At 39.5% G+C, this 144,179-nt stretch overlaps 3 protein-coding genes across 6 annotated transcripts; 1 reads left to right on the plus strand and 2 right to left on the minus strand.

Annotated features, from left to right (window-relative positions):
- Positions 1–1,826: 1,826 nt before the first annotated feature.
- Positions 1,827–58,189, minus strand: dnah6 (dynein, axonemal, heavy chain 6). The gene is made up of 82 exons (XM_040147215.1): positions 58,155–58,189; positions 57,610–57,765; positions 57,443–57,525; positions 57,089–57,268; positions 56,377–56,727; positions 56,062–56,196; positions 55,840–55,942; positions 55,683–55,749; positions 55,179–55,365; positions 54,939–55,040; positions 54,698–54,805; positions 54,446–54,535; positions 54,229–54,349; positions 53,069–53,220; positions 52,616–52,768; positions 52,147–52,398; positions 51,870–51,998; positions 51,593–51,706; positions 51,317–51,460; positions 50,994–51,149; positions 50,743–50,793; positions 48,480–48,572; positions 48,248–48,367; positions 47,625–47,805; positions 47,380–47,476; positions 46,834–47,062; positions 45,808–45,972; positions 45,308–45,418; positions 45,011–45,136; positions 44,713–44,868; positions 44,274–44,435; positions 43,016–43,153; positions 42,254–42,421; positions 41,878–42,026; positions 40,297–40,404; positions 39,960–40,086; positions 39,049–39,261; positions 38,743–38,964; positions 38,406–38,528; positions 37,075–37,257; positions 36,623–36,766; positions 35,362–35,583; positions 34,520–34,667; positions 33,702–33,859; positions 31,844–31,975; positions 31,410–31,581; positions 30,118–30,264; positions 29,869–29,942; positions 29,593–29,747; positions 28,850–29,081; positions 28,592–28,744; positions 27,421–27,561; positions 26,492–26,734; positions 26,143–26,310; positions 25,754–25,989; positions 24,253–24,397; positions 23,944–24,060; positions 23,468–23,591; positions 22,978–23,174; positions 22,371–22,574; positions 21,641–21,766; positions 21,314–21,478; positions 20,600–20,667; positions 20,189–20,369; positions 19,744–19,923; positions 19,331–19,564; positions 17,077–17,212; positions 16,660–16,832; positions 16,027–16,217; positions 15,700–15,860; positions 13,090–13,178; positions 10,738–10,884; positions 10,459–10,597; positions 6,198–6,317; positions 5,770–5,891; positions 5,220–5,349; positions 4,962–5,089; positions 4,520–4,705; positions 3,776–3,848; positions 3,373–3,524; positions 2,227–2,449; positions 1,827–2,000 (listed from the first exon to the last, which is right to left on the minus strand). The coding sequence occupies exons 2-82, from the start codon at positions 57,677–57,679 to the stop codon at positions 1,897–1,899; spliced, it is 12,159 nt and encodes a 4,052-aa protein (XP_040003149.1). The 5' UTR covers positions 57,680–57,765; positions 58,155–58,189; the 3' UTR covers positions 1,827–1,896.
- A 256-nt stretch (positions 58,190–58,445) lies between these two features.
- Positions 58,446–73,918, minus strand: sclt1 (sodium channel and clathrin linker 1). Of its 2 annotated transcripts, none has more exons than XM_040146416.1 (22): positions 73,883–73,918; positions 73,338–73,385; positions 72,147–72,214; positions 71,789–71,841; positions 71,569–71,641; positions 71,106–71,161; positions 70,653–70,788; positions 69,146–69,268; positions 68,887–68,952; positions 68,115–68,185; positions 67,915–68,005; positions 67,461–67,552; positions 66,924–67,101; positions 66,630–66,728; positions 63,908–63,979; positions 63,687–63,761; positions 63,397–63,539; positions 62,986–63,178; positions 62,125–62,321; positions 61,313–61,391; positions 60,509–60,604; positions 58,446–58,765 (listed from the first exon to the last, which is right to left on the minus strand). In XM_040146416.1, the coding sequence occupies exons 2-22, from the start codon at positions 73,369–73,371 to the stop codon at positions 58,706–58,708; spliced, it is 2,055 nt and encodes a 684-aa protein (XP_040002350.1). In that variant the 5' UTR covers positions 73,372–73,385; positions 73,883–73,918; the 3' UTR covers positions 58,446–58,705. The 2 variants fall into 2 exon arrangements, with proteins under 2 accessions (XP_040002350.1, XP_040002349.1); XM_040146415.1 differs by lacking the exon at positions 73,883–73,918 and adding an exon at positions 73,631–73,876.
- Positions 73,841–81,116, plus strand: c15h4orf33 (chromosome 15 C4orf33 homolog). Of its 3 annotated transcripts, XM_040146418.1 has the most exons (7): positions 73,841–74,546; positions 74,628–74,821; positions 76,183–76,243; positions 76,343–76,394; positions 76,483–76,682; positions 78,110–78,199; positions 79,321–81,116. In XM_040146418.1, the coding sequence occupies exons 1-6, from the start codon at positions 74,482–74,484 to the stop codon at positions 78,153–78,155; spliced, it is 618 nt and encodes a 205-aa protein (XP_040002352.1). In that variant the 5' UTR covers positions 73,841–74,481; the 3' UTR covers positions 78,156–78,199; positions 79,321–81,116. The 3 variants fall into 3 exon arrangements, with proteins under 3 accessions (XP_040002352.1, XP_040002351.1, XP_040002353.1); XM_040146417.1 differs by lacking the exon at positions 78,110–78,199 and having other exon boundaries at positions 79,321–80,335; XM_040146419.1 differs by lacking the exon at positions 78,110–78,199 and having other exon boundaries at positions 73,841–74,275; positions 79,321–80,335.
- Positions 81,117–144,179: the final 63,063 nt, after the last annotated feature.

The raw sequence follows: 144,179 nt of genomic DNA on the forward strand, positions 1-144,179 counted from the left end.
CAGCTTTAGTGTTGTCCCTCACTTGTAAGTCGCTTTGGATATAAGCTTCTGCCAAATGAGGAAATGTAATGTAAATGTTACTAGAGCTGCAGAAAGTCATGCATGGGTGCAGTCATTTGTGCAGTCATTGTGTATGCACTAGTTGGAGCAAATTGCACAAAATTACAAATTGGACTGGATCACTTTGCTTTCCCAATGCAGGAAAAACATTTTAGTGCATAACCTTACCTTCAAGTGCAGCAAGTTAAAACTGAGCTTGTTTTCACTATCCGTGATTAAATCTGTATGAAGGTGAGATTAATACATAGAAAGGTTTCACCTCTGAACTGACATGTTCTGATGAAGTGTATTTGAAAGCCCCCGCAAAGCCAGACAACTCATCACCATTTACAGCTTTAGGGAAGCAGCTGCATGCCATGTACCGCATCTCTCCATGCTAAAGCTCCCAAACCTGCACAGCAATAGACAGAGGCTAAGTTAGTCTAATAAAGTGCATGGCATGTGGGGCAGTGAAGGACAGAGGGACAGATAGCAGGAAGATGGCAGATTTTGGAACAAAAGCAAGAGTGAATGCGAAACAGAAAAAGACGGACTGTAAAAAAGTGACGGGAAATTAGGTAGAACCTCATAAAAAGATGTTCGTTGTTCAATCTTCTCATGACTACTTTTTTTTTCTTTCTAATAAGTGATGCAATGAAAAAACAATTCTTTTGGATCCACATTTAACAATATTATAACACGATTAGCATTTTGCTAAATGTATTTGCCTTCTTATTTTTAGTCGGATGAAAAGATTTAAACCACTCTCATGTCTGTACAGTAAATATGAAACTACCACCTGCAGCTGGTTAGCTTAGCTTAGCATAAAGACTAGAAACGGGGGGAAACAGCTAGCCTGGTTCTGTCCATAGGTTACAAAATCTGCCTACCGGCACTGGCCCGGAAATAGTCTGGCACAGTATTCCCTTAATAGTGTGTCTACATGCTAACAGGTGGTCAGAGATATTCTTGTGAATGTAAAATGTCTTTTATATCAAAGCTTTTCTCAATGAATAAATGATCTCAACAGCATTGTGAGCAACTGCAGTTTTTTTTGGTGCTACTCTTCCCCAGGTTTTTGTTAAATATAATGTTTTTATATGCTCATCCCTGCTTGCCGGTACCCGAGCAATAAGGTGTGGAGGAGGGGGTGAGTGTTACAGAGACAGAGATTGAGTGTGTCTGCACCCTGCCCCACTACTGCAGTGGGTGTATTTAATGTGCTTGAAGAGCCATATTTTATGTGTTTGCACTGCATGACCTAAGTCACACAAATAGGCTGCTGATGTGTGTGGGGGCTGTGGCGGCAACATTTCATCATTTGATGATCATCACTCCTTCTCCTGTCTCAACTCATCCCTCTAAGCTAGCTTATGCTTTTTTTCTTTCTGGACCATCAACATCTATGTGTCTGTCTATCTATCTCCATTCATCCATCTACTGTATCTATTCTGCTGCCCAGCCCTCCGTCCTTTCTCTCCCTAAGGCTACATGTGTACTGTAAATTTCAGTAAGCACATTTATCCAGTGACTTACTCCATAGTGTGAATGGAGCTCCCCGGTATGGGACACCAGTATATGGTGATGTCTCATCTTCAGAGATCTGGATGTACTGTACCGCTCTCATCAAATGTCAGCAGGATTAGACTTTGTTGCTGCAGATAACTGATACATGGGTGTTCGAAGGAAGCAGATAGATCAGTAAAGACTAACTCAAAGATGTTTATTACAATGTATGTGAAGTAAGTACACTTTCAGCATAAATTGTGTCTGTGAAAATCCAGAAAATATACAACATTAATTTAGGGTTGTACATAGAAGTATATGTTTCAGTCAAATCTTAAATTCCTTAAAATCTTAATCATCCAACTGACACAGGAGAGCAGAGGCTTTTGATATCCAATAGTCGCTGGGTTGCTTGGACGGAAGCATTACTGTCACAACAAAGTTAGTTGAGTGACCTGCAGGAAGACAGAAATGAAGGGTAAGGAAAAATCTCAATCAAAATCAAAATCTTTTACATGACTTTGTGTTATACCATATTTACATGCCCCTTAGCCCAAAAATGAGCCCCTGTCTGCTCATTCAGTATAACATGTTTCATCTAAATAGCCTTAAAATGTAAAAATGTCAGGTGTAAATTAAATCACTATGTAATGAGGGTCCCTGTTTGGATCAAGGATGTACCAGTGGTGGAAAGAGTCCCGGCTCTGGCTGAGGTCTTGTACAGAGGTGCGTGGTAGAGGTCAGACTCTGGCATGTAATTCTGCTGTGGCTCAAAATGCACCACTGGCAGCATGGCGTTCATCATTCGAGGTAATGCATCCTCAATCACCATGTTGACATCATCCCAGCGACTGGCATCCATAAACATACCATGCACAAGCACGCCGTCCTCTGGCTCTGGTAACTGTTGTATCCACAAATGAGACGAAGCAGTTGTTAGTCAAAGAAACATACTCACAGTAATTAGTCCTTTTTTTTGAATTCATCATTGTCTCTTGTGTTTTCATGATAAATTATATAGCGGCGGTGTTTAATATTCTTTCACACTCATCACTGTTCTCATCCTGTCATTGCTACTTTTAGAAGCTGGGTTACCAACAAAAACATTACATTTTCTTTGCCTTTGTAGAGTCTTCATACAGCCATTTGACCTAAGCTTTATGGATTTCATTTTCATTAGCAGAGTCACTTATGATATTTTCATTATACTCTCAACAAGAGAGTAAATGAGCATATTTCCCAAAACATCAAACTACTCCGTTAAGAAAAAACTTGTAGTTCTTGAACTCTATTTAAGCTGAGAACACATCTGAAGACTATTTTAAACATTCAGAGAGAAAAAAAACCTACCTGTAGGGACTGACTTCAATCAACATAAACTTAATGACAGTAGACCGTTCTGTTCTGGCACCAGACAATGCATCCAAATTATGCAAATACTTCTGTGTGACTGTACAAAACCTTTGTGGACTACCATCAGTCAACAATTTTCATTTTGCTATCTTTAATGCAGAAAAGGCAAAGAAGCTCAGGGAAACCAAATTTGGGTGAGATATTTGATAGAGGGACATGAACAACAGGAACTGTAAATTGTGCAGTGAGAATTTGAGGTGAGTTAGGAAAACTTCAGCTGAGCTGTCGGTTTGCAAAGAAACCTGGATGGACTTATAAAATACTTCTGGTATAATGTACTATTTTAGTGTTCTCTTCTCCTGCTATTAATATGCTGTGCAATTACTATGCTACAGCGATAACAGTCATGTTTAAATTATTAGTGAACAACTGGCACTGACATCACATTCCAAAACACCCCCTTCTTTCCAGTACCTCATCATCCATGTCCAGTTCAGAATTGCTGGGCAGAGTTTGCAGAGCCTCGCAGACTGCTAGCTGATCCCTGTACACTGGCACCAGATTGAAGCGGAAGTTGAGCTCATCAATGGGCAAATTGTAGTGCCGTGCATGATTCTGCAGCACCCCTACAGGCCAGAATGCCGAAGAGAACAACAAACACACATTTCATCATGTTTTTTTTGCAAGATCTAAAACATTTAAATAGTGGCAACTAAGGATACAGCTGAGCAGTTAAAAGCTAATCCCATTATTATCATGCATACTTGAAAGAATGGTCAAACTGATCACTACAATATATTACAGCAGTTTTAAAATTTGCCTTGCTGCTATGGTTCATTAAAAACATGGAAGATATTTTGGTGGTATATTGTTTTACCAGTAAGAAAGCCTTGAGGGAAGAAGAAGCCTGAGATCCAGAAAGATTTGGGCTGACCACGTGTGATCCAAGTCTAGCAAGAGAGGAGTCGAGAGAGAAAAAGAGAGGGAGAGATGTAAATAAATGTTTCTATCTTTAAATAGCTACAGTTTTTGAATGCGTTGTGTTCAGCGTTAAAGAAGCCACAGTTGATTACAGCCGCCCTGTCACTTATGGGACCTGAAAGTGACTTAGTCACTCGACTTGTACTGACAGAAGGAGATGGATTCTCTCTTCTGAGGTAGTGAACATGTGCAGTCTGACTCGGCGGCTTATGAACTAATGCAACTCTCCAGTTTGTCCCTTTTGTGTGCGTGAGAGTGAATTTGAGTGATTTTGAAACACACATGTTCAAACCAGTCTTACGGAAGAACAGCTTCAGGGGAGGTGAACCAAATGCTGAAAGAGGGCTTATTGGGGAGGGGGTGGGTGGTCTGTGCCTCAGGGAAGAACAGAAAATGTTTATGTGTTATTGCGGTTTTTCAACATGAGGATTTAACACACGCACATAACAAACATAATCAAACACATATATATCATATTTTCTCCCATGTTTTCTCTCATCTCTGATTAATTGTTAGCTTTTCAGCTATCTTTATTCAGGCAAATTATTTCAAACAACCTACTTGTTTGAATCGGTGATCACACAGACCAAACATGCAAATGTGTGTGTCTGTGTGTTAATATCTGCGTTCTCTTTCAAACCTGGATGAAGGAAGTCCTGAGGGCTAGGTCCCTGACCCAGGAAGCCAGGGTTTTGAGAGATGGGTAGGCAGCGTTTGCCCAGTGGGTGGGGACCTGGTTGTTCAGGAAGCTCGTGTAGATACGGTCCATCTCTTCTGACATCACCACCAGACCTGCTATGGCCTTTTGCAGAGTGATAAGAGACATCTGGGTAACACAAACAGAATCACACATTAGAATAAGGTAGTGAAAAGAACAATAACAATCTCTACAATCTATGAAACAAAAATGCTGATTATTTCTGATAGATACAATATAAGTTTTTATGGATCAAAGTTTATTTCTCTAATACCTATTGCTGCCAGGGAATAAAAGCTAAACCAAAAAAGTTTCCTAGCAACAAAGCTACAATGAAATGATCTATACAATTCAAACGTGTGTTCGTGTGTGATATGTGTGTCACCCTGAGCACTCTCAGCAGGTTGTTAAATCGGTCTGCTTCCTGGCCCAGCACAGTCGTGAGGGAATTAAGGCGGCTATTTTCATCTCTTACAAACAGAGTTTCCACTGCTTCATCCATGTCCAGACGCTCTGCACAGGGAGAGAGATAGGGAGACAGGATGGAAAACACAGCCTTAGATATTAAGTTCATAATGATACACATTGTCAACAATGACCAAAAGGTGTGAGGGTGTGTATCTGTGTTTGTGTGTGTTTGTACCAGGTAACTTGGCGAGTATAGATTCAGCCAGATCGCAGACTATCTCATCATTACTTTTAGCTCCTTGTTGGGCTGAAGAGCGAGGATTAACATCCAGTATGGTGTTGATTAGAGTTGTGGTTTCTTGGCGCTGTGGGGGCAAACACACACACACACACACACACACACACACACACACACACACACACACACAGACAAACAAAGAAACAATCTCATACTGTAGAATCCTCGTTTATTTACATTTTACCATTGGACTCTCATGGTCTCGGAATAGAAATGCTTTTATAACAGGCACTAAACTTTATGACTAGATCCAGATTCAATCAGAAACAGGACTATAAATAATGACATTTACTGGATAAAAAGAGATAATCGGCACATTGCTTTTTGCAAAACACACAAACAAACGGTAAACAAGTCAGTTGGTTTACAACATCTGCTCATATGATTCCAGCATGACCAGCAGACCAACAGGGAGAGTTTTAACAGATTTGAATGTTTTTTTTTTTCTGTAAAATACTACTATTATTATTTCAGTATTGTTCCTCACTTGGAAGGCCAGGTTGGCGTTCTCATGCATGCCAAAGATCTCAGGATCATCTATGATTGGAAGACTCTCAATATACTTCTTATATTGCTCCAGTTCATCGGTCTCTGGTGCATGGTAGATACCTTAACACAAAAGAATTAAAAAAAAAAATATACAGCAAGTTAACATGGAGTTTAACAAGTGGACTTTTGCACACACACACACACAAACACACACACACACACACACACACACACACACACACACACACACACACACACACACACACACACACACACACACGCGCACACACACACACACACACGCGCGCGCACACACACGCACACACGCTATATTGAATTCCATTATAATGTGTTATTTTGTCCAGACCCTGTATATACTGTACATCCATAGAGAGAGAATGGGAGAACATGAGATTGAAAAAATACCTGAGGAAGAGTACGTGTAGCCATGTTCTAGAATTTTTGGGGAAAAGAAGCCTTTGAGGACAGTTCTGAGGCAGCGCTGGTCCCAGGCATCCGTCACTCTGCCTCCATAAGTGATCTCACCTGGGGAGACAGACACAAAGACCACATAACGTTATTGATCTGCATCAGCTTTGTTGTGTAACTGTTAGAGGATGCGATTGTTTTAATCACCATCCCTGCTTTTGTCCCAGCTTGAGTTTTAATCTGCAGTGCGTCACTCAGATTATTTAAAATTCCATTCAGAATCAGCATCATAAAAGACTTAGTCTAAAGCAAACATTTTGAATAAGACATTAAATTTTTATGAAATTTGAATATGGGTGAATGACTATCAAGTAAACAATGTAAGGAGAAAGCAAACCTGAAAAATATATTTTAGACTACAGTTTTAACATTTACAGAATTACTGAGAGTGAAGTAATTGATCTGTGACTCTTAAAGATACAGTGTATACAGTAAGATGACCAAGTGTGTTTTATTTGTTTGTCCTGTGCTCCTTCTCTTCTCTTCTTCTCAGCTGGGCAATTTCACATTTTAACTTGTACCTCAGACCCAAGGCCAAGGTTTTATTCTCTCTCTTTTGGGGTGTATCATTAATGTGCATATTTTATGTGTATAAACCAGTGCCTATGCATATAGATGGATGCCTGTATATTAGCTATATGTTGTAAATGTTTTTTTTCACTTAACATTTTATATACTGTATTCTTTCTGTACTGACTTCATTTTTATCTTTATTCATACCCTGGTGTTATTTCCTTTTCAACCTAGAGTATGTTTTTCTATAAAATCCTTGTTACATACAAAACTGTGTGTGATACTTGAGTCAAGGACTGTATCTCTTTTCTCCATAAATGTTATGTTTTTTTTATTTATTTATTTTCTGTAGAGAAATAACCAAGCTTTGGTAAAAAAAGTCCAACTCTGGACAATGGGCAATGCATGTAAATATGGAGTCATGCACTGACAAACACTAGTATTATGCTAGATATTCTATATTCCATTTATTGTTATTAAAATGTTGATAAAAACATTGAAAAAAATTGCATATCGTGGTTTTAATCCTGACCTTAATTTGAAGTTATATGAATGAGCATGTCAACTAGTCAGTGGTTTACCAAGCAGAAAAAGGTATGGACTCATTTATGTAAACAAGACGTAGTGATTAATTTCATCCTATGCTGGGGGACTAAAATTCTCACATAGGGGGAAAAATAGAGAGTAAGGGGAGAGAAAGACAGAGAGCCCTACAGGGGTACTAGACAATCCACATAAGAAATATTAGGCTGACAAAACAGACCACGAGGGCTAAAAGATAGTTTAACCGCATCAGAATAACAGTTTTTTTCCCCTTCACTCACACAGTCATTGAAATAGACACAAATAATAGTGTAAATGTAGTCACACATTTTCATGTTCCTCTCAGCAGACCAAAGGTTTCAAATTTCAGGAGTAGTGTCTCCAGCTCTTTGACACACTCATGCAGACATTCTAATATAAATGTAATTAGTAGGCAATGACATGAAGATAGACAAGAGGAAAGGAATTGAAAAGACAGACATGACTGGAAGGTACAGTACATATTACCAAAGAGTGAAAAGGAAGACAATTTTTAAATTATATTTAACATTTAACAATTCAACACTTAAAAGCCATACTTTCTGTAAAGATCCATACAGTTATGTAAGACAGTAAGGAAGGTAGTGAATAATCAGACGCATCTCTGCTGAAGCTCTTAGTAAGCTGCAGGCGTGGTAAAGCTGGCAGAGCCGTTTTTTTTCGCACCAGAAGAGAGGAACTGCTCCTTCTAAAAGAGGAAAGGCAATATCATGCTTGGTTTGAGCCCAAGTTTTTTCCCTCAAAGAGTGCGTGTAGCTCTGGCTTACAAGGACTGTTAGAAGGATTAAACAAATAACACAGTAGTGTGATAACAATAATGAGAGGCATCAATTAGATGTGTGCTTCACCGAGACTGAATGGAGCACATAATCATTGGAGGTGTAATTGAAAACCAAATTAGGGAAACAAATGAACTTTAGAGATATGATGAGCATTGTTAATGAAAGGGATCCCTCCTCTTCTTCATAATAACTTTGAAGTTGTCCGTTATTGAAGTCCTGGATAAACATTATTAAACTGACATTATTAAATGGGGTGCCCAGGATTTATGACAAACTACTTCCAAAAAAAGTTTTCAGTTTCATGTTTGCAAATGCATTATTACTGTAATTATTGATAGAAGTAAAATAAGAAAAATAAAACTTCATCAACACATAATTTTAAACTCTGAAGCATTAACCCAGTTATGATAATAATGTAAAACTGTGCAGATGTGTTTAAATTTTAAAAGAAAATTAAATGGAAATTTGAATTTTCATTTTAATAATGTCAAGATTTCTGCCAGGTTTATGAAATCTGTCAAAGTCATTCATTCAAATTGGTGGGAAGATATGACAACTTCTTTAATTTAAAGACGTAATTAAAGATATAATGATATAAACTCAGTTGTCAGTTCATTAAATACACCTAGCTAAAACCTATGCAGTTTAATACAAGCCCTGCAATAAATCCTTCATTCATGAAGGTTATAATGTTCAGTTTTTTGTTAAAACTGTTTTCGAGAGGTGTTCATCTAACTATATTGTCACTGACAGGTGTTTTGTTTTGTTTAGTCCACCCTCATTAATGTAAATGGGGCGGAGAGAAGGGAGGTTTGTAACAACTAATTTCCCTGTTGATTACACGGAAATTTAAATTCAAACTAGTGGACTAGTCTAAACTTAAGACAACACTCAGAAAACAATCAAAATTGCTGTGATGAGCTGCTTTACCTTTTCAGACTGAGACAGCTTCTTCGGCTAAACGATATACCTATTGGTATACCAAGTGTGACTAACGTTAGCAGTGCTAGAACCGGCAGCCTTCTTTCCTTGCAGGTTAGCATCCACATGCCCGTTGCTGAATGTGTTTACGCATTGCTTCGGTCGCGCGGTTACATGCCATTTTATTCTGACAGCCCTGGCTAGTAGCAGGCGGCTGCGTAATATCTTAGAAGCAACAGTTAACTGGTGTTGTACATGAATAAAATATCAATAGTTACATTAACCCACTAGTATTTCTACTGCTGACTAGTGATGATAGCAACGTTTAATCGTTTAACCGTTTAGTCGACTAATCGCACACATATCCCTGGTGGATACCTCTATGTACCATGACAAATTCTGTGATTTGTCAAACTTTCATATTACATGACTTCAGTACCAAAATGGTTTCATTTCTTTTTGTGCTGTGTGTTTTGAGACAATCTGTTCTTTTCATTGTATTTCTATAATCACACAGTCAAGAGGAAGAGACCAGCGAAAGTCCATTGTACTTACACAGGATCACAGCTGCAAAGCAGAGTGAAATTGTGTCACAGAGCTATCCTGCTCTGTGAAATCAGCAAGTATTTTGCTTCCTCCATTTCACTTGATGCTGAAAATGTGTGTGTTGTTGACAAAACAAGTGTGCTTTCTTTGCCACACACTGGAAACACTGAAAAAAAATGCTAGTAAAAAGAGAGTATTTCCATTCACATTTCCTGCCTTGTTTAAGCCAGACATGTAATACTTTGGACATCGCACTTTACGATGTTGTGTTTCCAAATCCAAATTAACATGTGTTATATTTAGACCAGAATTACCACCTCGCCGTTGTATACCTCTGCCAACTGGTTAAGTTGCAGGAAATATGGTGATAATCTTCCCTCCTGTTCCTGATTTATGGTGTTGAATAATGGCCAGAAAAGTATTTTTGCAGAACATTATGATGTCACAGCAAAGTCGACCTTTGACCATCACTTTTTCATTTCATCCTATTAGAACTTTGTGTGAAAATTTGTTATGTTGCCATATATCATCAGGTCATCCTTGAGTCCAAGTGAACATTTGTGCCAAGTTTGACGAAATTCCTTTAAGGCGTTCCTGAGATATTGTGTTCACAAGAATGGGAGGGACAGATGGACAACCTGAAAATAGAATGCCTCTGGCCAGGGCTGTCGCTGGCATGGAGGCATAACAATTTGATTGGGCCAGTATATAAAAACGTACCACACACACACACACACACACACACACAAAACCCCAAATGTATCAACTTGTGCTGTACATGTAAGCCTGTATGCATTTAGATACACCTGCCTGCAAATATACACACACTTATCCATTTGTGTATGCTTCCCTACCAGTGATGTAGAGGAGAGCGTCCCAAGGGATGGTGCCCTCTTTGCAGTAGAGGTTGAGGTTGAGCAGAGCACACTCCCTGTCACTGTCGTTAAACTCATAGCGGATGTTCCAGCCCAGAGGGCCAAACTTCTTCCTCTCCTAAGACACATCGGGATGAGACATACGAAGAATGATGAGCAGACACGATGCAAACACACACAACAGGATGCAACAAGAAAGTAAAATATATATAGTAATGATCAAGTATGTGCTAGGTTCTGAGAGAGGGTGAATGTAACCTGGATTATTGCATGGAAAAAGCAGATTCCAAAGATGATCTTCCTCCACTGGCGTCCCAGAACGTGGTCTTCAAAGAAATTGCTGGAGATCTCTGTGAAGGCCCGTCGCATGTTGGCTCGCAGGCCTTTGGGAGGCTCATTGGTAACCTGGACATGACAAAACAGAAACACATAGGGCACACATGTGTGCGATAGTGAGGCCTGCTCAGACTACCAACAATCCTGGGGTCAGGCTATTCCTCCATGTTGTGCAGGCAGTCTGTAGGCCTAGCTTTGATTCCTGTAGTGCTCATGCTGGTCTCCCTCATGGAAACCTGTGTATCATTCCCACTCATCAGATTTGTTTTGTTTCTAACCCTGAAAACTGGATAATCAACAACAGCAGACAAAACCTGATCCCTGTAGGTCTTAAACACAAGTCACATCATACTGTATATCAATTATATTCAATTTATGTGTATTTTATTGCTGTTTTATATATATATATATATATATATATATACACACTTCACTTTTTTCTCATTTGGTTATGTTGCAGCCTTATGCTAAAATCATGTAAATTCATTTTTTCCCCTCATATATCTCCACTCAATACCCCATAATGACAAAGCAAAAACAGAATTTTAGAAACTTTTGCAAATGTATTAAATGGAAAAACTGAAATATCCCATTGACATAAGTATTCAGACCCTTTACTATGACACTTGAAATTAAACTCAGGTACCTCCCATTTCTCTTGTTCATCTTTCAGATTGGAGTCCACCTGTGGTAAATTCAGTTGATTGGACATGATTTAAAAGGGCACACACCTGTCTATATAAGGTCTCACAGCTGAGAATGCATATCAAAGCCATGATGTCCAAGGAACTGCCTGCATCTCAGAGACGGGATTGTGTCGACAAAAAGATCTGGGGAAGGCTACAAAACCTTTTTGCTGCAATGAAGCTTCCCAAGTGTACAGTGGCCTCCATAACTTTTCAATGGAAGCAGTCTGGAACAACCAGGACTCTCCCTAGAGCTGGCCGCCCAGCCAACTGAGCAAACAGGGGAGAAGGGCCTTGGTAAGAGAGATGACCAAGAACCCGATGGTCACGCTGGCTGAGCTCCAGAGATCCTGTGTGGAGACGGATGAAACTTTCCAGAAAGACAACCATCACCGCAGCACTGCACCAGTCTGGGATTTATGGCAGAGTGGCCAGACAGAAGCCTCTCCTCAGTGAAATAGACATGGAAGCCACTTGGAGTTTAAAAAACTGGCATCAAATCTGGAGAAAACCAGGCACTGCTCATCACCTGCCCAATACCATCCAAACGGCGAAGCATGGTGGTGGCAGCAAAATCCAGAGATATCCTTAATGAAAACTTGGTCCGGAGTGCTCAGGGCCTCAGACTGAGCTGATGGTTCACCTTCCAACAGGACAATGATCCTAACCTCAGGCACTAAAATATCACAGAAATTATGTACTAACATTGCATTAAAAGCATGCAATCCTAAAAGAAAAATATAAAAAAATCATTTCTTACTCTTATTTCATTACCACACAGCCTGGCAATGCTGACTGATACAACTGTTTGTACTGATGTTGTGAGCACCAGTTCTGTCTTTTGTTCAGCTAATTCCAAAGCTTACAAAATGGTACCAATGAAAGGAATACTATTTAAACCCATTTTGCCTTTTTCTTTACATTCCAGTATCAGTCTCCCTTATCCAAACATTCACAACTACTATGCCATTATCTGATGCCTCTGAATACTACCATCAGGTTTTTTCAGTAATTAATGAGCTTTCTTTAACCTACTATCTCTAGAATACACAACAGTATAAAAATGAGTATGAGAGTTACACTCATTATGAATATTAGAATGTTTGCTTTCAATGTATGTGTGAATACTCTCCATGAAAAATAATGAGGAAGAGCTGGGTGCAACGGTAGACTGGACTGCTCACTGGAGGGAATGCAGACCTGTTCAAAGATGAACTATTTTACATTAGAGGTGAATGAAAGAAATTTCTTCATACTGGGAACATTAACCCTGCAGACCAATCTTTGACAGACATGCTTCAAATGAAATCAATTGAACTGAAGTGAGATGATAGTAGAGGACAGTGTGTGCATGTGTGTGTGTACTTGTACTTCTATCTTTGTGAGGACCAGTTTGAGTTATATACCTTACAGAGTGAGGACGTATTGGGAAAGTGAGGACATTTTGGCCCTACCTCACAACTTAAGACTTGGTTTTAGGGTTCAGGTTAAAATTAAGTTAGGCTTAGGATAAGGGGTGAGTGTCCTCACAAAGATAGAAGTACAAGTGTGTGTGTGTGTGTGTGTGTCTGTCTGTCTGTGAGATTACCTTGACAGAATTCTGAAGCACTGTAATGGGAAATACTTTCGTAGGCATGGAACTGAGAAACAAACGGAAATTCTCGTGGATTGATGTATCTGCACAGGAACAGAATGGAACCTTATTCAAAGCCATACACAAAGAAAAAAGGAAATAATGGTTGCCTCTCTAAAAACCGCACATTGAAGTATTTTTTCATTGATACTGATGCTGTGAAAAACCATGGAAACAACCACAAAAACACCAATCATTTAGTCATTTCTGCCCCCAGAAGCTCAGTTATGTTGTTATATGTACACTGCACACTGTACACTTTTTAAGTTGCAGTTAGCTGGGCTAAGAGATGTTACACAGAGATGTTACTAGGCCTTGAGACAGCGAATTCCATATTGACTTTTACAAAAAACACAACTCTCCCCACATGCTTCTTTTTTTACACATGCACATTTACACATGCCACACACCAGTCATGTAATAAAGGTGCTGTAGACATTTATTTGTCCCCTTGTTAAGCATGGAACTGAACTGGAGCCCAAGGCTTTTTTTTGTGTAATTACACTCTAAAAGCACTAGAAAGTCTCCCATGCATGCCATGTAGATTTAACTACAATGGCACAATTTGGGAAAATACTTAAGTTAACTTAAGTTAAACATTCATCCCCCTCTTCCCCTGTGGTATCCATTAGAACAGTCAGTTTGCACCTCCTTACCCCCATTATTATTCTTATCTGCCAAAATGCCACCAAATGCCCGCCCCATCAACTCTCATTTACAGGGAATCTAGAGGAAAGTGTATTGTATATTCCAAATCAACCCATACTTAAGTCTTCTTCTGGTATATGGGACAACCCTAAACTCCTTGCTGGCAAATCCCCACTTATATGGAGGGAGCGGGTGAATAAGGGTGTTCATACTTTGGGTGACCTTTATGAAGAGGGTGTACTTAAATCATTTGACAATCTTGTTGAGCAGCTCAATTTAGCGAATAATCAATTTTGGAGATATCTCCAACGGAGACCTCTCCTTGTCAGTACTTTTAGATTTACACATAGTCCTCCCCAGGGCTTGGACCTCATTAAGGAGATTTTGCGAGACAGGACTCGGGGCTTCCCAGTCTTATTCTATCCTTATAAACAGATCTGGTTACAGACCAGCACAGCTCTGAAAATACTGTGGGAAAGGGATATGGCCAACATCTTTGAAGAAGATGAGTGGGACAAAATTATTGGGATTATGAAACAGGTTTCTAAGAGATATCAGAATAAGGTTAATACAATTTAAAATCTTCCATCAATTTTACTGATATCCTTGCAGGCTATTCAGACTGGGTTTAAAAAAGACACCATACTGTTAGAGATGTCCATGAACCATGATCACGCTCAAAGGTACAGACCTTGTGGACCACAGTCCATTAGTACATCACAGAGATCGTGAGGGTAGATTAAGAGTTTTGTCCTGGTGTATACATAAAACATAATTGACCATTGACCATATTGTAAAATCCCTAGCAAATTTGATTCAGACAAGTATTATGATTGGTAAACAGATAATAATGAGAAAGTGGAAAGCTGTAGAAGGCCCATTATTCCATGAGTGGATCTCAAAACTGGGCAAGGTGGTGGCTTTTGAGAGAATATCCTATAGCCTAATAAATGACATAGAGAAATACAGTAATAAATGGATAATGTTTCTGCGGTTTCATACATTACAGGGGAACCAGTGAACACACCTTTCTGATCATTAGGTTGAGTGATGTTAAGTGCCAGGCTCATAAAAATATATGGTGTGCTTATAATGATATATGTTTGTTTGCAAACATGCAGAGACACTTGTCATGGTAACACTTTTAGTTTGATTTAACTTTAACTTAATTCTATTTTAATATTATTTTGCTTTCTTCTATCTGGTGTTGTTTGGGGATTGTGTTGTTGGGTTTTCTATGATATGGTTTTGTGCTGTTGAAAATTTGAAATTCAATAAACTTTAAGTTATAAAAAAAAATTATTTGCCCCATACTGAAGTCCAATAGTAGCGATATTGAATTTAATTTTGTAAATGTATCACATAATCAAAGAAAATTAGAATATTTAGAATATATTTTTTTATATTTAAGAATATAAAACTGGGGAAGCCTGTTGTATAATTAAAATCAGCCTGTTCAGTACTATAAAAAAGTCCTAAAAATTAACAAGATTAACTTACTTCTAATTTTGCAATTAGGTAATGTTATTGATAATTAAACCACTAGTGTGATCACGTTTTAGCTTCATTAACATGTACCTTTAAAGTTGTAGCCTGGATCTGGTAGCTGTAGCCTTTCATTTTGAAGCTCCAGTGTAATTTTGCTTCTCGTTTATTGTTATATTTAAAAATGTTACTCTTTTCCTGCTAAATTACATATTTTTTAGCAATTAATTCATCATATGCCATTAAGTTTGCATTGAAATTCAAAAAAACTAAAATGGATCAATCTTTCAATCTTATTTTCTGGAGCAACAGTACAAAATATGATGACAATTGGGACAGTAGCCACATCTGAAACTGATGTCATAATGATCAGCTCTTGTGTAATCATGCATGTAGTTAAGTGTAAGTGTTTCTATGCTAACGTTACTATACCAGGCTCAGTGAAGGTCTTGATGAGCTCCTCCATGGCTAACATCCATGAGACAGCCAGATGGCAGTTCTGCAGAAAGACCCAGCTGCCACTCCTCAGTGCTGCATGGATCATCTTCTCAGCTATAGGCCCCTGGCCTTGACCCAATGAGATGGACTCAACTCTGAGAGAGACAGAGAGATGGAAATGCCCCTGAGCTTACCTAAACACAACTGTATATACAGATTATTATAATAAATATGATATATATATTTAAATGATCATCATGTGGTATTATAATCAGTATAAATCATCTTTTATGTTTCTAATTTGTCAAACAGTGCTTTTACCTGTCGAGACATCCTCTCTCTTTTGCAAAACGTTGGAAGGCACCCATGGGGTCAGATCCCGTGCTGAGAATGAAGACCAGAGGGGTGGTGGGGGACATATTGTTGTAAAGGTTACCCAGGTCAACTGGAGGGTTTTCCACAAACTGCTTCCCCAGGCTGACAATCACAAACTCTGTTGCTGCAAACACCACCTGGAAAGGAGTGGAAGGAAGTACAATATAACAAAGAGAGTATGACAAAGAAAATGGTAAAGAGTCAGCAGCAATGTAAGAAAATCAAGTAATAAAAGGATTAGACATAAAAAAAGAATTTGACATGGGGGACATAAATAGAAATAAAATGCAATAGGTAAAAAGGTAGTTTTTATCGAAAGTGGACAGAACAACACTTCAGAGACTGGAAGTTTGGCGGAATGTTTTGGCAGGGTCTTGCTGAGGGCTGCTAGCCAGCATAAATGTAAATTTGTACAATTACCAAAATCTTTGCTGGGTTTAAAAATAAAAAAAAACAACTCATATTGACCACAGTTATTCTCATTTGAAACTCTTCCTGTGATCCTGTAAATCTGGGAACAAACAATCTCCACAACCTTAATAAATACTGTATCTTTCTATAGACTTCATTTAGACTCACCTTCTCTTCCAGGAAGCTTTTGATAAGGACTAGCTTCTGGAAGGCCCCCAATCTCTCATTCCAGTAACCTCTGATGCCGCTACCTTTCTTCACCTCTTTGGACTCCTCAAGAGGAGGCAACTCTGACACATAGTTCTCCCAGGTAGCTGGATTAATAGATGCTTGAAACCGTCCTACAGGAGAGGCAACTGTCATTTAATGCTACACAAATCTTTATGAGTGAATTTTTAAGACCTCTGTAGTAGGGTACATACAGATTTGTACACTATGTGGTAAAGGAAGGGTAAAAGTAACATTAAAAAAACTATTTTTCTTATCTAGGTCAAACCTTGTACTTCTTATATTTAGCAGAAGCACCATGCACTAAATATACTGATTGTTGCTGTATCAGCCACGATAACTATGGGGGTGAGTTACCCAGCTTGATGTGGATATGGGTTCTGGTGATTTCCTTGGAAATGCCCTTGAAGCAGGGCAGTGTGCCCTCCAGCTCACAACATGTCTGCCAGTAAAAATCACTTAGCCATGGCACATCTGGCCGTTCTGCATAGTCCTGGAAGATGGGGAAATACAAAAGGAGATGATTACAACAATAAAGGACAGAGATTGGAAAAAGATGGAGGACAGACCTTGAGTAGAGAGGCAGTAAAGAAGAATATAAGGATTTCAATAAAAGTGTAAGGAAAATATGATTCAAACCATCTAAGGTCGGTAGACATTACAGATGAGTGAAGGTGGCATGGATATCTAAACACAAATTTGAAAGCCACTCAAAAAATAGCAAGAGAAGCATTAATGATGGATGTACTGAAGCTTTGATGCAAAAGACAGGAGACAGTAACACAGAGGTGAAGGAGAAGAAAGTAAGGACAGCATTAGCATGAGGATCACAACGGCTGATGGGCAGCACCTGCAGCCTAACTAATGCCATATAAATGAAGGACAAATGGTGGGTGAAAACATGAATATAACCCTGGATGGCACTGACTGATCTGTATTGTGATCAAAAAACCATCTCAACTCATCAATAAAACCAGAGCTAAATCTCAAAGGTCCTTTTATCCATTGCTCTACTCGAACTTTCCCCTTTTTTATTGCCCAAACCGGCGGTGCCTCAGCTGCAGACCTTCTGCCCCACTGGTGTTTGGGAGAGAAGATAAGAATTATAGAGAAATATAGTATAGAGAGAGAAAGAAAAGGCAATCAATCACAGAAAACCATTGTAATATATGCAAGTTGGGATATTCTCAGGTCAACAAGAGTCTTAGGGGTTCATATTAACTCATTTAGCCCCACTGAAGGTGTCCAGAAGGACCTTATTGTATGTCTGACTTGAGGTACTGAGACTTTTGTTTTGATTGCTCAAGGCCTATTACCATGCTACACGCAGGTTATATGGACAGCTGAGAAACAGAGATAAACTCCATTTTTTTATCTCTCATTCACAGAAATATTTATTTTGTCAACCTCTACACAGGAACCTCTCATATGTTCTTTTGTCTCTCTCCCACTGCCTGTGTTTCCATCAGTCTCAGTTCCTCAGCAACAACTTGGCCAAGAGAGAGCGACAGCCTGACTGTCACTTTGTGACAAAGGACTTTTTTTCTACATCAACTCAATCCCATCATAAGAGGGGGAGTGAATGAATATACTGCCTACAGGCCAACCTGGGTGGATTATCGAAGGGGAAAATAAAACAGCACCGTCTTTACCTGTATTCAAGACGATACAGCCGTCAAACTGTAAAAAACGTCTCTATTTTATATTAATTATTAGCATACCTGGAAGCAAAAAAAGATGGGAAAAAAAATCATTGTTTTTTTTTTTTCATTTAGAGCTCGTGACACAGTTAAAAATGGGCTGTTATCTCCCTACTCCTGCAGGCAATTAAGCTTCATATGACTTGTTTCATATGATTTATTCTGGCGTCAGTAGTCAAATCTCTTTACTAACAGTTGGCCATTCTGGTATATTCAAACTCTGAATAGCTCAACGGATGTAACTCAGCTATTCAGCTCAATAACTCTTAAGCATGTTGCAACCAAACAATTAATGTGGTGGAGTTAGGTTAAACTTAGTACAAACTGAATTCACATTACAAGTTAGCTACAATGTACTGTAGAGTTAAGATATAACTGAAATTTTACACCTACCCCAAGCAGAATTTAAGTCACTCAATCATAAAATGGTAGGGACTTAAGTAAGAAAATCCAGAAAAAACTTTTCACTGCAATATTTACATCAGGACCACATTGCTTGTGACAGACAACATCCGTTTATTATTATGATGACAGTGATATACACTATCATGCATAGTGGGTATTGTGCTCTACAACTAATGTCATTTTGAAAAGACACGGGAACAAATGGGATTTTATGCTATGTTCACCTGGGGCAAGAATTGTCGCTGACACTACTTGGTTGCTTGTAACAGAAATAAGTAACTGTTAGGGTGTTGACTGGACTTTTTTTCCAGAGATGGAAATTTTCCAGAGACTTTTGTTGATGTTTTCATTATTTATGAACATATTTATGTGTGACAAATTCATCCTCACCTTAGTAAAAAACCGAAAGTGATGCAAAAATGTGACCCCTCCCTTCATTAGATATATTTTCATGTGACAACAGCAATTTATCAGACCAAAGTTTTTGACTTGATTTCACAACTCACCTTTTCCAAGGAAGCAGCTCCTCTTAGGAAATGCCGCCATTCCCCATCGGAAATTTCGCCACGCTGCCTCATGATCTCTACACACAACATGAAGCTGTAGATGAGCTTGTGCTGCTCAAAGAGGCCCCGGGACACATTGATGTAAGAGTTAAGCAAGATCTGGTCCAGCAGGATCTGGAGACGCTCTTCTAACACACTGCTTTTCTCTGACATGTCAATGGTGGAGTTAAATAACTAGCAATTAAGAAAGAAAGAAACAGGAATGGGATAGAGAGATATTTAACATGAAGAAGATAATTATGTTACGTTGGTGCGTGAAGCCTTTTCAAAATTTGTTCCTGTAAAAAGCTTAAAAAACTCAGATGGAGATTTGTCTGTGGAGTGTAAAATAAAGCCTGGTTGCTCTCTCTCACCTGTTTGAAGTACTTGAGGGAGAATTGGTACATAGGATCGATCTCAGAGAGACTGGCGATGACAAAGTACAAGACAGAGCCTCGGGTGGCCACGGGTCGGTAACGCTCCCTTGCAGAGTTGATCATCAGTTCAGTAGCCTCTGCCTCCTCCAGACGGTGCTTTATGGCCTCAGATGTCACCTGAGGTATGGTGAAAACAGAAAGGAAAATATCAAAGAAAATTAGAGAGGAACAGCAAGCAGATGTGGGAAAGGAAAGTATGCAAAAAAAAAAAAACAGGACAATAGGAGAATAACAAGGAAAATTCCAAACAAAAGTGGAAAATTATCTTTGTAGATGATATCATATGTTAACATATGTTACGTAACATATGTCAAATTCTTAGTCTTAATAGTACACAACAAGACAAGCATCCACATTTCCTTTGCGTTTACCTCAGTCTTACCTTTGACTCCTGGAGAGTCTGAACAAGCTCTTCATTATCTAGTATATTCCCCTCAGAGGTGAAGAGAAGCTTAAGGATGCGGTCTTCGATATCTTTCAGCTGATTGCGATCGGCGTTGATGCGCACAATCAGCTCATTCCTCTGTTGCTCAAGATGTGGACTCTCCAGACGTACCACATCACTGAAGAGAGTAAGAAGGGTTGTAGGAAGATCGGGGAGGAGAAAAGGTTGTGGGGGGAAGAAAATAAACCACATACAAATATCACCTGCTAAAAAAGGCTGAAATCATGGTCAAAGTACAAGTGCAAATGGTCTTACTGAGGTATACAAAGAGTTATATAGAGGTTTGTAAATGTGAAACACATGGTTTGGATGGGATGCATTATCTGTTTTCCATGTGTGTCTATGTACCTAAGCAGTTGGTCCTCCAAGCCAGACTTGGTCACAGTGAAATTGATGATTGTAACTTTGATACAAACCTGAATGGGAACAGAAACCCACACATACAACACATTAAACTGAACAACACCAAGTGAAACTGTCAAAGATAAACAGAATGCATTTCCGTTATGAGAGACAGCCATCATTATTCATTCACACAGCTACAGTTCAACATGTGCACTAAACACTTATTCATTCTCAAAATGATTTTAACTACCATGTGGGATTTTAACTGCCATGTGCATTTGACAGTTGATATCCAACATAAAAGCTTTATGGATAACTGTCAAATGCTTTAATACTGTCTGCTACTGCCTTCATGCACTGCTGGTTTGAATTCAGACTGAAGTAAAAGCTTATATTCACAGGGTGTTGCTGCTCTCCTGGGCTGGTGGAGAATAAAAGGGAACTTTACAGCAGGAAAGCTCTGGCAGGTGACTACATCGTTTAATATTTCCTGCAAACTGACCATAGCTGATTCCATTTCAGCAAGCCAAACACTAAGTGTATCCAGCAGGCCCTGTGCTACCACAGCACAAGGATATAAACGTTCTTATTTTTTGTTGTTCCACAAAACGTGTACTTTTTTCTCAACCCTCCATAGTGACCTGCATCAGAGGCCCAATTGCTTAAGCCTGTTGAACCTAATCTGCAGATTTAAAGGAGTGTGTGTGTTGTCCTTACCTCTGGTAGGTAGTGGGGGTTGGCCATCTTCGTGGTCATATAGAACCTGAAGTTTTTGTCATAGTCAATATCTGAGTCTCCGAGTCGGATCAATGTTCGTCCACCGGCCACAAACGTCTGCTTCAGCAGGATGGGCTCCAGCACTGGATCTAGGGTCTCCTTTAACTATCCACACACAGTACAGGAATACAAGAATATGCACACCCACTGTCCAATATAGGTCTTATAAATTAAATTTAAATTATTATTATGAAACTATATTTTACCATAAAATGCCCTTTTTATGATCGAGCATGTTTAACCATGACATTGGTAGTGTTTTCCTACCTCCTCTAGTAGTACAGGCATGCCCATGCGAATGGCATTCTCTAAGGTACGAAGAAAACTTGGGTCCGTCAGCTTGATCACCTTTAGACCATGCTTGGCCTCCTTGGAGCGGATCCATCGGTTGGCCTGAGGGTGGAAGTAATAACCTTTATCTAATGTGATGAAAAGATGGCCTTTACATATTTTGTGTATTGTAAAAATGAAAAAGACAGTGACGGAGAACAGTGGAGTTACAGGGATGGAAGAGAAAAAACACTCAAATATGACAGAAGAGAAGATTAGACTTGTCATTGGTCAGGACAAAGATCAGAGAGCTACATGAAGGCCTAAAAAAATATAGCTGTGACAATATTTCCATCCTGTGCACGTTGTAAGTCTAAGTGAGCTGGTTTGTGCCCTTTCTATGGGAGGAAGCATTTTGTGTGTGTCTCCTGGGGCAGGGGCCTGTCTGTGACTTTGTCTCTGACCGTGTCTGACAGGAAGTTCTATTTTGAGAGGTTTCGGTTCTTTGAGGTGGTACTGCAGCCATGTACCCACTGTTTTAAAACAAATTAAATCCCAAAGAAGTTCTGAGACAAGAAATTTGAGGAGTAAAAATATTGTTTACTTTACGCTATATAACCCAGTGTGTATACATTAACATGTCCCTAATATAACTGAATGTGTGAAACTTTGGGTTAAATAAAATGGCAATGAATGAGAGCTGCCGTGATCCTAGTTTCTAGTTCACCTGATCCTGTGGGTCAATCATAAGTGGCCAGCGGCGGCCCCCGGTCACCAGGATCCCGTTCTCTGTAGAGATGTTGTCACGAGGCAGCCCTTCTGTGTTCCACTGGCGGATGACAAATGGGTCACCCAGAATGTTGATGAGGCTGAAGCTGGAACTGATAGGGATGTTCAGCTCCTGGCACTGTATTATCCACTGGTCAATAAGCTGGGGAAAGTGAGCATACACACATATAAGTGCATACATTTTTACTTCAGTTGTTTTTTGTTTTGCTTATAAGATGATTGTAGGTCATTTTTAAACCTCGTGGTTTCCGTAAACTTCCTATTTTTCCCTTTTCCCTTATAATACATTTTTAATCACTTTACTTCTGTTTTTTAATAATGTACACAAAGACTTACTCATTACTCTAATGGGAACTGCATCTCACATAAGAGGTACAAGTACAATAACTAGGCAATTGGGCCCAGTTCATTTCTTATGGAGTGCACTGTATTGCAGTGAGGTGTGAGACTCTACAGAATGCTCATACTGGACCCATCAGTTATCTACACTGTACACCATGCTAGCCCTAAATGCTAGGAACTGCACCACAGTACACTGTACCTACCAGCTGTCTAAAGTGGGAAGTGAATGCTCCGTAGTAGGCCACACAAGCGGCTGCAATGAAGACATTTCCCACAACGTTGATGATCTCTTGCTCGAACAGGCCAACACTTTCCTCCCAGCGTACTTGCTCATCACCTAGAGCAGAGGTTAGCTTCCCTGCCCTGGTCAACCGGGCCTGTGTCAGAGCCATGGTGTTAACTTTGAGGAAGGAAAATGGTCATAAAGACAAAGAAACAAAAAAGAATATTAGCAGGTAACTAGGTAAATGCTAGCAGATTTGTTTTTCTTACTCAATTTCAATGGGTAATGAAACCTCCTAGAACAATGAAAGAGATAGTTGACATACAACAGTGGACTTCCTGGTGGAATATGCTCCGTTTCTAAAGATTTCCACACAACAGGAATAAATTTGCATAAACTATACATTAGATGGGCAGTTTAAGACCCAGGTAGAGTTTTATGTGGTAACATATAACGGGTGCAGCCCTCACCCAAATCCTCCTTCTCATCTAAGCTACTGTCAAACTGCTCCTGTAGGACCTTGATCTGGTTCTCCACCTCCTGGAGCCTTTGTTGCTTCTCTCTCAGGGTTGCCATGGTCATATCCAGCTCCTCCTGTATGGATTGGGATACAAGGAGAAAAAGACAGAGGGAAATACCATTAATAAAACATTTAGGCAATATTTGGGCATTTTTTTCATTTTCACTCTCATCATTGCTGTAAATCTAATGTATATGGATTAGTTGGGGCAATCCTGGGTGAGATTTACAGAATAAAGAATGGATTGGTATGTAGTGGATGAATGCCTTGATTGTAATAGATTTCAAAAAGAAATAGGCAGCAGTGAGATTTTAAAGCATCGATATACTGTATAAAACAATACCCATAGAACTAATTTATAAATGTACTGTATATACTGATTACTGTATAATCAACTGTTAATAAACTGCATCCTACATTACTGACCTGCGCCTTGACCAGTTTTTCTCTCTTGGGGCCGACTTCTTTGAGAACTCTGGCGTAAAGATCCAGGGCTCTGACCCACATGCACATGGATCTGCAGGCTCTGGATACCTTCTCCACCTAAAAGAAGCAATACAAGTAATTACACCAAGCAACACCTACTGAAACGTACTGTATTTTGTTCCATAATTTATAGCCAGGTTATCTGGCTATAGCTTATTTCAATAGCATGTGTATGACCATAATGCCATAATCAAAACTCTGAGCCCTACTCCAAAATATCAGCGTTTTTGACATGAAATCCAAACACACCTTCTCAGGAATGAAGTCAGGGTTATTGATGTATTTTTGCAGTTTCAGCAAAATCTGAGGCTTGATATTGTCTTTCTCATAGTCCATCAGACGCCTGAGGAAATTAGCATCTCCCAGTAATTGCTTGGCACTGGGCCAGTCTGGTCTGTAAGGAAAAGGGCATGTAAGAAAGGAGTTTTTAAAAAAAAAGGAAACTAGGATAATACCTTCATTTATATGGGGACATAATAATTATTTAAAAAAATGTTATGTATGCTGATTTTCAGTTTGAGTCTGGCAGGTTGTTATACATGGTGCATACAGGGTGAGTTAGCAAACCCTGCCTGGAATTGTTAATTGCTAGCAATGATATAAGAATGAAACAGTACTTACAGGCACAGAATAATGTAAAGTACTTCAAGTCATAATAACGGAAATATAATGTCGGGACTCCAATTTGAGATACCCATAATGGTTAAAAATCACATAACACAATTCAACAATAAGACACACATCCTAACATAAGAAAGAAGAAGCAAACGACAATAGTATAAGCTACCAATAGATATATTACACATTCATATAAATGTAATTTTAATATTTTTAATATTTAATAACTTTAATGTAACTTTACATATTAACAGAAAGTGAAAGTTCTACATAGTTTCAGTATGCTATGGGCGGAACAGTGAGTGGTAAAGGGTTAAAGTAGATAGTAAATTGGGCAGGACTGAATTATATACAGCAACGCAGAAGTTTAATGACTGATGACATTTAATGCTTTACAGAGGGATAAGTGCCGAGTCATGAGATGTTAGGGTAATCCCCGAATGCTGACTAAAAAAATATATGGGATTAAAAAATAGGTCCAAATCTCATACATTTCGCAGAGACATTGCAAAACAACAGAGAAGATTATGATTCTAATGACGATCATTTTTAAATGACTGAAATGATGTTGATACTAATGATGCTGAAGATATCAATGTAATCATTATCAACCGCCTTCATCTAAAATAATGAAGATGGCTACACTGATAATAGTGATTAGGATGATGGATTATCATAGTAAATGGAATGAGTTCAGGATGCCTGATGAGTATCATCTTTGGGACAGAGCCACGAATACATTTTCCTGTTTGATATTCTTTCTTTTTTGTATTCACTTATCCTATTACCTTGGGTATGCACTGGTATTTTATTTTTGATCTGACAGAATGTCTACAGATGACCATTTGCTATTGTGTTGAATTAATTCAATAGTGCTGAGAGAATGAAACACTCTCCTCACATAGAGGTTAATTATATTTCGCCAAGCCCTTATTTTCTGGTATGTCCTCCTGCACCTGCCATCCCTAATTTGTTATATTTCCTTCTGTAATAGAATATTAGGATGTGACATAAGTAGTGAGTTGTGAGTTTGTAAAGAAGGAAACTAACAGAGGCAGACATACAACTTTAATCAAAAATCTTTGAGGAAGGAAAGTCTTGTTTTTTTAGAGAAAGAGAGAAGCATACTGACTTGCAGTTGAGCAGGATGCAGACAGCCTCCATGACAGTCATGACTAGGTCTGGGGGTTTGGTAAACACCTTGATCTCAGAGATGTCAGCTTTGTCGAGAGAATTAAGAGCTTGATTGGCACCCTCCAGGGCTGGCAGAGCCTCATCCAGGTCCCTCTGGGCATCATCAGCTATGGCCTGGGTGTCTTCAGCTTTGACCTTGGCTAAAGCCTCATCATCTTTCACTACTTTACGCACCTGGGGCAAGGATATATTTTTGTATTCCACATACACAAACACTAAATAAATGACAAAGGGGTATCATGCTTTTTCAGCCTTTTATATAATTTTATCTTTCAAAGTTTTGTAATAATACTACCCTATGTTTCTCTCTCTCTCACACACACAGACCTCATCAGCGCTCTCCTGGTCGACAGCCAACTTCTCCATGAGGGCATCAACATCAATGGACTTTTGTTTCAAAACTGGCTCCAGAGCAGACAGGTCCACTTTCATTTTGTCCACCAGCTCATTGGTCTCCAGCAGTTTGGTAAGACCGTTCTTCACCCGATCCCTGGCCTATTCATGAACACCCCCACAAACATATGTATTATGCATAGTATGCCTGCAAGTTGAAGTCTTAGCCATGGCCGCAAAGAAGCTGATTACAGAGCAAATTACTGATAAGATCTTTCAACCACAACTGACAACTAATGACTTGCATTGATAAAAGGTCATGCATTTTGACTGTTAAACATACGAGCACTAACTGCTGTCTCTTCTCCTCGAGCATGCCCAGGTAGAGGTTGATGAGCTCTAGGTAGGAGGTAGGTGTGGTGTAGTATCGGCGTCTCAGCTCTGAGTAGAAGCGCTCAGCCATGTCAGTGACACTAACATGTATCTCCACGCACATGGCTGAGAAGCTCTGCTTCAGCTCCTCACTGCCAAAGTCCACATTCTGGAAGAAGGCCTGAGAGACAGACAGCAGCGCCTCACGAGGCCACTGGGCACCAGAAGGTAAAAGGGAAGAGAGTACAAGGTGAGATAAGGTTGGCAGCAAGAGCAAGGGAATGTAGCTTTGGCTTTTAGCTCTTGTTTGAACAGTGATTCAACAGAACAGCTATAGAAAGGTATAATAAAATGTACAAAATAATATAGAAATATCCGCAATAATAGAGAAATTCAATAAAGACGTAATTCCAAGCCTTCACAACAGAGTTAAAAGAAAACTCAATATGATCCCAAAGTACAAATATAATAATATAAAATGAAAGCAATAATGCACTACTATTCTAAACAACAACACAGGTGAAGAGAATGGTGGATGAGAGAGAAGACATTTGTAAAATCAGAAAAATACAATAAACAAAATGAAGGGGCTGGAAATTTATGTCAGCGCGGAGAAGAAATCACATTTTGGGAATAGCTGCCAGGACCAGCAGCATGGTGGGAATGTTACATAGATTGACAGAAGAAGGGTGTTATGGACCTATTCAAGACTAGGAGTGTCATTTGTCCACAATGCACGTAGGTGATCCCTACAACATGTTTGCGCTTGTGCATGTGTACCAGTTAGTATGATTGTGTTTATATTCTATATCTTTCTATCCATAATAATTACGTAATAATAATCTTCAGTTTCTCAAACCCAATACCAAACAGAGTAGTATAAGAGCTGTCTCATCATACCTGCACAAACCAGTCAATGGTGCAGCAGTTGACCAGTGAAGGAAACATGCGACAGCGGGACCTGAAGGCATCGCCCACGGGACTCATACACAGCACAATGTGCAGCTTCTCCCTTACACGAGAGATGAAATACTGGAACACCTGAAGGCATGACCACACACACAAAAAAAACACAGAGAAGATTCTGTAATTCTGAGTTTTGGTCTCAGCCGGCAGATAACATTAAAGGCTAATGTTTTCTTACAGTATGCTTGAGGGCTCTGACTTTCACTGACAGCTCTTGCCCAGAATCTATGGCTATTTTGACACATTGTGGAAAGTGTATAAATGTGTGTATGTGTGTTGTTTCTTACAGGTTATGTAAATTATTAATTATCTTTTAGCAGTGGTCAGTCTTTGTTTTTACTATTCTTAGATCTTACTGCAATATTTTATGCTGATAAGCTCTTGTTTCAATTGAACATTCTAAACATTACAGGAGCATATCTGGTTTTGTTTTAGACTGGTTAATTCAAATCTTTCTGAAAGGAATCTTTGTGTTGCCACTGGTGACAGTAAATTGGTCTCAGACCCTTTCAGTTGTGGGTCTAGTCAGGGATAAGTCCTCCCAGTCTTTCTGTAAAGCTAAGCTCACTGCCTGCTGGCTGTAGCTGCACATCTTCTGTACCAAATGACACTGGGATCAATAATATCATCTAACTTTTGGCGAGAAAGCAAATACGCGTATTTCACCAAATGTCAAACTATCCCTTTAAGTGCATAATAAGTTTTACCTTTCAGCAAACAACTATACTTTTGGGTGTCCATTGGAATCAATTCATCCTTAAGATGAAATAATTTACACCTGCAACTGTGTAGAAATCGGTTTATATAACAAATTTTGATGCTAACTATGTAGTCATTGTTTGTGTCTCAGACTTGTGGTTAATATAGAACAAATTCTATTAATAAAAACTACTAAAAAAGAATCTAACCATACAAGAAGTCTCACTGACAGACATGTGAACTTTGGCGACTTTCAAACTCAGTCATTTACTCTTATCATCCTTACAGGCAATCTGAATTTATCCGTTTGTTTGCACATGTTATAGATATATAAGGAACTTTATTTTTTATTGCCTAAATGATAAAGGTTTTCTATAATACTGTATGTGTTTGTGTTTGTGCGTACCTCATCCCTGTTCTCCTCACTGATTCCAGCCTCTTTGGCTTTGGGGCGGGTGGCAGCCAATACTTGTTCCAGCTCATCTTTCTCAAAAAGGTTAGGCACCTCGCCAGAGTTCAGCATGTTGTTGATGTCCTCCAAAAACTCCTCCACCACAATCTACAAAGGCAAGAGAAAATGGACAGTAGTAATTATACTTGGATGTGTAAAAAGAAAAAAAATTAAAATGTATACTCTTTTAACAGGCAAGTCCTTCCTTCATACCTGAGTGTCTGTAAATAGGAACACCATATCTTTGCCCTCCACACCAGCCATCTTGTAGAGCTTCCTCAGGTCTTCATGGAAGCTGTCATAGTTGTAGCCTCGACTCAGTTCAATCTCGAAACAGCGGTACCCGCACATGTGTGCTGCTAACCGAGTGAGTGACTGCTTGCCTGTACCTCCCACTCCTACTAGCAGGGCATTGCCTCTCTCCTGGCGAATCATACGGGCAATCCTAGAAGATGAGAGCAAAGAAATCTTGAGGTTATAAAAATATATACAGGTCACAGGCCCCACGCCATGTGAGCGTACATTGTTTCAGAATGTCTTGGAGCAAGACAGTCTCGCTCTACTTACTCAACACTCACTATTATTACTAAACAACATATTTGTGTGGAGTTATATTCCTACATCACTATTGATAATCATATATGCAAAGACTTGGTGTACATAAACAAATTAATTCTGTCAAAGCTCATCATTTAAGAGGCACCTTATCATAAGCAGCGATTTATTTGCCATTTTATGCAATAGAGATTAACACTATTATTGCACAAAAATATAGTATATGTAAAGTTCTTGGGCAGGGATTTTCCAGATATCATCCGGTCGCTAGTGTAACTTCTTTAGTATACCTTTCGTCTTGCAGTTTATACCACCCGCAACTAAAATCCGTTAATCAGCAGAAAAGAAGTCACTTTACAAAAAATCTGGAAACTTAATGGTCCAAGTTTGCATGTACACACCTCGAGACATGCTCAATGGCATCCCGGAAGAAAACCACCTTGGTCTCCTTGGAAAAGGTCATGTTGTAATCATCAAGGTAGTCCTGGAGGACAATTTGAATCTTATTCACATCTGTCAGATCCTCATAGAGACGATCTTCCTTCTCTGCACCCACCTATAAGGGTTTACGAGATGGAAGGCAGAAGGAATAAATAAAGGTTGTGAGGTTTTTCAATGTAATATAGAAATCAAATGTTGTTTGAACTTATTAAGTACTTTCTTTAAGAAGAACTGACCTTTATGAAGTCTCCAAATATGATTGGCTGAGTCACAAAGTATGAGGGCTCCAAAGTAATACTAAAATATTTGCCTAGCAGAAAGAGAGAGAGGGTCAAAAAGAGGGGTATTCTTCAACTGGTAAAGACACACAAAAAAAAGTGGAAAGTGGGTAGAGTGACATTTAGCAGTCTAATATGTGCAGGATTCAAACGGTTTGTGTATTTAGCAAAGTAAACCATGAGAACAATCTGTGTGAGAGTTCTTACTGGCCATCTCACAGACGATGGTGTTGAAATAGGTCTTATCTTGGTTGTTGATGAGTCGATCATGGAAAACCCGCTGACTCTCATGGCAGAAGAGACGGAAGATCTGGTTCTTATCTCTCACTTGACTTGGCTCACACTGCAATATGCCTGAAGATCAAGATAGAGAAATATGTATGGAAAGGAGAATTGCTGGATTTTTTCACTTTAATTAAATATGCATATTACTTAGGTCTAATGGGAAAAATAAAACGCTCATGAAAAATATCTGAAAGAAACCAAAACAAGAGAAAGAAAAAAAAAACAAAAGCATAGCAACTTAAGACATTTTTTAAAACAGTGAAAAACCCCATAGAGCTACAAGATACATAAAATGATAAAGGAAAGAAAAATGATATAGATCTAAAGATGAAAATTTAGAAGTGCGAGTCTTTGTATATATGTGGGACTGTTTAAGAATGTGAAACAAGGGGCCTGATGGAGAATGTAGACAGTACTTTCATCAGTGTTTTTGAAAAATCAAGTTTTTACTGTTCACGATATAAAGATAATGGTTATGAATACATATGAATGCAAACACAACAGAAGATAAAGTTGCACAGCGAGAGGCAATGTGATGTCAACAATATCAGAAGATGGCAAGAGTATGTGCTGGTTTATTACCCCTCACCAAAAGTAGTATATATTGCTAAACTCTTGCACTCTGCCTATGTTGAACAAGTATTGTGAGGAAACAGTGGTTGAAGTCACTTCAGTTCATCTTCGTGCCCTGATGATGCCTGCTGGCTGAAAGAAGGGAGGGATGGAGCAAAAGGAGGCAGAGGGTGTGATGGTGCAGATGATTTGGAAGCATGAGGCTGAGACAGAGCTTATAAATGTTGGTAATATGGCTTGAAGAAATAAATCAGAGCTGTGTCCTATTCTATGATGGTACAAAGATTTAGGCACTCTCTATATCTGTCAGTCTCTTTCAGCAAATCCAAAGTTTAGTTTGTGCTGTTGAGGAAAAGGGAGGATGTACATACTGTATGCCTGTTTTTCCTGTTTTTCAATTCAATGTATAATGTCCTTTATCTCTGTCATATTTATGTTTACCTTTTCATCCACTACTTTTTAAAAACTCAACAGAATGCAAATATCTCTGACCGGACAGTCCCGGAATTGAAGTAGGTCAGGGATGCTAGTTGTTAGCAGATGTAACAACTAATTAACTTAAGCTGTTCTATGCAGAGTCCTGGGTGTCCAATGAGCTCTGTGTGAGTCTGTAGTAGAAACAGTATGTGAGCACGTCTCACCTTGGACACACTTGGAGAGGTCTCTGAGATTGAAGACATAGTGGGACTTAGCTGGAGTGGGCAGCAGATCCACACTCAAACGGTTGTAAATCTCCACAGCTGCATCCACAATCTGTCCAGCACAGTCCTTCACTGCTTGGGAAAACTCACTGAGGAAACCGTTCAGGATGGCCTGGAGGAAGGTTGGGAAGGAAGAGAGAGTTCAGAGAGTTTATAACAAGCATGAAAGAAAGAATCAAGTGTGATTAAAGGAAACTGAAGAAGTGGGATGAAATGGAGAAATGTGAAAGAGTGAGAGAGCTGGAGAGTAAGATATCATAGAACTTAAAAGCTGTAAAAGCACATGTGACGACTCACTGAGAGCATTAATTTTCTGTAGATTGATTGTTGCATGTCTGCTGTATGTGAGTGTTTGGGTGTGTGTATATCCTGACTTTGAAGATCTGTTTGAGGCTGTGCTCTGAGGGTTTGGGCAGACACAGCATGCTAAAGTGGCGGATGAATCGGGGGGTCACAGGGTTGCGTCCCCCTCCTGGAGGAGCACACGCTGCTGCAATTGTCATTTCCTGTATGAAAGAGGTAGGGAGAGTAGAAAGGTAGGAGGGATTGCCAAAATTTAAAAAAAAGGATAAAAGGAATGAAAATATGAACAACATGATCCTATAAGAAAGTTCATCAAAGTTCTCCAGCAGTAGGCAATAACAGTATCACTGCAGCTCTGAAGCCTGTCATTCCATCATCTAGAAAACCAGAGGTAGTTGAGAAACTATATTGGCATTTCTTTAGATTAAAAAAACCTATTAGGTCTAAATATCCAATTTTTCCCGAGGGAGGTGGCTGTGAAAGTAATCAGATTCACTGTTTGAGTGGCAGGAGTGGGATGGCACATCACAGGGAGGTACAGAAATGGTCAGAAGGTGGTACAAGAAAATACACTTGCTCCATCTGGAGCTGTCTTTTACTGCACTGATTTTGGAAGCACTCAGGTTTTCAACTTTGGAATACACATCAAATCCTGATGTGATATACGGTATGTCAGCACTAAAACTTAAATTTAAAAAAGGACGTCACAGTAAGGTAAAGGTGAATGGAAAAACAAGTATGATGAAAAAAATAATAACCTGGTTGCTTCAATTTTGCTTCCAGATGAAAATCACAGAAACATACCACCCCCTGAAGATAACAATTTCTTCTCCAATTAAAACACTGATAACGCTGCATAAATGTACTTGTATGTGTTTGACAGTCTGTCTATGCATTATCACATAAGATTGATCCTATACACAGGTATGGTTTCTCCTTAATCTGTTGCTTATGTTTATTCCAACATCACAAGGACACACCTGCACACAAACACATGTTCAGTACACACACTCAACCTAATTATAAAACATCAAATACAGTCTATATTCCAATCAGTCCTATGTGTGTGTGTGTGTGTGTGTGTGTGTGTGTGTGTGTGTGTGTGTGTGTGTGTGTGTGTGTGTGTGTGGTTGTACAGCACAATTTAATGCAGGAAACTTTCTATAAATGCAGACTACAAACATTGGTCCACAACGTTAACATGCGTACAAATGCAAACACACACAGGCATACAAGATGAATGGATTTCTTACATAAATGGGCTTAAAAATCCAGCTATAAGTTAAATTAAGTTGATGCTGACTGTAAAAACAAAAACTGAAGACCTGAACAGAGAACAAATCCTAAACATATCCTACCCATTAAAAAGGTACCATAATATCAATTTCATCTCTGTGAGTCAACTACAGCTTCTGTATGGTTCAGTATATAGCTTAGCAGAAGAAACAGCTAAACTGTTCTATCTAAGGTGCTTTCCAGTAAGGCAAAACATTTCTTGTTTGCAGGATGTATCTCCTATTTCTACACGCGTTTAACATGTAGAAGTAAAAAACAAGACATTGAGGCTTACAAGAAATTAGCCGATTAACAGATTGGAGCTGGTCTGGCACAGCTGGTTACAGTAACTGTGTGCAGCTCCTCTGAAGATCTGTCTTTTTTGTAAAACTGAGAGCTAATTCTCAGCAAGCAAGACTATTTCTCAAAATGTTGGAATGTTTTAAATGGCCTGTATAAGACATCTGTTCTAAATGACTATTGAAGGCTGTGTTTACTACTCTTTTTGCCGATTAATAAAAGGGACAAACACATCTATAGGAAACTATAAAAATAGCCTTCTGTGGAACTTCAAGCAGCCATAACAAGCTCACTGAACATACATAATCATAGATCCATGCTAGATAAACTCAGATTCTTTGTGTAAAATTATACCTGGATCTCTTTCCAGAAGAACTTTTTCCTGTCATAGAAGCCAGAAAAATCTTGGAATTGACGCAGTAGTTCTATAGGGGGCTGAGAGCCATAACAGTCCAGCTTTGGCATATTTAGGTCATCCACAAAGACCACTAACTTCTTGTTACCAGGAGCACCTACGGGAAGGAAAAAAGATGAAGAGAAGAAGAGAAAATAGTTAACAGATGCAAAACTGTCAGATGGACAGATGGCCAGAAGGTTGATATGAAGATGGACTGACGAAGTGGGAAAGTGAAGGACAACTGCATGACCTGATGAATCGATGGCTAGATGAACAAAGGAACTAAGGCCTTTCAGGGACATTACCACTTTTGCATGTTTTAGCTTATTTAATATACCTTACTGCACAAAAGTTTTTAGACAAACTTCCTACATCGCAGCATGTAAATGACTCTGGGTAATGCAGCTGTGAGCCAATACTGTCACAGCCCCTCGTTGTTGTGTTTATGTAGCTCCAAAATGATTTGAGAGCCCTGCTAGAGAAAAAGCTTTATAAGCTACAGTATGTTATCTGAAAGATCAACCCAGAAAATGCTTAATAAACAAACATGGCCACAATGGAAAGAGTAATGTGAACATGACAGTTTTTAGCTTTAAAAAAGGGTTTGATTCAGCCATCACTGATGTTGACTGGATATGCAGTTTTTAAAAGAGTCTTTGCTGTCAACTAGATAATGTAAATTGTCAACAGTAATATAGCATATAAGTAACCAGGCATGGTTCTTTAAATTACTGGGTGTACATGTATATTGTCCTTAAGAATCTTGTTTTACTACCCAGGATGTTTTTCCTCTTTTTCTCCAGTTTGGACTCAATGATCTCCTGCGTGCAGGCGGAGGAGGTCTGAGCAGAGAAGCTGATGTAGACAGGAAGGTGTCCTGCCTTTTCCTGGATACTGTTAAGAAGGCCCCGAGCCACCACAGACTGCAAGGGATAGACACATAGAAATTCTTTAGTAACACTGACTCAAAGTTTTACAGTCTTCACTATCTGAATTGCAACACCAAAATTGTCATTTTCACAATAAAATAAGACACCTGAGCTTAACAGTCATTCGTCACTAGCGTGTTTAATATGTATTTTTACATTGACCTTTCCAACCTATAAATTTATTGTATTTTTTTTGTATTAAAGTTTATCTGAATAGCTGCAATTTTTATGATAGGTTTATGTTTATGAATTTAGTATGTATTCTTAGTATTCATTTAATTTTTTTTCAATTTTTTCATGATATCCTGCTATCTCTCTCTCCAAATTTCCAAATTGGAAATTGACCATATGTACAATGGCCCCTGTTGCTGCTGACCTCTACTGATGACCTAGAGAGGCTGTAGACTAACAGGTGCTGCTTCTAATACACATGGAGTCACCAGCCACTTTTTAACTTGACAGCAAGTTTCACAGAAAGACTGGCTGTACCATGCTTGGGCGAAGATATGCATAAATAACCTTGTGTAAGGACACAAGCATGGGGTTTCTGGGTATCCATAGCCCACAGAGGAGCTATCATTTACACCTTTAAAATCTATACCAAAAATGATGGTTGAGGTCAGAAGGGATTCCAGTAGCAGTCACAGTACAGCACACCACAGTGTTGTAATTGTCCAGGAATTCTCACCTTCCCCACTCCAGTGCTGCCAGTGAAGAGTACAGAACGCCGCACAGATAGCAGTTTCTCCATCAGGTATCCGTAGCGGACAGTGTCTGTGGTGGGGACCAGCATCTCAAAAAATGGCTGCTCTTTGTTGTATTCAAATGAAGGGATTATCTTCTCCCATGGCTCCAAACGCTTGTGTTTAAAGTTCATGTACACAGTCCAAAGGGTACCATACTTCGGGAGCTACACAGCACATATGAATGCAGATTATTTAACATACATACAAAACTTTAGTTAATGAATTTCACATAAATGCAGACAAGTGCCTACATTAGACTGTATATAATTAGTTGTAAAAGAAATTCTTAGAAATCTGTAATTAAAAAACAATTTTCCTCTGTTGTTGATTGCTTTTGTTATTTGTAGCTTAGACAGATAAACAGATGTGGAAGCATGTGGGATGTTCCAGATGTTACTCTGCCTTCATGAACTTTTCACTCGCTTGCTCACTCCACCTTCAGCTAAGTGAGCCATGTTCCTACCCTACTGTGTTCTGCCTTTGTCAGTACGGCATTCCTTCAATCATCTGCCACTACTGCTAGCCAAGTCAAACCTCTCAAACAATTAACTTTCCATTTCCTGTTGGGCTGAAGGACTTATAATATCAGCCTCCACTCTATTTCGTCTATTTCTCTGCACCTCATTTTTTACAAAAAAATATCTTCCATTCTATAACCCACTATTCATAATTCTCTAAAGTTGGCAAGGTAGAATAATGATATGCAATGGTCTTTTATGACCTTGGCACAAAGCTCATCCTTTTATCTAATAAACCCACTGAAGATATTACGATAAGGTACAATATGGATGCTCTTTCTTAATGTCTTCATTTCACATGACCAACTAATATCATAGAGCAGAATCCCCTTTCAGATTAGCTTTGCTCCAGCTAGATATCCAGTGTCAAAAGTACTTTGATGATATATATAATATGAGCTAACCTTCAGGCCTTTTCATATATTTCATGCTCTTAACAGAAAACGCATTGGAAAATGAATTTGACTCTCAGTAATGCGAATGAGGGGAAAGATATGCTTTGACTGGCAGAGAATAGTTTTAACAGCAAAACTGGAAATGTGAGACACCATTGTGACATTTTGTCTTTATGTATGTGTGTTAAGAATGTATGTGGTGTCCGCAATGTTGTGGAAATGTTCCAATATAGTGCAAAAACCTGTCCTGCAGTTCATTTATTTCTGTCGGTGTCTGCACATGTAAATACCTTAGCAATGGGGTTGTCTTCAAACTGCTCTCTGACAAAGGTGTCAAAAGCATCCCAGTGAGAACTGGTCAGGTTGCCACCTACTGCCCATAGGTAGCAAAATATGAAGGTCTGACATAATACACTGTTGAGATGCTTGGAATCCTGACACCAATACAAACACAAAATTAGTAAGTAATGGCACTGTTCAAAATAAAGTATACATATAACATACAGTATATTCTTGTTGAATGTGGAATGTATTTGTGGATTCCAATTATCCATAGGGTATTAATGTCATATGTCATTTAAGTGCAAGTGCTGCCTTTCCCTTTCGTCATCATACCTTCCCAATAACAGTGAATCTTTTTGATTACAGAGCTGAGCTTTTATGCAAACCTGCCATGATCTGGTCCTTGTGTGTGATCAACTGAAATAGACTGAAGTGACAGTAAATTTTGTGTTTATTATACCATTTTGAGGTCTGGCCCTCCTCTGCATAGCAGCAATGCCTCCAGGAGGCAGCACAGAGTGGTGACTTTACTGATGTCCACCTGGCGAATCACCTGGGTACAATACTTCAACACAAACTGGAGACCCCTCTCCACATACTGCTCAAATAGCTCCAGCAGGTATGTGCGCACTGGGTCTGGGAGCTAGAGACAGCAGGGAGTGAAGGAAAAAAGAGGGAATGAGAGATGACTGTAGACGAAGGAGGGTAGGGTTACGCAGTGATCTTTGTGAAAACCTTTATCTACATAACCACTGAAATAAACTTGACAGGTACACAAGCTGTTGGCTTGAAGATCTGTACTGGACAGAGGAAAACTGAGAATTACAATAAATATGGCATATGCTCTCCCTGTCCCAGAGATGTAAGGAGAGACAGACTCCCTACAATTACAATTACAAAATTAATTAAAAACTCTAATAAATTAACTCTAACAACTCCAAAAATGTTTGTTGAAAGTATAATCAAAGTTACCCCAAACAAAGTAAATTACAGCACTTAAACTAAGAAAAAAAAGTCCCTTCCCAAAAACCTGACTGAAGTGGCTTAATGGAGAGGTTGAATTAGTCAAAGGTATGAGATAAATGTGGAGAGAAAAAAGGAAAAGGCAGAAACAAGGAAGACAACTAAAGCAAACTTAAAGATTATCAGATAAATACACTGTAACAAAGAGAATAGTCTCAGTCAATTAGACATCAAGACAAAGAGCGATAAATGACAAGAGACTGAGAAAGTTACGCTGATAGGAGAGATGACCCACTTTCACTGTGGTGTTTAGTCACCCTAAAGGGCTCAGGGCTAACATTGCAAGCTATAAACTTTGATGTGATGCACTGTTATCAAAGTTTATGCTGATGCTGAAGTTCTACTGCTTGTAATGTCTGAAAAGGGACATTACAAATCATATACCAGTGCAGACAGAGTCAGGAACAGTCAGCCCCAGTTTAACACAAAGAGCATACAAAAGCAACGATGGGGAATGATGAAACATTAGTAGTCAGTGATATAAGGTGTGTCTATATGTGTTTGATGTTCAAATGATGGCCAAAACTTGGACCGTGATCAAGGGTGCAGAACTATGACCTGAGAGAAAATCTGATACAACCGATTTACATATAATGTATGTACTCACAAAAAAATTTAATTATACTATAAACATGTAGTGCGACTTTAGTAGCAGTTATATGCCAAGTTTTAAGTAAAATCCTCTATTATAATGAGCTTGCTTTTAGCCAACATTCTTCAACTCTGTATACAGTCCTTTGGAAATAACACAGATAGAGTATGTACCACCTTGGCTCCTAGACCACTGATCCATGTCTGGACATAGGGCATCCACTTGAGCTCATCAGGATCAATATATACCATCCCACAGCGACTGACTGTGGCTGGAGATGCCACAGCCAGGTCCTGGACCTGAAATAGTTACACATTACCTTTATGGATATACCAGCTTCTACAGGTAAAAGTCAATGAAGGGGATTAGATAAGGCAATCTGAGAGCAAAAAACTGTAGAATTATGTATTTGTACCTGTGTACACATATTCAACACTGTGAATATGAATTTGAAATCTTGGTTATAGATCATGCAAAACATTAAAATCTAATTTCACTATGTTCAGCTCTAACCTCAAACATCATATGTACGGATGGACTCAGTTTGATTCTCTCACTGTTAGCCAAACAGAGCATCTTGTTGTCATCCAGTACGGTGTTCATGTTCTCAATCCACAGAGCATCAACTGGCCCATCGCAGATCACCCACTTGTGGTCATCACTGGTGTCGCTGACTGCATCACGGACACTCAGTGCCATCAGTCCGTCACGCCACTCCAGTGTCAAGGTGTTAACCTGAGGAGTTGAGGTAAATAATGATTTTATGTAGAGAGAGAAGCGAAAAAGTTGTTGTATCATTTACTCTTGAATCTATAGTACCTCTCCGTAGAGCTCTCCCATTGTGACAGATTTTGGGTTGAGGACATAGGTCTTAACAGGCTGATAGAAGGGGTTGTAAGCATTGTGCCCTGTGCGATGGAGGGTCTCCAGTGTGTCTGCCAGGATGGTGTAGACAGTGGTCTTACCTCCACCAGTGGGCCCTACCAACATCACACCATGACGCACTAACATGGTCTCATAGAGCTGGATCACCTGGTCATAAGAACAAGTGGAATAAAGCAGAAAAATATGAGATGTGCCAAAGATGGGCCTGTTTTACACAACAAACCCAAGGTTTCTGACTATATCCAAATAAGCAAACACAGAAACTAAATTCTATTCACATCTATTGTGTTGTGGTGGTGGTAGAAGTCAGACAGATACCTCAAAACCTGAGCAGGTAAAACGAAAATGTCTGCCTGGCTGAACACTAATAGAGACCAAGTAAGTGAAAAAATAGGTATTTTTGTAAAGTGGGTGAACCAACCCTTTAAATAATAATGGTGGCAATATTAGATATTTTCTTATTGTCAACGAATCCCATGAACCAACAATTATTATAAACACATAAACGCGCTATTTGTCAGGTTGTGTGGCACATTTCTTCATTATAATAACTTAGATTATGCACCACAGTGAGTCAATCCCACGTACAGTCCATGGTCCTGGTTCCCTAAGTACTCACTAGACAGAGACAGAGACAGAGTCACTTAAATAAATTGTTGGTTATTGTCTTTTCATGGGATTTGTTGACACTAAGAAAAATCAATAATAATACCAGCCTTACAGTATTCTTTAAAGTGCATATAGTACGTGCAAAGTGTTTTACAGAAGCAAAATATTTATGAGAAACAAATAAATGAATTCAAAATAATAAAGGATAATAAGCTCTTTGCCAACTTGTTCTGTACCTTCTTGGTCATGCTAGCCAGTGGCTGCAGGTTCCGCTTAACCAGAGACTCCAGGATGGTGGAGTGCAGCACACCATAGTCATGTTCGGGAATACACACACCAGGGAACAGGTCTGACAGGATACCACTGGGAGGGGGTTGGGTGAGCATAATACATACACGAAATACAAAAGAATTGTTTTGACAAAAAAACAACACAACTTTTACTCCTTAGACCTTATCGTATGTGCTGGCAATTATGTCTAAAAGTTTAATGTCCTGTTATTTTTCTGCATGTGTGGATTTGGAGAACCAAAAGGAAGACATACTTCCTTTCCAGAAAGTCTGCCAGGCTTACCCAAACAGCACAGCATCATCAGTGAGGAACTTTGGCAGGTTGGAATCCCTCAGTGCTCTGATAAGAACCACATCTTCACTCAGGTGGGGGTTATCTCTTTTTAGAGACCTAAGAACACACACACTGTTACCTTACTAATACACCACTTTCATGTAAACTTTTGTCATACATCAAGCATTTTCTTCAAAGCATGATATCTGTTAGTCAATGCAAGTTTACAAATAATTATTATACAATATGACAAGCTATGCTTTATTGGTGGCGATTGTAAAGCTTGTAGAAACCAAGCAGTATGCTTTTTTGCCTTATCCTTTATTTATCTTCTTTAGCTCTTTAGTCTGTTTACTTGTTTATTTGTTCTTTGTTTGTATCCTTCATTCTTCTCTTTACTTGGTCATACTGCTGGAAAATCCTCAGTTTTCAATTTACACGTTGTTCAGTGCTGCATTATTATTAACTGCATTAAAATATCAAAGAAAACTAAAAATAAAAAAATTATTACACAGCATTTGCAAATATACATGCAACTTAAAGAGAAAATAAACTAGACTTAAGAAGTGACAACATGGCCAGCTCTTCAAAAGTGAAATAAATCCTTACTATATGTGAAAATAATTGTAATAATGGGCAAATTAATTAACGGACAACAGACTCATTACAAATACAGATGTAATAAAGGTAATAAGCAGCTAACATGAGCTGATAAAATCAATATTGTACAACCTAATCTTCACAACAAGCTGGCTCCACTCAAAAAACTCCAATAAAAAACTGGGTAAAAAACATTACTGACATTAAAGCGGGAGATAATGAATGTGTGCATAGCGTGGAACAAGCAGACTCAGAGGACTAATACCTAAGCACAGACAGTCAATGAATCACGAACCAGTTACAACAGTTCCCTGGGCTTCAGCTAATAACCAAGAGGCAAAAGTATGACTTTCACTACATATGCTCAAAAGAATCCATTCAAATCTATTTATGCACCCACACAGACCAGGAACAACTGTGTTTTTGCTGTCTCCAAATTTGCCTCCCTATTCTTTTTCTTCATCTCTTCATGTGTTTCAATGCTCATTCATCTGTGGTATGATGTGAAGAATTTCACACAGATGACACACGGTGAAACTATTGCTCATGTGAAGAACTGCTTATTTTCTGTCAACTGTCTAAGTACAGCAAGAAAGAATAGTGCCATTTCAAAAGTCAGAGGCTTTTACCCTGTGAAGACTTTTTTTTTTTTTTTTTACATTTTATTAAAATATTTCCTGAATGTATGACAGTTCAACACCAAACATGACAATCTAACTCACTGATGATAATTGTATCTGCAATGGCATAAAATATGACAGCTTTGTGCTGAGTAGCAAATTTTCCATTTAACATTCGTAATCTTTCTGTACACACTGTACACTGATACTAAATATAATGAATGTATTTATGCCCCGTGTGTCTGCATCTGTGTGTATGTGTCACAGTTACAGTGGTGCTGTAGGAACTGTACTAAAAAGGTAAATGCTCAGTGCTTGTTTGTCTCTATAACTACATACACGTGTGTCAGTGTGTGTATGATGCACTGACCCAGCCATGACCAGGACAGACTTGACTGCTCTCATGCCAAAGTCATAGTGATCCTGCTGGGACAGCTGCTCAGAGCACAGCTTGTACATCTGGGTCATCTTCCTTGCTAGGGTCTTACTGGATTCGAATCCCTCTGAGTACAAAACCACCTGGGGGGAGGGACAGACCCAAGGGTTTAAAAACTGCTATGTAGAGAAAATAAGCAAGAATATACCAATCAGCCACAATATTAAAACCAATTACCAGTTTAAATATGTTCCCTGAATGACTTAATGAATGAATAAATAAATAAATGAATGTACTTTATATATACACCATTCAGCTGATCAGTTGATCAATGTATAGTATAACAATGTACATGCAGAGAGCCTGTTACCTCAGCAATGAGCGCATAGTTTGGCACCATCATGGCTATTGGTCTAAAGAGAGCTTTAAGGTTGTCAGGTAGCTCCGTTCTTCCAGCATAGCCTGGGTTCATGGTGATGAATGCAGCACATGTCATTACCAGCTTGATCTCGTGGCCTTCAAATCGAAACCTTGAGAGCTGCACAGCATACAGAGTTGGGTGAGATGCTCTTGTTCATGTATGAGCATGATACCTTAAACATCTTCAAAAGCTATTGCTATTCAGCTATGCAGAGCGAATAACAGCAGTTGAATAAAAATCACAGAAAACATAAAGTTTAAATATACTGTATGTAAGTATTTTGGTTTAAACATGCAAAAATAAACTAAAATCATCATCAGATCATTTGCAACGTGTCTTTTAGACTAGTAAGTAACTAGCTGTTAATGCTAACGTTGGCCATGTAGCGATAGCAAATACTTACATATAGCACCTTTACGTGTTGAATTTCCTCAGTACATTAGTATACATATGTATCAAAAACACGTGAAGCTACAAAATAATTTTATAGTGACCAAGTCTGATCTCAGTCCATCGTCACATTGGTACATTGGAATAAAGTGTCAAATGGTCAAGTGACTGACTCTTGAGATCTGTAGGGATTATCACTATGTGTTACTTAGCACCTTAGGATAGCAGAACAATGTCCTTCATTCTTCTCTGTATGTGGTAGGCAATGTGTCTTGTAAAAAATGTTAAAGTGGTGTGTATGTGTGTCTGTGCAGGGGATACCTTAGCAGCTTTAGCGTTTCGTATGGTTATGAGCTGCTGGGCGATCACAGACAACACTTCTATGTCGATTCGATTAAATTCATCAAAACAACACCAAGCTCCTGACTGAGCAAGCCCACTGAAGAAGCGGCCCATCATCTGGAAGAGAGACATGCGGCTGGTTAAAAATAACAGTAACTGTAATTCCAATAACGATCCAATATAAAAAAGTAAGACAGGATTGTGTTAACATTTTCGAGTAGAAGACCAGCAGTTTGGTAGTGAACACAAAGTGTATGTATGCAGTTGTAGAAGGAAGGCAGTATCAGTAGATTTCATTATACATTAATTGCATTGTGTTACTCACTTCCATGTGTGACATAAAAAACTCTGTTCAAAGGTATTAATAATTCATAGACAGTGATATCAAATGTTACAGTTAATTGTTGCTAAGCAGACATTGTAGCCAGATCTGAACAAAACATTAACACGTAAAACCTGAGAGAACTGTGATTCTAGCCAGTTAAATCAAAGCCCTGTCCAGCTCTAATACACTTAAGGTGTCTTGTAGCGATAACTAACTAAAGCAGACAGAGAGAATGGCTTTCCAGCTGTCTTGTCAGTATGTGCTTTCAGCTGTACTGACTCCAACCTCTCTGTACTGCAAGACATAGCACTGTTTAACATTAAATTGAAATGCACAGTACGTCTCAAGGTCAAAGGCCCAATCTGAAGTTTTGGGGGTTATAAAGTACAGATTTATTCTCATGTGTAATTGCAAATTATTACTTATGGATAAAGTATATGCATTTGTTGTGTTTGTCAGCTGATCATAATTAATATTAAGTGATGATGTACACAAACAAAAACAATGAATACCTGATGTATCAAAAGAGCTGCAAATCAATTCAGGGGTGACAGCAGGATCTAATCCTGTGTTGTGAATTTTAAATTTTGAATTTGTTTTAAAAGGGCACAACTAAGGCTCTGTATAGTGTATCAGTGCTGACAGAAGTCTTGACTGCTTTTGCAATTGTGCCATCTAAAGACATAACTTAGTAAGTACAGCCAAAGTGAGACTGAGCCTTCCAGAGCAAATTCAAAAGGAGCAAACACATGCAGTCGCAGAAAGTTACTGGGAACAAAAGAATGTTGAACATGTAGGTGAAGAGGTGATGGAACAAATTATAATAAATAATAAAGGAGCATATAATTAAAGACAAACGTTTAAAAACGTTCAAATGTGGGTTATAGATTAATACAGTTTGTCATGGCTGACCTTATAGTCAAGCCCATCAGAGCAGTTGAAGACCACACACTGTATGGCCAGGGCCTTGGCCAGGTCCTTAGTGGTCTCTGTTTTGCCTGTCCCTGCAGGCCCAGCTGGTGCCCCTCCCAAGTCCAACTGGAGAGCCCCCATCAGACACAGGTAGCAACGGTCCTGAACATTAGAGCAGGGTGAGAGATGCAGAAGAGGCGGGGAGATTTCGAGTTTGACTATTTGAACACAACTGAAAAATTCAACAAGATAACAGATAAACACACGGTATTCTGTGGTCTAAACGTGCACTATGGGACATGTCTGTGGCTTTATGCGCATTCTAGATGAACTAGCATAGTTTTTATGAACATCTGCCATAGTGGAAGCTTGTCTAACTGATGATAAAATTTGTGTTTCCAGTTTCCCTGCATAGCGTTAACGTTATATTTTGTGTTACCGTGAGTGGTGTGATGACTAGCCGCGGACAGGCTCCCAGGTATTCATAGCCATAAATGTAAGTGGACAGAGCCATTGTGGCTACGCAGTTGTCCAAGTCCAAGTCCCAATAGTATCGTAGCTGTCTCTGCCATTCAAAGTTAGACCGGGTGTCCACCTAAAAAAGAAAGCTGAAGTTACTTTAAGGTGATGAGTCGTTATAAATCTCATATGAAAATCCACAGTCAACTCCTGCACCTATCATATCACGCCCTGAACACTTGCAATTGCTCAACTGCACTAACAATCCACCATTGTACCTTCTGCCGGACTAGATCTGTGACAATGTCTCTGGCATGGACATCGATGGTGATGAGGGCAGTGATGATATTACGGTGTAAAGTAGGGAGCTGTCCTCGTACCAATGCTGCCAGGGCATTTAGCCTCTGGAATACACACAAACACACACAACCACAGAAACATTCTTGAGTTAGAAAGTTGAAGTGCAAGTTGAAAATACCTGGGCATATACAAAGTGTAGATTTATTTTGTCAAATCTAATTTTTAACCAGATAGTGAGGACAAAAGCAAGCGGTAGAGTAATTAGGGAGGATTACATCAAAGTTCGTGAGTTCAAATTCCTGCAGGGTGGCAAAGTGGTCGTGGTTTCCCTCCAGGCAGGCATCCATGTCCCTGCACCACATCATCTGTGAGACAGTCAGCACCACCTGGTGGACAGACAAACAAACTGATGTTAAATGCCTTTATTAAAAAAAACAGAGGACTTCAGTACAAAGCATCACTTAAATAGTAAAAATCAATTGCAAAATTTATCCCAGCTTTAGACGATGGCAATAATTCTTTAAGTTTTGGTTAGCTTCTCCAACAATCATAGAATTACAATACTTAATATATTAATATATTAATATTAGGAAAAAAATATAAAGTTTAGGAGTAAATGTGTAATTTACTGGCAACTGCATGTAATGATGTCTTGACATTTACCCATTAAAATAGGTGTAATGCTATACGCCTGTTTCTGAACAGCACCACTTCATAACTTTAGTTTATAGTTCACATGTTTGTTTGTTTTTTTATTTTGTGTGTATGAACGTACCTGCGATGGATGTCCAGCCACCACCCATTCCTCCCTAGACTTCATCTGGTAGTCTGCAATGGCAGCCTTGCTGAGACGTCGCAGTGAGGAGAACATAGCCTCCTCCACCTTGCAAAGCCAGTCTTCCACATTGCCTTGTGCCTTCAGACCTTTAGTCAAACCCACCTACAGTTACATACAGAAGGACAAGATCAGTTACAGTTAGGGAAATGATTACATCCGTTTTTTTCTTTTTTATTAAAGGTTCACTGTGAATCAGTTCTCACAGCCTTTATTTGCCCTTTGTGATCAAAGGACTGCAAGGGTGATAACTAATAACCCCTTGAGGTCATAACTGACAAGCCCCATTCTGACACAGTGGGTGACTGGCCAATCAGTACAAGCAAAATTGCCAGTTCACTCAGAAATGTTTCATCATCCTCGTTGCAGAATTTGAGATTTCATACACAATTGTATGACAATGATCACTGTGGTACTAATTTACAACTGAGGAGAGAGTGGTGTTCAGCTGGGTACAAAGACACCTAAACCCAGAGTACAAACAGCTAGCAGCTACAGGATTTTCTGCGGTGGAAGACGAGACCCAACAATCCTCCAGTGGCAGACTGGAATTAGCTGCTATACAATTTTATTGTGTTTGTGATAAACGTATAATTTCCAAATTGAAAAAACAAACAAAAAACCCACATAATTAATTCATAATTTTTTTAATCAACGCAAATCAGAATTTGACATGTCCACTTTTTGCCTTAATTAAAGTTCGTACAAGTTTTCTGCATATTTTGAGAATGGACTTTATTCTAGCAGTCCTTTAGTGTTGTTAAGAAGGAGGAAAGTGATGTCAACTCAATATGGCTGACAAGGTTAACTATTGATATTCTTTGTACAGTAAGGAAGGTAGCGCAAGATTGTATTTTTTTTCTTCTCACTTACTCTCTCTCATTCCCAGCAAGGACAACAACAGGGGGAATAAAACACAACCAGAGAGCATGACAACCAGAAGTGTTAAGGTTAATCAAACCTGACCTTCTCTCCCTCAGGAGACATCATATACAGGATGTCTTTGCTGTATATGGTTTCCTGTCCTCCAGCATCCAGCACCGTTCCTGTAGCACCAGAGGGCTGTTTAGGCAGCAAAGCAAACTCTAGCTTGGTAATGGCATCAAAACACTTCCTAAGGTGGGGCTGCACAGCCTGGGGGTTTCTTGTCTGGGCCAAGATCTTCAGAAGCTCATCGTTGGATAAGAAGTAGAACCTGCAGGGAACAGCTAAAGGATGAATATCAAAGTAGCCGCACTACACATCCCCCCATAATGTTTATCACTCAGTGCTCCCACTCAGGAAGAGATGTTAGGAGTAACAACTGGCAACCTGTCAAGTGGGAAAATGCAAAGCAACATACTATTTATTATATTATACTCTTAAATTTCAAATTTAGTTTGTGCACATGGAAAACTACAATCCAAGAAAGGAAGTAAAAATAAAGCCCAAAGTTTAGAATGATAAAAAAAGGATTGAGTACGATGAAAATTTCTACTTTTCTAATATGTAACCAACAAAGCATGTGCGTACCTGGGGAAGATGACTCTTTTAGACTCGAGGTAGGCCTCCAGACACTTCTGTATCTCATCCAGAAGAGAATTGTTGTGGTGAAAAGTCTCCAACAGATCTATGTAGGACCAAATGACAAGTTTGTAGGTAGTGTGACAATGTGTTTACCTGATTGAGTGCATGTGTGATTGTGTGTATCATCTGCCTGTCTCCACATATACATGTCTTTTTCTCTATTTTTCCACCCATGCTGTAAGATCACCTACCAGGATGTGTGGCTGCTTTAAGGGCATTGGGCATCTTATTCACCCTCGCCATGATCTCCTTCCAGGACTTGTCCACCTTAAGAAACATCTTAGACTCCGCAGGTAGCTGCCTTTTGATGTCTGGAGCTAAGAAAATACTCTCAAGGTACAGCCAGTTCCTTTGGCATGTAAGCCACTCATCCTGCAAAGGAAAGGTGAAAAGGGGCAGAGGGGCAGTAGGAACAATGTGAGCAGAGGGAGAATAAAAGAGGTAGAGGAAATTAATAACATTATTAAACTGCAGTCTTAAATTGGATACTGTTTCCCTTTCTTTATAGGAACAGAAAGCATAATTACTTTTGCAGCCAGTAGGGAGAGCTACTGTGTTACATTTGAGGCCAAATCCAAAGTCAAAATCTGCATTTAGACAAGGCAGACAAGCCTCTACTATCTAGAGAACAATCACTTGCAGGCAAATGAAAGATCACTCTGTGATGGTATCTGTGGTATCAACACCAATCAGCCACAACATCCAACAAGTTACCGGTGTGTGTGCATACACACAACACACACACACACACACACACACTGTGGCTGATCACTGTAAGTGGTATGGTACGTATTCTAAGCCTTTAAGCCTTTACCAGTGTTTGGTTGAAGAGTGTCAGCTGTCTCAGCAATTTGTCCACCCTGAGCTTGATGGGTGCTACGTAGCGAGAAGATGCCACCGTGCCCACATTCATAATGCTGTCATCAAGGAGTAACTACACATAAAACAAGCATGGAAACACAAAAATAAACACAATTAGATGTACTGACAGACAATGAGTGTGTTACAAAAGACTGTGTGAGAATGTGTGTACCGCATGTTACTACCTGGATATCATCCGTCCCTCCCAAGATGAACACTTCTTTGGAGTCACTGTGTGATAGAACAGTAAACTCTGTGGTCTTCCACACGTCCTCCACCTGCATGGCTCATTGAGGGGGCAGAGTTTAGACAACATGAGCTCACAATATTGCATTCTACAAGTGTCTTTCTGCATGCGTGAGTCATGTGTATTTTCTCCCACAGACATGAATTTCAATAGTGTCACACACTGCAATGGACTTATCTCTGGGCTAGAGTGGATGTGGCACAAGGGAAAAGTCTGGACTCCAGACACATCTTTACCCTGAACACATGCTGTAGCTGTCTCAGTGGTACCTCAATCATCAAGCCCGAGGTTTGAATACCAATCTGCACTGTCTTCATATTATTTTCCCATTACAGCCACTTGACTACTAAGTTACTTTTCAGTGCAAATGTGAGTACTACTGTTACTGAAAAACCAAACCATTTAGCACATTATTATGGGCTCAAATTAGGGTCGATAAGATTTTGAGCTTGTAAAATGGTGTTCACAAATAATTCCAAAATTTGTAGTTGTAAATGAACCTTTGTAAACCTGTAAAATAAATGTCTGATAAATTCAAGTTTGTGCATGTGTAGAAAAGGATTGGTTTTGTAGAAAAGATTTGTATTATTGTATTGTTACACAAAGCCAATGTGAAAAAAGAAAAAGTGCTTTGTGAACATCTGTGTAAAGATACAAAGCAGAAAACTGCGTGTAAAACTCACGCACCCAAAGTTCCCACACTGTATGTGACGTTGAGGTTACAAGCACAAATTTTGAGTTATACCATCTTTATACCTGACTCTGATTGGACAATAACAATTCAGTCACAAAGCAGTGACCGCAGAGTCCAATTAGAGGGCAGATGATTCCATTACCTGAAAAGTGTAGCAGATTTTCAAGATGGACGATGACGTGGGCTCTCCTGCAACCCAGGTGAGTTTTTGCACATATACAAAGCACATTAAATGTTTACCATTATTTTCACAGCATCATCAAATATAATTAATCCGCCTGGTTCACAGAAGAGCCCGCGCCATCTGCCATGCAGATTTATTTTGCAGGTTTACAAAAGTTATTATTTCTTGTAAATTATGTGTTACCATCACTTTACAAAATAAAAATCTTTTGATTTTGATCAAATATCCGCCCACATATTGTTACGTATAGATTGTTGGTTAGTTGAATAAAAACCCTGGTACCAAGCTTATCTTAAATATGAGGGTACAATCAATTAGCTTTGCTCAGCATAAAGACTGGAAGCAGGCGGAAACAGCTAGCCTGGCTTTGTCTGAGGGTAAAGAAAATCTGCCTACAAGCACCTCAAAAGCTCGTGTTATATCTTTTTTGTTTCACGAACAAACGCGAAGCAGTTCTTTTTTTCCTTTTTTTTCTTTGGACAGAACCAGGTTAGCTGTTTCCCCTTGTTTATAGTCTTTCTGCTAAGCTAAGATAACCATCTCTTGACTGTAGCTTCATATTTACCTGACAGATATGAGAGCAGTATCAATCTTCTCATCTAACCCATGGCATACGAACGAATAAGAGTATTTCCCAAAATGTCAAACTCTTCTTTTAAAAACAAAAAATAAATTCATCTAAAGTATCTTTGGCAAGCTGTTTGTAGTGCCATATATTTTTGCAACTCTGCTCCTCCCAAAAAAAAAAAGGAAAAAAAAAAACATTGACTTTCTCATAGCCCGCTATGGTGGAGAGGGCATTTCTTTTGCAGCAGATCAGAAGAACAGATTTTTATTGTCTATGATTAACGTAGCCTCTACCATATCCATTTATAATGTATTACTACAGATCCAACCCTGTTGCAACCATGGGCGCACCATATGCCACCAGCCACTAGCCATAAAACCACCTTAATACTGGCTGTGCTTTTTTTTTTGGTGGTTTGAGGAAAAAATGTAGCATCGTTTACTTGCAGCAAAATTGTGTTTATTTGAGTGGATAAAATATTATGGTGAATATCATTTCCAAAACAAAGAGTAGACGCCACATACTGAATTTCAAAGACAGAAATATCTGTATTTGTTGAGGTAAATACAGAGATGTGAGATAATCACTGAACTGTATAAGTCATCAATTTGGCATATGTGGGCACAAAATGGCATGATTAAAATCAGCTCATGTTCAATAGACAGGATGATAGAGTTAAATTCTGCTGCAGTATCTTGGGTAGATAAAGATGGACATATAATATCTGTATACGTATTCATAGGTAGTCCATGCACCTTTGTAATTATGGTCTCCACTGATGCCTCTCCTGAAGCCTGTCCTGAAACCTGAAAGTCAAGGGTTGAGTTAGTTCTGTTTATCCACGTCAAACTTAAAAGATATTAAGTATAACCAGCTTGTGTATTTGTCTTCATTTGTGTACTTCTTAATGGCCTTGACAAAAAGGAATCGTTTAGCACAAGGTAGTAGGCTGGATTAAGTAAAGGCAGGTTGGAAATGGCATATTGTATCTACATTTATATGCTACCTCTTGTATCTCCATGCCATAAGAGAATATGTTGAGCTCCTCCAAAACAGCCACAGTAAGCTCTTCAATATTAAAGGAGGTCCCCACTATAGATTCCAGGGTCTTCCAATGATCTGGCTTCATACATGGGTTACACAGATCAGTGATCATGGGCAGCTGAAGGAAAACATGAATACCATTTAGATAGAGTCACAAAGCAGTTGTCTGCCTGCATCACTCGTCCTTGCTTGCAGTCCATATTGTCATCATTTCAAAAAGAGATTTGTGATTACTAAATATACAAATTAATGCCAGTCACTTCAAAACACTTTTATCCTACCCACCCTTTGCTTCATGACTTCCACCTTGTCTTTCAGACTAGGCACAACATTGTTACGTGGCAGGCCCTTCTCCAGCTGGTTGACGTATTTGCTGTATTTGGTCACCTGAGAGCTGAACTGCTCCAAGTCCAGTTGCTCAAGTGTGCTCTGGGGAGGAGAGAACATGGAGGGACACAGTCCAGCTTAGTATAGAGGAAGAGCTGCTTACATGCCTGTATATTTTACTGTATGTGTGTTTGGGCTTACACATACAGTGCAGTCGGGTTAGGTGCACCTCACCTGCCGCCACCCATCCTGGAGAGAGTCCCATTCCTCTAGAGCGTCCCACAGCAGCTGCTTCAGCCTAAACTCTGCAGTTAACTCCTCCAGGGTGTCAAACTTGGTCACCTCCACCTTTATGTAGAGAGGGAAAACTTGTTTGGGTTTGGTTTGTGGGCTTGTTTGTTGGTAATACTATAAGATTATCTTTTCCCAACAAAAAACAATTTTATGACTTTCTGTGTTTTATGGCTGACTCATTTTGTAATTACAGATAGAATCTAAAGAATTACACTACCTTGAATTTTTTCTGGTAGGAAGTGCACGCGGAAGCCTGGGCCTGCATCTCGTCTATAGAAATCTGGATCTCTCCCAGCAGCAGACGCACTCGGGAGGAATCTGTACTGATGTCTAAGATTTGTGGATCCTCCACATTAAAAACCACAAGACAAACAAGTAAAATGGAATTTGTATAGACACAACTTGAGGTATAAGGTTGAGCATGAAAAACACTGTAGAGTCCCAAACTATGTATTCTTAGGTTGGTAAATAGGTAATAAAGGTTTCCCATGTACCTGTGACTTAAACTTGATTTTCATGACCTCATGGTTCAGCTCCTTTATGTCCTTGTGTAGGGAAGCGCAAAACTTGTCCATGCTAGAGTCCCTCTCTGCGGCTGCCTCATCAATGATGCTGTGCAGTGAGTTGACGGAGGGTTGCAAGGTGGCGAAAACAACCAGATCCTCAGGTGGAATTGGAATTGAGTACATGTTAATTAGATTGTAAATCTGACAGACTGTCTCCTGCTCCTCCTCTAGCACCGTAATCTGGTAAGAGGGAGAAAAGGAAAAGGGAAAAGTGGATGTAGGATGGAGTCGAATAGAAAAAAAGTAGAGAGTAGAGGAGGTGTGAAAGGGTACAGAACAGAAGACAAGAGGCTGGGTTGATGACTATATACTGTAAAAATAACAATGTTTTCTTGGTTTTGTTAAAAACACCTTTTATTACAAAAAAAGGGCTATTAACATGAAATTTACATCTTACCCTCTCCTGTATCTCATCCAGGAATATGAGAGAGTTGGCTAACTCAGCTGTAGTAGAGGGACTGAACTCTAGTTTGAAGTGGGCTTCACAAGCCTCTGCAATGATGGCATCTAGCTTCCTCTTAGCCAGCTGGGTGAGTATCTCGTTAATGACCTGGAGCAGAGATTCAGAGCAAAGCAATGATTCCTACATGCCATTTTTGCTGTAGTGCACATTGGATATTTTGTTGTTGAGGAAAGCCTTTCTTCCATTAGATCACTCACTTGGACACCAGACCTTGCTTATATTTTCATTTTAGTGAGGTTTAATGAACACAGAAAGGCCTCATTGCCCTCTTGTTTGAATCAACTGTTTGTCATAGTCAAAAACTGTAACTCATTGTAAGTTTCAACAGAACATGGCTATAATAAGTCTCTGTGTGCAGCATCTGTGTGCACACATGCTTGTCCGCACCTCCAGACAACGTAGAGGGGAAGACACAAGCTTTTCTTTGAGCTTTGTTTTGTCCACCAGCAGTAAACCAAGATGTTTCTTCTGTTGGATGGCTAAGGCCTCTTTATGCTCACTGTGGTATAACTCCAGTGCTTTTTCAAAAAAGGACAAACCTGTGAAATGAAGTCAACAGTCATCAGTCTAAAACAACCATACTTGTTACTTTGCATCCTTTATCCATTAACAAAAACTCATGTATGTTTGCTTATTGTTTGTCTTTCAGTTTTTATTTTCTTTTTCGTGGCCAGAATTCTATTAAACATTTTCTCCTTTTCAAGATAGACTCTCATGGAATTTTTTTGTTTGTCACAGTTGACAAATGATAAGAGGAAGAAAAGGACATAAATGTAGCAATACAGGTGAATTCACATTCATATCCTTCCCTCCACTGTTCCACATTATCTGCCGTTATGCCTTTCCCCCCTTGTCTCACAATATGTTTTGCAGCTGCTCACAACTGCACTAATAAAACAGTTATTACATAATAATAATTTCATTGAATGTAAAGTATAGTGAATGGAAAATATACAGGAAATAATAAAAAAGAGTTTGCATCAGCAGGGTCATATGATTCCATATAGATTAGTATAGACATATACATATACCTGTACTTTGATCTGAGATGTAATTTGTGGTCCCCAAGTGAAGCGAATTTATCTGTGTTAAAGTGATAATGTAGGATTTGATTTTCTGTCTGCTGCCTGTGAATGCAAACCAGGCAACCTGTTCTCGCATCTCAGATGTCTTAGCTTCCCGCAAGTTTTTTAATGCACCAACAAGAATTTATTTCTTAAACGGGCTGCTCTCAATTGCATTACAATGTAATGATGCAACTTTATCATACCTCTGACAAAAAGTTAATCTGGAAGCTGATTTTTTATTATTGCAAAAAATCTACAACTGTGAAATCAAAAATATCAAGTTTGGACTAATGATTCACCAAATGCACAGACCTGGTTTAGGCATTTATGCTTTTGTTCATAACTTGTCAAGTGTTTTTAAGTGTCCAAAATATGCTTCCAATACAAGTACATTTGGTAGCAAAGACTGAAGTGCTCTTTGTGTTGTGAGTGGGAAATGTGTTACAAAAATAATGTCTATGTTGATGTACTGTACATCACCTTGATCCTGTTGCCGCATCGCATCCAGATCCAGACTCTCGTTCTCCTTATAAAACAGTCGAAAACGCTCAAACGTGTGTGAGTACTCTTTTGCTGCATCAAAGGCAAATTGCAGTGATTCCTAACGGGATAAACAAATCAGGCCCACTCATATATAGAACTGTATAGACAAAGTACAATCTCCAGAGACAGAAAACAAGTTAAAGTAAAAACTGACCTTGATATTTTGGATGATACTTTGAAGGTTGCCATCAGTCTCCATGATGGATTCCAAACTGGGGCCATCTTCATATTTATTTTGAAGTATCTTAAAATTAACAAAAACACATAAAAACAAACACAGACCATATCACAGATTAATTACAGAGTAAAATCTCATAGTACTTTAGTATTTTTGGCACATCAACAACATTAACATTTACTACAACTAAGTTACAAATATATAACTTTTTGTAAAGTTTTTTGTTACCTCAAAATCTCCAGGCTGTATCACTGAATCAAAATCAGGATCTGCCGTAAGTGTATTAACTGACATCACTGTCTTCTCAAACCGCCCAATGACCTCTGCAATAGTCTCCTATGAAATAACAAATGCAAGGATAAACACACATAAACAAAAAAATCTGATTAGGAGTATACTGTAGATAGGAATTAAATAGGAAATAAATAACTTAAAAGTATAACAATTCATAACAGTTTGGGAAACAAACCTGAAAGTTCTCCTCAGAGGGTTTGTAGGTTAAAGCATTTGAGTCCAGCATCAGCTCAGAGATGAACATAGGTTGGACAGGGGGAGTTTCTGACTCCACAGACTAATAAAGACACACACACACACACACACCAACCAAAACCAAACTGAATACTGGTCTGGGTCTGCTGAATTGATGGTGCTTGGCAGATAAAGTAATTACGGTGGTTTCACTGGTGAAAATACTGAAACAATGCCCTACCTTCTTATCCAACCTTTGATCAGCAGGATCAGTGACAGCCTCGGAGTGCTGGCTCCAGCTCTGAATGATGGCAGGGCTGGGTGTTCGACGTACCTGTTCCTGGAGCACAGCTAGTAGTTTAGCCACTGCATTCACCACCAAGGTGTGCAAGGTGTTGACGACCAAATAGTCCACAAGACGGATGAAGCTGGGTAGGTGAGAGGTGAGGGTTGGACTGGATTCACGTGATAGATATGTCTGATTTATGACATTCAGACTTGTAATTGTAGGAAAAGCGCAGGTGTTACTAGTAACATTAATGATGGCCCTGTTGTATTCAAATGCCCAAATCTGCTACATTATCCAAGTAGAATTCAGTCATCTTTAATTTCATTATTTACACCTGTGTGTTCTGTCAAAATGTCTTTCATTATTTGAAAAAAAGGGAGGGGGTATGTCAGGTACACAAATAGAGATAGACACCAAATAGTATAAAAGGGAAGCAAATTCAATATAATTACCCACCAGACAAGGCGGCTAGAGAGAAACGTCTTGTTGATCTGCATGATCATTTTCTTGTCCATTTGATTATCTGTGTCAAACAGAGAGTACTATCAACCATTTAACACTGCGGTCTATGTATGTAAATTCAAGTATGTTCGTATGCACTGTATGTACGAACTTGGGTTTTTAGATTTGGATAGAGGTTCCAACAAGTAGTTGCGACAGGCACTAACTGTCACGTCCTTTAGCAGGTCTTGAAACTTCTCTAAGTCATTCAGAATCTAACAATAATAAATAAATGAGGGCAATGAGTTTATGAGGATGCACACAAAGACATACAAAAAGCATGAATATACAAGTCAAACATCTGGACCAATTTTAAATGAATATTCAATTGCACCTTTTGTAGTTGTTTGAACTGGGTGTCCTGGAACTCCTGCAGTGTGTAAGTGTGTTTTTTCTCCATGTGACACAAGCCTGTGTCACTGATTTGGTGACACATATTCCTGATATCTATCAGTGCAGGACTTAGAGACTGTATGACAATTGCACATGTTAATAACAACATCATATCCATACTATTGACATTAATTCTAAGTTGTAAGCCTCAAAGACAGATTCTGTCAGTGAGCATATAGTATTTACAGTGTATGGTAATCCATATTCAAGATCATTAAGACAGATACAGATTATGGTTATACACAAGGTCACACACCTGACTGACAATGAACAAACGGTTTCGGAGGGTCTCCCTGGCCAAATGAATCTTCTTGGCGCGAATTTTGGTGCGCCAGACATAGAAAGGTTTCCACTTTTTGAAGAGGGCAAAGAAAGGGATGCGGATCATCTTGCAGTGGTAGTTGTACTCCTCTTCCCAGCGCTTGACAGTTATAAATTCAAGCTCGTCTTCACACACTGATACCACACCTTCATGGCTGATCATCAAAAAGTCATCCTTACTGTATTCATAAATTTGAACTTTGGAGGGAGTAGCCAGCTGTCCACCACTCTTAATGGAAAAGGGCCGTTTGAGGAGGCTAGGCGTCGATACCATATTCTGGGACAACTGAGGAGTGGTTCAGAAACAGAAGCAAAGATTAATTTTGTCCTGCAAGTAGCTTGTTTAAAGGAAATGAAGAATGATTTTTTGGCTTTAACAAAAGCTTTGCATTTGTGGGCATGAGGAGCTTGATTTTTACCAAGACCATTTAGATGAATGCTATGTTTTGTTACCTGCTTTAGGCAGGAGAATAGGTAGCCTTGAAGCTTGATAAAGTTGCCACAGGTTTACATTGCTTTTATCTTAGATTTATGAAATACCTAGATAGCATAGATAGCACAGATACTTCTGAGGAACCTGTCCAACATGCACTACAGACATGTTTTAAGTCATTCTTATTTTTCTCTCATACATGTCTGTCACTGACCTTGGTAGTGGATTGCAGAGGAGGTAGATGGACAGGCAATTGTTCACGGCGCCTGTGTGGCTGCTCTGTTTGTTGGGGTGAAGGTGATTGAGTGTACCAGCCTGGAAAAAACATCCGCTCACGGGCTTTTAAGTGGTTGAGACTAGGTTGTTTCCACATTACACGTCTCTTCAGCACAGCCTACATTAAGGGGAAGAAACTGACATCTACAAAAGATCCATATCTGTATACTTTAATTACTTAAGTCCTAACCAAGCCTAATATATATACATTAATAGAATAGGAAGTACTTAATTGTGTGTATAGTAGATGGTATTTCATGTTGTCTCAGTTTGATCTTTAGTTTGGTCCTACCTGTGGGTCTTTAACATGGCCTGGAGGCCTGGGTAGGATGGAGGAGCTCTGTAGCTCAGGGAGCTTATGAGTCATCGCTGGAACTGTATGTCAAGAGGCATTTAATTTTACAACATATATTTACTTAGACTTAACTAGCACATTTTCATAATATTAGCTGGCCCTACCTCTGGACTCATTCCCCCTGCGTTGGCTACGGTCGCTTGGCAGAGAGGTCCGCGGAGATGTGGAGGCCATGGCATGTATGCTCACAGGCTCTGGGGCAGTGAAGCGACACCAGGGGACAGAGGAGAGGTAGCAGTGCAGTCAAATGGTAACGCCAGCTAGAAGTAAGGTCACCGTGTTTTAGCAAAGACAAAGTAGCAAACTAAAGACAAACTGTGTTATTTAGCTACGCAGCTAACTTCATCAGTAGTTTTAAGTCAAAATTTGAGAACCCTTAGCCCCATTTGTGACCCCACGACATTATTTAAAATTTTCCACACGTAGCGTTAGCTGCAAGCAACACATACGAACATTTTTGTTTAAAAAAATTTGGACGAGGTTGACATTAGCTAACTAAGTTAACCTATTTAACTGTAACATTAACGTTAGCGTTGCTTAACGTTATTTCAAAAGGTAACGTTGGCAGACTTTTTCAACTTGTTTAATGTCTTTGAACACTGTCTTATTGAGTAAGCATTGTCCTTGAAAGGTACCCAAACAAGCTTACCGTATCAAACATTCAGTTCCGAATTGTTTTTAACATAGCTATAACGTTACAGCTTCATCCAACGATGTACAATGTGCTGCAGGGGTCGCTGTACTAGAGCTGAAGTTTACGGTATCCTAGCAACTAAAGTCTCTCCCTGCATGCAACGCAACCAAACAAAGGAAGGTTGATGGGTTTTATGTTTTCATCCTATGTTTTTTTTTTCCACATAAGATCGAAAGTATTTAATTTCAATAAGCCTCCATATCTTTACATACAATAAAGACCACAGTGTATTTTGAAGGTGTTTATTTTAATTATAAAAAATTTCATTTTACATACTACATATCAGACACCTTTCCATCCTTACAAATAAAAAGCAGAAAGCCTTTGGAACAATATTAGTGTATAAAATTGAAACATGATACTGCCATTTAATCACCAGAGCACTGACAACATCATTGCTGTCTTACGCCTTTGGCCAAAATATTGATATCAAATTAACAAAAAGGACAAAGTGCTCTAAACACACAGCTACATTATTCTTCCTATAGCACAGTGAAAAGTAACCACTATACAGTCTCTTGATCAACCGTGGCTTTTTTTCTTCTTTGCGATGCCAGTATACTCAGCTGTTGAAAAAATACAAGAGATAAATAACTTCAGTTTTCAATCACATAACAAAGTAAACCAAAAAATAAATCTCTCTCCATGTAAGAGTCACACCATGTCACCACAACTTTATACTCTATACGTACGGTTAACTCCATAAGGATTTGGGCAGGGCAGTTTTTTGTAATTTTGTCTCTGTACCTCACCACAATGGATTTGAAACAAAGCCATCAAGATGTGATTCAAGTGTAAACTTTCAGCTTTAATTCAAAGGGTTTAACAAAAATGTTGCATTCACCTTTTCGGAATTACAGCCATTTTTATACAGTCTCACATTTTCAGGGGCTCAAAAGTAATTGGACAAACCAACATATTTATTAATATAAGGATTGTTTCTAATACTTGGTTGAAAATCCTTTGCAGTTAGTGACTGGCTGAAGTCTGGGTCCCATGGACCTCACCAAATGCTGAGTTTCCTCCCTTGAGATGCTTTTCCAGGCCTTTACTGCAGCCACCTTCAGTTGCTGCTTGTTTGTGGGTCTTTCTGCCCTCACTTTTATCTTCAGTAAGTGAAAAGCATGCTCAATTGGGTTGAGGTCAGGTGACTGACTTGGCCATTGAATAATAGTCCATTTCTTTGTATTGAGAAGCTCTTGAGTTTCTTTCGCAGTATGTTTTGGGTCATTATTCATCCGTACTTTGAAGCACCATTCTGTCAGTTCTGCAGCATTTGGCTGGATGTGAGCAGATAGTATACACCTGTACACTTCAGAATTTATCCTGCTACTTTTATCAGCAGTCACATCATCAACAAACACCAGTGACCCAGTTCCATTGGCAGCTATTCATGTCCATGCCATAACACTTCCTCCACCATGTCTGACAGATGATGTGGTTTGCTTTGGATCATGAGCTGTTCCTTTACTTCTCCATACTCTTCTCTTCCAATCATTCGGGTACAAGTTCATCTTGGTTTCATCCGTAGAAAGGATCTTGTTCCAGATGTTTTCTGGCAAAGTCTAGTCTGGCCTTTCTGTTCTTGAGTCTTACCAGTGGTTTGCACCTTGTGGTAAACCCTCTGTATTTACATTTATGAGGGCGTCTCTTGATTTTAGATGTTGACAAATATACTCCTACCTCCTCGAGAGTGTTATTGACCTGGCTAGATGGTGTGAAAGGTTTTTCTTCACCAAGGATCATCCACTTTAGTTGTCTTCCATGGTCTAACAGGCCTTTTGGTGTTGCTGAGCTCGACAGCACATTCCTTCTGTACCAAACTGCTAATTTGGCCACTCCTAAAGTTTCTGCCATCTGTCAAATAGGCTTGTTTTGTGTTTTCAGCCTAATGACGGCCTCTTTTATTTTCATCGACACCTCTTTGGACCAAATATTGAGAGTTCCCATGAACAGCTACCAAATGCAAATTCAACACTTGGAATCAACTCCAGACCTTTTATCTTCTTAATCTGTCATGAAATAACGAGGGAACAGGCTGCAACTGGCATTTAAACTGACTGTCAGTCAATTGTTCAATTACTTTTGAGCTTCTGAAATGAGGGACTTTGTATAAAAATGGCTGTAATTCCTAAACGGTTAATATAATATTTTTGATAAACCCCTTGAATTAAAGCTGAAAGTCGACACTTCAATCAGAACCTGATGCCTTCGTGTCAGATCCATCGTGGTGGTGTACAAAGGCAAAATTACGTAAATTGTGTCACTGTCCAAATACTTATGGAGCTAACTGTAGTAGTTGCCCATACCTTTTGTGTAGCATTAGTTGCCCTTTGTTCAGTTTGTGTCAGTCGTCTCTGGAGACGACTCGTCTTCTCTTGATACTCTGCAATTTGCCTTTCATACTGCACAAACACACATATACCAATTAGTTACATGAAGTCAAACACACAAAAGTCAACGAGTTAAAGTTTTTGTTTTCAAACCACTCAAGTACCAATGAACACATGGTACAATTATCATGATACATTATCATAGGCATGCTTTTGTGGCTGTTGATTGTAGATGCCAAAAATGCCTATGAATCTTTATATTAATAATTAGTATCACTCCTTTGCTCTTTTTTCCAGTTCATAGCATATTCTCTGAGGCTATGAATTAGCCCGAGATTCACAGATGTCTGTGTAAACTCTCATCATTCTCGTCACCCTTATTTCACCCCTTTTGCAACTAAATATGTATTATTTCTCATATACATGTAGCACAAGTGTTTGCATAGTATGGACTGCGTAAAGTTCGACTTTTCCCAGCTCTCTTTGTCACGCTGCTTGATGCCGCTGTTTTTGCAGGTTTCCAGTAAAAAGCCTTCTGCGTCTTTTCTGTTTTAGCTGCTTGTCTGAGTACAATTACAAAGGAGGTTTGACATTTTTAAGCTGAACAGGCCTGAAAAGCAAAGGGCATCTCCTCCCATCAGGTAGAAGACGGTGTCCTACAGTGCAGGCAGAGCATCTTACGCTTCCCATTATAAGACCAGAATTTTTGAGGATTGGTCACTGTCTCTTAGTAAATTCTCCAGTACTAGAAATAAAGTGGTGTGTATCTCTTACACATACCTCAGCAATGGTATTATGGTCGGTTTCAAGCTGCATCTCTAGCTCGTGTGAACGCTGCTTCTGCCGATTCACCTCTGCCCTGATACAATAATTTAAAAAAACAACAACAAAAAACCAGAAGATATGAGCCAAGTTCCCGCTGACAGAGCCAAAAAGAAACATTTATAAAGCATTATTTTAAAGTGTTTCAGAATGTTCAATATTTCCCATACATCTCAGTGTAGTACAGCTGTTGCTGAGGGCAGAAAAACTTCAAGTGGTAAATCAATTTTTGTTTCAACTGTTATCAAAATTTTTGGTGCTCCACCTTAGCTGTTGCTTTATCTTTGATCCAGTGTTTGTGATAAAACTCACAATAAGAAACCGTCCTTAAGCAGTAAGGTATCAGAAGGATTATTTTCTTATTTAATACAGACACTGTGTTCCATTTTAAAGAGTACTGTGCTAAATATTAATCTATATATTACATCTTATTTAAAACAGTCTCATATTGGGGATCAGAACTACTGTTGTCTTAACAGCAGTCTGTCACTAGTTTCCATTAGACTGGTTATCATTGTGCGCTTCATTTTGCAGGGTTTATTTGACCAGAAAATGTTTGCTCAGCCTGCTTGCTCTTTTTGATAATCACTTTGCTTCACACTTATCTACACAAGGAAAATACCCATTAAATCCACAATGAATTGACAATTGTTGTAAGAGTAGGCAAATGTTTTTCATTTATCTTCCATGTCTATTTTAAGACTCTAAGCTCATATTCTGTATCTTTTCCTTTTTTAGGTAATGTTAAAACTTCTTTCATGGGCTTTTACTTGAGGCCTGTGATTTTAGTCTCGAAGGCCTGGACCAGGTTCTTAGCCTCTTCCTTCCAGCGCTGATTGCTTCTCTGGTGTGCTGTAAGGAGGCGTGTCAGTTCAGCACTGGAGCTTCGGCTCCTCTCCTCCAGCTCCCTCACCCGAGCGTCGAGTCCCTGCTCCTTCAGGCTGTACTCCTGCTCCATCTGTGACACCTGGAGGAGGGCAGCAGAGTGAGGAGGTTGGTGGACATAAGGTTGCCCTGCAGCTCAAAGATTCATTTAAATAGATAAAGAAGACTCCCATATCTGACCTTTTGTGAACTAACAGTAACATCACATTATGCAAGCATGAGCAAGTTTCTGTGTGAACCATGTATTTTATTGTCCATCTTCTGCCAACTTTCCCATCACCTTCTATGCAAGTATTTCTCTCAGTAATGGCTTTCCAGGTTCTAATTCAAATAGTCGTCCGACAAACTCTTCAGATCAGCAGGCTGAACAAATACATTTTTCCTTCCCTGCTCCAGTTTGCTCGTAGACTCTTTATCCTTGTTGTAATCTGTTTCTAATAAGTCCCCCAACTTTATGGCAGAGCATTACTAAATCGTTGGAATAACCCTTTAGCAGACTGTCTGTCCTCTGCTCCCCTTGTGTCTATTCCACAGGCTTCATTCTTCTTCCATTCTTCCTGTTCATCATTCCAGTAGGCCAGAACTCTGGCTTTGTAAAGTTTCACCTATTGCAGTGTCACTTCCTTTCCTTTCTCTGTTTACTACCAAACTACAACTTCACTCATATTTAAACTTGTCTTCTGGCTCGACTTGTAGAGAGCACCTATTACTTCACTCCCTTCTGTTTCTATCCATCAGCAAGTTACCTGTTGTTTGGCCCCCTTTTGGACCAGCATGGTGGTTTTGCGCAACTCATCCATCTCCCTGCTGAGCTGTAAGTTCTCCTGTTGCAGATGGAGCCGCTCCTCACTGACACTAACACAGTCGTCCCGGGCTGCAGCCAGAGCGCTGTGTAGCCGCCGCACTTCCTCCTGGCACCGGGACAGCTCTTCACTGTAGCTGCAGATGGACGGACAGATCAAGAGAGAAAGAGGAGAAAAAGACAGAGACAAGGACAAAATGTTATTTTCAAACCACCATTATTATTGCCAGCAGAAGGAGCCACATGGGCAACACCCGGTGCCATTCTGAGTGCTCCGGAATGTGAGAAGGAAGGGAGCAAAGGTGGGGAACTTAACTTCCTGCCTATAATCCTAAATATTAACTGCTCCACTTACTCCATGTCCATCTTTTTCAGTTTGTTCTGGGTGCTTTGTAAAGTGAGGCTAATGTCTTCCTTCATCCTCTCTGCATTCAGACACCTCTGATGAAGGGCATCAATCTTCCTGAACTCTGGCTCTGCCCTGCCCTCTTTATACACCTAGAATAAAAACACCACAGGCAGCATTAAAACAATGAAACGTATTGCCTGAGCCTAATCATAAAACCATTTAATCAAACACTGAACTCTGGATCTAGCTTTAGCAGATTCTAAATTGTGGTTTCACTGTTACTTTCACATATATACCCTCTCCAGTTCCTCCTCTGCAGCTTTTCTCTCTCGCAGGGACCTTTCAATCTGAGACTCTTTATCTGCACACTCCTAGAGAGAGGTAGAAAGAGAGAACAAGGAGAGTCAGAGAAAGGGAGGGTGGGAGACAGAATTAAAAAGATGAGTATACAAGACGAGACTAAAAGAAGATTTTGTGTGATTAGAAAAGAATTTGTCCTTAGCGGACAGGTTCTTACCAGCTGCAGTGCAGACAGCTCCTCAGCCATACGGTGGATTTGAATGTTGCACTGCTTGCGCACATTCTCCACCTGTTAAGGATAAAGTCACACAGCTCAAATATGGGCAATGACTACACGGATCTGGGGAGTGTAATTGCTTTGGATTTTTTTTTTCAGTTAGATAGACAGTAACTTTTATTCAAAAAAAAAAAAAAAAAAAAAAAAAAAGGTACTTGAGTTGGAGGCTTAACTCAGCAGCTTACGATCAAAAGCTGAGTTGAAACATATGTGAGGAAAGTTCTCTGTACCCAGACTTATCTTTGACTGGGCAGCACATTCAGATTACTAAAATCATCTGAAAATTACCAGTCCACACCTTCGAGGCTGTGGGGATTTTCTTCTGTGGACTTTCTTTTTAGGAATGAGGTATTCTAATGTGCCAAGCAAACATTTGCCTTCAATACTAAAGATTTTGGGAAATAGAGAAAGCAGACTGATAGAGGAAATGGCAATAATTTGTAAAAAAGCAATAAGTGTATGTGAAGTAAAAAAATAAAGGTCAATATGCAAATACACATCTAGCAGTCAGTTTGTAATGTATTTACTGAATTGAATACTCAAAGCTAATAAATTTGATTTGCATTTTCAAAATAGAGGGACAAAGTTCTTAAAAGACACAGAAGAAGAGAACTATTACTATAGCAATGTGACAGAAAATGTAATATTTGTAACAGAGTATGGTCTGTAATCTGTAGAGTCTTTGTATTGCTGTAGTGTACTATGCTGTCCTTATAGTTCAATCAATGCAAGATAAGTTAAGATATAAGATAGCAGCCTACAGACAAATCAGTTAACCTGAGCCACTATGTATTGATTCCCCAAGGCTGCCTAACTAACCTGGCTCATTTACAATATTTTATTTCTTTTTATTTTATTTCTTTAATTTCCTTATGTGGAAGAAGTGATTCTAGCTTGGGCCGTTCTGTTGGCCTTGGATTTTAAGATGTTGAGCTTGTAATCTCAATTCCCCGGTTCAGATCCAACCCGTTTGCCTTTGTTGCATCCCTTCTCTCTCTCCCCTCATTTTCTGTCTCCTCTCTACTGTCCACTATCAAAATAATGGTAAAACGCCACCCAGAACAGCAAGTGATAATGAAAGGTAAAATTCAGTACTATTTTAGGCTGTTGGATGTACCGCTAGATCCCTGCAAAGAAATTATAAATCTTCTTGAAATGAAATAGATCAAGTATGGCTTAGTTGTCAAATCTGCATTAAGTCATTATCCTTAAGCAACAGAAAATGTCTTCCTTAATGGTACTCTGTGGAGTTTTTGACCACTAGCAGCATTATGGAGCAATCTCAAACCTTCATTGTTTACATCCATGTCTGCTTGCTCGCATTTTTCTTCTTCCTTTTCTCTGTAGGAGCGTTTCTTCATTTCTTGGCACATTACCGCCAGCGAACGAGCCATAGTTAGAAACAAATATAGTAGTATCAGGACTGAGTATCACATCACGTGCGTTCATGTGTGGGTGCACAAGATCCAAACAGAAATGGGGTCCACTCTTAAAAACATTGCTAACTCGTGCTACTAGTGGTCAAAACTACACAGGGTACCTCTAAATTCACATCTCTATTTGGAAATCCGTTCCCAATGCATAACTGAGAGGTACTTAAGTCCTCAGGTAAGCCTGAGGTCTGACTACCAGTGTAAGCAGTTTGGAGATTAATTCTTCATTACACCTGCTAATCTCAATACTGAATGGCCTTAAATGAAGATGAGGGAGAGGTGATTAAGGTGAAAAAACTGCCTCACATTTCCTGAAATGTTTAACCTTAACCTCCAACTCCATGACAAAATTACCTGGAAGTAAAGAAGCAAAGGCAAGGTAAGGTCTGTAATTTACAGGAAGTCTTACGCATCAACAGCTAATCTCTAAAATTCCATCTTCTGTTGAAGGCCAGCCAGAGACTAAGATGACAGCCAGCATTGCAGTCATACTAGGCTTCATTAACACGATTAAACAGTTGAAGGGCTTGATGAAGAAGACCCATTAATACTGCATTAATCACCATGTCTCTGACTGAGATTAGGCAGGAGGAAAGAGCAATGCTTTGCTTTTGGCTTAGTGGGTGGTGTTAAAAAATACTAGGGCTGAGGAACTGGCACAGCTGGAGGTTGCAATTCAATGTGAGGCTAATTTAAATAAAAAATTCTGTGGTTTCTTTTATTTGAATGAATGGTTATTTCTTTGATTAAGTATACAAAGTTGGCACCGAATATCCTGAGGTCATCCAGTGCTTTTAAGAAATGATGTGATACAGCACAGCACGGACGTAGTTTAGACCAGATAAGGTATCTGTTGGGCTGGGAAATAATTTTTTTCTTCTTTTCTGTCTTATTTTTCTTCGTCTCAGTGTTGCAGAGGACGTTTGTGTTATGTGGTTGTGTTGGTATGTTTTGTTCTGGCAAACACTGAAAAATTTTTTTTTTTTTTTTTTTTTTTTAATTGTTGTTGAAATGAGGTACATTTGGAAGCTTAAAATCAGATTTTAGTCACAAACAAATGAAATGGAGGGCATTTAGTAGAATAAGCTGTGACCTATGAAATATTTTGTAACTGATGACCGAAAAGATTTTAAAGTCTATTCCAGACAGCTAGCATTCTGTCATGGAATTCAGTGTTAACTTCTGCAGCCCAGTATTTCTTGCTAAAACAGCCATTCAAAACTCCCCACCTCTTTTCTGGTGCGGGCTGCAGCATCCTGGATTAGCTGTTTGATCGCCTCCTTTGTCTTCTCCAGCTCTTCTATCCTCTGTCTTTCTCTTAACAACGCCTGAAGGGACAGACACGGATACACATTTCAGTGGGCAGTTCTATAGTTCTATAGTGCTGAAGGGATGTGCACACTTGTCATAGGATAGTACAGCTTACCAGACTGAGGGGAAGGCTTGGTAAGTGAAAAAGACTAAAAAAGGGGGAAGGAATAGAGTAATAAAGGAAGAGATAAAGACAAACCAACTGCAGTCACCTGGTCCTTCTGCAGTGCAGCCTCCTCAGCCACCTGAACACTCTCTCTGACTTTAGCCAGGGCCTCATACTTCTCTTCGTCTAGGGTGGTGCAACGTGCCTGAAGTTCCCCCAACTTTCTCTCCCACATAGTTTGCTCTCTGCGAACGGACTCCGCCTCCTGAGATGTAGCCTTTAGCCTGGCAATGGAGAAAAGGAGTCAGGACCAGCAGCAGGGGGGAAAGACAGGGAACTGAATCCTACAACTCTGATGCAAAATACCATGACTTTCCCAAAGATTCAAACATTGAACTGCTCCATAAGCTTAACTACTGTCAATGTTGTTGGGTTCTGCTATATATTTTAAAGTCACTTTGAAAAACAGAATGTGGTATGATCATATCTAGTGACCCACGGTAAGATTTTTCAAATTTCACTAATAATTAGATAAGAGTTCTATAGTAATGCATATATTACATAAATAATCAAAATACTAGACAGGGTCAGAAGAAAGTGGAAAAGTGCTTAAAGGTGAACCAGCAGTTTAACATGTGCTCACCTGCCCTCTAGCTGGCTCAAGGCCACCTGGAGCTGTTGGAGCCGTCTGTCAGCTGCGTCCTCTCGGCCCTGAGCCTCTGCCACATCCTCCTCCTAAATACATGCACATGTGGCTGTCAGAGCAGGGTTCCAAGAAACCGGGATTTTCATTGCAGATCAATTAAATGGATTCATTGTTTTGTTTAAAAAATATCCAAGACAATGGCAAAAGGTGGCTATGATAGCCCAAAGTGATACCCGACAACCAAAATAGCCAAAGCCCAAACTTGATTTCATATTGACTGACACAAAGAATCAACTGCTGTTTCAACTAATTAAGCACTACTTCAGAGTGTGTTCAGTATTTAGTGCCCTGACTGAGTTTTCCTCAACTTTCCCTGCTCCCATTAGATCGACAACCAATTTTCTTTTTTCAATATCTTTTTTACTATACACATTTTGTTTTCTTCCCTCACCCGTCTCTGCATCTGGTCCTGGACATTCTGCAGTAATTTGGTCATCTCATCCACTTTAGCTGTGGCTGTCCTCAGTTCAGCCTTGGCTTGCCTACAGCAGGAGGAGAGAGAAACAAATACAACAGTTCACGCATATAACAACATAGAAAACTGGCTGCCATTCTGAATTTATAGTCACTTTATTTGGCCAGCTAAGTTACCTGAGCTGGCTGTGAAGCTCCTCCATCTCCGTGCTCTGCTCTGTCACAGTCGTCAGGAACTGCTGGTTAGTCTGTGTGTGGCAAGAAAGACAAGACTGCCATTTGTGTGGCATGACTTCAAACACACACCAACTTTCCCTAAAACTTCTCTCCCAAAACTTTGTATGGTCTTTTAGAACAAATCCTAAGGAGCCTATGTCAGTTATTTACTTCTACAGAGTCTATCGTTTCCTCATATAGTGGCTGAAAGAGGCTGCCTGTATGAGAAGTCAGAGAGGGGAAAGCAAATGGCTTGCCCTCTCATTAAAAATGCATTAGAGGGATATATATTACCCTCTCCTCACACTCTGTATTGTGTCCAAAGTAAGCACCACACATACGTGTGTGTGTGTGTGTGTGTGTGTGGTCATGGGTTTTTGCGTAAATATACATATACACAGTTTGCCTTGCATCTTAATCTCTGAGTCAGGTTTAGCCTCAGACAGGTTAACGTCTCTCTAAATAGAGTCTAAACAGTTTGGCACTAGTGTACAACCGTATGTGCTGGAAAAAGAACAAGCTAAAGTAGTTAGAGGATTATCAAGCAAGTTGACAGTCCATTATACAACCAAGGCAGTTCTGGCATACTACCAGAGTGATTCAGAAACCGATTCACTTAGTTAGACGATTAACTATTAGAGCAGGGTTCATTTCGTTGAAGTGCACACAATTTCGATCCCATGGCTAATTAGGAGGCAATAATTTAACACACTTTTAATTAACCATCACTTACCAATTCCAGTTTCTGATTGGCCACTTGGAGTTGATGTGAATGCTGCTGGAACTGAACAAGCTGATCCTATGATGGAAAAAAAAAGGGGACATTCAATAAAACTTAACTGTTTGTAATTACCTCATGCTTACATCAAGCACTAACTGAGGCTAAGCCACTCTAATTAACCTTATTTCTATAATAATGGCTCCATCTAGTGGCAAAATGCTGACGTTCTAAAAATGTGCTGGCTCTGCATGTTAATGTTGGAATACTGAACCTTGAGCTGCTGTCTCTGAGCATCATGGATCTGTCCGTCAGAGATGGTTTTCCGGTAGACCTGCTGGAGGCGATCCAGCTCCTGGGCTGCCGTCTGCCACAGCTCCATGGCCTGCACACGCTCCTAATCACATAACATACACGCTTATACACACTCAGAGGCATTTACGCATGCTAAAGAAGTTGTTGCTTTCTTCCTAGGAGTTAGATGAGAAGAACAACACCAAACACCTTTGTACATTCAGCAAAGACAGTCACAGGAAGCTTGGAAAACCACTGGACTCAAAGAGAAATAATGCCCTCTAAGCAGTTCCAAAATGTTCTTATTTTCAGGTTGTATCTTGTTGGCAAATGAGCAAGTCTACAATCAATCCAAAAATCATCGGGGTTTTATTCAGTTTTGAAAGTGAGTAGAAATTGCATTTTCATTATAAGGGCAGTGCTGTGTACAGCCATTGGGACCAGCTGTTGTTCTTGCTGTTGTCAACTAATAGCTCCAATGCAACCATTATGTCTTGTTTATTTTTGCTACATGTGTAAAACACACAAGATACAACGTCTAAATATAACAGTTTAAAAGCACCTTTGACAAAGCTAGAGTGGCTGTTTCCCCCCTGCTTACTACTGATTCACAGAGATCCAAATTATATTGATCCTGTAATCTAACATCCAGTAACGCCAAATGTACACAGCATCCAGCTGCATCAAATTCAGTTTACTATCATATATCACAAAGAAAAGCATCAGCTCCTCACACTGAAAAGCTTCAGCCAGAGAATGTTTGGCATGCTTGAAGAAATATACTGAAAGGATTATTCAATTATTAATTTTTTTGATTTTGATTCATTTTCTATTGATCAGCTAATCAATTATTCAACTCATCATTGCAACTCTAAAAATATTATTTATGAGCTGCGATCAAATTAGATTCTTGTACAACTGACGACAGATACAGAAAAATATGTAAATGATAAAAACTATATTGTTAATGCAGCTGCATTAAAACACAGTATAAGTGATTCCAGAGACCAGGGTGGGACTGAACAGAGTTCTAACTGGCCATCTGCCTCCCTCCCTCTCTTGTTTGCTTTTCTTCATCTCACTCTCCTTCACTGACTACAAACACAAAATACTAGTTTTGCTGTGTATGTGTGAAGGCAAAGTCAGTAACCATTGCAATTCATCATTAAAAATTAGAGCAGCTCACGTCTCTGGCAAAAATAGACCTGCCGTGTACAGATAGTGGAGTGGGAAAAAGAGCAGAATATTAGCAGCTCCAGACACAGACCTGGTGGACACATACAGGCTAGAATGGCAGCGGATCATCTCATAGGGGCCGTGGCAGAGCCAGAACGCAGTGCAGCCGAACGGTGTGTACAATGCCCGTAAGACAGCAAATAAGGACTTAATATGCACTATGACAAATAATATGCACATTATTCCCACATAATTGTAATATTGGACTTCATCGACAAAGATTTAGACATCACATGTGGCCATATGCAGACCTGTTCAGACAGCTGGACCTGTTCATGGAGGTTTTTGATGACTGCTTCCTCCTCCTGTGTGCCGCCCTCCATTCCTGAAGACACAGGAGGAGCATGCAGCTGTTTCTCAACAGACTCCCTCAGCTCTGCATGCAGCCTGGAAAAGATGGGGGTTATTTATTTTTTTAAATAAAACACCACAACCTTGATTACTGTCTATCGAGCATTACATTTGGCTGTAATGTAAATGGTCTCAGTGCCTTGATTACCAACAAAGAACGATGGGACAAACAATTACAATTACATTCACTCAATGTATAATAATTCAAGTTAAAAAACTACGTAATATCTGATATTCTCTAATAATATCTCTCATAAAGGAAAAACTTGACTGATGTGATATAGTACATCTTCACTATTGTCTCATAATGTTTAACTACTCTTCCTATGTTAACACCAGTGGAACTTTTCTACCTTTCGTTCTCCTTGACAACATTCTCCAACTTCACTTTGACATCTGTCATCAGTGCCTGTTGGTTTTTAACAAGCAGAAGAACAGCGCATTATTAATTAGATGAGACATCCTGATACATTTTAAGGCACCTGCAATCAAATTTAAGCCCAGATTTGCACATCTGAAAATTAACCCATGACTAAAAGAAAAACAGAAGGGATTCAGTGTTCTTGAGAAAAAGATCAAGATGACTCAAGATCAAGAGATAGTCAACACACAGGTCTGTGTTTTAGTCTTGGGTTTTCTACTATTAAACTGAGCATAGATTTATACAATCCCATCACTTCCACATATATCTACTGTATATTGATAATATTTTAGTAGATGACGTTAAGATATTTCATATTTTTGTGAGCTGAAGCACCATTTCATATCACTGTCAGAACTGAACTTTGCGTGCCCCATTCTTTCACTGTTTTTCACCTGGTATCTCTGCAGCTGCTCAGTCATTTCATCCATGTGCCGATCATACTCTGCTATCAGAGGTGCCATTATACTGTAACAGATGAATGATGTCACTTGTGGAAAAAAGTATTTGCTCTCCAGTGCATTCATATCAACAGCAGGTTATTTTCCCTGTAACTCGGACTTACAACAAGAATATGTTCATTTTCACACAAGAAAGACTTTTGTCATGCCTGACCTTCTGTCTGAGATCCAGGCTGCAGGAGACTCAGCCCGCCTTCCCTCCTGAACCTGATGGCCATAAGACACGTAGGGGGAGATGGTTAGCATAATGGGGTGTACAGTGGTAGTTAATTATACTAACTACTTTTGTTTCCTTCAGTGACAAATAAAATAGAGATGGAAAAGTTTCAGAGAACAGAGATTTCATTGATTAAAATTCCCATATGTATGCATATCTTGTTGAATATTTTCCTGACAAAACAATATACATGAACACAAAATGTTTACTGAACATTCCAAATAATGAACCAAAATCTTGTTAGTTAAGCTAAATTATTGCCAGTTTATAGAAGTTAATGATGGTTCCTTTTTACCTGAGATGATGTGGATTGAGAGTGATGCCCGTATTGATACTGGCTGAGAGCAGAATTTAATCTGTGGACTGGAAACAAACAGATATACAGGTAAGCATTCACACTACATTATTAAAAAAATAGTTAAAGCAGGAAAAGACCATTACAAACATCATGGAAACATATTGGAAACATCATGGAAACATACTTAGAGTTTGCCAGTGAAGCCAAAATCTAGGTTAAAATTAGTCTTATTCAGAACTTTTAAAGAGAAGAAAGAATTATACAGAGGCCATTCATGAGTGACAGCAACACTAGGTAAGAAAGAAGGCAGTAAACAAGATATATGGGGAAACAGAAAGAGATGCATGTGAGAAGCAAGCAGCAAATCAGATGAAGGAAAACAGAAACACAAAGTTATGAAATGATGTAAGACCTGGGCCCATATTCATCAAGGGTTCAGAGTAAGAAATCGGCTGAAACCAACCCAAAAACTTGTCTGTGAATATCTAGTTCTAGTTTTTCGTAGGCATAAAGCATATTAATCAAATTTTCTGGAAGCTTGGATAGCTTCCTTGGATTTGTCACTTTCACGAATAGCTTGGATAATATAAAAATCAATACTGCAGTGTCAACAACTGGTCTTGGATTTATCATTTTTAGAAGTTTAGTGTGCTGGACTGTAATCTGTGCTCATTTTAAAAAAATGACCAACTGTTGTTACTTATGTGATGGTCATTTTAAGACTTTTGTCAGTATTACTAGCATTCATCAGTTCTTAAGAAACTTTACATTCACCCCAAAATTATGTCAATTTCAGTATTTATTAATGACGTAGAACAGATTAGTACTAGTCTCACCATGATTACTAATTGATCCTGACATTCTTGATGAACAATGGCCACACTGTGGGTCTATTTATTTGTTCTAATGTGATCAACGTATATAACACACGATCTACTATGTAGTGTGTGTGTAACTAGACATCATACAGGGATGATGGAGCACTCACGGTGTCATGTGGCGCCATTTGGACGCTAAGATGTTTTATGGTGTCTCATAGATGTCATACGGTCATGGTGGCTTATTTTAAATTTACAGCCTGTTCCTGCTCTGAACATCTGGACACTTTAAGGTCATGTTAAATTGGCCAGTCAGTTGCCAGGTACACATGTCAATCTGATGGCGCTGTCCTCCCTGCTTTGTCCTTACCTTGATCCCGCAAAAACTCGACTTCTGCATCCATGTTGAGGGTGTGGTCTAAATAGAAGTAAAAAACAATTTGCGTAGGCAAGTTGGAAACGATGACCACTAACTCGCAAAGTAAACATTAATAAAATAGAAGCAGATATAATTTGTCCGCTAGTTATGCCAGTGGCTGTTTCAACGTAACGTAACGTTTAAGTACGAGAGTCTAGAAACAGTCTATCGACGATACATGACTTGAGCTAACGACGTTATAAAGCGGCTAAAAACACTTATTAGCATGTGTTACCAGGGGTTACCTTTTGCAGCTAGCTTTAGCTGGTGTAGCTAATCAATCTCAGCTAAGCTTAGCTAACTAAACCTTTCGATATGTTAAACAAATGGCTGACTTGCAACACAAAACAACGATTTCAGCTCTTACGAGTTATTGTTAAGTGAATTATCTTAATAATTATCTTAATATACAAAGTCATCAGTGTTGTTGTTGGATTTTTTATATATGTATATAATCCTCGGTTCCGCCGTCCGTTTTAAAATGAACAAATAACAACCAATGACAATGAAGATGTGCTCCGCTTAAATTGCTCCGTTTGCACAATAGAGCAGAAAAAAAGATTCCGCTTAAAAAGGGGAAGCTTCGGTCGGATATATTGAAGGATATGTCAATTTAAGTTAACTTTTAGCTGCAGTTTCAGTAACGTTGTCATATTTGACGTTTTGGAAAGTGGAAAGACTATTTTCGAGGTGGCTGGCTTGTCTAGTTGGTCAGAAAGTAACAAATGTATCGGTATAAAATTTGGTGATATGACTTGCCAACAAAGTTACATTTTGGTGATGAGATCGTTATGCTAACGATTCCTCTGGAAAATAACGTCTTCTGGGTAGTCTGCCTATTTGTCCAGCATTCAGATCAGATCTAATCTGAAACAACAGCAGCACATCCAGTAAGTTCACTTTGATGGTTCCAAGTGTCTTCTGTCAGGAAGTGGAGCTTGCTGACTCTCAGTTATTGAGTAACAGAACTGTATTTGGCATTAACCTGGTTTGATAACGAACTGCTTAAAGAGCCGATGAATGTGAATATTACAACCTGACAAGCTCAGCTGGGGCACAGTATTTTAGCCAGTGAGTCCTGGGAGCCTCTGACAACATGGGGTTAGCTCGTGGACTACAGTCTTTGACACTTATCCACATCCTGCTGTGCTGTGCATCTCTGTAAGTTTGCGAGTTATTGCTGCACTGTGTCACTCTGGTCGCACAGAAAACCTCTCATTTTAAATAACTTTTTTCTTTCAGCCCTCATACACCGATGGAGTTCGCTATCCGGCACACCTGGGACGGCAATCCTGTGAATCATGACCCTATCAGAATCCTTTTCTCTCCTGGACAAGGAGGGCTGAAGATGGAGGTGTCTGGTCCCTTCTTCAATGACCCAGCAGGTCCTGAAGGACCCCCCAGTCAGGCCTTCCCTGGACTCTGGGATTATGAAGGTGGGTAAGAAGGTATAGGAGTCCAGGCCTAAAGATGCTGTATGTACGGTACAATTAATGCTTTAATGGAATTTGATAGGAAGGCACATCAGCAAATGGAATAACTAAAAGTGCATGTTTAAAAAGCATTTACAAATTCCTTAATTTAAATTATCATTTGAAGACTAATTGGCACAGAAAATGTTCATTTAACAACTTTTTACCAAAAGTTTTTAATTGTATCACTTAAATGTAAATGTAAATCAGTCACTTTATAACTTGTTTTCACGCGGCTGATTGAAGAAATAGTTCAACATTTTGAAAAATATTCTTATTTGCTTTGTTGTAGAGTGTTAGATGAGAAGATCAGCACCATTCTCCCATCTGTCCGTTCAGCTCAGTTTGCACAAAGACTGGAAACAGGAGGAAACAGCTAGCCTAGCTGTGGCCAAAGGTTAAAAAAAAAAGACCTACCAGCACCTCTAAAGCTCACAAATTAACACATTACATCTTGTTTGTTTAAGTTGTATAAACGTTGGCGTATCAAACCAGCAACCTGCAGTTTTCAGTCTCTATACTAAGCTAAGCCAGCCGTCTTCAGGCTCCAGCGTCATACTGAACAACAGATATGAGCACGGTATTAATCTGCTCACCTAATGCTAACTCTCGGCAAGACAGTGAATGAGTGTATTTCCGAAAATGTAGAACTATTCCTTTCATTGCTTGTAATTATCCCGTCAAAAGTGAGGAATAATTCCAGTGATAAACTCCAGACTCAATAGTGTTGTTTCAAACTGAACTTTATACACTTCACAAAGGTCACATTTATGGCCAATTGTAATGGATTGCATAATGTTGTACAGGTGTTACTTCTATGGTTACCATATCTCTCATTAGTTTAGTGATTATATATATATATATTTCACAATTTAGTCTGTATGATGCAATTAAAGGATGCTCTGCAAGCTGAGATAAAATTCTGAATGTAGTCCAGTGAGGTTTGAGAGACGAGGGACTGTCTCTGTTTATGAAGCCATAATTTTAATCGCGTTATCATTATTATGGTGACACAGTAATTAAACCTTGTAATGAGGTTGAGTAATAACAATCCTATCTAATTGACCTTAAGTAAGTTCGATTTCTGGTTAATGAGCCCCACATATTCGGCTTCATTAATGTTAGTTATTAGATTGGAAACCCACCCCATTATAATCTAGGTAGATAATGAGCACGCTGCTAGAATAGCAGGTGTGCTATTCCTCATATCTTATTTGAAAGTTTATGCATCTCGTACTTTTGCATGATATTGTTAAACTGTAACTTTAAATAAATAACTCAAATGATTTAGGTCTTATCTTTATTTTTCTTCTTCATCTCTTCAGTCGTTGAGTCCTTCTTCCTTGACAGTACTACGGAAAATTACCTGGAGGTGGAGCTTTGTCCGTAAGTACAGAGCCGAGCTGTTGTACTGTCCATGTCTGTGATCACATGTTTAAGACAGTCACAGTACAACAATGAAACATCTCCGTGTTTTTATTTTAGACACGGACAACACCTGATCTTATTGCTGTCAGGAGTCGGCCAAGCATTCCAGGTAGGAAGACATCAAGGGAGTTATTGAAGGGTTTTTTTTGTCTTAGGTGATAAGTATTTCTTACTTTTCTCCTTATTTCTTTCTCCAGCAACAACTGCCCATGGTGTTTAATTCCAAAATCACAGGGGACAGGTGGATGGGTGAGGCTCTCATTCCCTGGTCGTACTTCCCTCCTAATGTTAACAAGATGAACTCCTACGCCATCCATGGCTCAGGAGAGAAGCGTACATATGAGGCTCTCTACCCCATTCCCAAGGCAGAAATAGTGGAAGGCCAAAAACCCAATTTGTGAGTATGCTGACTCCTGTGTATACAATTGTTCGAGGTCACATAGGTCATCTGCACAGACATTATTCATAGCAAAACATTTTGTTTTGGAGGAAAGCAGCAGCAATTTAGTACTCTGTAAAAAAGAAAACATTGAGAAAGCTCAACATTTCAAGGCCACAAGTAAAATTTTGAGGTAGACTATATAACTTAATTTCTTCTCACCTTAATTTCAACTCACCTCAGAATTTTTACTTTTGTCAATTTACTCAAAGTTAAAGTAATTCAAATCTCTATGCTTCATCCACTTGGAATTTTCAGTCTATAAATGAGCATGGATTCTTTTCTTTTTTTTTATAGTGTCAAGCCTTAACTTTATCCTTCGTAACAGTTGTTGCTGCACTGTTAGTAGTCACACTCAGCCCAGGAACATTGCTCCTCAGTACGGCCACTGCAACTCAAGTGCCTTACACAAGAAGGTTGCAGAGAGTGTCTGAAGTACACACCTACTTCATCATGGTTTGCATTGTGTTACTTTTGATCAGAGAGACCATCTGACACCTCGGAGGCACATGAATAAAAAAACTCACAACAGCCTATGCAAATAAGCTAACAATCTAACTATAAATGGGGGAACCTCTGTCTGTCTGTCTGCATTTCAATTTTCTCGACAACCGCTCATCCATCGGACTTGACACTTGGTGCGTGTATCGCTGAGGACCCAAGGAAGTGCAGTGTCGACTCTGAAGTTTTTTGGATGTACGGTTCTTGAGAAACATAAACAGAGAAACTATAAACAACAGTAGGTTAGGGCTGCGGCAACTCATCCACACAAGCTGCAGCTGCAGAACCTCGCGCATGATCATCTAAAGGGTGGGACTATTTTAGACAGACACCCGAGCTCTGCAAATTGGAAATGGCTTATCGCAGAAGTACAACTGCTATGCATGGTCACTTGAAGCAAAAACATCCTAGAGCGCTTTGTTTAAGACGCAGCGACACTAAGACAGCACCGTTTTGTTTAACTTTTATCCCCACTCAAGCATGATATATTGGGATTATTAACAGGCGGAAAAAGTAATTTATCCAACGCTTCTGTTATGGTAATATAACGTTACCCCAATACGTCATCTACCTGTATTAGGAACACCTTTGAATGTAACCCAGTACAGTTAAACAGCACCACAAATTACAGCCTCCAAAAATGACCGATAAAATTAATCAACATCCTCTTTCTATAAAAACTAAACATTATAATCCCCATTAAGGGAGGATTTATTGCAGGGCCGTTGTATTTTACTGCATTGGTTTTATCTAGGTGTAGCTAATAAATTGGCAAGAGAATGTAGATTCATTTAATCACTATTTGTCATGGCAACCCTTTCCCTGAACTGGAGAGTCAGTATATTTACTGAACTTGACTTAAATCTATATCATACCCATTTTAGGTTTTATTTCATCGCTGGAGTATTTCGCAGTAAAGAAAATCCCTGACAAATCTGCTTTTGCATCACCAAGGAAAATATTGGAAATGGCAAGTGAGTGTATATGTCACCACAATCCTTTTGAATTTGTGGTATTAGCGTAGTACGTATAGCATTGGAAGTAGTAAGTATTTTCTGGTCACGTATCTGACAAATAGGGTCTATTGTTATTATTAATATCATAACACAGCAGTGGTGTGTAAATTAGATGATGATTGAATAAAATATTGGACTATAACAAGCATATTTTGAACAGAAACTGCACTAGACCTTATAAATGACTTAAATCAGTGAGTTAAGTAAACAATCCATGGGGCGTTTTGTCAGCTGAAATCATGAATATTAGTTCTGACAGAGATTCTACATTATCAGGACTTCCTCACTTTAGTTGAAATAAGAGACTACCTTCATTTGTTGGCACAATATCAATTTTTACTTTAAATGCTGATAATTTAAGTTTCTCAGGCCTGACAACCTCTAATTGTTATTTATGCCAAAGAGTATAAGTTGCAGTTTCTATAGTGTACTGAGTCTCATAAAGGTGGGGGGACTTGTGAGAGACAGATGTAGAAAAGAATGGTCAAAGTTCTACTTTTAGTTTTAATCTTTTAGTCCCTAGAATGGATCACAACACTGGATCCAACATTTCCTATAATGCAACTCCAGGGTATCTTTCATTAGGCTTCCCCTTACTTGTAAATGCCCATGTTTTAGAAACTCCACACCAGAGTTTGCAACAGGTTTTCTGCTACAAATTTAAAGTCCCAATCCTAAACCAAGATAACCCTGATGACATCATCAGGTTTATTTTGAATACATCATTAGGGTTATTTTCTCACCTATGAGAAAATTTAGAGAGCTCCCTCCAGAGCCAAAGAAGACATCACACAAGTGTTTTCACAGGCTGAGTAGTACTTATTGTGGCGAGTAAACTGATCTTTATGTGTAAAATTAGTGGAGTGCCCCTTTAATTTCATTTGTTTTTCCTGCCAGAAGTATTTGTGTCAAAGTATTTACAGGCCCACTTTCAAATAACCAGCCCTTTTTTAGGTTTGTGAGCTAGCAGTCAACCAATAGGTTGTAATTTACACTCAGAAAATGAGTTGCACAGTTTATGTATGTATGCTTTTGTGAGTTTTATGCATCCTATAATAAATTCTGTCTGTGTCTCTTAGCCACCGCCTGGAGTATTTCCAAAATTTCCACCTGCAAAGCATCATGGGAGAGGGCTGGGTCCAGCCAGAGTCTGATCTATGGAAAGGAAAACCCTGAGCTTTTCAAAAACACTCTTTGTCTCTCTCTCGCACAAACAGACACACACGCACGCACACACCGAGATGGCAGGGAAAGTACAAACACTCATTGCCAGGGAACAAAGGGCAATCAATCTTTATTAGTTAATGCTGTCAAACGATATGACGAGAAATATGTTATCAGCTTGTCAGAGCATATTAGCCTTCACACACATTCATGCGAGCACACAGACACACACACATCACAAGCTGCTGGACGTCACCTTCTATTGCCTCGGCAGAGTGTGACCTCCAGCGGTTATACTGTGAATGGTGGCAAGGAATGCTGACTTTGACCTTCAGCTCCTGTGTAGCCTGTGCGTTCCACTTCAGTGGTATAAACACAGCAGGTCCTTGTGATTCTCTGCCCCGTTAGAAGACACAGACACAAACGACCATACACACGCCATTAAAGTGAAAAATCTGTTCTGCAGAGACACGTGCTAGAGCTTTTGAATTAGAGCTGTACTGTAATTAGTTAATTTTTTGCAATCATGCCACTACCTTTATTGATTTCCTTTTACAGTTAAATATGTTTACAAATTGATTACTCAATGCTGGTGAAGTGTATTGTCCTTTTTTTTTTTTTCTCTCTGTGATTGTTTGACAAATGTCACTTTCATTGCACTTCTGGTGTGTGATCATGCTTCTGGGCTATGTTTATCTGTTAGAGTCAAATTTTGTGATTTGAGGAAAATAGTCGTTTTTGGCTTTCTAGCTGAGAGTTAGGTAAGCAGGTTGTAGTGGTGGAAGAAGCACTCAGATCATTTCCTTCGGTAAAAGTGCCAGTACAACAGTGTAAAAATATACAAGTAAAAGTCCTGCTTTCAAACATCTACTGAAGTAAAAGTACAGAAGTATTATCAGCAAATAAAGTAGTAAAAGTAAAAAAAAAAATGCTCCTGTGACTGATATATTATTATATATGACATTATTAAACTATTATTAAAGCATTTTGCTTTTGGTTGATGCAGAGCTAGTTTATGGGTTCCCAATTTAGGGTTCAGACCCTTTCCAAATGGTCAATAGATAAATCTGAGTTTGTGAGAGATGATTAATGGGGCCAGAAAGGAGGACTTCTTTGGACAAATTTGTATTAATTTTTTGGACTTGTATTTAATCTTTGTTTTTTGTGTGTGTGAATTATTGGATAATTTTATCTCTTTTCACTTCGAACAGTTATCTCAGTGAAACCATCTCAGGAGTTAAAAAAAAGAAATCACCCCTGTGGCAGACACAGGGCAAGGATCCCCTATTATAGCCACTGGTTTTTATCATTAACATTAGTTGAGTAGTTGTACTTTGTTATTTTCCACTTCTGGAAAGTTGATACCACTTTATGCTCACGTCTGTATGCTAACTCTGCAGCTTCAGCCAGCAGCTGCTTAACTTGAGTGATGTGGAATATACTGTATGTCTTCTCATTATGTCAAATGATTGTATAATAGGGATTCATCATAACAAACGAAATAATGTATAGTAGCTTGAAAGCAGCTCAGAACAATGAATTGACTCGCAGTTCATCCCCCCTCGGAAACTGCTGATCCCCGGGGATTTTCATGCACAGCCGTCTCGTCAGTTTACTCAGATTGGTGTGAAAAACAGAAAACATCCACCGAGCGCAGTTCTGCCGAATGAAATGCCTTGTTGATGAGAGAGGTCAGAGGAGAATAGCCAGACTGGTTGGAGCTGACAGAGAGGGTACAGTAACTCAGATAAACACTCTTTACAGCTGTGGTGAGCAGAAAAGCATCTCAGAATGCACAACACGTCCAACCTTGAGGCGGATGGGCCAAAACAGCGGAAGACCACGTCAGGATCCAGTCCTGTCAGCCAAGAACAGAAATCTGAAGCTGCAGTGGGTACAGGCTCACCAAAACTGGACAGCTGAAGACTGGAAAAATGTAGCCTGGTTTGATGAGTCTGGATTTCTGCTGCAGTTTATGCCAAGTTCTGCCATGGTCGAGGCAGAACTTGGCATAAACAGCATAAATCAATGGACCGAACCTGCCTTGTGTCAACAGTCCAGGCTGGTGGTGGTGGTGTAATGGTGAGAGGAATGTTTTCTTGGCACACGTTGGGCCCCTTAATACCAGTCAATCATGGTTTGAATGCTGCAGCCTGTCTGTGTATTGTTTCTGACCAAGTCCACCCCTTTATGGCCACAATTTATCATCTTGTAATGGCTTCTTCCAGCATGATAATGCACCATGTCACAAAGTGGAAGTCGTCTCAAACTGGTTTCATGAACGTGACAATGAGTTCAGTGGACTTCAGTGGCCTCCAGATCTCAATCCAATAGAAAACTTTTCGGATGTGGTAGAACGGGAGATTGGCAGCACGAATGTGCAGCTGACAAATTTGCAGAAATGTTGGGATAGAGTCATGTCACGAGAGTATATCAAAGTCCCTCTCACTTACTTTTCCACCTGCTCGAGAGAAGTTGACATTACAGGCCCTCTGATCTTTGACATACACAGACACACACACATGATGACTGGGGACTCACAAGCCCCTGTCTTCTCTCAATGACCCCGTAAGTCTCTCCCCCTTGCCCCTGCTCCATCCCCTTGTAGAGCTTGGTATTAATCAGAGGCTCCTCTCAGATCACTGGCTGGCAAACCGCTTCTCCTGACCAGGAGACAGGGGGCCGATTGATTTTCATGTTGGATGTGTTGCTCTTGACTGTGGCAGCCCAAAAGCCCATATTGAGCCCTATCAGTTTTAATTGGCCTGCTTGCCTTTGAAATGCGTGCAGTGATTAGGCCTAGAGAGCCCACTGCTTAAGCCCCCTCCTTATCATCGCCTGCGGTGCCTTGCCACCGCAATGCACACTATTCACATGCACACACAGCCACAGAGAGAGAGCTGGCACATTGTATTCCATCAGCATCTCTCTTACTAACAAAATGTTGACCTAAAAATATGTTTCCTGATGCATTTAGACAAACGCGGGATCTTCATAAAAGACTTTGATTACTACATAACTATGCACACCCACCTTTGCACAGGCAGAGGATGTGTGTCTCCACTAAGATTTAAACCCAGTTCTCTCTAATTAGTGTGAAGAGATGAGAGGGGAGAGCAGAGCAGGTAGCTGCCTCTCCTCTGCCTCCAAAGCCCCAGCAGACAAGCAGACACAAGAGCTGTTTTATCCCCCTCAGAAAAAGAGACCAGCCTGCTCTAAAACATTCAACACCAGCTTAAGGGTGATTCTGCGTGTCAGAAACTTTCTGGTGATCACCCCAGACCTAGTTCCTAGGTTTTTTTCGAAAGACGTGGGTCTCATTTCTTCAAGTATAAAGATTATTTGAGGGTATGAATGAGGATAAAGTTGTGATGAAAAATAGAACGCGAGGGATAAAGGAGTGATCTCGGAACATGAAAAGAGCAAGAGATTGAAAAAGTGGAAACGGTAATGACTTTGCCTAGTTTTATGGCTTCTGTGATAGAGGCCCAAATGAAAGATTCATACTGGAGCTAATAAGATAGTGGGACAATTCGTAGACTTTTCAGGCTCGCGCCAAAAACAGTATCAGATTGTACAAAGCCAGAGAAGTTATCAACACAGTGCAGTATACAATCCTTGTATGTTTGTCTTTCAATACAAACAAAAGCAAACTTTGATCAGTGTTCATGTGAGACTTCATTTACCTAATCACCTAAGTGCCATTTAGGCTTAAACTGTGGGGAACTTTACATCCAATCTATTTTCCACAACAACCAAGGCTTAACCAGTCATAAAACAAGATAATACACCATTGGTGCCTTCCAAGGTTAAATTAGATAGGCCTGTAATAAAGACCTAATGGAAAAGAACATGGCGTCCTAATCTTTCCTGGACCAACTGAATACTTATTAACTCCATCTAATTATTGTGCAACAAGTCCATCATTACCGAGAGGGCTGCAGAGGTGAGGGATAGGAATAGTAGTGCTGGACACTAAAAAGATCTGGACCTAAATGCTTCTGTAGCATGTGTGTGTGTGTGTGTGTGTGTGTATGCTTGACGGCGCAGGTGCTAATTGGAGTTGAAGCCTGCTAGTGTTGTGCATACGAGGATGGCATGGGTAGAATGTGGGATGAAGCTGTAAGAGGCTGGGGAGAGGAAGAGAGAGAGCGGAGCCAAGCGAATGCCGGGGACATTAATGAGGGCCAGACGAGTTCTACTTCTCAATAACACCGCAGCGAGCAAGAGAAGAGAGAGGGATAGAATGAGGGGAACAGAAAAAAGAAAGAGGAACAGAGAGGTTTCATCACAGAAGAATGTCAGACAAGCATTTGCAAACTTAGGCAAGCGATGCCCATAGAAATGCAAACATTTTTTTATGACAACATGAAGAGAAATTACACACAGAGACACCCATACAAACAGAAAGTTTAATCTACTCCAACCAGATACTTACAGAAAGAGCCTTCCTGTTTATGAATCAGTGTTAATATATGCCTTCAAATTTTATAGTCAGAGTTAATATTAAACAGTTACGTCTGCTTTATGTGCTCACAAACACAGTATACACATGGGGAAATATAAAGACAGGCACTGCTGGAATTTGTCACAAGAGGGAATGGGATTCATATGTTATCATTGCAGAAACATTTGAAATAAATTATATCAGTATCAGAGGAAAATTAAGTAAATTAAGCTTTCTTTGTTATCAACACTGAATATAAATCATGACTGTTTGCCTAATTGATTCCATTGCATTCCCACCTGCCTGCCGACTCTCTCATCCATCCGTGTATTGTTTATCTTCATTTTAAGCTAGATGGATGGAAAAGGTTGGTATTGGATGTGAAGCCAACTGAATTTCCTCGTTTTTCGCGAGCTCATTAATTGCCACTTAGCTGTAGCACACTATTATTAGAGAACATTTGTTCTTGTAAAATAAACTCACAAAGAGGCAAACTTGATACCGAAGTTAACTTGTTTGGGAGATACAAGGTGATATTCTGCTTGTTTTCAGTAGCAAATAGACCACATTATGCTTGAAGGTAATTTATGTGCGGCTTGATATTACTAGCTGTAAGTGAGAAAGTTCACTAACTCTTAATTGGGAAATAAATCACACCGTTGCCATAGCAACAAACACTTAAAAGTGGTAACGGCAAAATGAAGGCATGCTGATAGTGTCGCAGCACATTGGTGGTGTGTGTGTGTGTGTGTGTGTGTGTGTGTGTGTGTGTGTGCGTGCACGTGCGTGTGTGCGTGCGCGTACATGTCCACTCATGCATGTGTGTTTTTTCACCTCCTCAAGCTCATTACCACAGAGCCTTCTTCGTATAGCCGCTGCTGTGTACTGTACATGGCATGCAGTCGCATCTCATGAGGTCTTGTTTTGTCTGTATTTCTCCTACAGAAGGAGCTGCAGGCTTGCTCATTTAAAAATTTTGAAATAACAATGTTGTTAATTGCATACAGTGAACCAATATAGTGACTCTCACAGTCTACACATGTATATCTTTTCCATTGTTCTTGAGGCCCTTTCTCTTTCCGCTTTTAAAATCTTTTCCTCGCTCACCTTCCCCTTCATTTCTTTTCCTTTCACTCTCTGTTCTTCTCCTGGGCCCTGTCTTCTTCTCTCCAGTCCCCCTCAGTTCTTGAAAATGGATGGAGACAGAATGGGCATTAGTGTAGATGAATGGATAGACTGGCCTAACACAATCTGGCCCACTTCAGTAGACAATTTAATATGGACTCGCCCACAGTGCGGTTACCCTGCCAGGGCGCTGCACTAAATCTCACTCTGACTTGTGATGATGGATACAGATCTGGCACATCAAAACAGTGTGTGTGCGTGTGTGTGTGTGTGTGTGTGTGTGTGTGTGTGTGTGTGTGTGTGTGTGTGTGTTGGTATATGTGCATGCATGTATTTGTGTAGGCATGATGGATACGACAGATGATCGGCAGACGGCTGATCTGTGAGAGGCATAACTGATAATTATAGTATTTATCTGGGTTAGGTGTCATGGCTGCCTGTGCTGCATTATGAACAGATAAAAGACTGAAATGTCTTTCCATGCATTCCATTAATTCAACACTTGCACCTCATTTTTACAGGGAAAAAAAGTACGATTTAAATGAATGTCTTCAAACGCAGAATGTAGACTGTTGAGGCCTTAAGGATGGTTATGGAGGATTTCATTTTGTTATGACTATACAGTAGATCTATACGGACAATGGTTTAAATAATAAGGGAATCAACCCTAATGAAAATAGAATTTGTCTGTTTTGAAAAACAACTGGGACTTGTATGTGAAGAGCTGCTCGAAGTAACACTTTAATCTCAAGTGCATCAAAATTCTAAGAATGTAATTTTGCTCTAGAATTAAAGCCCCTGAAAACTGTATATCTCTGTAACATTAAATATTCATGACTAAATGTGCAACAATCAAAGTTTAAAAAGATCATCTTCAGGCATTATTTTTAAGAGTTTAACACTTCGAAACTTTGTGTATCAGCTTTGTCAGGACTGCGTGGGTGTCATTTCATCAGATTTGATTCACAGTGACTCAACAGCCCACCAACTGTTATCAGATTCTGATTCAAATGTACAGAGAGTACACAGAAAAAAGAAAAAAAAGAGATACAGAAATCTATCCAATGAAATATCCAAAGCTGGTTTTACTTTGGCAGAAACAGTGTGTTCATGCAGGGTCACATGTCTTGTGTGTCATGCATAGACGTTGTATAGAATTGTGAAGATTTGGTCTCAGCTCCCAAATTATTTTACTGAGCTCCAGAGTCCTCTTAAGTCAGACACACTTTCTAACAGAGATGAGCTTATTCTTAATATATAAAAATGTCAGTAAACTTTTTATGGAAATGTTTCATTTCGGGTAAACCTCTGCATTCTCAGTTTGGGAAAACACCAAACAAATATATATATATATATGTATTTGATTAACATCCTTGGTCCTCCTTATAAAACTCGTAAGTCGACCATAGGCCTTTTTCACAGCACACATTTTGACTTGTCAGATAAAGGAGTACTAAAAACATTAATGACGGCTCCAGGACAGTGTGACAGAGAGGAATGGAATTCAGCCAATTTAACTTTATTTTTTAAACCTGTGCTTTTCCTAGTGTGACGTGACAATTTCTTATGCATGGATTGCAGATTGGACCAAAACGTCTAATTCAGTGTCCATATTAATACATTTTGGGATGATAGAAAATACTCTGTTAACGCATCAGTTTTGTACATCTTAAGGTGTTTAAAACTGGGCGCTACCAATTCATCAGTTTCTGAGGGGAAAACCTACATAGGCCTACAATTATTGCAAGAGAGAAAACAATTCTCCTCTCAACCTCCCTTGTATGAATCGGGCTTAAGAAATAATAGTGATTTACGGTCACGTTATTAACATCTGATTTTTTTTTTTGGCAAGTGGCTGCTTATTAATAAAAAAATGTAGCTTGTATACAATGTCATACTTGTAAGTCATTTAATGTGATGTGTTTGCCTACGTGCCCACTAGATGGCAGTATTTGAGCACACAGGGCAACCTGTTGACTATTGAGTAGATTGGGGGAAAAAGAAAGAATTTGGTGTTCTGCAAGCCAATGAGTTCGATGTACACTGGTTGAGATCCTTTCTGATCAATGGCGACATTTTTAGTGCTGCTAACGGGTATTTTTTAAGTAATGGTGGTTTGAATGATATTTTATATTGTGACTATTTTGTAAAAAATAAATAAATAAATAAAAATCTAATGTAGCTTTTTGTCCTTTCATGAGCAGACCGTTGATAAGGAATTAAAATTTTCCTGTTTACAACATCACATTTGAGTTTAGGAGGAAATTCTTACATAACTGAGAAAGGATGAAAACACAAATATGGTCTGTTGTTCACCTTCTGGATAGGAACGACAACCTGTAGATGATGCAGAGTACAGTGGCTATCAGAGCATGTGAGCAGAGCGGAGGTGGAGTCGGTCAGGGAGCAGAGCACCATTCATTTAACCTTAGCAGGGAGCGCACTTGAACCATTGACATATACCGTTTAAAAACAGATACTTGAGGTTCAACAGATATCACTACAACCCGCTAAAACTCGCTCAAATTTGCTCTGTGCCACTCTCAATGTTGCACTGCCTAAGCAGCAACCTTGCCCAGATAGCTAGAGACATGTATATCTGGCATATTAGTTGGTCTTTGGTATTAAATGCTCAAATCCCCACTTTGACCACCTGTTATGATTTTATTAATTAAAGCAGGCTAGTATTGGACAAAGTTTCACTGTTGCCAAGATTCTTTCCTTTCCCATGTCTAAAATGCATAGGGGGTGAAAACCCCGTGTTTTCCTTCAGTAATTGTCCCTATAATTATGCTATAACACAGTTTTTTCTTTAAACGTGTGCGTTATACACACATTTGAGTATTTTTGTTGTATTCCTTGTAAAATAAATTTGTGGATAACAATCCCTTTGTTGAATATTGATTAGAATTGCATTTGTTTATTCCATCATCTTTTCTTGTTGTGAATAAATTGCATGAGCTAGATTATTGAAATAATTTGATTCAAAACACTACAGTTTTTTGGTTGATTAGCAGAAAAAAGGAGTGAATTTGGAGCAAGCTTTTTCCTCCTGGGAGCAGGGAACAGCAAAGGAGCAGAGTGAAATGAAGGTAAGAAAAGGTAGCTATGGAGCAGAGCGCACTCACGCCTTACATGCCCCGGTAACTATGCAAATAAAGGTTGACCATAATATTTTTTCAATTCAAATCAATCGTTAATGAATGCGGAGAAGACCACTCATCATTAATTTACAACCTACATCATTAAATCCTAAATGCATATCTGTCTGAAAGGTGCAGTTATTAAGAATCTACTCAGTAGAGGTAGAGGTGCACAACTTTCTCCCCTTAATTAATGAAACTGAATAGTTTGGCATGCTTGGCTTGTCATGTCAGCTGGAAGAACAGTTGTGTAAATTCTACAAATGTATGACCACAGTTGTTCACAAAGTCTCTGGAGGCCGTTCTTTGCTCCCCTTAGCCACAAGAGATCAAACTTACCTGCACAAATTGATACACCCCGCACAAATGGACTGTTCCAAATACTAAATCACAGTTGCGTATAAGACATGTGATAGGGACGTCACTGTTGCGTATAAGACACACAATAGGTATGAGTCCCAAACGAACCCACTAGCAAGCGCCTGCATGGCCACAGCGGAGGCATGAGAACAGCCCAACACAACCCCTACGTCAAAAAAGGGGTTGGTATGTTGGCTCCAACCAATAGCATGGAAGTCTTAATGGTCCAAACACCCCAAAACATTCAAAATGTATGTGTCAACAAGGTATTTTCTTCTGACTTCAGACATACAAATTTGAATTTGACACCCAACTAGACCTTTTGGTCCAATCTGCATTACATATCTGCATTGCTTTTATTACTATCACTACTATTCCTGCTACCAGTTCTACTTAAAATAAACAACCCTAATGTTAATTGTGTTAGATAATTAAACTGGTATTGGGTTAACTGGCTGTGGCCTGAGGAGCAGGTAAGACTAAATGGCTTAGGTCAGATTAACCCCTGCAACTCAACTCAATTCTTTGAAAGTCATTGGATGATCAGTGCACAGTCATTTATCTCCACTGACTCAATTAATTCAGCCACTATCATTAAGCAGATCAATCAATGCAACAGACTGCCTTTCTCGGTGACAACTTCAGTAAGATGCCCTAATTGCCTCTTATAACAGGAAACACCATTAATTTTTAGAATTACCATATGTTACTCTGATGCCCATAAACAGTCATTAGTTGTGAACAGAAACAACTCTTTTCCAAAACAACATAGCAGGGTAGTAAGATACTAATTTCTTGTACTGTATATGTTGCCGAACTTAGACATGCTAGTGAGCTATGCAGCGCTGCAGCGTCAGGGCAGAACATACAGTAGATCGTTTTAAGGCAGAGCTGGGTAAAATGCAGAGTAAAAGTGAAAGGCTCAAAAATGAATGATTATTAGGCTGCAGGAAAATGTGATAAAATATGATGTGATGTTCAGTTTTTTTCCTTGTTATCTTCTTGTGGTTTATCCACTTTCCCCCCACCTATTATGTCTAATTGACTTGCTTCATTACATTTACCGGAATGCCTTAATACATACATATACTGCATATATATGTACATACATACACATATATGTACATATATATACATATATATGTATACATATCTATCTGTGAACGGCACAGTACAGAGAAAACAGAAGCTCTGAGAGCTACAGTGACTGACGAGTGCTACCATGTTCCCGGCTGGCTAGCATGTTAGCGATTAGCTCGCCAGCTATAGGAGCCTTGTGAGGAGCCACTACGACACCAAGCTTTTGGAACTACATATATCTCAAAGACATATGGATGAATGTACGGGTGGCACTGATGTGACCAGGCCTTTATGTCGCTGAAACGGTTTGAAAATAGTGAGCCATGGAAGTGCATGAAAGCAGAAGCCAGATGTTGACCTCTGTGGTGAGAGCCTCTTGAATGCATCCCTCTACTGAACCTGGGGCATGAAGTGAAGGAACAGATGGCCCCGAATGCGATTTATACCAGAAGGTTTATTGTGCATTCACACGGGTGGTGCGCAAGGAAAGTGCTCCCCCACTTCTTATTCAATACACTATGCTAGTGGCATGCTGGACACATTGACAGCTTTGTAGTCTCCTGGGCCGACTTAAGACGGCACAATTGACATAATAGACCCCGCTCTTCTAACAAGCCCACATCCACAATCTGGACAAGGAATAATGTTAAGCCTTGGTTTTCTCAGATAAAAGGGAAATAGGGACAGTGAACCATAAAAGAAGACATCTCCTCACAACAGAATTACTGTGAATGACTTCATGAAACTCACGCAGTTCCCACCTTACAACAGCTCCAGGACCAGAACTTTGGACAGTGCCTGGAACTGCAACTTTGACAACTATGACAACTACTAAGTACTAAGTACCTTTAATTACTGTAGTATACAATACAATGTATTAATTAAGCAGAACTGTGAACATTATCATGTTGTCACTGAGTATTTTTCACTCTAGCAAATTCCAGGGTTGACCTCATGGTGGAAATGTTAAATTTAATGCTTTCTGCTTTGTAGCATGTAGTTGGTACGTTAAGAACACTAAGTACTTACTAAGTCAGAAAACTGACAAAGAAGCGTTGTGTAAGTAGGAGTTCAATAATGTGGAGTGTTAATATTCAGTCTTGGCTTTACTGCTCTGAAAGGATTATAAGCAAGTTTCATCACATGAAAGTAGTGCCTCCTGGAGGGTTGGCATCTTTGATATAGAGATGTGATCAGAATTTGATTGGGGTAGTACAAACATAGTGCAGGAAAGGGAGAGAGGACAAATAAAGAGGTGGTACAGAATAATATAAAGCAAGAGAGTTGAAAGGAGAAAAAGGAGAAAGCATAAACAGCACAGAAAGGGCAAAAATGGGAATTGGAAGAAAGCAACAAAAAACTTGTCTAAGACAAACAAGTGCATAGGAGAGAAATAGAGGGCACTTTAGAGAGCAAGAATAGAAAAAGAGAGAAAATTAGATATAACTGCTAAGTCAAAACATGGATTCCATTGAGGATGTGAAGATGAGGGGAGGTTTGCAAGGGGGAACTAAATGGATAGAAAAAGGAGGCCAATAGAGAGGTGTTATTTCTATTTTATTTTTGCTATTTTATCATCGCTGATGTTTGCTGGCTGGCAACTAGCTAAAGTGCCCTGCTGATCATAAGCTGCGTAGTGATGGATGAAGAAGATAAAGCCTCTCCATTTCTACAGATAAGACAAAATTAAAATATCTTTTATTTTTCCCTCTTCTTGTCCTTTTTTTCTTGCACCATCTCTTTCCCCCCTTTCCTCTCCCTCTTTTCTGCTCCGTCCCTTCTTCTTGACTTTCATCACTTGAGCTCTCTCTCACTTCTTCCTGTTTCCGCACCCCCTTCTCACTTTTTATCTTGCTGATAAGGCTTGTATCTAGCTGCCAGTCAACTCCAATGCCAAGCAGACTCTGATAATGCTCTGACATCTCCTGCAACCGCAATTAACTAAAGTTCTGTGTCTCCTTTCAGAAAAAAAGTAAATAAATCATTTTCTCCAGTCCTTTTCCTCTCATTCTGAGCCACCCTGTGAATGTGTCACCAGAGTGTTGGCACACTCCTAACTTTTAAACCTAACAGCACAGAAACAGGAGAAGCCAGTTTCACTCATCTAATCTATGTTGTTTCTCTCAGTGTCTCTGTCTATGTCAAGTCACACTTGGGGATCTTGGCTAATCTCATTTCCAAAAATAGGTGCATTTAATTTTATTAGCAAGTGTGTGTGCACGTGACTGAGTGAGTGAGTGAGCGTGTGAATGAGGATAAACTGTCACAGCTGCCCTGCTCCTTTCCTGCATTACATGGGTAACGTGTCGGCGACAGCTAATAGCTCATTCGCTGCTCCAAATTAAAACACAATCACCTAATAGGAGTACAGGGAGAGAGGCGGGATTTAACAGGATTTATGAGAAAATGAAAAGTGATTGGATGTGAAGTTTGAATTAGGGGGAAAGCAGTCTGGTGTCAGACTCTATGAAGGTGACTGACTGGACTGGTGAGCGGCCAACTCTCAGTGGACCAAATTCCATCCAAAGCCTGTCGATCAAATTAGCTTGATAGGTCGGCCCCTCCCAACAGTTAGGCTAGACAAGCATCTTGCCAGTTATTAATTACGCTATAGTTAATGGCCTTACATGCCCTTTCCTGCTCTTCATATTGATTAGATTCTGTTAATCTGCATGACTTTACATTTATCCTAAAAGTTTACATCCACCATAAGATAAGCCTATTCTAAAGTTAGACTATGTAACTTTAAAAAAAAAAAGAGATAACATATTGTTCCTCTTACAAATTAAAGGTCAAATTCATAAGCAAAAAACACACGCCCTTGCTCAATCCAATACACTCAGGTATTTTGCTGGTATGCTACAGCCTTACTTGGTCTGGTATGACTGATATGTTATGGTGGCTAATGTTAGCAATCTTCAGATAGCTGTGTAACTGACATTACTGCATCAGTTTTCTGACCTCATGACTCTTATCCACTTGTGCCACTGTTACACTAAGAGCTAGAGCTAGCTAACTACCTACTTAGCTTTATAGGTAGTGGACTTACAGAAATAACAACTAATTCTGCATATTTTTTAATGCCTTGATAAATATATAAAAATGTAAAATTTGTAATTATGTAAAATTTAGGTTAACTGCTCCTTGCAACCGATACCACAGTTTCCATGTCAACTGAACATGATGGCCGAACAGATACGCCACTTGATACTGCTTGCTTATCGCAAAATAAAACCCTATTCTCACAAATTGAAACATAATGGCAATTCGATCTGATTATTAAGCCATGAATTACATGACATTTTGCCAACTTACCTACATGTCTCCATTTCTTTGAGTGCTTGAAATCCGCCATAGAAAAAGCAGAGATACCCGTTCCTCAATTAACAGCTGCCGGAAGTCCATAATGCAATGCTGCCACATGCCACGTTGTGTTTTGAGTAAACGGTAGTGAAAGAAAGACTTTCTCAACACTTTCTCAAGGCCATTTACAAAAATTCAAAGAAACTGAGGCATGATGTTTCAGTCTCACGACCTTCACCAGCTACCTGATTGATTAATGACTCTGTTTTTTGAGTAAATATTCCATTTCTGGCCTTGAGAGAGCATTGTGCCTTTCTTGAGGCATATCATCCGTGGTTTGGGGCTGCAGCCATTCTAGTAAACATGCCCTAATACTCATGAGATAGATAATTAGTCATGTTGTGATGAAACCCTATGTGTTTTCTAATGGAAAAACTCTGAAGAGAACATACACTTTTTTGGGTTCACCAAAAAGTGAATCACAACCCTGAACACAGAACATTCATCATACTTTTTCTTTTCACCCATCTGTTCATCTAGCCACTCTTTCCACTAAGCCATCAAGTATCCCTTCATACCTCTTCATACATCAGTGGTTGTCTAAGACGTCACCCCCCCATCTCATCACTCACACTACCCTTGCTGAGATAATAAAGTTGCTGAACATTGAGCACCACATCTAACCTGCTCCCCTCTCTCTCCCTTTCTTTTTTCTCTCTCCTCTCTCCATGCATATCTCCTCTCTTCATTCTCCAACTCCCTGTCGCCCTCACCCTCCACCTCCTCTCCTCCCTGTGGTTGGCTCATCCCTCTCTCCTACTCCTTCTTTTGCCCCAAGGATATCTCCCCTCCTACACGGCCTCGCCTCATCCTTCTCTCTCTCTCCATTTATTTATATCAATGAGCAAAAGTCATCCTTTCATCTTCCTCCAGATGAACAGACTCTGCTTGTGGAAGAGGACAGAAGAAAAGAGGAACGGAGCACGGAGGAACACAGTTTCTCTTGGTCCATAAATTCAACTGTACCAAGCAGTGGGGATATTATATAAACTCCCTCTTGTACGAGGAGATAATTCAATGTGTTTTGGCTGGCTGGAAAAGGAATTGTTTTACTCCAAACACTGGTCGCATAGTAATGCTGAATTGGAGAAATCAAGACTTTATTCCAGCATTCACACAATGGACTATTGTGAACAAAGAACCTTTTACAGAGTCAAATCCACCTCAGGCTCACTTTGACCTTAAATCCACCAACCACACAAAAAATCATGTTCTGTGTACAAAAACTCTCTTTGTGAATAGAAAAAAGAGAAAAACTAGAAGAAATATGAGGTTTTGAAAGCTTGTTTTTAGGATTGTTTCAAGTGGTTTTGAATATTTTAAGATCACAGTCAAAATACAGTGTGATTATTTTTGCAGATATGCTGCACTTATACAGTAATTATGGGTCATGTCAGATTAACAAAACAGGAAGTTTGGAAATAAATTGGAAATAATTTAGCTTAATTAGGAGGGACTTGTGTGTTGTTGTGACTATCTTCCGATTAGGGGATGCTTATAGATCTACAGTCATGTAGTTTTGAAGGAACAATAAAAATGCTCAATAAGGGACTAACCTTTTTATTGTAAGGGTGTTCTATCTTAATTATGAGGTATGGAGATAAGATACATACTGTGAGACAAAACAAATACTGTGTGTAATACCACTTGTTGGAAAGGCTAATATGTACATTTAGTGCTTGTTTTTACTTCTGTCCAGTTTCTGTTTGTGCCATTGCCATGCCACAACAAATGCAAAAATTGCTCATGTGGGACAATAAAGAATTGAACTGAACTCAGCTTCAGCTGAGCAGAGCAGCTCACGTTCTTTGGAATGGCCATGCTATAGTGACGCATACTTAATCCTATTGCTCTTTGTAGTCATAGTTATTACTGTGTATAGAGCTGTGGCTCAATGTCAAGTGCCGATCTGAAAGTGACTGACTTTCTTTATATGAAATTAGATATGAAGTGTAGACTGTATTCATGTATAAAATGATTTGTTTTTAAATACATCTTAAATCAGTGTATGATTTGTCAATTGCTGCTGCTCTAATTTCTAATTCGGCCTAATAGTGATCTATTTTAATTGTATAGACGCTGTATGTGTGTAACTGTATGTATGCAAATGCATGCACAAACATGATATGATATGAGGTGTGAAATATCATATTGTATTATGTGTGCATATATATGGGTATCCACGTGTGTATATGCAAATAGATATCTATATACAGTATAATGCATGCTGTTTTTTTGTGTTGTTTTCCTGTGTATTGTGTCTGCGTATTATGACATCTACTGGGGAGGGTCAGATGAGAGTCAGCTGAATGTTTGACTGTAATGAGGAAGACCTGAGGCACTACAACACAGGAAATTAGGGGCGGATGGTTAACATCTAGAATGTACTGTAGATGTGTGTATGCAGCACTCATTTAGAAACAGGAAAATCATTAACAGAGTGATTATAATGCCAATTCAAGTTGAAAACAAAGAAAAGAAAAAAAGAATACCCTACCAAATATGAATGTAAATTAATACTTGGTACAAATGTATCACTTAATATTTTCAGTTATTTTAAACTGTTTGGGAATAATAATTTTGTTAAAGAGAGAAAAGATTGTGCATGTTACACAACACCAAACTCAAATGTATGAGAAGCCTGACATCATCTGACCTGCTATTGGCTGGTTTGTGGTGCCATGTATTTTTAGTCCCAGCAGAGTACAGCTGATAATGATTTAGTTTTGTTCCTCTTTTAGAATTTTGGATTTGAAAAGTAGTATTGGAAGTCCTTGAGTGTTTATATCTGCAGCAGTCTGTCTATCACTCTGAACTTCCCGGGATATAATCAACCCCCAGTTAGATGCCTTTACTCTTATTACCTCCTCCTTATTACCTCCAATTTGTGTAGCTTTTTGCAGGTATACTGCAAAATATCGCCACCTCAGCAAACCATTTATCCTGTTATTCAGTCTTGAAATATAAACAAGTAAAAAAAAAAAATACGACAATGCGGGTGAGATTATTTCACATTTTTCCAAATTTAAATGAATTTACTACAAGAATGAACGAGACTAAAGTGTTGTTTTCTCGATACAGCTGATTTATTCGGAGTTGTTACAAGATAATGACATGAATTTCTGAAGAAACTTCATTGGGAGCAAGAGGAATGAACTCTTAAACTGGTGAATATGAGACAAAATATCTCGAGTGTCACTTATGTCTCTATTCTAAATGTTTGTTCTGTCCATATGTATATAAGTGAAGTGTTTTTAACCAGTTCCTCTAGTGTGATTCTGAGAATTCTTCTGAAGTGGTAGGTAATCAAATTGATTTTAGTGCACTTAGGGAGTTGCCTAAAAGGCTGTGTATGAGAGACTGACTTGTTTGACATGTGTCTTTCCAATCAGCTCTCCTGCCGTGACCGACTTATCCTTCATGACTCAGACGGCAAAAAACACCCTCTCACTGTGACACCTGATGGCTCTGTTCTCAAATTCAAGGCTCAGCTGGGACTTCTTATGGAATCATGCACACATATACAGACACACACACCAGTGATAATGGAATAACAAGCTGTTTAGAGAGTTATTGCGTTATACTCAGATGAACGTCGAATGAGCCGGAACACCTTTAGTTTTCCATTAAGGGGGAAGCTGTGAGGGCGAGGAAGCTGCCTGGAATCAACGGTCTGTGTCCGGGGAAAACCGCAGAGCTGGATGGAGGGAATGACACAGAAGGCGAGAAAAAGGATGATGATGTTATTGGTTAACTGCTGGGACTGTGATTAAATCCTCCTCACTGAGATAAGTCTCTCTTTGTCAGTTTCCCTTTCATTCTCAACACATACAGTTCAGCTCCCTGACAGTTTCCTTCTCACTCTGGGTCAGTCTTTCCACATACAGTCACATCTCGTTTTTCTCTCTTTCTAGCTCAAGACTTACAAGTTGACATCATCAGTCTCAACACACATTTAACCTCTCTCTTTCTGCTTTCACTTCCTCTCTCTTACACAGTCTCTGTCTATGTTGTCATTGGCTGAATCTCGGTCATATTATCCCCTGAGGATCACATCAAAGCTTTATCACAACGCCCTGCCAAATTCTACCCAAACCCCATGCCACTGCTATCTCTGTCAACTAGCTGCTTACTGTGTGTGTGTGTGTGTGTGTGTGTGTGTGTGTGTGTGTGTGTGTCAAAGAAAATACATCTAAAGCCTTGAGTACAGATTAGACAGTTATGTATGTACTGAATAAAGGGATGGGCTAAGGCCCTATATCAGACCGCCTATGATTTGAAAAAAGAATTTTCAAACTGAGAAGGTCAATATTAGCGATGATTGTCGTTAAAAGTCTCTTCAATGGCAAGCACAGAACTGTGTTTAGATTCAATATTCTGTCAAATCATGTAGAAAGAGAAAATGATTCATAATGCCATGCGGAATGAATGATTTAAAAATCTCTCTCAAATGTATCCGTTTTTAAATAAATGGAGAAGCGTGGAGGCGCATCCTTCACAGACTTCACAGAGGTCTCTAGCACCGGAGTTTCACTTAGCAGCATGTTCTGATTCCTTTTTCTCTCTCTGTTGACTCTCTCCTTTCCCCTCTACTCCCCGATTTCTTCACAGCCTGTCATTTGTTCCCTAATGCCACTTTGCTCTCCAAGTGGAAGGTGCATAATTTCAGTGATTCCTATTGCTTTTGCTTTCACATCCTTTCGGCTGGCACAGGCAAAAAAGCCTTAAAATGTCTATGAATGTCAGATTCATACACACGCATGTGTGAGATACTCGTGTGAGATGCACATACAGTATATTTGCCTGTTAATCATATGCAGACACACACCACGCTTGGCAACGTGTTGACATGTTGAGAGTCTGTGCTGTACGGACTTATGAGGGAATACTAAACATAAGGCTAGAGTCATACTTTCCACATCGGTGAGTACATGAGGGTGCGCTAGGACCTGAGTGAAATAATTTCGTCATCAGAAGGTGTCCGCGAGGCTGTGAGCAGACGTCCATGAACTGACTCCGCAAACACTACACCACAAGGGCACCAACTGCGCATGGTCCACACCAAGCAGACTCCAAATGGACTAGAAGTAGTGTAATAAGAACAGCTACATGTACGTGTTGTCAGTGGCTGTGTGCGCTCGTTTGCAGGGGCGTATAATTGAGGCTTAAGATGATAATTGGAGCAGTGTTTCTTTGTTTTAACACTAACATGATGATGTCAGTCAGCTTAGTGCATGGACTAATTGTGAAACTAAACAAAGAGAGAGGTAAGACTTGTACTTTGTTTTGCAACTCCAAAAAATACCAAGGCACACTTCTTTGCAAAAATTCACAGGCCCTTAATAAATAGGCTTAGCGACTATACGTTTCAACTCAGGGCATGTAAAAACCAGTGGCTATTCTAAATGATTGTCTGGAAAATGGAAAAAAGGGAAAAGTCATGAGAATGTATTAATTTGGAGACATCGGTGATGGTTTATGGCGAGGACAAAACAATGATGATGACCTGAGGGGAGTCGTAGCTGAATTGATATTTCACTCAATGATACTCGAGTTAGGGGCTATTTTTGTCATGTCCTGCCACCGCAGCATATGTGACTGGTCAGTACTCTATGGGTGATCAGAAAACTAGTTCACAAAATATGTGAGAAAGATAAATAAAGACCAAGCGAACAGTGTTTTCACCATCCACTCATCTAGCTACATACTTGCCATACCTAGCTGCAAAGATGTATGCGACGCCTTATATTGCTGTTTGGCTCGATGTGGACTCTAGATGGTGCTCTTGACCACAGTAGGACCTTTTGGGATTTGACATGGAGACAGGCAAGTAGAATCTTTGGAAACGTTGCTATATTATTTGTTCATTTCAGCTGCTATGTGATTATTCAGAATCATGCAAGGGAGGAGACCTTTACAAAATTTTGAAGGTGAAGACACAATTGATGAATGCAAGTAAAAAAGATCAAATGGAATCAGGTGTGTAGACGAATATACAGTATTCTGAAGTAGCGAGAACCACTTGGAAAAAAATGGGTAATATTTAAACATAAGGAAAGTTGTGACTTTTTCCAGTGTTCCCTAAAGCTAAACTAATCAATATTTTTTATAATTGACTATGTGTAAAATGTCCCTTGTAGTGATGAACCAACAAAAAATGATCACATGACTCTACAGTTCCTCTCAGCTCTCTGCATCATCTTGGTGTCTTTCAGCTCATTGTTTTACAGCCATCAGACCTTTTTTCTAGCCACATCAGGCAGGTACGCTACCAGCCTGGCACCAGATAGCAGACAAACAAAGTTAGCAAAGCTAGCAATAGCTGATGAACACAGGGGAACATTAAGCTGTTAAGGAGCCAGATATTTCTCTCAGGAGTTGGTGGAGACCAAGACAGGAGCTAAAAGGAGAGTGAATTTTGGAATTACATTCACAACTCAGAGTAAATACTAATTTGCTCTGAGTCTTATAGATGTATATAGGCAACTGTTGCTAAAACATTTGCCGTAACAGTTTTATGGGGTTATACTGTAATATGTCAATCTTGTGTTCGAGCGTGTTCCAGTGGCATGATAACTGATCAGTATTGCCCCTAATTAGACTGATTGGAGTAGTGCTTCTTGACATGTCTTCTTGATTGACCATCTTGCACAACCATATACAAACGATAAGTGGACTTGCATACACAAATACACATGGACATGCAAACACACATCTGCACATACATGAGTCCATCTCCTCATCATTATAAAAATCAACAAAGAGCAGTACACTTCACAATGAAGCTTTAATCATGCCTGTGAGAAACTGCCAAAGGCACCCTTACACTGAGGCGAGGTGATAACAAGATCCGTTGTAAAAGTGACAACAACATCAGAGAATGCTGCCGCCTTCCAACGCCACTGCTTCCACCTGCAAATGAGGGAATGAGAGAATTAAAAGAGATTAAGGAATGACAAGTGCTCTCTAAAATGGGAATGAGTCGCTTATGGCCTTTTAAAGAGTGACTCTGAGCTGTGCTGCAAAACCATTCTGTCACCTTCTGATAAGGACTGAGGAAAGCAGAGGGACAGAGACAAAGCGAGAAAGAAGGGAGAGAAGAAAAATAATGAAAAGAGAGGAGGTAGGTGTGGGAGAGACAGATGAGAAGAGGGATTGGGTTGGGGGGGGCTAGGTTGGATGCCAAGCGGTCTTATACTGTTTTCAAGCACGTAAAAAGAGAAGCAGTCTGCTGAAACTGTCACCACTGAAATGGACCTCTAACCAGCATTTGATCAACCTTTCTCTCCTTGATCCACACAACTCTGTGTAATCTCTGATGCCCCCCTGCCTCACCTCCACGCACACACCTCCTAAGGCCTCCTAGCACTTTAGACAATACACACAATTTCTCCCTGGTATGAAAAAAGTTGCCTAACCTTTCAGCATCTTTTCCCAGCTTATTAATATGCCTCATCGCTAAAAGGCAAGAAGGTAAAATGTCTCATTTAAATTTTGAGCGACGATGGGATGGATGTGGGGGTCCATTAAAGGTACCTCTCTTCATAATATACACACAAGTACACAGTCGCACTGGTGCATACACAGTTTGGCAGTGTTCCACACAGGATTGCATGACTCAGTGATTAAAATGATGGCGCTGAATCTCAATCTGAGCACGTTCTTCCCAAACCTGACATTTCAACTCCTTGCTCCTCTCTAATCTTGTGTCTATAACACAGTGGTAAGTGGCTAGTGGAATAGCTTATGTTTCTTTTTCTCTTATTCTCTCCTGTAATACCAGTTTGAGAGCCAAGTACAGTATCTTCTGAGCTTTTTTCATTTGAGTTTTCTTTTAACTTCACTTTGCTTCGAGTTCTTCTTAACTTTTTTCACCTTCACCCAAACGTGCAAACTTACTTTCAGGTACTGTATTGTTACTAAGGCTATTTAATGGGCCTGACCTTTAAATCAAACAGTCCTGTAAAAGGCAGAAATAGCTAATAGTTTGTCGATTAAAAAATAACTGATTGAACTACAAGGATCATTGTAGCTTAATCACAAAAATGGATGCATTTTGAAAGGAGACTTATCCTTGAAAATTTTGCATGACTTCTTCTTTATGTTTTTCACTTTTAAAACTGCTATTTCCTGCTCTTCTCTTGTCCACCCTCCCAGGTGGAAAACTTCATTCCTTCTGGATCAATATACACCCGGTTCCTCTGCCCAAGTCCGGCCCACATACAACATGACTGTCAAATGCTACTTTCACATCTGGACCAAATCTAGTGCACACACAGAAAGTCTTCCTGGCTGTCATTTAACACAATCGGAAACAGCCCAGTGGAAGTATATGGGTCAGACTTGGGCCGAGGACCCAGGCATATGTTTGGCCAGAAGTTTCATTTTGCTACTGTGCAATATTAGTCCCACCTAGCTTGTACATTTCTGGTGATGTTAATGTTTGATGGGTCCCTGCCTTTTAATCAAAGTTTGACCTGCTTTTTGGCACCGTAGCACTAAATTATAGCTAATAAATGTTACAGAGGCTAATGGTAGCAAGATAGCTGTTTTGCTTTACCCTTGAGCCAATCACAAAAATTAGAAAAAGGTGAAATTATCACTAGTTATGACTTCTGACAATTGAAAAAGATGTGACTGAGCTACAGGGATGAAGAGAAATCAAAACACTCTAAATTTGAAAGGGTAGATTCGACCCTGAAAATTTGTATTCTTACGTCAACTCACCTTTACATTTTTCAGTGCTTCTGAGAACTTTCTCCTGCTTTTCTCTTGTCCAACCTAGAAGCAACCCCCTTGTGTATCCCTGCGATGTTGCTCTCATGCATTTCTGGTGATGTTAATGTTTGATGGCTCCCCACTTTTTTAATCAAAGTTTAACTTGCTTTTTGGCACTGCAGCACTGAATTATATTTTGTAACTCTTATAGAGTCAAAAGCTTAGAAAAGACTAAATTAGCTCATAGCTATGACTGTCAATGTTTAAAAAAAAAAAAAGATGTGACTGAGCTACAGGGGTGAAGAAAAATCCAAACAGTTCAAATTTTGAAAGGGGCTTAAACCTGAACATTTTGCTTCAAGTTCTTTTTTACCTAAGCTCACCTTTATGTTTTTCACTTTTAAAGCTGTTATCTTCATCTCTACTCTTGGCCACCCAAATAGCAGTTTTATGAGGTGTCTATGCTCTGACAGCAATGTTGCTGTCATCTAGCTTGTACAATTTTGTTCATATTAATTGTCTTAATGGCTCCTAAGCTTTCAATAAAAAAGACATGAGTGAACTAGAGGGATGATGAAAAATCAGAACACCAGAAATTTTTGAAAGGGGTTCCACCCTGAAAACTGCCTACTTGGCAACATCTCTGGGCAGAGGGTACTCACACCATAAACAGTGGCTGTGTACACTGCCATTTTTTACTTTTTCTTCGTACCTGATTCTTATATTCTATTGTATTCTTATGTTGAGATCTTAAAAGATCTTAAAATCTCAGTTCAGATGGAGCCTGGTTTTACAGCTGTGTAGCTCTGAGGTCAACCACATTTCAGGCAAGAGCAATGTACAGCCATAAATAGTACATAAATGGCATGAAGCGCTCAGAAATGAACATAGAACTGACTGTCTCAAAAAACGGAACTTAATAAGCTTTAGTGAGGTCACGTTTATTTTAAAGACAACAAACTTTTGTTTGTGATATCCATGGGCTGAGAGAATTCCAGACTAAGGATGACGTTGGTGAGATTTTGTAACAGTTGCTTAAAAAGACTAATTGGTAAGATTTCCTTTTGTAAATTATCTTGTTTTCATGAGAGTATAATGTATTTTGGATCTATGTTTCTAAAAGGAATCAGCTTATCAGCTTACATCTCTCTTTACCAGCCTATTTCCCCTAACCCTTTGCCAAACCTATTAGGGTTTCTTGTCATTTTCTTGTTCCCCTAATGTAAAATAATTGCCCATAACAACACATTTGAAAGAGCACAGCCTGTGTCAGGGCATCTCAGACCTTCTTGTTACTGTTCTGAGAGGATCCCCAGCTAAATGACTTTCTTTTCTGTGCCCAGGCTGTGATCTTAGTCACTGCTGTGGACTATTGACAGCTTTTATAACCAGCCAAAACAACCACGGTCTGGCTTTCATCAGCAGCACATATACTTCTCAGGGTCAGTAATGAACTCTTGACGAGTTCCAATGCTAGTGAGTGCACTGCATTAGTGCTGCTTGACCTGAAAGCTGCATTCAAGCTACTGGCCAATGCATCCTTCTTGACACTCTAATCCATTGGGTTAGCATTTGTTGAACAGCTTTTGCTTGGTATTTAGTGGATATACTTTTTGGCCCCCATTATGCCTTGGGCTGTTATGCTTTATCACACTGACTGGTTAAATAAGGTTAGGTTCTGGAGCTAGTTTTCTTCTCCGTTCCTTGATCATCACTCAGTGTCCCTTCTTCTATTTTCAATGCAATGAGATATGACTAGTTGTAACCATCAATAAAACACTGTGATCTTGTTAAGTTGGCCTGCAACCAAGAATCGACTGATCTAGAAGGATTTTTGATTTGAATAAACAATTTTGAAAATAAAACTGGAAAACAAGTGTGATTCTATTAAATTTAAACTTACAATTACAAGTTAGGTCACTGTTAAATGGTTGTTAAATTTAGAAATAAGAATGATTTGTGCATTCTTATGTCTTGATTCAGCAAAGTAGCTCTGCCATTAGGGTGAGGTGATGGGTTAAAAAGAGCAACACAAATCTGTTATCTGTTTTTGTAAGCTGACTGACTTAATATTTTATGACTTCACATATCTCTGCCAAAAACAATAGCTACGAGTCTGTGCTCTTGACCCTCGATGAGCTAGTGTACAGCCTGAGATCGCTGTGTAGAGCACAACAAGGTTTTTCCTGCGAGGGCCAACTGAGTCTGGATTGTCTTGCCTAAAGACATAAGGCAGTCAGACATAGTTGTTTTCTTTAAATTCGCTGCTAAATTAATTTTTATCCTCAAGCAGTAATATATGTTTAATTAACTGTTTATAATCTTATTATTGTTTTGATTTTATGTGTTTTGTATGTGTTTATCATCTCATTTTGTCTTTTACATGCTGTGAAACACTTAGTCACTTTGTTTCTTTGCAATCTTGTGTTAATACTAAAAGTAGTAGTAATAGTACTTTGATAATGACATTCATCATTATTATCATACAGGGAAATTGGCTAAAAATTTACCTTGGTGAATGTGAAAAACTAATGGCTGTTGTGTTTGAAGATACCCCCCCTTCCCCCAACACACACACAGACACACATTGACCTTTTTCACTTTTGGGGACATTATATAGACTACTTGCTTAACCCTAACCCTTACCCTAACCTTAAACACTGACCCAAAAAACAGCTTTTCCCAATTGGGGTCACAGATTTTGTCCCCAGTTGGACAATCCATCCCCAATTGACTGGTCTTCAGTCTGAAATTTGTACCCAAAAGTAGCCTATGACAGAGAGACAGACACACACACACACACACACACACACACACACACACACACACACACACACACACACACACACACACACACACACACACACACACACACACACACACACACACACACACAACACATACACACTTGCGAGGTGTTCAAACCAAAATGAACAGCTGTACAGGCTCATGCATTTGAAAACAATAGCCCTGCAGCAAACACCTGCTTTTCCAAATCTGTATTGTTAAAAGTATAACATACCTTAAGGCAGTGATTCCAAACCTGGGTTTCAGGACTCCCAGGGGGTCCAAAGCTAAATCTGAGTGCCTGCATTATGATTAAAGGGAAAACAAAGGAAACCAAAAATGTTTCTTATGAAGCATTAGCTAATTTCCCCATTTTCAGGCCTGTAAAACTCTTCAAATGGAAAAATCTGAGACTTTGACTGATTAAATAAAACTCCATTCTACACACAGTCTATAACCTGTGATATGGGATCACAATTAGAAATGCCTACATTTTAAGTGTTAAAAACCCCCAAAAAAGGTTGGGAACCACTGCCATAAACACTATAAAAAAAACTAACATTATCACCTCAAAAATGAACATGGGATTGAACCTCGCAGAAAATGAATATTATAAGGTTTGCCGAGGTCTTATTATTGCAGGACTGTTGTATCGAGTGGTACAAAGAACAGCTATTTTATTATTTTTGTGTCCATTCCTGATATGCACGTACGCTCACACACACACATGCACGCATACATGTGCTCAAACAGAAACATCCACAGCGACACACACGCACACACTTCAGGATTGTCAGGTTTGACACACCAGTCTGAATACTAGCTGTCATTACTTTTCTTGTCTTCCTGTCCCGGTCTCTTTTACGCTGTCCCCCACACCCTGTCATTCTTTGTATTCTTTCCATACACCCCCATCCATATTCCTTGTATCTGCCACTTTCTCTCACCTCTCAGAGTGTGAGGCAGGATCCGACATTCTTTTAGTGTTTGGTTTGTTGACATTGCTATCATCCTAGTTGTGTAAATGTCACACCCACACAGATCCGTGAACAAGGTCTTCCCTGTTGTCTGGTAATAAAGTTTCTACATACTGCTTTTCAGCTGCCACGGCTACATCCAAAGATACAGTAAACTGTGATAATTTGCTGTTGTTTTGATGATATGATTTTGGAATTTACTTCACATGCCTTCATTTATAGAGTTAAACACATGTAAAGGAAAATGTCTTCAGTCATAATGAGTTGGGAAAAAAGGCATGTTGTGAGATACTGTAGGTAGACAATGTCACAAATGCTTAACACTTAACATTTAGAGTATGAAGAGCATACAGAACATGCATGTAAAAGACTAAGGGATAGGCAGAAAGTGGCCATATGTGAGAATCCAGCAGTACAACAGAAGAACAGTAAGTCCTCTGTCCCATTTAACAGATAAAATTCACCCTTATTTATCATTGAGCACAGAGGCTGGACAAGCAGATACCATATCATCCATACCATCCACTGCTTCACTGCACAAAAGCAATGCGATGTGATAGTTTATTTTGCCTTTTCACCTCCCGAGTTGGATCCAATGAGCATCTTCATTAACTGCACTGAGACATCAAGCCTGGGACTGCAAAAAAACTTACTGCTCAATAGATATAAAACAGGATTGATGATCCCTAAACTTAAATCTCACAGGTAAAAATCACAAGGCCCCTTGTCCTTAATGTTTAACGATGAGGTAAAAGAAATGTAAGGTCATCCTAGAACTCAGCTGCAATTCCATACTTCATGTTGACAGTGTCATCAGATCCGCTTTATATCACCTAAATAAGTATTATTGTGTGGTGGTGCTTTATCTCTCAGGTTGATGTAGAAACTAGTGTGTTTCATTACTTGTCGAGAGCAGCGATGCTCTGTTTACTTAAATATCTCTTACAGATATTTCTTGTTTGTAACTGATCCAAAAGTCCAAATTTATTCAGGAGCCTGGTCTTTCACAAGGTTGAACAAAACAGACCACATTACACCAAATTCAAGGCATTGCAGTCTCCCAATCCGCTCAAGAATCTGTTCATTATTTTAGTTGTATATCCTATAAAATAATAATAATATAATGGCTGTATATTACTGTTCAATATGAACCAAATAGATGCCGTAAAGGTCCTGCTCACCCACACAGGTGTTTTCAGTTCCTCCGGGTAATTAGACCTCTTGTCAGTTTAAGTTTGGGTGGAGCTATGCTGTGGAATACATGACGGCACCACACTCTGTTTACTAATAGCGTTGTTGACAGTTGTTCCTTTCTAACGTGCGACAAAAGTAACGGGAGAGCGAGGGAAACACTCCAGCAAAGTTTATTCGTGCCTACACAATCCTCAAGGCCGATCAGCGCAATCAGAAGACCCATTTGAGGAGATGAAATTAATCCACGCAAATGTTCCATGTCGTTTTGTTGCATCATTCCCTTGCACCTCCTAGCACCAAAAAAGCTTCACAAAAGACTAATGGTTTGCAGACAGTCATAAGATGTAAGTTATGGTACAAATATTTTACATCATCTGAATAAACTGTGTGAACCTTTATCCTATTATTGACTGAGCTAAGCTCCTGAGCTAACAAGTTTGCTAACTGACTGTTAGTAAGCTAGTTAGCTGGGAGCAGTTTATTTTCCCTCTTCAAACAACAGTAGAAAGAAAATAGAGAGAAGTTCCTGGAGCTGTTATGACTGACCAGCGCTAACCCTGGCTGGGCTGGCTAACGAACTGATGGCTAGCTCGGCAGTAGCAGTTCACCAGCTTGCCCAGTGAGTGTCACTCCATCATCAATTTTCCAGCCCTCACATATTTCGCATTGGACATGAAAACTGTTAGACGTTGGATGGACTTTTTTATGTGGGGGCTTTAAATGTTCAGTATGTTTCAAATGAAGTAGATTGTAAGAAGTGTCATCCAAGCATGCCTAAAGGTAAGGGTGTTTATATCTGTTCCAATTGCTCACACTCAAATGCGGAGTGACGCCCTAAATAGAAAAGTGACTCATACAAATGGGATAGCAGCACACATTGTTAAAAGTGTCCCATATTAGGTATTAATGGTGTCACACTCAGTTGCACACATGAAAAATGATAGAAGCAGTTGTGTGGAAAATGAAAAATGAGAGCTTTTGTTTTCTATCTTTATGTGTATTTTGTTTGTATATGCCTCATGTTCAAGTCCTCAAACTTCAAATCATGGATACTTTCTTATATCCGGATACTTGGGACATAACTGCATCAATTGGACTGCTGGTTTCAAAAATTGCAGAGTTGCACCAATTCCAGCTTTGGAAACGGGTGGGGGAGGAGAAACAGTCTTAAAACTTTCAACCAGCGAGGGGAGTGAAACACTGCTTTCTAGTCTGGCATAAAGTTACTATTTAAAGAGGGAATCATTAAAGCTTACCTGGAGTTTCCCTGCTCTTGTGTGGGTTTCCCAACAGTCCAAAAAGAAGCAGGTTAAGTGGGCTGGAGATTTATGTTATTTGGTTTTAAAAAATCCAATAAATATGTGCACAATAAATTCTGAAATTCGTGTTTGGTTAAGCTGTTGTTATACCTGAGCAGGAATAAACTGGTATTGAGAATTACATTTGTTAAAGACACATTTTAACCCAGCATTAAACTTGGATCTTCAAATTTAGTTAACATTTGTACTTTTTATGCCCTCACACAATGCACAACCCTGACTAGATTGGTGAAAGTAATTATAGTGCCTACATTTTCTTTTTAACTGTTTATATATTTAAACAGAATCCCATAAATAGGCTGCACTATATATGCACAATATACTGGATGCACTAAAGGTGAAGATGTGAGTACATGTTCATATTTTTCCTTTTTCAGTAATTTTTGTTTTTATGAGGAAACTGTACTTGGAAATCTTAGTTTGATATTAGGTGTCAATGGTTATGCACTTTGACAGTGCATTAGTGGGAGTTTTTAGAAGTGAATGTTAATTTGGGTAAGAACAATGCTAGGCAATTAGGGGTTGTGTACACAGGAGAAAATTGCAAATAGCACAAATGACACGCATACACACACAAACACGCATACATGTGTGTATAAACCTATACACACACACACCCTGAGGAGAACACCAGGGATCCAAAACCTTTCACATCTCAGCATGAGTGTGTCTCTGTTTATGTATCGATGAACGCACTAGGCCATACACCACGGTGCTTGTCTTGCTACCCACATGGAAACACACAAATACACACATGCTTGTGTACTCACAAAACCATGACTCTGACTGTAACCACACTGTTACATAACTGCAGGAAATAGGTGTCCGTCTGCGATTGTGTGTGTCTCACAGGTTCTTTGATAAAGTAAACTTATCCCGACAACTGACTGTTCGCTAAGCCCCACCACCCACAGTTCCTGTTTCTACGCTTGTCAAGCTTTCCAATTCTTGCACGGCATATATATGCAGTTTAGAATAGCGGTAGCAAATTTACAACTCAAACTTCTCAGTGATTTTTAAAAAACCGGGTCTTTCATTTCAGACAGGTGGACAAAAGCAGGCTTTTCATTTCTACCTAGCGACTGTGTGGCTGGCAAATTTGATTAAGTGTAGCTAACTAGATAATGAAGCTAATGTGAGAAACAGATTTTTTAAAATGTTGCAGCTGACTTGTTTTGAAACAAGAATCTTGTAAAAATTGCTACAGACACGATCATGTGCCAGAAGACTGAGACTGAAGCTACATGTATCATGATAAAGCTTAGCATATCCTCATGAGTTGATGATCCGTGTAGAAGACATTGAAATAACGAAAAAGCATTGTTCTTGTAGTCCAGTGTTGAGGTAGTCCTAGTCTTAGTATTATGAGTATGATAAAGCAACATGTAAGTTGTGACTGCTATTTCGTTTGAACCTAACCATGTTTGGCTGCTTTGCTTACATACATGTTTGGATTTTCAGTATCTTCTCACTTTGATTTTACAAGAGAAAAGGCTTTCAGGATGAGAACTAACCGACGGGCTAGACAAATGTAATGCTATCTATGGTAACATTAGCTGGAGTTGCTAAGAGCCGGACAGATTAGCTAATGTTACCTCCTGCTCTGACAGCATCGGCCCAGCTTCCAAACAGTGGGGAAATACTACACAATGGATGTGCTAGACATCAACATTCTTTTTTTAACATAACATGTAAACCTACAAACGACTGTCACCTAATTAGTTAATTAAATGCTCCTTGGAAGTAATGCTAAGTTTCTACTGTAGACAGTAAGCTAGTTAGCTGGACATGCTAACATTTGCAACTTATATTAGAGCAATACACACTAAAAAAACACTGTTTAATCCATTCCGGACACTTCTGCTGTTGTGTTTTTGGTTTTGCAAAAGCTAAAAAAAATGACACCACACTCCACACTCTTTATATATAAGCCATCTTTGGCTAGTTACGGTTGCTAAGCAATGATTGGACAATCACTGTTAGGGGGAGGGCTTTAGCTAACAGTCAACATGGGGGTTTAGTAAACAGTTGCTTGGCAGATGCAGACAAAACTGAATTAACAAACTGAACAGGCAGGTAAGCGAGTGAGAGAGTAGGTGAGCGAGCCAGTAAATGAATGAGTCAGACTCGGAGAGTAAACAGGTAAATGAGTAAGTGAGCAAGCCGCTGACTAATCAAGTGAGTGAATAAGCAGGTAAGTGACTACGTGTCTGACTGATTAAGTCACCAAGCGCTTCAGCCGGGAAAGCAGTTGAGTCATTTTATACAGTATATTAATGTGCAAGAGAGGAAAGTTAGCAAAGAATGTGGTGTGAAAAAAATGAGGGGGCAAGCAGCGGTGAAAAAAAGGTAGAAGCCAAGCGGAGGAGGATGGAGCAAGCAATGGATGGATGGAGAGAGGGGGAGTGGATGAATGTGGGGGAGCAGAGAAAGAAGGGAGAATCACTGGAGTGTGTAGGAGGGATGGAGAGAGGGAGTGGGGGTGGCCCTGGAAGCTGGTGTTAATCAGAGGGCAGTGATGGGTGGTCAAGCTGTGCGTATATGTGAGTGTTTGTGTACATGTGTGAACCCCACTGTGTTCAACACTCTGTGACACACCAATACCGAGTTCCTCTGCCCTCAGAGTGTGTCTCACTGTGCACAGCTGTGTGTGTAAGTTGTATTTTAAGGTGGCTGAATGGATCTTCAGACCCTTTTTCTTCTCTCCTGCTGATTTGCTCGCTGCCTCTACCAGTGGAGTTCTGTACCTGCCAGTAAGCAAAAGGTATAAAGTTTGAATCAAACCTAACCTCTCATTTTATTAGGATTTATTACTTTATCACATAACAACACATAAACACCCATAAATCCAGGGCGCAACCCTCCCCCCGGCCTTCCTTGATGAATTAATGTGTAATGACAGTAATAATGCGTAATTGCTCATTTCGCTTCAAATTCACTCACGTGCAACTCAGTTGCATACTTTTTCTTTTCAAATTACGAATTAAATTTGAAGAAGAGTAACATATCTAACTACACTTCTGTGATTGGATGATCAAGACAGTATGTAATACCTAGGTCACAGTTGAAGGTGTTTTTCTTCCAGGTATTTAAAATGATAACTTTCCAGGAATATATCACACTTTTCCTGGGATTGCCAGGATTTTTTGCCATGTTTAATCACGAAATTATGTTTATTAATTCTTTTCATGTTATCCATTCATAGTTATTAGATAATGTGATGTGATGAACTAATGTTAGTTTTCTAAATGCACACTATCTTTGAGGAATACAAAAAAAAAAAAAAAACGCCTAATTTACACAGTGCCTCTGTTTGTCATCATATAATCTGTTTTACATTCGAGTGATTATATGGGAGAGTCTGACCATCTTTATATTTCCGACTGCTGCAGTGGCAAAGAAGGAAAATCCATCACATGCATACATTTTAGTGCGTTATTTCAGTGGTGTGAGGAACTGGAGCACTGTTCATGAACATTTAATTGTAATGTGAGATTGATCTTCTGCATTTAATGCTTCATCAATGTCTGATTCTTAAATGCTGCTTTTCAATCAGCCCTGCTGCTCTGATTCCTTGAAGGTCTGCACATCTGAATTAGTCACTTGTTAAACCCTCTGCATTTCCACCATCTGTGGTGGCCAGGAAGAATGACATAGAACGATCAGGGCGGCTGCATCTTTTTTTTCTTTTTTTTTTTCTCGACAATTACTCTCTGCAAAAAGGTAAATATCAGTAAATGCTTTTGCAATGAACACTTATAGATTGGGACAAGAATCAGCTGACAGCACAGATGTTTTTACTCTTGCCATAATCCCCTTGAAAAGATACGTGGTGTATCTCATCTTCGGGTTTTATTAACAAAAGTGACTCTTGCTGTCCACTCTTTTGACTTTTGTAGCTAACAGCACAGTACACAGTATATGTCCTGCTCCCTAAATTGCTTACTGCGTATTTCAAGGTGATAAAGTGGTAGGGTCCTTGGAATTTTAATTAATCTATGCTTGTCTGTGCTTCCATACTTTTGTGTTTGTTTTTGGGGTCTGCGTGTGTGTGCGTGCACACATGGATTTACTGTAACTGCTCTCAGTTAAGCATTTGCTCTAATCCCTTGATGAAGGTTTTGAAGGAAACTCAACTTGACACTTAAAATGTGCTTATGATAGTGGATGCAAAGAGTTTAGACTACTTGCATTTTTTTGTCAAAGTTACAATATCAATTTCATAGGAATACAGTGAAAAGCATGGATTGAATTTATTCTTCTTGTGTGTTTAAGAAGTTGCGGGACGCTTGGATACCTTAGAACTGAAAGTCAGCTGCTGCAATCAACGAGAAACAAATTGCTGCCTGGAGGGAAAGAAAAATGCATTCCAAAGTGTGAAAAAAAAATGAGAAAATGGTTGCACGGCACTGTAAATTATGTGTCATTTGAGCCTACATTTGCGAGCCGTTTTATGTGTTGTATTTACATATTTATTTCCACGATCATTGAAAACAACTAATTTCTATAAACATCCAAAACTGGAGAACGGTTAAACAAAGGTCTCTCTGTCTCACTGTGTTTTTTCTTGTGGTTCCCTGTCAGCTCACTGTCTTTTGAATGGCTAAGCTTTGAGATAACCTTTCTGTGATCATTGTACTTACTACTGTGTGTGGGCGATTGAGGGAGGGATGGAGACAAAGGCGAAAATAGCAAATTTTCTTCTCTGTGTCACTCCCTTCTTCCATTTTTGCCACTGCTCTGCTTTGATTTCTCCCCCTCTTTCTTTTTCCCTGTCTTATTCCATTTCCTTCTCTCAAAAACACCACAGATACAAAAATACACACACAAACAACTTCACAGTAATGCATACTGTGTGTGCACACAAACTCGGGTCAGTAGGATGGGACACTGAGACAAAGACACACACCAGTACATCCCAGTGTGAGCCCAGTCATGGATCACTGGTAATCCCTACAGTGGATCAGTGCCCCTGTGTGTGTTTGTGTAGGCACATTTGTGTGTGTGCGCACTGGCGCCTTAATGCATGAGCTTACCGGGGCTTTAGCCCAAAAAACATCCGTAGCCCTGCGGTCTACTGTAGTGATAAGGCGCCCCCGGTGTATGAGTGTTCATTTGCTGAACTTTTTGGTTTCAATCACAACATAGGCGCGCACACCCACACACACCCACACACACACACACACACACACACACACACACACACACACACAGACACACACACACCTCCACTTCACCCACACTTACACACAATAAGAATGAGTACCATCCACCTCCCCTGTTGACATTTGCTATTAGTTTAATTGCCAACATAAACATCTCTATTCCTTTTTACAGACACATTCTCACACACAAACACACACATGCACACGCCCAGACAAACCCTCACTCCGCTACTTTACATTCAAATCTTACCTTGGCTGTGCTTGTGATTAAATCCCTTGTCTCCGAGGAGAGCAGATGCTATTGTTTCCTCCCTTTGGCTGCCATGAACAGAATGAGACTTGAGATCCCCATTCTGGCTCAACCGCCTCGCAGTTGCACTGCATCTATGAGCACCGACATGGAGTGGGATTAAACTACAGGGTAATATATGGTTGCCATTACCCCGAGGCCTGCCAGCTTAACCTCTCTCATAGATCTCCCAGCAGAATCTCCTCTATGTAGTGTTCATAGTTAAAGCTTGTTCTCTCTAAGTTGACATTTGCGGGTACAGCCGTATGAGCATCTCTCCGCTCTTATATTCCAGCGTTATTCACATATGTATGAGCGTGTGGAAGTTATCTGTCCTGTGTTATGAGTAAAACAATCTTTTTTCCTCCCCCAGAATCATGTATCTGTTGCCGTTCCGATGCCGGCCAACAGGTGGCACTGCAACTCTTTATTTTCTCTGTGTGAGGAGCTGTCTGTGGTGCTGAATGCAAATATCCCAGATCTGCCGCTGCAAAGGGAGAGAGGGAGAAGAGAGGAGAGAATGGATGGGATTGAGGGAATGTAAACAAGAAGAAAAGGAGGAGAGGAAAAGAAGAAAAAGAGTGTGGGTTTTAAGGACAGGAAAAACCGGAAGGAGAGTAGATGGGCAATTTGGGAGAGGGAGAAATTAATGGCTGGAGATGAAAGAAAGAAATAATAGGAGGGGGAGACACTAAGAAAGAGTAAAGAAAGGGTTTAAAAAAGAAAAAGATGATCAGAATACAAAGAAAGTGATGGAGAGAATGCATAAATGAAGGCAATAATAAAAAGAAATTGCAGAGGTAAGACAAGATCTGAATGGAAAAGAGCAATAAATCAGACAGAACACAAAAGAGAGAAGAAAATACGAGGGCGGGAGGTAAAGTGAAAGGGAGGGATTATGCCATGCTTGCCATTTCAATACAACAGCAGGTAGGTTAAACGGAAAACAGTCTGGTGGACACTGGGGGAGGATGACCGAATTGATGGACTGATATGAGGAGAAAGGGTGGAAATGAAAGGCACAGAAAACAATGAAAAGACCTAAAAGTGACGATTGTGATGCTGGTGATTGAGGTGAGAAAAAATTAAACAATGGATGAGATAAATGAGAGAAAACGGAAAGCAAAAAAAAAATGCCTGGAAAAAGACATTCTTCCCGAATGCCGTACAGGCTAAAAAAGTAGGCGTGTGTATGTTTGTGTGTGTATGTGTGTATGCGTGCATCAACACACTCAGTTGTTGGTGTGTATTCCCGTGTTTGTTTGTGTCTGTTACAGTGACAGCAGTGTTTATGTGTGTGTATGAGAGGGGAGAGCAGAAAACCAGACATCGACAGATTGAGCTAAGAGGGGTGGAAGACATTAAGGGTATTGTGTCCGTCTGTGTGAGAGTATGTGTGTGTGTGTGTGCTGATGATTTCTGATGCAGTGGCAGCAGCAGTACAGTATGCATGACACAGATAGCAGGATTTATTCTCTCCACAAGACTACAGATGGTGACAGGGGAAGCCGCTGCTTCCCTTCATTCCCTTCTATGCAGCTCTCTTTCTCTGTCTGCTCCCGCCCAATCTCCTGCTCACCAACCCTCTCCTCCGGCCCTTCTGTGTATATTTGCTTTGCTTTGTCATACTCTGACAATGATCCAGTAATGGGATTGTCAAAGTCAAAAGTCCTTATCATCTATGGCCTCTCTGTCTCTATAGACTATTCAGTAGTGGAAAAAGGGTTTACTCACCATGGTTGACCCTTAGCAGAGCAGTGATGGTTCTCAGCATTTCTCAAATTCTCATGAGGTGGCCTAGGAAGATCCATGGAAGGGACAATGAACTTTTCATACATACATACATACATACAGTATATATTTGTAGTTTTAACTCCTATGGGAAATGCATTTTCTTACGAGCAAATGAATCCTAGGAGTCTGTTGCTCTCCTCCAATATAACATCTGGTAAAGTACCCTGTAAAGGTTAAATATAAACTACATTATGGTGTATGCCCTATTTGATTTTTAGGGAAAGGACAAAATAAGCATTGCTATGTAGCAGATATTCATTGCAATAGACCCATACCTGCAAGTACCAATAACTAATGGTGTGAAATAAATAACTGACCAAATCTTTTCTGCTGATACTTTTTGATTTCAGTGTGTATTGGGTCGGCACTGGTACGAACTGCAAAGTAGCCAAATTCAATACTCTGACTATGGCACTGACAAAAGCTCTTGCCCTCTCCTACCTATATGGCTTTTATATATTACAAAATGACCTGCCAGTAATGAAACAGCAGTAGTATGCCTGCATGGGAAACACACAACCCATTTTGAGAACACATCAACTATCACTACGCAATATCTGTAGCCTTTACATGGAGTGAGCTTAATCAAGTCCATCATCAAGTGTTCAAAAGAGCCTTTAGGTTTTCTGTCAACATTATTGGAGGCAAACTTTTCATCAAAGGTTGAATACTCTGGTGCGTACCACTGTCTATTTACAATATTAAGCATCCACCCTGTTGGCACAGGACCATGAGTCAACTTTACCAAAAATAGGAATAGGGCAGCTACAGTATATGCTTGTTATTAACTCGAGGTGACTTGACTCAGTTGCTGACGACACCACCTCGTGTACACTCCCTGTCCATTTTGAACTGCTACCTGAATGCTGAAGGATATCGCTGATACCGCTTGGGGGCTCGCCAGATTCGTTCATGCACCACTATCAGTGGGTAATTTACTAGCTTAGCAAGACTTACTGCTGGAATTTTTAATTGATAGTTTTCAGCTACCTCTATTGCATGTTAGTCATAACAATGTTTTCCTTTTTGTTTCAAATACTTTTTTGCTGCTGTCATGATACAACATTCGTGTTGCTAGATTTATGGGTTTTTACTGGAAGAAAATACAGTAAAAACCTGACTGACACAATAATCACAATGAGATAAATAAAATACAAGATTTATTATCTAATGACTTATTGGTTTAATGTAGATTTTGGAAGGACGGTGGAATGATGGAAATATTGATAGGCATAATGCATGAACTACTCTACCTCCACTCAGTACCAGCACATCTTGTGGGTGTATGCTGCACCTAATGGCCCAAAATGTGAAAACTAACACTCAAAACCTCAAAAAATTCAAACTTGGTATTTTCAGATGTCTAGTTGCAGTATATATGAGGCAATATGATGTGCAGTGCTACCAGACTCATACTGTTATTTACTTAACAAAGTTGTATATGACAGCCTTTGCTCTCTCAAGGCTCAGTATGCGTCTTCTTGGGTTTAAAGGGCATCACCAAAGAAAACAGACCACAATTACATTACAGGCAATGGGTAATGGATTTTTGCTTGAGCCGCACCGCTAAGGCAACACAGTCAGGGATCACTACTGTATGTCGACCTGCTTGATTCTGCCTGTCCACTCCTGGGTTTCTCATTGTCATGGATGCTTACTCTCTATGCCTGTGCTTCTGCACTGAGCACACTGCTGTTGGGAGTGACAACTAAATGATGCTCAGTGCAATGCAATAATTATTTCCAGTCACCCAGTCTGAAGCCTTACTATTAAATCTGTATTGCAGCAGCTCAGCTTTAAGGACTTGGTATGTCTCAAATGAACAAGGTTGTACAAGGTGTTGTCCCACCACCCCTCTCATCCCTCTCTCTCTCTAAGAACTCTGTGTCGTTTGCATGTTTGTAGTCTCGATGGGATGAATTATACAAATGGGGATAATGGCACATGCTTTCTGATGGTCTCCTCTCCAATGCGTGCATGGTTTTGTGACTCATTTGTTGTATGCATGAAAAGTGAGGAAAGTAGTTTTGTTAAGAATGAATATGTACTTTCACTCCTTCATACACTCGCTCAGTAGCTGCATGAAGTGTACACGACTGTCCGATTATCTGGTTTGGGAGAATAAAGATGACTTCGTGCAGGTTGGTAAGACCAAAGAGAACATTTCTTGGCTTAATCCTCTGCAGCATGGTTGTGTACTTCCAGAAGGGGTATCCCGCTCCCCTTGGTGTTGAGGAGAGACTTTTTTCCGTGTAGTGAGGTTTGCTGTTGAGTACTGAGCTTTTGTCTCCTGACTTTTTCCACTAAGCCTCTCTCTTAAGAGTCAACTGTGGACTAGCTGCACTGACTTACAACGTCTTCATTGCCTTGAGACGAATTCTGAGTGTGCGAAGGCATCACGGTGAGAACCTCTCTGCATTAATGCTTCTCTTTATACCTTGCAGGTTTCTCTGTGGACGGGAAACCAGTGCTCAGTACCGAGAGTATACGTCTTGCACAACAACATGGCCTTACTGGTTGTGTCCCTATCCATTAAATACACAAACTCCCTGTCGGTTAATGAACTACTGTGCTGACAGTGCCAGTATTTGGCCACATCATGTATTTAGCCACGCACGCTTGATACATTTTGCTATGTGTAACCACCCTCCAGTAGAAAAGATCGGTTGCAATTTCTCAATAGTAACATATGATATGATATGATCACAGGAAGAACCAGTAGTCTCTTATTTGGGCAGCACCTGTATGATTGAGGAGGTTCATTCTTTTTGACTGAAAACTTGCATGCCTTTTACAGGCTTGCTGGAGAGCGTTACCTGTGATCACCGAAATATATGTATAATTTGTGTTATTATTAACTCTTAACACTTCTGATTTGTTTGCATCAGAAACTGCTGAATTAGTAAATGTCTGCAGAGCTGACAGGACAGTGATCAGTGATCTGAACTACATGGTGGGACCGGGATCTTTGATGGAAGAATGCATTTACTATGTCTACTGTTTTTAATTTTTCTCTACTGCCTCCGTGTCTGTATCTATTCCTTCCTCCCTTATCTGGAGTCGACAAGTTTATTCAGCCTCTGTCAATTCGTTTCTTTTTTATATTCTGTTTTTTTCAATTCCTACTTCCAAAAGGAATTACCTTTCTTCCTCTCCTCTTTCAGTTTCTCTTTCCACCTTTTTCAAACAGACACACACACACACACACACACACACACACACACACACACACACACACACACACACACACACACACACACACACTGATTTGTTCTTTCTCTCTCAGCCTCTAGTTGTGAGATCAATGCCTCCCCCAGGTAGGATGAGACTGAGTTATTCTGCCACAGTGTGGCAGTTAAAAGGCAGACCAGTGGCATATTGAGTCAAATTTTATGTGCATCTCAATGCTCCTTGCATGTTTCCTGTATTTGAATAAATGGGAGTCAGATGAGACGATTTCTCTCACCCTGCAAAGATCTGAGGAGAGGATTTAGTGCTGTGCCTTGGAAAAGAAAATAGCACAAAGTTTTAAACAAGAAGGGCTGAAGATAAAAATGATCCGTTCGCCTGGGAGGGTAGCCAGTGTAAAACTATTCTAACTTCTGCAAACTTTCTTACAATCAATCAATAATGCATATCGGAACGCTCCAAAATTTGGATTGTTTCAACAGGTTGGCGTTTTTTCTTCCTTTTTTTCTTTATTTTTACTGATTTGTATGTTTTTGCATTGACAAACACGGCACAGCTGGGGTAATAAATCCCTTGATGCAGCAAATTCCAAGCTTCACTTGGCCACATGTTGAGTTAACTGTATGGTTGTGCTCTATTCCCTCAGTTGTCATAGCTATGTCATTAGAGATATACAACACAGCATTAGAAGCTGGCTTACAACAAAACACCACCACTGTTAGTGTGTTTGTATTTGTTTGTCTGGGCATAAATGCACAAATGTCTCTGTATTAGCAGATGGAAGGAGAAAATGGAAACAGATAAGTGAGACAAATCAGGGGGCTGGGGTGAGGGCGATACTCCAGACAGGATTAACGAGTTAACAGATGTATTTAGCCAAAATTCAGGAAAATCATGGACTTTCTGTTCCAGGAACAGGGCCCACAGAAAGCTCCTGATCCATAACGGTGTCTGTTACAGTGGCAAGTACTGCCATACAATGAACCCCTTATATGCCACATTTACTTGATCTTAACAAGTGATTAGGATCGTTTTCAAGTCTCAATCCCATTTCCTTCATGGCAATCTGTTGCTGAGCTCTATCTGGATATTGAGTCTGTTTTGAATTTGCTTATGTGCAGATATGTTGTTTGTTTAAGGCTTTGCACAAACTGAACTCAGAGCACTCATAATGATGTATTTTAAAGCTGCACTAACAAGTATTTCTATATTAATAGTGAGTAAAATGACTATTTGTAATGTGAAAGGGGTTGGTCTTAATGACAAACCCTCAGAATTATCACCTGACTCTGCAGTTCCCCTCAGCTCTATAGAGCGTTTTGGCCCCTTTAAGATCATTGCTTGGAGTTACGGCCCGCAACATTACTGTTTTGGTTCATTCTCACGGCTCTCATCACCCTTGTTTTCAGTAACAGTAATCAGCCGTTTTCAGTAAAAAAGCTGTAAAAACCCACTGTACACTATTTGCTTAGCACCAAACGGTAGAGTCAGCAACTAGCTGCTAAACATAACAGTACAAAACCCAGCTAAAGAGAATGGAAATTGTTTTGGTTTCATATCCCACTACTTTATGTCTTGGTTCAGTCTCACACCTCTCATGAGCCTACAACAACCGGCCGCAACAGGCAGTTGCTCAAGCAAAAAAATCTCTGACAAACTGCCCAGCACAAAACATGAGACAGACAAAGTTATCGACTGGCTGGGGAACGTAATGGAACAGCTAAAAGGAGAGTGAATATTGGACTTCCATTCACCAGGTGGCCAGGAACACGACTACAAAATGTTGCTCCATATCTGCTGGAACTGCTTACCAACATGGTCACCATATCACCTTAAAAGGCCAAAGATGCCAAAAAAATAAATTAGTGGTTAAACCTAAGTCACCTTTTTAAATTATCCATAGTTAAGCTTTCACAATAAGCCCGGTTTCTCTTAGCCCCCTTTCTGGAACATCCCTCCCTACTCCACCTTCCATGTACTTGGTGTTTACTTGGTGTACACACAAGTACACATTATGTATCTTGGTGAAATTAGTTGTTTTCAGACCTCCACCATCCAACACACACACACTGATGGTTATGCAGGTCCTGAGGTATTATCTCACTGTTCTTTTAGTAGCACGGAGCATTTATCTGTCTCTTTGTGTCACACCCACACACTTTCACACTAGCTCAGTTGCCTCTTTTTTTCCTTTTTCTTTTTGGTAATGCTGTGTGTAGTACGGAGTGTGTCTGTGTGTATTCATACCTACGTAGTGACAATATTGTTTTATTGTCAGGAGAGCGAGGCTCCTAATTTCCCTTGAACAAGGTCATATCCTGTCTAGTGAGAAACAGGAAACAAGGGCCGTGCTCGGCAGGATGAGACTAGCATCCCACTGCTTCAAATCACAGATGTCATGCCTTCTAAGTAGAGCTGGTCCCCCTTCCTCTCTTTAGAGCTCATGAGTGTACACATGCTTGAATGCATAATGCATGCAAAGTCAAGATCTAACTCGCAGACATGCTGTTTTGCCTCGCTTTGACAGATAAATCTGAGTTGTGGTTTTGTGTGTGCATGCAGCGCCCACGGCACCTGCCAATCAACGCTGTCATCTTTGAATGAGCTTCACTGGGAGCTGAGGGCCTATTTGATTTTGATCGCTGAGGGGAAGCATACGGCCTGTACCACTGTATCACACACACAGAGGGAAGAGAAAGTCGCTATTCCTGCAATACGTCAGATCCTCTTGAATGCACACACACTGGCAATATGCGTAAAGAGCAACAAAGACTCAGGCAGAAGCAAAGACAGACACATATGTATACATGTGCAAGAACTCAGCACTGTTCCTGGACCTATTCTATTACAGCAATGCTCCAGCGTGTTTAAATGAACACCCTCTATCCTCATCGCTCTGGCAGAGTAAAAGAGAAAGAGAGAGAGAGATCAACTTGAAGGAGGAAAAGATATGATAGCTATCGGCTGAAAGCACGAGAAAAGTTGAGCACGGTAGAGGGAGAAAGAGGGGAAGGAAGGAAGGAAGGGGGAAGACAGCAGTGTGAGAAAGGAAGACAGACAGAGAATGTGTGTCTGGTCAGAGGGCTGGAGACCTGTCTCCTGCTGTAGAGAAAGTGCAGACGGCGTGTGGTCTAGCTTGGCCTGCTAACCTTGGAGTGCTAGTAATTGGCACTTAGCATTAAATAGCTCCTCTCCCTCTGGGATAATAAGACTCACGGAGAAAAGAAAGAGCTGTAAGCTTTGATAGACTAAAAAGAGTTCATCAGACATGCAAATATTTGCTCCAGAGAAATATATCTTAAAATATAGATAGTCAATCTGATTTCAAAGTAATGGAAGGGAATCTAAATTTCCACACCACACACTACACATATGATAAATTTAATACACAGAACAACTATTCACAACACTTCCATCTTCACAAATCAGCAACATTTTTTAAAACCTCTAGAAAAACTGAGTTGAAGGTTAGTACACTGTTGGATGCCTTACTGCCAAGGCTTTTCCTCTATTCATATGTTTGGAAAATCTAATTTTCTACATTCTGAGACTCCCAATGTTTGGTAACACTTATGATTTCAGTGTGTATTGCAACGCAAAAAGTCACGCACTTGGCTGTCGAGTTGAGCCACCTTCAAAAGAGCTGTTAATCATTACAGTCTCACTTGGGGTCCAGGCTCAGCCTGCTCTGAAGGGCGGCGTACTCGTATTTGGTAGGGCCGTGTACTCAACCAGCTCATGTTATACCAGTACTTGTAACAGGAAAACTGAACTTCATGTGCAATGTCTAAAGAGGATAAAACTAATTTGAACACTTTGTTGTTTTAAAGCAGCAGTAAAGAATGTTTTTGCCACTTGGGGGCAAATGTAAAAACACTGTGGTATTATCACCTGATAAAGAATATATGGTGAACGTGTTAGCAAACAGCTGTTTATTTATACATCCAGCAGACACGGTGCAACATCAGCATTTATTTGGAGATGTGTTTCTGATCAATTGACGAATGTACATCCAACATTCACCACACACTCACACCCTCTTTAGCTCCCAATTCCCGAGGGAAATATTTGAATCTTTAGCAGCGAGATGTGGCTCCACTATGTTCACCAGGTAGTTGCTTACTTTGTCAGTCATCCAAATGGCACTGTGCAGGTGGATTTATGAGACCTTTTTTGGATTAAAAACAGCTGCCTGCTGCTGCTGATAAGATTGTCGAGACTGAACCAAAACAGTAAAGTTGTTAGCCGTAAAACCAAAACAACAAGCTGAAAGATTTTAAAACACTCTGTAAAACGGACACGGAACTGCGATGTTAGTGATAATTCTCTTTGAATTTTTGTCAAGTGACCTCTTTCTCATTCCAAATAGCCATTTGATCCAGTCTTAACATCAAAATATTGATTAGTGCAGCTTTAGCACAGATAAATTATTTTGTTAAAATTCCACAACTACAGCTCTCGTGAGTTTTAGACAGCCTGTAAAACCAGGCTTGGATTGAAATATTACACTCTATGTTATTACATGATAAATGTATTCATTTATTTGTAACAGCATCTGAATGCTTATGTATGAAAATAGTTCATATGTAATTTCATTTAATTCTTGATTCAGGGGAGACTGACCACGGTTGCTTTTTTATAATCAGGTAGGTAGGCAGGTAGTTAATAAATCGTAATATATCGAACTACATATATACCTTTCTTACCAGATATGTTAGAATAAGTAAGTGTGAGAGGGAGCAAGAGAGAGAGAGAGAGAGAGAGAGAGAGAGAGAGCGAGAGAGAGAGAGAAAGATGTTTTCATTCAGACCAGGTGACCTTGGGGAAGGACCAAATTTTTATTCAACAGGCAAGCAAAGGAAAGTTTTTCCAACAAAATGTCCACAATAAACCTCCACCTCATTCACCACTGTACCTTTGACACTTATTAATTTTCTTTTCTTGTCTTGTCTCATTGTCTTTTTTGATTAGTATTCCGCTATTGTCATTCTCTTGGGGGTTGGCTTTGGCACAGGAGGTAGAGCAGGTCACCCACTAATTGGAAGGTTGGTGGTTCGATCCCCGGCTCCTCCAAGTGTCCTTGGGCAAGATACAGAACCCCAAACTGCCCCTGATGGCTTTGCCATCAGTATGTGCAAGTGTGTAAAGCAACTAAGAGAGTCGATAAGACTGGAAAAGCACTATATAAGTGCAGTCCATTTACAATTCTGGACATCACATCCTCTTTAAACCAAATGTTATCCTATTATGTTAGTTGTTGTGATCATCATTTTTGTGTTAAAAAAAACAACCTGTAAGAAGCAGTGAATGCAAAGTGGCTCCATCCTCAGGGGAAGTGGGTAAGATCTTTTTTTACCTTTGCACGGTGGAAATGGTTAATCAGCATTCCATCAGCACATATACACACAGAAGATTTAAGAGTGTTTTTGTCTCTGTCTCCTGTTTTCACAATCAGGTTTAATTGCACTCTTGGAGAAACATTGCTTTAACAATAGCTATTTTTCATTAATTCTTGTTTTAAAGTTGAAAATCACACATTAACACATTTAACACATTGTTATGTTGAGTATTTAAAAGAAAAATTATATCAATCGCAAATTACTGTCTTTTTGACCGTTCTAAGGATTCAGAGCGACTCAAAACTTGGTTTCAAAGTTTAAGCATTTTTCTTTAATATTAAATATTCACAAATTAATAATCCAAAGCCAATGTTGAAATTCACTAAATAAAAACCTTTCATAGTTGCTATTAATTACAATCAGAACTTCAAATAATCGTTTTTATCAGGACTTTATTGGTGGGATGTGATTACATTCATCTGATTATGTTGGCAGAATGTATAAGCAAATAATCCCGTAACTGTCATGAGAGTTTCATTCAGATGTTACTAAATTCTGATTGGCGCACCAAAGTATGTGACATCACCATTTCCAGCTGAACCCCACCCACTTCAAACCAGTGAGAAAAACCAGGACAAAAACACAAGTACAGAAATCTCTCAATCTGAATCCAGTGTGTGAATGGCGGACTGCGGCACTAACAATTAGAACTACTAAACAGAGAGGTAATTGCAGAATGTGAATACACTGAATGGCTATCGCTGGAAAATGCTGACGATAAGTAGACATCATACAAATCTTAGGTATTACTACTTTAATGATCCTGCCCTAGCAAAAAGTATACATAATGTTTGTGGCATTTTTATATGTATCAGTCCATTATCACAGTTAGGGTGTCAGGAATTCAAGGACTTGGGAAAAATCCAAAATGCTAATATTTACTCTAACCCATTTTTGTTTTGCCAAATTCACAGCTTATGGCATCCACAACAGTCGGTCCGTCAGATCACAAAGGCACATTTTTTGTAAAATCCTTTTCTTTTAGTGAGTGGACCCTGTCTGCATAATCAAGCCCATCGATCATTACCATGTGTGCCATATTAAATTCCTGCCAAACCCCAATTAAGGTAGGATTACCTATGCATGGCCAGTTTTATCCTCATTTTGGAAAAGTGGTGCATATCCATAAGCAGCCCATGGTTAATTTGGGCTTGAATCTAACGTGTACCTGTATTTGCTTTTGCCATTGGAGCTGGCATTACTAGTGCAGATTGCATATTTATGGTTAAAAATCCCATGCTCTATTTATGACTAGTGGACACTTTCTGTTACTGTGACAGCAATTAACTTAAAACTTTCCTCCCATTGCAGTCTCAGTGCAGGCACATAATTGATTCCCATTAATTGCAGGTGCTGCTTCAACTGAGTTGCATATACAATTTGTACTGCTCACACACACACACACACTGTCCCCCAAATGTATCTCTGCATGATAGGCAGTGAAGGCTGAATCAGGATTTTAAGAAGATGAAGAGCTCTGTGCAAAACTCATTAAAAATAGTTAACAACTGACATTGCTTTATTAAACATGTGCTTATAGTATGCACACACACACACACACACACACACACACACACACACACACACACACACACACACACACACACACACACACACACACACACACACACACACACACACATTCCACCAGCACCACTCCAGGGACTTAATTATTGCCACATATGAGCAGAAAGAAGCTCCCTTATATTATTAACATAGTTTCATTTTCCTTTTAATATTCAAGAAAATCTTATTAAAGGAAAAATACCCTTTGCTGAAAACAGAGAGGAGATCTTGATTAAATAAAAATATCTTCATTCCTTTCAGAGTGAAAGACTCAGGGAGACCTGCTGTAATGATGAGGCAGCAGGTTTAGCCTTTGAAGAAAAGAGATATATCAATATTACCAAGCCTCACCTCACCCTCACCTTTTATTCTACTGTGACACCTTTCACTCTCAATGCCTTTCTCCCTTTTTTCATTCCTACTGTTTTATGTGTTGTCTTTCTTAGGTCATTAGATCATACCTGTTTGCCTGTGGCACGCGCTAGTATTTCAGTCACTCCTTCTTTGCTGTTTCCTGCAGGACTTGTGATCCTGGAAGTCAAAAAAAGGTTAAGGTCTTGTCTTATCATGTAACATTTACAGCCAAATGATGCAGGGTTTTGATTTTAACAGGGATGATAGGCAGCCAGTCTGGGTTTGGATCCAGTATTCAACTGAAACAAGCTTTCATCTGGTTCCATTTTCACTGCTTCCCCTACACCCTTACCACTACTTCCTTACTGCCCACACCATTCAGCTTGGTTGTAGCACTGTGCCATTGGACACTGATATAAAGCGTGATCTTTTACACTCTCGTGACAAATGCAGCCAGAGATCTGGAGATCCTTTCAACTTCCTCTGCCTCATGACTGAATATTATATAGTACATTATTTATACTATCAATTTTTCATAAAATTACATTTCTTTTATATGTTATATTTATATGATGTTATTTACAGTATATGGCATAATATACAGTGACACTTTGTATTCTTGCCACTAACTCTCTCTGATTTTTTTAATGCTGGTGCAACATTTAATATATAGTAGTGTTAAATTGTCTACTGTCCAGTAACTTTATGAGATTTCTCTGACATAGTTTCTTTACAGGAGGTCAATACATCTAGCATATGCATACAGTTACAGACAGCATGCTATGTCTGACACACTGACACATTCACTGTGACTGTGTGTGACTCACATAGCACTAATAATGCCATTGCAATTCATCATCTCTTAAATCACACCTTCAACTCTATATCAGTATGTCAAAACCTTAAAGCAATAAGAATCCAGAAGACACTCAGAGACAACACATCACCTTCAAGCCTACTCAGTACTCTTAGTCATTTGAAATAAGATATTCAAAAAAAATGTTTTAATCTGCATCTGGATATGGATCTGCATTGAGAGACAAACACACTATTTGACCACTTCGTGCATCTTTGGCAGATCAGATGGGTGTCTGATCTCAAGAAAGCTAAAGCTACGGGATGTAAGTACAGTGTGTTTTTTTCAAATATTTTTAGTTGCAATATGTTCCAAAACATACCTTAATGGGGAGAGGTGCTGTCAAAGGCTTCTGTGACTCAGACTCATTGAGAAGCCTGGCAACAGTGCAGAGATATTCCTTTCCAAATTTTTTCTCAGACTCATCCTTCTAACCAGTTGGAGAAGGCCAAAATCAGGGATGGGAACTCTCTCACTCAATCAATACGTCAATCGCGCTTCTGGTCTACTACTCCTCTCCCATCGAGGCTTCAGGCTAGTATTAGCTGCTGGAAGATGTTGCTATGTCTGACTCATAGGCTAGCAAGCTCCCGATTCCTGCATTAGCTGAGACAGTGACCACGACGAGGACGTAGGTGAAGGGCTGGGTGGAGTGTAACGGAGCACGGAGAAGGAGGGGTCGGAGGAGCGGAGTGGTTTGCTTTCAAGTGTCATGCTACTGTTAGCTTGATTTCCAGAATTTACATAATGTAACTTTACATGTGAATGCATCCAAGAAGCATCCGAGATGGAGTGAAATCCAATTGCTCAAACCGCCATCTCTGGATGAGGTTTGAGACGCATTCCAGCCAGATGTTGAAAAGGTGTACATGCATCTGTCTCTCCAAGATGCACATGTAATTTTTACTACTCTCCAGTGTAACTATATCAGATGTATGTGTATGTAACTGTGTCTGTGGAAATAACCACTCACTGTCTGATTATCTTAACACATCAATGGTCTGTCTTCTCTGCTTTTGTTTTAATGGCAGCTCAAGTTACTCTAAAATAACCTTGGAATTAGCCATGTTTTCATTAAAGTAACAAGGAAAAACAGCTCCAGTGTTTTGTACTTATATGATCAAATACAAGGTGCACCGAGGCTATAAAAAGTTCATAATTGCCTAATCTTATAATATTACAAAAAACATTTCTCGATCTACACCTCTAGATTAGCACCTCAAACTTATTCCACCTGTTCTGTGGCCCATGGCCCATGGTCACAGAACAGGTGGTTTATTACATTACCTCTTTTAATTATTAGGTTTTGGTAATACTTGCTTTGGTGGTGAAACAACAGAAGTAGTTTGTCATTCTCTTTAATAGTCATTGTCATATAAGTACATAGCATTTGTGTGTTAAACATTCTGGTAAATGCATGTAGGGAAACAGGGCTGGATTTATGTTGTACTGTATAGGGTATGGCACTGCAGACTGCCATTGTGGGTTGTCAGGTTGGCGTAACTTGCTGTTGCTCACTCATTCATAAATGCCTGTTTGATGGTTTATTCTTGACCAGTGGTTTACTTATACCAAATTACACTTGCTGCTCGTCCATTCGCATCTCTACATGCCGATTGCTCAGTTGTGGCAATGCCTTGTCTATCCTGTGTTCGTACACAAGTTCAAATGAAGTTCAGTCAGCCCAGAATGGTAGTCCCATTCCATTACATGCAAATTAAATAATGGGGACCACACATATAATGCAAACGATTTCAAAGGCATAAAAACAAACAAAATACACTGTGCTAGTTCCAGGGCGACAGTGGCTGATAAAAGAAAATTTGAATGGCCAACTTTTCTTTTCACAGGCCTGTATTTGAGCCAGAGCAACCAAAGGCTAAATGGTAAGTTTATTTTACTGAAGTGTGTTGTCATGAACACAGAATGAATGAATGTAAAATTTTTAGACAGGACTGCATACAGCAGCCAATTCCTATGTTGGTTATTTACAACATGTTACAAGGGTTCACTAGAACTGTCGACATTTTACCAAAGTTAAATTTACCGTTTAAAAAGTCCTTGAAGTCGTCTAAGTTTTAAAGCCCCTCCGTGTACTGGCAGCATCTAAAAATGATTTGTAGAGATTAAGGGAGTTCGATATGGAAGGATGTGTGGTGAGTTTCTTTCCACCTTGAAGATCTGTCCACTTGAGTGAAGGGAATCCAGAGTACAGGTGTAGTGGAGGGAAAAGCTAGAAAGAGCGATATGACATAATCCAAGCACAGACCGGTTACTGTGTGAAATCTTGTTTCTCAACGCTGCAGACTTAATCAATAGCTGTGAGGGAGAAGGAAGGTCTCTTTCTGTCTCTCTCTCAAACACACACACCTGTCAGTGAGGAGGAAATGTTGAAGCTAATGAGAAAAGGTTTAAAACATCTTTCTAGCTGTCCTGTTCTGGGACACGTGGACACACTGATCTACCTATTGCTCTTCTCAACAGAGCAAAACAACGTGGAACTCAATGGAAGTCTTTTACAGAGCACTTTCTGTGTATTCACCTTTCCTAAACAGGCTGTTTACTCTATAATTATTCACATATAACACTGACAAAAAAAAACCCACAGTGTGTAATGGAGGCTGTACATTACTGCAGTGCAACTACCATTTGGCAGGAGAAAGAAGAAGAAAAAAATCACAACCTTATTTGCAGCAGATTTCTACATCACATAAAAGAAAAAAGAAAAGAAGTGTTCGACAACTCAGAACTACTGTTTGCTTGCAAGCAAACTTGTACAATGTCAATGTAAACACTGAGGCACAATAAGAATATTTTCTAGTGAGGAGTATTTATACTTTTCCCCACTAAATCTGAGTAAATCATCCCTTATTTCAGTCAAAAGTCAGTGATTTTCAAATTTAATTTTAATATTTAAAGGTAAGAAAAGAAAGTCTTTGGATACATCAGGTTTGCTCCTTCAGCCTTCAAATGCAACTTGTGTTTACTGGTCAATGAAAGACAGCTGGATATTGCACCACCATACAGTCTTGCTGCCAATTTGTCCCAGTGGCCACTTGTGGTATTGCCACGAAAAAAATCCTCTTGCACCCCAAAAAGTACATATAAGAGATGTCTGTAAAACTAAATAAGGTCGGTTATTACACTTTCTTTTATAAATTTTTAATAATTTTTTAAAACTTTCCAAAAGCCCAGAAAAAGTCATTTTAAATTATGTAATGTAATCATAATGTAAATTGAGCTGAGAATGCATTGGCAGGGCTGGTGGGAGAAACAGCCATGTGCATGTGCAGTGGGCTGCACAAAATGGAAGTAAAACCAGAAGCTGGAGAACTTTTTGGGCCTATTGGCTCAGGCAAGCAATTTTTCAATTTTGAGTGTAGTATCTAGGTCTTATAATACATCCATGAGCGGCACTGAGGAGTAATGGCTACACCGTTTAACAACTGAACTGACCAGTGTTGACAGCTACAGTCCTTTTTCATATGCTAGTTAATGTGCTACAGCTAGTTAGCCAGTTAGCAAGCTTATATAACCTGCAAACTCTTCCCTGACGGATGTTTAGTTAGCAGCTAAGTTAGCAAGCTGAGGTTTCACAAAACATGACCATGCTTGAAGATGCAAAGGAGACATTACCTAGAAAACGGTGTATTAAAGTCTGCAGTTTATGTGTTATGTTTTGGACTGTTGTCTGACTGTCACCAGCCCTTTATACAACCGCACTTTAAACTAAAAGGATTTGATTGGCTATATGTAAAGAAGTTGTCTTTCTATGTAGGCAGAAAAACAATGTCACAATGACTGCTATATGCAGAGACAAGGGAAGCCACCATCAAAACAAAGAAGGGACAGGGTATGTCATTTATAGAGCAAATCTGTATGCTGCAGCAGAAAAACATGCAGTGTAATTTCAGCTGGAAATGAATAATACCTGAATGAACCTCTTGAACATTGTAATACTCAGCAGACTGAGGAAGGAAATAGATCTGGTCTTCCCATGGTCAGCATAATTGGCAATGAAGAGAAGGCAAAAAAATATAGAGGGCTAAGGCGAGCAGGCAGTCAAAAGACAGGCAGATAGCCATCTAAAGGTACATGCATGCAGTCCAAAATATATGCTGAAGCACCTGGTGAGTGTTGCTGTCCTGTATATACTGTATATTGAGGCTAACTGCAAGTGGTGGACCATGACACAGTCAAGAGGACGTTCTGCCAATCCACAGACACCAGCAGGGAGCCACGCCAGCTTCACTACAGGAGAGATAAATAGACATTAGTACTGATGACCCAATTACCTACACCACGCCAGCTACAGCTGCATGCCAGCCCAGACAGATGCACCACAACCCACTGCCACAGCCACATCTCCCCTGTTTGCATCCCACAGGGGCTCTGTGGGTTTGAGGCACTGCTAATTTTGTCAAAGAAAGTTATCAATAACGAAGTTAACCTTGGACACAAAGCGAACCTTTTTGTTAAAAAATAACATATTTGAATTTCTGACAGCTTTAAATGCCAGCTTTAACTAAATCTTCTCTGTTCTGTCTCATGTGTTTTGAACTCATACTAAGGCACTGATTGCCAGACCTCTTTAAAAGCTGGCAAATGCTACTAATTGGCATTCAACTAAGGCAGGTTTTTGCCATGCAATTAGGTATAACTGTATTTATGACATGTTTGCTTCAAGATGCAGAGGCAGCAGAGTGGGTCAAAGTACCATTACAGGGCTCATTACTCAAAACCTTGATGTCTCATTAAAAATTCACAAAAGATGACAGGTGAAACGGGAGATGGACTCTGGGCCACAACACAGGTCACAAGTACCACAGAGCTTAGTATACTATATATACACAGCCACAATGCCAGATCAGGACGATCCCAGCGATGCTTGTACTATGTGTGCGCATAAACATATTAATATAGATTCCCTTTTCCACTTAGTACCCCGCTGTCTCCACTGGGTAGTAGCTTTCTCCTCTTCACTAATATGACACACATTTCAAACAGTGTTTTGATTGAGTTAGATAGGTTTCATCACAGGTTATGGATTTTTCAATTCCATCTATTATATTACAATACTCACATGCCAAATATATGTTGAGACAGTTATTGATCGTTGTAGTGATCCCTTCTGTCCATACCGGCCATGGAGAGATCCACTTCTGTTGCAACTATACTACAAGAAAATGGGAGGCAAAATTAATAGTCCGTTTCCAGAACATCATTCTAAGGTTTAGATTAAGCCTATGTGAGGCTTAAGAGTATTCCAAAGTTACTGTTAAATTACAGTGTTTGCTTGCTGAACCAAGGCAAGGGGTATGTCTTTCTAGTTGTATTTCTGGAAGAAAACACCAGTAATAAACCTGCATATAACTATTTGATTTGGCTAACTTAGATTGCTAAATCGTCATATTAGCTTTGGCTAAAATTTAAGATGTTCCTATATATATATATTTTGTTAATATATTAAATTAACAATGGATAATTCTGTGTAATATGAACATTGGCACTCATACTGACAAACTGTGAATAGAGAATAACCTAACTGAAGATCCCCTCAGCCCCTTGAGCTTTTCAGCATTTTTTAACTCACTGTATTGGTTTATGGTCGGCAACGTTACTGTTTTGGTTCAGTCTCAATGATGTCATTGAGTTGTTTTCAGAAAAAAAGCTCTAAAACAAATTAAAGAAAAGAATAAATGAGTACAGAAACATAACAAATGCAGATGCTTCCACACACGTTTGCTGCATGTTACAATTAAGCAGTTAACATCCAATCATGCTCTGTGACATTTATAAAAATGTTCAGCAGGCTCAGTTGACTCTGATTTTGTATCAACAAGGCAAGAGGGAAAGATCTAAGTGACTCTGAGAGAGGGTTCATAGTTGGGGCAGAGATGGCAGGAGCTTCATTCACAAAGACTGCTCAACTGGACTGTGTTTCAATAGGAACAGTGACTAAAGTGACATCTGCATTTAGATCTATGGCAAAGACGTCAGTAAATAGGGTTGGAAACTGTGCTTGACAGCACACATTTGAAGACTGTGACGTAAGTGCAATATGTAAGGAAAACAGAAGAGCAACTCTTCCTCAGGTGACTGAGAATGTCAGTGCAGGACGTGATCAGACTGTGTCAGCAACAACAGTCCATCAACAATAACAAAGAGAGGGTCATTTATAGTAGGGTTGTAGTGCATAAACCCCTCATTCCAAAGGTGAATGCACATTTGAGAGTTCAGTGGTGTAAACAATGGCACTGGTCTACAGGGATCTGGAAAAAAGTGATATGGTCAGATTCATCCTTCACCATATTTTCCACAAGTGGGCGATCTCATGTGTGGAGAAAGGTACAGGCCTGAATGCTTAACCCTGACAGTGAGGGGATCTGGTGGCTCTGTTATGTTGTGGGGGGGCATTTTTCTGGCATGGTGTGGGTCCACTTGTCTCCTTAGAGGGAAGGATCACAGCAAATCAATACAAAATTGTTCTGAGTGATCACCTTTATCCAACAATTAAGCATTTCTATCCTGAACGGAGGGGTCTCTTCCAGGATGACAATGCCTCCATCCATAGGGCACGAGGGGTCAGTGAATGGTTTGAGGAGCATGAATATGATGTGAATCATATGCTATGGGCTTCACAGTCACCAGACCTCAACCCAATTGAACTCCTATTGGAAAATTTTGGACCAACATGTTAGACAGCGCCCTCTACCACCGTCATTAAGACACTAAATGAGGGAGGATCTTTTGGAAGAATGGTGTTCATCCCTCCAGTAGAGTTCTAGAGGCTTGTAGAATCAATGCCAACTTACATTAAAGCTTTTCTGGTGGCTCATGGTGGCCCAACACCTTACTAAGAAACTTCTTGTAGGTTTTTCCTTTAATTTTCCCCCCGTTTAACCGGTTTTAATGTTGTGGCTGATCGGTGTATGCACAGTCTTAATTTTGTTGATGAATAGTATAACGAAAAAAATATTTGTTGACGACCTATTTGTCACAACAAAAACAAGGCTAAAACTGAATAAAAAAGTTACATTTGAAACGAGAAATATGATGATTATTACATTTTTTGTCAACGAATGATAATGTGAAAGATGGATGAATGGACAAGTATTAATGCAAAGTCTTATTCAACAACCTGACCTGTTCTTGGAAGAAACAGATTTATGGACTAAATTCATCTACAACCCACTGAGAATTAGAAATGGGGGCGGCAACAAAACAGCTGAGACAAACTACGAATACATGCAGGCAACAGGCTGACATTTATAAAAAGGTAAGCTAATGTAATTATCAAGTACTGTGGATGCGGAGGTAACGTTACTTTTGGTCAGATATCTTTAATGTTTCTATCAGGAAGAGTGAGCAGGTTCCAGGATTAATGTTGGTGGTCCATCTAAATCATCCTCTAGATGTTTGCTAAACAAAGTTCACAGTATTGATGTTATCCAATGATGTAGCGTCTCCTCTCAAACTAAACCCAGAAAACGAACAGTATTTTAGTGAACAAGCTAATGAATCCAGCTTCTGAATGACTCACTGCTCTGCAGTGAAGAGCGCAGGTAGCTGCAGTAATTATAGGTTAGCAGGAAGTCTAACTGTACTGGATTAGATGAGAGAGAGCGGTTCTGTCCAAACGGACAGAGCAGAGTGTCATGCACACTTTGCGAGAGACACCTGTAACTGTGGTAACTGTACACGAAGACTGCAACAGCTGTAACCTCAAAATAAATTGTAGACATAAAAATTGAAAATGTATGATGAAAATTAGGCTAACTAGTTTCGCTGACGAAAACTAGAGTAAACTCACTAAAATGAAATGACTAAAATTTGATTAAAACTAATACACATTGTCTTCAAAAGACTTTGGACTAAAACTAAATCTGTCAAAATGAACACTACATATGCATTACTGTAATTAAAAACTAAAACAAGCAAAGGTAGGAAGCGGAGGAGGTGCATTCTGGCCTTCAGATCCCCCGAACAATACACCGCGTCCTTCCAAAGATGTGGTCCATGAGATAGAGCTTTTGTCTCCCTAGTGAATACAAAGTGCCAGTGTCAATAAAAAATACAAAAGGCACTGAATAATATGGGATTGTGTGAAAGTTGTCTTTCACAATATCACAGCTCTTTCTCTCACCTCTCTCTCTGTCGATTCACTCACATTTCTGCATGCACACACACACACACACACACACACACACACACACACACACACACACACACACACACACACACACACACACACACACACACACACACACCCTGTCACATTTATGTTCAATTGTTGTATTTACAGGTTTTTTACAGGTTTTTATTTGCTCTCCATTTACGTTCTTCTTCTATCCAATAAGCTGCTCCCAACTTGAGTGAAACACAAGTCTTTCTCTTCAAATCCTATTTTGCTCTCTCCCTGAACCATTCCTCCAATGGAAATAACTTTCCTTGTCTGTGAACTCTGTCTGTGTGTGTGCTGTTACTCATGTGTATCAGAGAAAAGTGAGTGAACGCATCAACCAATACCAGGAGCTAAATGAATACTGTAGCACCAGATTACACGTTTCCTTGCTCTTGTGCACAGATCTTTTTTGTCCATCATAGAATGTCAAAGACAGGTTGTGGTGGTATAACACAATGACCCCCTACTTTCTCTCCTTTCCAGTCAACTTGCTGTTACTCTCACTTCCCTTTAACCGCTATTTTTTTTCATCTTTGTCACCCTCTCCACTAATTCCCCTCTCTGTTGCTCCTGTAGTTCTCCATTTAAGAATTCTCTCGTTATCACCGTTGGCAACTCAATAAAACACCCTGACTTGCCTCTGCCTCTCCATAACAATCAACATAATTCAGCCTCCCGTTATTTAATATGGGGAAATTACATGAAATTCACAGACTTTCTTGCATGTGGGATTGGTTTGATTCTGTGTAAATGTTTCACCCTTCATGTTTTCTCTCAAATTTGAAAGAAACCTTGAATGTTATTCGAGAGCAGAGGAGGGAGTCCCTTTAATATTTTTGAAAGGAAACTATATCATCCCCTTGTTTCTTTATCCTTGAGGACAGGTTTCTTTTCATTTTTTCTTCCACCTCTCCTCCTCCGCAGCCATGGGCTCATTCTAAAAGCTCTTGTTACTTCTCTCTGATCCTCTACTCTCCACTCCTTATTGTGCCTAAACCTTTCTCTTCTCCCAAGGTAAAAGTTGCTGAACTTTTTGAAATAGCAACAACTTGTGTTTTTTCTTTTTATCTTTCATTCAGTGGTCAAAGAATAATTTGCTGAAAATGGTTTTTGTTTCTGTCAATACTGCCAATTGTCGGAGTTGATGGAGTAACTTAGAAAAAACTATTCACATACAATTGTGAACTTAATATTCAACGAGGAGGGTAATCCCATTAGTAATTATTTCACTTTTATGTTACTTTATAAGTCATACTTCCCCTTACCTTTAACTGTTTTCAGAATTTTCCTGACAGATGATGATTGGTAGCATTTACCCTATGTAATCTGACACAAGTCTCTTGATCTGTGTAACTGTTGCACAACCGGTTGACAAATACTCATGAAGCATGATCGCCATTGTCCGTGAGGAGAAATTATTTTTTTGACACCAATTTGACCTGTGCATGTCTTCTGTTCAAGAGCTTTGACTGACTGATTTCTGAGTCTGCATTGGGCAGGTGATCCTGACCCAGCTTACATTTCACTGTGATATTCCCATCTTGATATGATGTCAGTTCTTAATAATAAGAACATCTTGACTTATCAAAGCATCCAGACTCCGTTGCCAGATCGTACTTTTTTTTACCTGATCAACCTCCTGCATACACATGTACTGACAGTAGAAAGGACAATGAGCAAAAGAAAAATATTTTTACCTTGAAAGATATTGACATAGGTTTTGACTTTACATCACAGCAGAATTCTGCTGAAATGTCATGTGTATTGTAGGTATAAAATTTTCAGCAGGCCAGAAAATGTAATGTAATAGCCAAAAATCAAACAGTAGTTCTTTACTCAGCTGTGCGTTAAACTGCCGTGTTGCTGGCAAATGTACAGTAATGAAATTACAGTAGCACGTTAACTTGTCACGTGTTACCCCCAAAATGAGTAGCACTAAACTGAACTGAAGAATTGTAAAAATATGCGTTGGGTCACGTGGCGCGAGCATATAGTGCTAATAAAACAACAAGCCATTACATGTCCTGTGTAGACAGCTGAATAAAGCAGGAGTGTAACTGTCCTGTCAGGTGCTTGTGAAATGGACTGAAAAACACAGCTGGAATGCCTCCAGCGTAGACGCGCTTTTAGATGAGACGATTGATACCACTCTCATATCTGTGCTGCTAACACGTAGCCACCAGCAGTAGTCGGTTAGCTTAGCTTAGCATAAAGACTGGGAGGAAACAGCTAGCCTGGCTCTATGGAAAGGTAACAAAATCCCCCTACCACGAACTCTGAAGCTCACCAATTAATTCCTTGTATTTCATTTGTTTAATGTTAAAAAAAAAAAAAAAAAAGTGTAGAAATGAGAATTTGTGGTTTTTACAGGGCGTTATGTGCCAGACTATTCCCTGGCCGGTAGCTGTCACTTGGTCTTCTTATTACTGTGAAGTTGCCAGGCAACAGGTGGAGACTGCAGGAAGCCGCTTCTCCCTACTCTTAAACAAACAGCAAGTTAATTAACAAGTCTAATTAACAGAGAGGTGAGAGGCTAATTGTGAGGCTGTTGCCTGTAGCTTCAAATTTACTGGACACACATTTGAGTGGTATCAATCATCTCATCTAACGCTCTGAAAGAAAGCAAACAAGCATATTTGTCAAAAAGTGGAACTATTCCTTCAAGAACAGCCTGCTGTTTAAACAGTTTGTTCCTTTAGATTCCACGAGGTGGAGGTTATATCTACGTCATATCTAAAATATAGGATTTCATGTCAGTAACAGATCAAATCTTATGGTTTCTTTTTTCTCAAAATGAGCACGAGTACGATTTAATCCATTCTTTAAATAGAATAAAATACACAAATTTGTGAACAAGACATACCGATTGAATCAGTTCTTCTACTACCTATCATTAGACACCAAAATTCAAAGCAGTTGCAAAAATTAGTATGCATTTGACAAAATGCACTCGCATAATTTTTCGCTCTAGGCTGTTTATTAATTCGTTAATTTATTTTGCCCAGTGTAAAGATGGGCAATTTTCGGAACAGATTTTGAGAGCTTATATATTGTATCAATGTGTTCAGTATGCACTTTGGAAGCACTGAAATGCAAAGAAGGAAGAAGAAATAAAGGATAACATCTGGTGCATCACACCTGCCGTAGGACTGCTCACCGTGGGGAATCATTAGAGAAATCACACACACACACACACACACACACACACACACACACACACACACACACACACACACACACACACACACACACACACACACACACACACACACACACACAAACACACACACACGCATACAAACACACACACACACACACACACACACACACACATATAATTGACAGGGAGTTTCATAAAATATAAAATGGTGACTGGATGTATGGGTGGATGGGTGAACTGTTGAATGACAAATTTGACACACACACACACACACACACACACACACACACACACACACACACACACACACACACACACACACACACACACACACACACACACACACATACACACAGACCAATATAATGAAGCCCTGTTGAGAGTGATGTGTCACATTACACATTTCCATGTAGCCGTGAGCTATGATCACTATCATCCAAGAGCGCTTTGATGTACAAGCTCTCATTCCCTCGGACTTTCTCTCTGCCTTGTCTCACAATAATCTAGATGTCTACCAGTCCAGGAGACTGATAGAACACAGTTGTGTGTTTTGTGTGCTCGCTGAGCGTTTTCTGTTACAGCATGTGTACTATATGTTTCTCTCTGTGTTTGAGTGTGCGGTTAAGTGTGTTTCTGTGGATCTGTTTGTAGTGGAGATAGTGGCTCATCTGTGGTGTCATAGTCTGATTTTACAGTGAGGCTGGAGTTTGGCAACATCAAAGGCCCAAAACAAAACCTAGTAGCTGGAAGAGTCTTTTCATCATCGCTTATCATCGTTTTACTTAATTGCTTCATCATGGTGGGGATGATGTGTGTTAAGTTTGCAGTGTGGATTGAAACCAACATATATCACTGATAAATGGCAACATGCTTCTCCGTTTTTCTTCATCAGACAAACGTGTAGCACACTCTGCTCCATCTACATGCATGTGTAGACACACACCCAACAGACTGTCAACAGAACCTGTAGCCAGTTCAAAGCAGTCTCGCCAGGAGATTACAGATGAGTCAGCCTCAGATCTGTCTATCTAGTCCTGCACCAAATTCACACACAGCAATTATGCAGAGGCACAGAGATAAAGCTGTGTAATGCCAAAGCCCACAACAATAACAAACACATTACACAGTTCTAGCTCAATTAACCTATGATATATGCATTATTGTCTGGAGATAATTTAAGTTTACACACCTCTTGACTCACTGCATTGATATTCAAATTATTAATTAAAGCTTAAGTTGTGACCTGAGCAATAGCAAATAATATAAATCCTCTTAACTAACAAAGAGCATAAACAGACAAACATTGAATGAGAAAAGTTTACTGCAGTGGTCAGTTGTCTGTCTTGTCTCATCAGACTTGCACAACCAAATCCTAAACTAATGAGTGCATTCAGTTGTGCTCGTGTGCTAGTGATATACTTAATGGATATGCAAATTGAACAAACACAAGTCTTACTGCAGAGAGAAGCTCCACCTGCTCAGATGAGAGGATTTGCTGCTTTTCTTTGTTTTCCAACTTAATATTTTTGTGCTTTGGACTTTTGGTTGGAACAAAACAAGCTATTTTAATATGTCACGCTGGGCTTTACGAAATTGTGATCAGCATTTTTAACAACCTTCTGGTATTTTATAGACCAAATGGTCAATAGAAAATAACTTGCTGATTCATTGATAATGAAAAATAATTACTAGAGTTGCATATTTATGCAGCAGCTGCCACTTAAAGCAGCGGTAATCGATAATTTTATATAAACAATCATCTAATGATTGATGGTGAGGTGAAAGGGGTCTCACATAGTGACAAACCCACAGAGAATTACCACCTCACGCTGCGGTTCCCCTCAGCTCTACAGAGCCTTTGTAGCAACTTTCAGCTCATTGTTTTTGGTTTTCAGCTTGCAACCGCACTTTTTTGGTTCACTCTCACTGCTCCCATCAGTACCGTTTTCAGGCACTGACCAAGGTTCCAAACCAGATTTCTCCTCCGATTGTCAGGAGGGGGGAACTGGGGATAAATCGGTCCCAAACTCCTGTAGTCTGAGCCTGTCTTGCTTCCGTGCAACCTAATCTGGAAGATCTAATAATTAATGACATTCAGTTTTAAATATTTGGAATTAATGATGAACTATTATTACTATATATAAATTAATTATGTAAATTAGATCTTTAAATCGATGAAATGTTCACTACCTTGGGGTGGTCCAGCCTTCTCTTTGGTTGATGGATGCCTTTCATGGGTCTCACCAGTGACTGCTGCTATTCTGTCATCTTTAGATGACACTGATATGGCACTCTGCGCTCCTCTGTGGCACTGATGTCTCTTTTGTGTTCTGCAATCCTGTTTTTGTCATCACTTTCAAGTGCGAGCCATCTTTCCTTCACCTTTTTCTACAGTTCTAATAATGTGTAACGGCATTTGTCACCTGCTCTCATTCTGTATTTTTTTGTTTTCTTGGACAAGTCAAGTGGGAAAGTGCTAAATAAACAATTTGCTTTAGCTGAACCCCATTTAGCGGTACCTCAACCTTATTGTTGATGAAACCTATCTCTAATTTGTCTCCCACTTGCTCCATTTTTTCTATGACAAGTAGTCCTACATTTAGGCTGCTAGGCCTTCTATTAGCATCTAGCAATCTGGTCAGAGCCGTGGATTTTAATATGGTGCATCGAGTTTCAGAGTACAGTTTTGCTAGTATACACTGCAGTCATCTAATATGATTGGAGATTTTGCACTAACTTGAGACATCTGGCATGTCTAGTGTCTCATCCAGTTTGATAGCAAACAGCTGGAATTTCATACTAAAGTGGCCAATATCCAGAATGATGGGACTTCTGCATTCTTATCTTATGCAGGTAAATAGCAGGACTTTCTTGTATGCTAACAATACTTGTGTGTATCATTATGTGTATATCATGGCAGTGTAGCAATGTGTTTTCTGCCTTGCACATCCTGAATTGTTTGTAAATGGGAAACCTGTCTACTGTTCATCTTCTAAGGCAGTCATTTTATCTTGTCAAAGAGAAAGCACAGGTTTAATGCACTTATTAATTAAAGTCATAACAGTGAACCAGATTGCACAATACCCGGGCACAGATCATCGAGCCATAACTAATGTTAATAAATACACCTCTCAAGTCAAAATGTTGACCTTTTGAGTACATGTGTGCACATGTGTATTTAAATAAGACCAACTTCCTTGTGAGTACTGGCAGGTCTTGCACACAGGTTTAAAACTTTTTTGCAAGCTGTGAAATCCGGAGTTTATCTTTTAACCAAATGAAATGAAGGGATTCGTATCTTTAAATATCCAAGCACCCAGTTGGTAATTTTACTTTTTTTTTTTTTTTTTACCATAAATAATTTTATTTTTGCAGCACTTTGTAAGAGCCAGGGCCACTTTTTTGAGATGGAGAATAACTCACTTTGGAATAAAAAAATCTACATTATGATGCCCATCATGTGTGACACTCTCCCAGTGGGAATACTATGAGGTTGTTCAAGAATCTGTTTTCATACACGCTATTGCAATATTATTTCGATCAGTGAAACAATTTTTGTTATTGCCGTACCTGTGCAAACTCTTCTTATTGTTTTTATTATGTATCATGTCCAATTTATTTCCACTAATATCATCTTTGAAAAAGATAAGGGTTCTTGCACAGTGCAATTATGATGAGAGCATGGCATACCGCATTTGATGTTTTTTTCATACAAAAACATAATAGCATTCTATTTGAGCATTCTCCAATGTAAACTAAAACCCTGCAGAAAAATAAACAGAGATTGTACTTCAAAAAGATAGCAGGGGCAGAAAATGTCTGTGTATTCTCATATTCCTTTAGAAACAATAAACACTGTCTTTTAAATTCCAAAGTCTCCATGGTGGCATGGCAGCAACTCACTCAGCTTACGTTAGGCAAGGATCTTTGAAGGAGAGCAAGTGGAAGTAAAAGAGACAGCTTCTGAAAATAAACATTTCTCCTGAGATGCACATTGTGTTTGTGTGTATGTATCATTTTGATGACAACAATCCCTTTGACTCTCTCTCTATATATATGTGTGTGTTTGTGTGTGTGTGTGTGTGTGTGTGTGTGTATGTGTGTGTGTTTGCAATAGTGCATTATTCAGTGGATGTTTCATCAAATTTTACACTTCGACCAAATAGAAACCTTCTTGAAGTGCCTGCCTGTATTTGTGCTTTTACGTATAGACACAACATGTTCTGCTCAATTTACTTCAATTTATCTAAGTAAGTAGGTGTAATATTAGACTTTTATGGTTCGCTTTATAGAAACAAAACATACTCAATTTGCTTCAGCTCACCGACATGAATAGTTATATCAGGACGAACTGGGAGTGAAAAAAATGGCCCCAGGCGTTTTCTCTGAAACTGGTTCTCCTCTTCAATGATGCACCATCACTCAATCATGCCATGACACACTCAACATAAACTACTCCTTGAAGTATTGCAAGAAATTGCGTTAAAGAATTTAGACTCAAACACTCAGCGCTATAAATTTTTAGCATACAACATTAAACATTTTTTAAAAAGAGATAATGGTAGATGTGTGCTCATTAGCAGTAACATATAGTTTAGCAGTGTGAATTACTGAAGCTCTCATCAAGTCAGTGCAAGTGTGTTGCAGTAATTTTTAAACAGATGTCACCCACTACAAATAGATGGCCGTTTAAAAACAGGGATTAAGCTAAGACAACTATTATTAGCCAATGGTGGAGTGGCCATCTGGAGTATTCCCGATGGACGGCTTCACAATTGGTATGATCCAATGCAGCAAAAGCTGACTCTGACTTAGATTTTTTAGATTCCTTTAAGAAACATGTACATTTTTGTGAGAGTGACAATACAGGATGTAGACCTTTGTTTAGAAAAAACAGTTACTTTCAATTGTACAGTTTGGATTTAAACTTTTTGTCACTAATTCTTTGTCTGATGTTAGTGCTTCTGCTCTGGACCTATTTTCAGCTGTTATGAAATATGCTTATTTCACTTTCTTGCCAAGAATATGGTGACGAGATTGATGCTACTCTCATGTCTGTCTGTTAAGTATACAGGTTAAGCAAGGAGGTAATTAGCGTAGTTTACCTCTCATATTATAACAGTTGACAAGCCCCTCTCAAATCATTCTGGACTAGTTTCTTTCTGTGTCTATGCAAGGAGGGACGTGATTGTAAAACACCTCACCCTGTTATCAAAGACTTACGGATTACTTTAAGTAACCCAAAGTTCTTATTTGTTCTGTGTTTCACTACTGGAGATATAGACCACTCCTGGATTGCTTCATTTTCCAGAAACCATAAACAATGTTGAGTCATAGGATTATTTTCTGAGCTAAATTGTGCAACTGCAGTGAGGGAGTGAAGCCCTGGTTGATATCTCGGTTGATATAAACTACCACAGTCTGCTTTTACCAAGACATGGCGACCTTGCAGAAAGTTGCTTTAGTGCAAAGAACACTGCCCAAAGCTCCAACACATTGCTTGACTGGGGTTAAGTTCTTTAGCTTTCCGGATTTACTCCAGGTACTAGTGGTCAGTCCACACAAGAATGGCTGTTCTGCTCCCTCCAACTAGTGCTTCCACTCCTCCAGCGCCACTTTGACTGCAAGCAGATCACTGTTCCCTTTATTGCAGTTCCTCTCCGCGGGAGATAGCTTCCTGGACAGGAAGGCAAAAGGATACAACTTGTTGTCCTGTGAGGATAGTTGAAAAAGAACAGTCTCAATGCCTACATTCGAAGCATCCACCTACACCATGAATTGAAGATGAGGGTCGGGGAGAGTGAGGATGGAGGTGGAGGTAAAACTTGTCCATCTGAACGGAGTTCTTAAGAGATAATGAAGCTGGGGAACGAAACTGATGATGCGTGAAAGTCACACTTTTCAGTTTTGATGATAAGCTGGTGATCTAAAAAGCTTTGCGGGACTTGTTGGACATGCTGTGTGTGGGTTTGCTCATCCAGAGAGATGAGGATATCATCCAGGTAAGACAGTGGTCCAGTTGATCTGGGGATTGTGTCTTTTGAGCCAGGGAAGTCCTAGAATAAGTGGATGCAGGGGAGAGTTGAACAGGTGAAGGCTGAGTTGCTCCGTATGACCCTTGGCCATGTGGTTCTTGACTGATGGACTGTGGTGAATGACTTTACATAATAAATGGCCGTCCAACGTGTTGGCCTCCAGAGGCTTGGGTAGTGTAAAAACTACCAGTAGGAGTTTCTTAGTCAAACTCCACTCAGTAAAACTTTTATCTGTGCCAGAGTCCACTAATACCTTGCAACACAGGGAA

The sequence above is a fragment of the Xiphias gladius genome, chromosome 15 (genome assembly GCF_016859285.1).
Source record: "Xiphias gladius isolate SHS-SW01 ecotype Sanya breed wild chromosome 15, ASM1685928v1, whole genome shotgun sequence".
Taxonomy (NCBI): domain Eukaryota; kingdom Metazoa; phylum Chordata; class Actinopteri; order Istiophoriformes; family Xiphiidae; genus Xiphias; species Xiphias gladius.

Coding starts and splice junctions, on each gene's coding strand:
- sclt1 (XM_040146416.1), bottom strand. CDS start 73,371: ATGGATGCAGAAGTCGAGTTTTTGCGGGATCAAG. Junction 67,553..67,914: donor AGGACCAGATGCAGAGACGG/GTGAGGGAAGAA, acceptor GCATGTATTTAG/GAGGAGGATGTGGCAGAGGC. Junction 63,980..66,629: donor CAGCCCGCACCAGAAAAGAG/GTGGGGAGTTTT, acceptor TATCCTTAACAG/GTGGAGAATGTGCGCAAGCA.
- c15h4orf33 (XM_040146417.1), top strand. CDS start 74,482: ATGGGGTTAGCTCGTGGACTACAGTCTTTGACACTTATCCACATCCTG. Junction 74,547..74,627: donor CTGCTGTGCTGTGCATCTCT/GTAAGTTTGCGA, acceptor TTTTTCTTTCAG/CCCTCATACACCGATGGAGT. Junction 76,244..76,342: donor CTGGAGGTGGAGCTTTGTCC/GTAAGTACAGAG, acceptor TTTTTATTTTAG/ACACGGACAACACCTGATCT.
- dnah6 (XM_040147215.1), bottom strand. CDS start 57,679: ATGGCCTCCACATCTCCGCGGACCTCTCTGCCAAGCGACCGTAGCCAA. Junction 51,461..51,592: donor TCCAGGATGGGTGGCGGCAG/GTGAGGTGCACC, acceptor TCTCCTCCCCAG/AGCACACTTGAGCAACTGGA. Junction 3,525..3,775: donor CCCTCAAGGCTTTCTTACTG/GTAAAACAATAT, acceptor TCTGGCCTGTAG/GGGTGCTGCAGAATCATGCA.